Source organism: Theropithecus gelada, chromosome 17, assembly GCF_003255815.1.
Source record: "Theropithecus gelada isolate Dixy chromosome 17, Tgel_1.0, whole genome shotgun sequence".
Classification (NCBI taxonomy): domain Eukaryota; kingdom Metazoa; phylum Chordata; class Mammalia; order Primates; family Cercopithecidae; genus Theropithecus; species Theropithecus gelada.
The window spans coordinates 62,272,993-62,417,171 of record NC_037685.1 but is presented as its reverse complement, the minus strand read 5'-3'; the positions used below and the strand labels follow the sequence as shown (position 1 = coordinate 62,417,171).

Genomic DNA, 144,179 nt, shown 5'->3' with positions numbered 1-144,179 from the left:
ATGCCAGCCTGGGCCTCTGGGGCCACAGCGGTGAGCCAGGCAGGCAACCAGCCTTGTTAAAGACACTGAGAGAGAACCATGGTCTGCACCCTTGAGCTGCTTATAATAGGGTGAGGGAACAGAACAGATCGGAAGCAATTAGAAAACAATTAAGTGTTAAATTATACGCCTCTGACTAGCCCAGGGGATTCTCAGAGGGAGAAAAAGCTCCTGTAGTCATCGCTGTTTTCATGGAAGAGGTGATCTCTGGCTGAGCCTTGAAGGATTCCCTAGATTTGGGATGCAGAGCAGAGTGGGTAGAGTAGAATGTTCCTACAGGGAAGCAGTCACCTGGAGCTGCTCAAGGGAAACTGAAGCCTTAAAGCCCCAGTTACACCCTGGACCTGAATTGCTCCCAAAGAAAGAACTTGAAATCCTCTGGTGACTTAAAAGAGTTTGAATTGGACTTGGAGATATTTAGTTTCTTCACAAGTCTAACTTTCCTTCCTCTAACATGCTAGAACATGAACTTGCAATGATTTCCTTCTGGCCACTATCTTGGGAGAGAAGTTGGAGTCTAGTTCTAATTGTTGGCCCAGAGGAACGGCATCAGAATCTCCTGAGGACCTTTTCTCCTTGGCCCCACCACCAGAGTCTCTGATTCAGTAGATAGGAGATGACATCCAGGAATCTGTATATTTTTTAAGTTCCTCAAGTGATTTTATTAATCATCTTGGTTGGGGAGCTACAATCTTAGATTTATTTCAAAGACATTCACTCTCTGAAATTAGAATAAAAGTTATAGGCTTGTAGTAACTAAAAAAGTAGATATGACTTATGTCCAGAAATCCCTTTAACAGACAACCTGGAGAATTTATAGGGGAAATAAATCAACCTGACACACTCTACTTCCTTGACCTTCTAAATGAGTCAAAATGATCAGAGTTTGGCCAAAATGAATTAAAATTTACTATTGTGGAATGGGCACAGCCAGATGAATGAAAATGAAGGGAGAGATTTGCTCTTATTTAAAATATTAAAAAGCTGAAGCTGTTAGTGAGTTGGAGTTAACAAATGTACTCCCTTTCCTTATTTAGCTCAATTTTTGTCTCTGATTCAAGGCAAAAAAAAAAAAAAAAAAAAAAAAGTCCATTTGTATATAAGATGTTCCAAGCATAAAAACCAGGAACAGGCTGGGTCTGATGTCTCACACTTAGAATTCCAGCACTTTGGGAGGCCAAGGCAAGAGGATTGCCTGACGTCGGGAGTTCAAGGTCAGCCTAGGCAACATAGTGAGACCCCAGCTCTACAAAAATATTTTAAAAATTAGCCAGGTGTGGTGGTGGGTAGACCCAACTACTCTGGAGTTGAAGCAGGACTACTTCAGCCCAGGAACAAGGCTGTAGTGAGCCATGATCTCACCACCACACTCCAGCCTGGTGGACAGAGCAAGACTCCACCTCAAAAACAAAAATAAATAAACAAACAAAACCAATCAAGAACAGCATATTTATTTCTTTGGTCACATGAACTGCTTACGGAATAACGCTCCATCCGTCAGCATTAAGAGGGTTGAGAGGATGATTATGGATCCGTGTGTGCCATGTTCTCTCTCTCAGTCCCCTCCAGACTTTAATAGGCAGTGCTTCTTAATGTTTCAAGATGTCTTCCTCCTCTTAGACTCACCTCACAAATCCCTAGTTCCATTTTTCTTTTACATATCTAATTTATACTCTGTGCTGGGGACTGGTTTGAATTTTCTCTCTTTGGCTACGTATTCAGTTCCTATTACTGTCAATGGAAGTTAGGTGCTCAAACTGAAGGCTTAAAATCTACCTGCAAATTCTTCCTTGATCAACACACACACACGCACAGGTTTCTTCTCTTCTCACTGTGATCTTGACTCTTGTTTAATCTAGGACACCAGGGTTCAATGTCTTTGTGATAGTTCTAAAATCCAACTGAGCTTCCCCTGAGGTGATCTCAGTATGCGGAAATTAACTAGTTTCTCCTATTCTGAAGTAGTACTGGTTTCAGAGGTCTGAATGGCTCAGAGAACGCACTTATTCTCTGTAGGCATAACTGAAAACCTCGTTTATTACCTGTTCAGTATTAGTTCTGAATCGCTGGGAGCAAATCTTCACGTATTTATTCATCATCCTCTGCTAAGGGCAGATTATCATTCGATGGCACCTAATTTTCTCCTAAAATTTTTGTCTAAATCATTTTAACAAATAACCAGCCCAATAATTATCGTGGTGTTCTAGTAACACTAAACAGAAGATGTATTACAAGTACCTTCAACAAAAAGCTTGGTCATAAATACTCCACATCATTATTGCTATGATGTCACTGCACTTGCAGCATCCACTTTGATGAGAGCTGTAGGAGTCAAGATTTACTTCCATGAAAACTGATAAGTGTAAAATGTAAGGCCAAAGCACCAGGGCTAATTACATCTACAGTCTTGTTACATTTGTCATAATCCTACAGGAAAAGAAACACCAAACTAATCATTAACTTGACAAGCTTTTCACTCCAGACCTGCCTTCCTATTACATGTGCCTTAGAAGATTCGGAGCATTCTTTTCTGTTAGAATTCTTTGTGGCATCAAATAAATACTCCTTTTGCCTTCAAAGCTGACTATTTTAGATTACTCTGATGAGTTGGGAGAGACATCAAAGGTCCTTTCTGTAGGTGAGTCCATTAGTTCATTCACTTACTGAGAACGTATTATGCAAGCATGTCATGCCAGGCACCATGGATGTGACTGGGAGTACAACAGTGGCAAAACCAGACACAGCTCCTGGTCACATGAAAGCCTGGTCTAGTCGGGGAGACGCAAGAAGACTGAGTAATGACACCCACAAATAAATAATCCCAAGCGGAGCTGAGGTTTAGCATGGAAGAAGTGGCTTTTCCAGAGCAGGTGGCCAGACACCCAGCCTAGGCTGAGGGTCAGGGCAGCTGTGACCAAAAGAGGAAGATGCCTGAGACAGGAAGGAGGAGTGAGGCAGGGATGGCACAGGGGGCAGCAGGTGCCAGAAGCTGGTGGGTGGGGACATAGTACTTGGACGTGCTATGCAAAGGGGACAAGGCACCTGAGCACGAGGAGCCAGGATAGGTACAGACAGGGACCTGATGTGGTGGAGCCTTGGGCGCATCCTTAAGAACTGGGACCCATAGGCTTTAACAAAGTGAGAGGCAATCAGATTTACATATAGAAAAGTGTTTAGGCGAATAGATTGAATAGAGGAGGACCAGGTAGGAAGCTGGCTTCGGCATGCAAGGCTAGGGTATGAGGCCAGGAAACAGAGTGCAGGAACAGCTGGAAATAAGGAGTGGAAGCAAGAATTACAGAGGAGGTGAAAGAAACAGGCACTTGAGAGAGATTTCTGACGATGAGTGGGCAGGTGCGTCAATGAGGACTCCAACACGTCCGACTTGCATAACTTAATGGGTGCCGTGCCATTCACCAGGAGTGGGCCAGGCTGAAGGAGTGGATGTGGTGAAATATCCAAGTGGTGAGGCTGAGCAGACCTTTGGAGATATGCAGAGGAGGGACGTGGGCTGGAGACATGAACTTGGAATTCATCACCATCTAGATGGTCGTCAATGTCCTGGGCATGAAGGATGAGCCAAGGGAGAGAACAGAATGAATCTCAGGTTCCTGGAAAATGGTTCTGGAATGTGGAGCTGATATGAGTCATGAAACTTCAAATCAAGCTCCTGCATTTCAGGTCCAAACCCATTCACTGCTGTGCAACCACTCTATAACTGTAACAGCTAAAAACAAAATGGCTTTGCTTTCCTCTACATGAGAAACCTTAGGAAAAGGGCTTCAGTAGGACAGCCCATCAAATAACACAGGATTCTGGTGTTTAGAAAGTCATTTATCACAGGCTGGGTGCGGTGGCTCACGCCTGTAATCCCAGAACTTTGAGAGGCTGACGCAGGTGGATCACGAGGTCAGGAGATCGAGACCAGCCTGGACAAGATGGCAAAACCCTGCCTCTAGTAAAAATATAAAAATTAGCCGGGCGTGGTGGCGGGCGGCTGTAGTCCCAGCTACTCGGGAGGCTGAGGCAGGAGAATGGCGTGAACCCGGGAGGCAGAGGTTGTAGTGAACCGAGATCATGCCACTGTGCTCCAGCCTGGGTGACAGAGACTCCATCTCAAAAAAAAAAGGTCGCTTATCACAAAATTTGAGTCAAGTCTGTTTGCATGTACCTAACTACGCACACTCCTCCGTGGACCAATTGGCGTGGTTGGGCTGAGACAGCCCCAGGGGCACAGGCTCAGATCCTAATGAGATTGAGACGGAATGGGTCCCGGAAGTTTTCTTTTCATGGTTCACTTATACAAAATCAAAGATGCTCACTCAGGTCTCTCTGCTCATATATCTTGCTCACTAATTTGATTAACCCCTATCAGCCAGGCCCAGGATATGTGGGATCTTGGGACAAAGATCATTGTTTTTTTGTTGTTGGTGCCCACGGAGAACATGTTGATCAAGGTGCTGTGCAATTATCAGTCCATGAACTCTTCAGCCCACTTTTTGTTGTAGTAAACAAATGCAAATTTGGATTCTTGAGCACATTTCTTTCTTCCTCTCTCTTTTCAGATACAGGCCCTAAGTTTAGTTTCTAATAATCAAATCGAATCTGTGTATTTTTACGTTGCCTTTAACTGGTAGGCAAGCATTCAGAATTTCCTAGTGCACCAGTCACTTGTAAGTGTCGGTGGTCTACAGCATGTTGCACCAGGCTGGGAGATGACAAGATGTGAAGAAAAGGCCATTTCTGCCATATGTCAGAGATATTCTGGCACATAACCCCATGCACAGAAAGTGGCAGGACCTAGGATATTCACCATCATGTCACAGGTTTTGATTTCCAAAAGCTGGTTCCCCAGAGATTGGTGTTGTACTTCTAAGGAAGCCATCTGCAATTCGGTTTGCTGCAATCACACAGACTAAAATCGAGAGCCCTTCAGAAATTCCTTCAGTTTCTTCAATGCCCCATGCCCTCTCTTTTGACTCCTGATTTTTGAGCCTGTTTCTGTCTAGGTTCTTCTTTTTCCCTGTCCTCCCTCTTGGTGTGTCTAAATCTTACTCACCCTCCGGACTCAGGACTCAGCTTAGCTGTCACTTCCTCCGGGAAACCTCTTCTGACCTCTCTTCCTCTTTCAAGTTCCCCCGACGGTTGTTTTCCCAGCACCTCCACTCTCCCACCCTGACACTAGACCCCACTGCAAACGTCTAAGTACTGAAACTCCCTCTAGACCAACACTCCAGATCAGCTCAGCCGGGACTGCGCAAACATCATCCTCACTGCCATATGCCTCTTGCCTAGTGCCATGTGTTAAACAAGTAAAGAATCAAATAGCCAAGGGACTCCCCCATCTCAGACTCTGTGGGAGAGGCAATCCAGCTGGAAAAATGAAAACAAAACTGGAAAGCCCAGAGCCACGCTACAGGAAGACATAGGACTCTGTGTCTGGCCTAAGGATCCTCTGTGGCTAAGCAAGGAATCAGGGCTACAATCAGCCTGTTTCCTATTCCGTGCAGGACACTTCAGCTCCTTTGAGCCTCAATTTCCCCATCTATAAAGTCAGGGTGAGAACATTACCTAATTCCTAGGACTATTGCCAGGAAAAGTGAGATATGTTTTAAGAAAACTCTTAATGAGCCCCTAACACACTCTACAAACATAAGGGAGAAATCTTCAGAATGGGACATCAGGCACTGCTGGTAAAAGGTGAAATGGTACAACTGCGGCAGGGGGAAATTTGGCAGTATCCGGCAAGATTACAGATACATTTGCCCTTTGAAGCAGCAATCCCACTTCTAGAAATTCGTTCCAAAGATAAACTGGCAAAAATATGAAAAGTGTGTAACAAATGTGTGTAACTATTTTTAAAGCCTAAATTAAAAAAAAAAAAAAAAAGCAGTTCCTAAAATCAAAACCAATTGAAACAAATAAAATTAGCTCCATATCTTCTAGATGTTATAACCACACAGACAGAACTATACCAGGTAAATTTAAAACACAATTATTCCATTATTCCATTGTATGCTTCTTGAGGAATATACTCTAAGGACAGGGACTAGACAAAAAATTTTGAAAATCTAAACTGTTTTCAGTAAAGATATTGTGGGTAATAACATTGGTTTGTATGTGTATTGTGAGATAAAGCAATTTCAGCATGGAAGAAAGAAAAAAACTTACAAAACCAATGAGATTCCCCATACTTCTAAAGTGACTTTATCATTGTAAACTCATGATATAATTTATCTTAAACAAATAAAATGGGGTTTAATTCTTACCTCTGACCACTGAAAAGACAAAAATGTATACCTCAATGGCTTCTAAACAACATTTCCTACTAAAGGGAATGTAGGCTCCTTGAGAAATGGCTGTTATCAGGTCTGGGGAAGAGAACATGTATAAGACCAGCATGAACTTAAGGAAATAAAGAAACTATCAAAGTCATGTCAGATGTCAATGGAAAAGGCTCCCACCATCAAAGGGTCAGTTTGAGCACCAACAAAAGTCCTAAATGCAAGAGATTGAAATGTATCTAATTTTTTTATAATGATACTAACAAATAAACAAACTTATTGGTCAACTTTGGAGATGTTAAAGAACCAATTCAATACTTTCAAAAAACTGATAAATCCAGGTGAAAAAATCAAGCATTTTTCCTTTCTTTCTTAAATGATCTCCATCTCTGCATAATTGAAGAGTTGATGAGAGGAATTTTTAATAGAATATATCAACTAATAAACGGAGAAGGAAGAAGAGAATTAGAATATCACCATTATGCAAGTCCTAAAAAATGAATGGATCTAAACCAGCAATGAGCAATTGGAATTTAAAATTAAAAAATATAATGCCATTTTCATTAACACCAAAAAATGAAATACTTTGGTATTATAAATCAAACAAAACATGTATAGAATCTATATGTGGAAAACTATAAAACTCTGATGAAAACAATCAAAGATCTAAACAAATGGAGAAATATCTCATGTTTACTGATAAGGAAACTCAATATTATTAAGATGCCAATATTCCCCAGCTTCATCTATAGAGTCGATGCAATCCCTATTAAAATTCCACAAGTTTTTTTGTGGCTATCAAAATGCTGAATTTTACGGTTTTTATGGAAAGGTGAAAGACCCAAAAAAGCCAACAAAATCCTGAAAAAGAACATAGCCAGAGGACTGACATTAACTGACTTCAATACTTACCATAAAGCTACAGTAATCAGGACAGCGTGATACTGATGAGAGAATAGACAAATAGATCAGTGGAGCAGAACAGAAATAGATCCACACAAATGTAGTCAATGAATTGATCTTTGACAAGGAAACAAAGGCAACTCAATGGAGAAAGGATAAGCTCTTCAACAAATAATTGCGGGAATGACTGGGCATCTACATGCAAAAGAACAATTCTAGATACAGACATTACACCTTCCACAAAAGCTAACTCAAAATGGATTATAGGCCCAACTGTAAAAGGCAAAATTATAAAACTCTTAGAAGATAATATAAGAGAAAATATGGGTCACTTTGCATTGGATGGTAATGTTTTAGATGCAAAATCAAATGCATGATCCACGAGAGGAAAATTTGGGAAGTTGGACTTTATTAAAATTAAAAATTTCTGCTCTGTAAAATGCACCATTAAAAGAATGAACAGACAAAGCTACAGACTGGGAGAAAATACTGTCAAGTGCAAAGGACTTATATCTAAAATATACAAAGAAGTTTTAGGACTCAACAATGAAAAAACTCAATTTCATCTGAACAGAAAGCTCACTAAAGAAAACACAAAGATAGCAAATAAGCATATAAAAAAGACATTCCATTTGATATCTTACATCATGAAGTAAATGCAAATTAAAACAACAATGGCACATCATTATACATCTATTAGAATGGCCCAAATCCAAAAAAACTGATAATACCAAATGTTGTCAAGGATGTGGGAGAGCAGGAATTCCTATTCCTTGCTGGTAGGAATGCAAAATGGTACAGCCACTTTGGAAAATAGTTTGGTAGTTTCTAAAAAGCTGAACATATTCTAACCCAATAATCCAACAATGATCCTCCTTGGTAGTTACCTATTTAAGTTGAAAACTTATGTCCACATAGAAATCTGCACATAAATGTTTATAGAGGTTTTATTCAGAGTTGCCGAAAACTGGAACTAACTGAGATGTTCTTCACTCAGTGAACTGATAAACAAAGTGTGTCGCATCCATACAATGAAATATTTTTCAGCGCTAAAAAGAACCGTGGGCTGTCAAGCTACAAAAGGACATGGAGGAATCGTAAATGCACATTGCTAAGTGAAAGAAATAAATCTGAAAAGGCTGCTTACAGTATGATTCCAACCATATGATGTTCTGCAAAATGCAAAACTATAGATATAGTAAAAAGCCCCGTGGTTGCCAGGGGGTTAGGTGGAGCACAGGAGATTCTTAGGGCACTGAAACTATTCCTGTGTGATACTTTCGTGGTAGAAACACGTCACTATGCATTTGTCAAAACCTATAGAACTGTATAAAACAGTGAACCCTAACGTAAACTATGGACTTTAGTTAATAGGAATGTATCAATATTAGTTCATCAACTGCAATAAATATACCCCACTTAGGCAAAATGTTAATTATAGATGAAACTGTGTATGAAAGGGAGTATATTGGAACTCTGTACTATCGGCTCACTTTTTTATAAATCTAAAACGGATTTTATTTTATTTTATTTTATTTTTTTTTTTTTTTTGAGACGGAGTCTCGCTCTGTGTCACCCAGGCTGGAGTGCAGTGGCGGGATCTCCACTCACTGCAAGCTCCGCCTCCCAGGTTCACGCCATTCTCCTGCCTCAGCCTCCGAGTAGCTGGGATTACAGGCGCCCGCCACCACGCCCGGCTAGTTTTTTGTATTTTTAGTAGAGACGGGGTTTCACCATGTTAGCCAGGATAGTCTCGATCTCCTGACCTCGTGATCCACCCGCCTCGGCCTCCCAAAGTGCTGGGATTACAGGCTTGAGCCACCGCGCCCGGCCCTCTAAAACGGATTTTAAAATAAAGTCCATTAATTTTTTTTAAGTAATGAATCTAGGCAATAATTATCAATGGCTGCTAGCATCAGAAAAAGAGAAGCAACCACACATGTGCTTTCTGATGGGAGAACACAATTCCACCTGTAAAGTAATCTTACCAAAATACAAGACAGCAATAAGACCTGAATGTCATCAAACATTTAGCTCTAATTTCCAATTGGCAGAAAATACTGTAGTATTGTAGAAAATACAGAGGACAAACAACAGATCCAATAACAGCACAGAGATGCAATCAGCAAAACCCAGACTCCAGGAAATCCTACAGAACAAACTACACAATTTCTTCAAAGAATAATGTGTACAAAAGAGGTGGGGGTGGGAAAGGAAACTCACAGTTTAAAAGAGACTTAGGAAGTTGGGTATGGTGGCTTATGCCTGTAATCCCAGTGGTTTGGGAGACTGAGGCAGTCCAATCACTTGAGCCTAAAAGTTCAAGACCAGCCTGAGCAACATGGTGAAATCCCATCTCTACAAAAAAATACAAACCAAGCGTGGTGATGGATGCTTGTAATCCAGGCTACATGGGAGGCTGGGGTGGGAGGATCACCTGAGCCCAAGGAGGTCAGGCCACAGTGAGCCATGATCTGGCCCCTGCACTCCAGCCTTGGGGACAGAGTGAGACCTTGTCTCGACGACAGCAAAAAAGACTTAGAAGATCTATCGAGCAATTGCAATGTATTTGCAACATATTGATCTTGTTTAGATCTTGATTCAAACAAATAAACTAAATGGGGGAAAAATCTAAAATATATAATGATAAACCTTTATAAGACAATTGGAAAAACTGAATACTGATTGGATATTTGATGATATTATGGAATTGTTAATATTTTTAGATGTGATCATGATCTTATAGTTTTATGTTTAAAATTTGAATCCTCTTTTAGAGATAAGTACTGAAACATGAATACGGATGAAATAAATTTGTTGATGAGGGTTTGCCTCAAAGAATCCAAGGAGAGGGAAAAAGGATAGGAGAATAGACGAAACAAGATTGGCCATGAGCTGACTTTTGTTGAAACAGGGTGTTGGGGATAGGGGGTCCTTCTCCGTGTTTCGAGGCTGGGCAGACTGTGACCCGCAGGCCAAATCTAGCCCACCAGCTTTTTTTTGCAAGGGTTGGAAACTAAGAAAGACTTTTATATGTTTAAATGGTACAAGAATCAGGAAAAAAGAAGACTATTAATAACATGTAAAAATTATGTGAAATTCAAATGTCGGCATCCACAAATAAAGTTTTATTAGAAGACACGACCATTCATTCACTGACACGCTATTGGTAGCTGCTTTTGTGTGACAACAGAGCTGCACAGTTGAGGCGGAGAACATATGGCCTGGGAAACCGAAAATATTTACTATCTGGCCCTGTACAGAAAAAGTTTTCCACTTCCTACACTATTCTCTCTAATATAGCATATGTTTGATTTTCCATCATAAAAAGTAAAAGAAAAATCTGCCTATGTTGTTACCTCTCAAATGTGCCCAAATATTAACCAACATTTGAGGGAGCAAAGCAGCCGCTTTTGCCATGAGGGCTCTACACACCCGTGCCTCATCCACCTCCTGAATTCCTTGGCTCCCCAACTCAGAAGGTGTCTGTTATATCGTGAAATAATATTTGTCACTAAATTAATCTTGACCTTAAGTCCAAGGTTGAAATTGCAACATTAGCATATATACGGTTTGGCAGCCCCGGCTGAATTCTCATATTAAATTCTCCACCCTGAGCCATTCTTTGATTATCTGCACCCAAGCTGATATTCAAGCAAATGAAACTGTATATTAAAGCTACAAACATTTTACGTGGCCCTGGGCGGCTGTATACTTGAAGATTGGTGGGACTTTCTTGAAAGCCTGCCAGTTTAGACCCATGACTTGTGATTGTGAATTCTTCAACTGCAGGTGCTTGCACAGCTCTGGACCCTGCGCTGTGGATTTCTGCTGAGGTCAGGCAAGCCACGCAAATGACCCACTAGGAGCCTGGGCGGCGCGGCAGCCAGCTCTACAAATCCTCTTCTTGTTGGTTCTAGTGATGAACCCAGTCCTTCGGGACGGGTCTCTGGAAAGTTAATTGGGCAGGGAAGAAAAATGGCGTGCTTTCAAAACAGCGCTGCAGGACAGTGACCTCTGCATCTGCCCGTGTTACCCGGCCGCGGCGGCCTGTCAGAAACAGCCTGTCTGGAGTGACAACTAAAGTGTTGGACTGCTGCGAGTGCTGCTAAGGACAGAGTGTGGCTGCCGCCAGCTGGTGTCTCGGGGCAGGCCCCAGACATGCCATGGTACCGCCTCTGTCACCCCCCGGCAGGGCCTGTTACCTGGCACCACGCCTGAAGTGTGCCCAGGGAATTACTCCATCATTTTTCTCAGTACTTTGCTCTCCGCAGATGCTGGTTTCATTCTGGGGCTCAGGGAGGCTGGTGCCGGTACGTGTATGTTTCCGAACCTCAGATCCCAAAAGCACAAGGTGTGAAGGTTCCTGGCAGCAACTCGCTGACTTGGCTTGTTGTGGAACGAGGATGGAAAACTCCAGCAGCAACGAGGAGGCCCACTCACCCACAAACCAGGCTCCTGCCTGCAGGGTCAGGAAGCTGTGTCTGGTGTCTGGGGCCAGCCTCCCTCCGCTGGGAGTTGGGGAAGGTGAAGGGAATGAAACTCCCATCTGGGCTTTGTTCAGCCTCAGGCAAATGACTAGAAAGAGACCTAGGGCCAGGCTAGAAAGATACTGTCTGTAAAACGTCCAGAGCTTTTGGGAGAAGGTGAAGATGGGTCCTTTTAAATAGAAAGGCCAGGAAGCAGGGATACTGAAATGAGAATAAAAGCCAGCATTCTCACTGTGCCCTAGGCCCTGTGTGATCTGCCTCTGTCTTTTTCTTCACCTAATTTTATGCCACTCTCCCTCACCTCCTCCTTCTGTCCTGCTGGTATTTAATCAGCTGCTCAAACGTGTAGAGCCTTAGAGCCTCAGGGCCTTTGCACATGCTGTCCTGCTGCCCAGAATGCCTCATGCTCCCTTCTCCACCTCCCACTCCCTCTCCCAGTCCTGATCTCCACCCTGCCTCTGCCTGTAGCCTGCACTTTCTCTTCCCTTAGTCCCCTGCTCCCCATTAAAGTCAGTCTCCCTTGGTTGTGCTATCTCAAGCCTTAGTCTGACTCCTTCATAGCCCCTGAGCCAACTTACAGTTGTTACACTTACTGTTTTATTCATTCATTTTTGTCTCTATCTCCACAACTAGATAATAATTTCTTTCAGGACAGCTACCATGTAAAATTTATTTTCTACAGTATATCCAGTATCTAGCACAGTGCCTGGCACACAGTAGGTGTTCACTACATGCTTATTGAATGAATGAGGCTGGGCGCAGTGGCTCACGCCTATAATCCCAGCACTTTGGGAAGCTGAAGCGGGTGGATCACCCGAGGTCAGGAGTTTGAGACCAGACTGGCCAACATGGTGAAATCTCTTCTCTACTAAAAATACAAAAATTAGCCAGGCGTGGTGGCGCATGCCTATAATCCCAGCTACTAGGGAGGCTGAGGCAAGAGAATCGCTTGAACCCGGGAGGCAGAGGTTGCAGTGAGCTGACATCATGCCACTGCACTCCAGCCTGGGTGACATAGCAAGACTCTGACTCAAAAGAATGAATGAATAACTGATTCAGGATTCACTATGTTAAATTTTATTTTCTTATTCTCAGCTCCCTCTATAGATTGGCTAAGTGGTGTTCTCAGGGCTTGACTGGTCAGTAAACACATTTTTCAAGGCCCTTCATTTCTCCCCCCCACGTTTGTTCCCAGTCTTCTGGTCATTTTGATATTCATTAACAACCCTTATCATACAGTGGGCAGAAGGAGTAATTTGCTTCTCATTAACTGGCTAAACTATCATTTGGGCATTACTTATCATGAGATTTCTGTCCACTTGGAGCAGGCAGTTGTATCAGTCAGAATAGGCCAATTGCTGGAACCTATAACCCCCACACCTCAGAAGCTTAAATTAAGCCACTGAAAGTTTATTTCTCACTTATGCAAAGTTCAATGTGAATGTTTTAGGTCGTGCAGTTCTCCTTGGAGGGATGACTCAAGGGCCCTCCCATCATGTGACATTTCCATCTTCGACACCCAAGATGTCAAAGCATCAAAAAATGAAAAACATGATTACTACCTTTTCTCCAGCTAATCAAGCTAGTTAATGCGGTTCAGTAGATGACAGTCCCATCTAGTGGCAAAAGGCACGTTTGGAGATAATAACTTGCCTTCGGTCACTTGTGTCAATCTGCTCTCCCACCCCCGGCTCCATCACCCCAACACACAGTTCATCAGCAAGTCCAACTGGCTTCATCTCCAAACCATCCCACATCTACTTCACGGACTCTGCTACCCCTGGACCAAGCTCCTGCCATGTGTTGCCTGAACTATTGCAAAATCCCTCTAGCTGAATGTCCTCCTCCCACCCATCCTTCCATGATCTGTCCTCCACAGAGCAGCCAACGAGGGTGTTCGGCTATTATTTTATTTTGTTGTGTGCAGCTTACAGGTTTCTGTTTCCCTTTGTTTCCTTTGCAATATAAAAAGTTCTTTTGAAGCCAGTCATGGTGGATCACGCCTATAATCTCAGCACTTTGGGAGGCTGTGGAAGGAGAATCGCTTGAGGTCAGGAGTTCAAAACCAGCCTGGCCTACATGGTGAAATCCCGTCTCTACTAAAAATACAGAAAAAAAAAAAAAAAAAAAAAGTAGCCAGGTGTGGTGGCGCGTGCCTGTAATCCCAGCTCCCAGCTACTTGGGAGGCTGAGGCAGGTGTATTCCTTGAACCTGGGAGGCGGAGATTGCAGTGAGCTGAGATTGCATCACTGCACTCCAGCCTGGGCAACAGAGTGAGAATCAATCTCAAAAAAAAAAAAAAAAAAAAAAAAAAAGGAGAGAGAGTTCTTTTGAAACTTTTATTATAAGAATTTTCAAGTATACACAAAACATACCCAGCTGCAATACTTATCAATTCATGGCCAGTCTGGTTTCAGCTATACCCCTCCTCACTTTTCCATTTTCCCCATACTATTTTGCAGCAAATCCTTGACAGCAAAGGAGCTCTATTAACCACAAATCAGAGCAAGTTACTTCCTAGCTTAACAACCTTTAAAAGCTCTGCAAGGCATTTACAATGAAACTTTTCAGCTCACCCTGGTACCCAGAGCCCCACCTGACTTGGCCTGCTAATCTCTTTAATGGTATGTCCTCACTCTGCCCCAGCCACAGCCGCCCTCTATTCTTGGGCTCACTCAGCTTATTCCTACCCCAGTGCCTTTGCACTTGCTGCACTGCTGCCTAAACTACTTACTACTCTACATTTATGTGGCTGGCCCTGCCTGGGCATTCACGGCTCAACTCTGATTTGCTCTGAAAGGCCTCCCCAGTGAGTCTGTCTCTGGAAACACCCCCAGCCCCACTCCTCTAACCAGCCACTTTCCACCTTAACACTCTGAAACTAGTTTCCTCCTTTAAAAGATGTGTTTGTTCTAGCCAGGTGTGCAGTGGTGTGCACCTGTGGTCACAGCTACTCGGGAGGCTGAGGCAGGAGGATCACTTCAGCCCAGGAGTCCAAGTTCAGCCTGGACAACATAGTGAGACCTCAGCTCTCAGGAAAAGAAAAAAAAAGTGCTTGTTCTAAAATCAAAGGTCCAGAAAAGCAAATAGACTAGTGCCTGGCATATGATAAGCACTTAATATTTATTGAGTAAAAACAAAAAAGAATACGATTTTAAAGTATTAGCTTTAGGGCGGTTTTTGAAAATAATTTTCCCTGGTGCATTTATAATAGCATTTGTTAGAAAAAATGTATTTATACAAATTTATTTTTTGAGAGAAAAAATACCACTTGTAGTGCAAAGGCATGTTCTTCCGTGAAAGATCATACATGACTCAGTCTCTGACTCTGCCAAGAGGAAAAGGAAGTCAGGACAACGTGACTATTTTTAGTCCTTAGAAGTAGCCATGCCTCTAGCTAAGATGTGAATGGAGGAATCTGTGGCTTATAGAGTTGATTTGGATGATGAGACCATACTCTGAAGACAAACTCTTAATACCGTACCATGACAGAAAAACATTAAGGAGACAAGATTCATGAATTCTGAAATGAGAAGTGGAAGCTTCTTGAGATCGAATCTCACTCTGCGGCCCAGGCTGTATTGCAGTGGTGCCATCTGGCTCACTGCAACCTCCACCTCCCGGATTCAAGCTATTCTTCTGCCTCAGCCTCCCGAGTAGTTAGAATTACGGGCACGAGCCACCACACCCAGCTAGTTTTTGTATTTTTGGAAGAGACAGGGTTTCACCATGTTGGCCAGGCTGGTCTTGAACTCCTGGCCTCAGGTGATCTGCCCGCCTCAGTCTCCCAAAGTGCTGGGATTACAGGCGTGAGCCACCGTGCCTGGCAAAAGTTAAAAATTTGAGATCGTTAAAGAAAAGCCTCCATTTAAGGTCTTTGAGTATTTGGGGATCCTATTTGATGGAAGGCAAATTGTAAGTGAAATTACATTGTGCTTCCAGTTTGCCACTATCCAATTTTAAAACAATGTCTGCCGGTGCCCTCATCCTCTCCCACCCACATGGGCTCTCCCTTACCCAGTGTGCTTCTTCAACCCTTCCCTGTGTTTAGAACTGGACTGTCTCTTCTTTCTGTCTGTAGGAATATTTTTCGAGACCTGATCTTTAGGATTTCTGAATGTGAGTGCATATGGCTTTACACAAAACATACGTAGTAGAAAAGCTTCGTGTTGATTACATTTGTATTAATCCGGTGCTTTGAAACCCACTAGGAGGGTATCCTCTTATAATGCTCCTCGCGTTGATGCCGCGGTATGAGTCCCTGGATCTGGCTGATTTGAAGCAAGAGGTACCTATGCAGGACTGGGTGCTCCCCAGCCTTTCATGCGCCCTTCAGCTTTCCAGACAGCTTGGCGGGATGACAGTGTGCCCTCAACCTTCTCCCACACATCCAGCGCCTCCAAGGAGAACAAGGGCGTCATTGATTTCAGGCGCTGGTAGGAATGTGCAGGGGCAGGCAGGCTTCCAGCACTCAAGCTTCCCTTGAAGATGGAAAGTGCAAGGCTACCAGGAGCACTGAGAAGCCACAGGCTGGGCCCAGCCAGGAATCCACCGGGAAATGCTCTTGCCTGGTTTCCTGAGCCTCAGGGCTGGAGTGGACACAGGGCTCCTGTCTCAGTGCCTTCAGTGGCTGGGCTGGCCTGGGCTAGCCTAGGAGTCTGGGGCAGAAGTTTATTTAAAGAAGCTACTCTGAGTTCTGTGGGTGGCACAGATCCAAAAATTTCATATATATTCAATGTCAGACTGAGCATTTTTCTGTGTGCCAGGAAAAATCCTTTACATAATTAGCTCATTTAAGCCTCACACATCTTTATGAGGCAGGATCAGCACCATTTTACACTCAGTTGAGGAAACTGAGTCAAAGAGAAGAATGAAACAGACCTGAAATTACACAGCCAGTAAGAAGGGGGGACTGGGAATGAACCCAGAGCCCTCCCACCCCAAGGTCCAAGTTCACGGCTGCTAGCAAGCATAGAGCCAGCACAGAAGGAGACGAAGAGCACAGACCTTGTCCCTTGCTTCCTGGCTCAAATCCCAGCTCTGCCACTTTTCAGCTCCGTGACTTTAGCAGGTTGCTAAACCTCTCTGTGCATCAGTTTCTTTGAGAGTAAAATGAGATAATAATAGGAGCTAGCGCATGAGGCTATATGTGGATTAAATCAGTTAATATACGTGAGTGCTGAAAACAGCCCCTGGTGTGTGTATATATGTGTGTGTGTGTGTGTGTGTGCACGTGCGCGCATGCGCATGCTGTGTGTCTGCTATCGTATGTCCTAAATACAACTTCTCATTCCTGCTCAATCTTGTTTTGTTAGTTCCCTCTCCACCTCTCAGTGAAGAACATCTAACCCCTGAAACCCTTGCTAATTATTTTGGAAAGAGACTTTCTGGAGGAGGTCAGCAAATGCCACTTTCCAGCTGCTGTGTCTTCTTTCCATGCAGCTGGACATTGCTAGGTGATATCTGCTGCCTGCAAAGGTGCTGGGAGGCCCTGCTTCCAGGCCTTGGTGGGTACCATGTTATCCAGAGGAGACGGTTCCCAGCCAGCCTCTGCCAGATGGGTGACTGGGCACCACCCCTACGGCTGATGCCACTGGCACTCCCCAAGCAGAGGCGGCTGTGTTCTCTGAAGCCCTCATTGTGCCAGAGTCATATGGCGCCACGGCCAGCCACCCGCCTGCAGGGCCTGACATAGCACTTAAGGGAACTGGCTTCTGGTTTTTCCCGCAGAATCCATGAACTCATGGGAGGCTGTGCCGTGGGTCAGAAATGAGAATGAACCCTCCTCTCCAGTGCCGGAAGCCCTGTTATGATCCTGCAGCCCCATCTTCCTCATTCCCCAACTCTGCCTCCTCTCCTCCTCCTTCAGTCAGAAATCCTCAACCCGACTCCCTGCGAAGGCCCGTGGGATGGCCTTGGGCCTGCACTCTAACACTGGGCATGTGCAAATCCTGGGAAGACGCTCAGTTATCAGCATCCTCTCAAAAGAGGTTCATGACCTGAAAAAGTCAAGGACGCTGGCTTCCATAGGATGAGCCAACCAGTTAGGTTGGGTCCTCCGGGAAAGGCTCCCAACTAGAGTTATGTGTGCAGAAGGGCTATAGCTGAGCAACTCCCAGGAGGGGCCGGGGGAGAAGTGAGCCAGCCCCACAGAGAGCTCTGGGGCACAGACCACCCAGGAGAGGAATCCCGTGGTGGACAGAAATGCCAGGCCTTTGGACCACTGCCTTGCTCTGATGTGGGCCTGGGCCAGCCCAAGGAGGGCACAGTCCTTTTTGAAAGCTGAGGCTTAGTCTGACGAGCTGCGAGTGGGCAGCTGTCAGTAGCCACGCTCCTTGTAGCTGGGCCTGGAATCCCTCGTGGAAGGGGAGCGCCGTGCCTGCTGCATGGCCCTGGGCAGCTGCTGTGCATGGCTGCTGGCGGACCGTCACCAAGGTCCATCAGACCTGCCAAGGCAAATCTGAATCCTGTATGCGGCTCCATCTAAAGCAAGCTGAGACTCTTCCACTCTTAACTTAGAAAACGCCCTCTCCCAGCTGCTAGGTCCTGAACTTGACCTGGGGAAGAGAACGACAAGGCCATGCTTGGGCAGGAGAAGCTAGGGGTAGGCAAGGGAATCTTTACATTATGAATGGGTTGTATACATGTTGCTTGTTGTTTAGAGAGTGGAATACATTTTGTCCTGGAAATCCTACTATAAATGGGGGGATGGGCACCCGGGCCTTCTTGCAAAAGCCTGTTGACTTTCTAATGATGTTGAAATGGTAGGAAGGGTCATCCAGGGAGGACCTCCACGCCCGCGCATCTCCTCTGGGTTGCCCAGGCAATCCCGCAGTAGCCGAGGCTGGACGCAGCTGACCCCAATAGACAGGAGAAACACGCCAGCACCACAGGAAAGAATCAGGCTGAAAGGGTGTCCCAGGACTTCCGTGGCCTAGAATTAGAGAGACATCGCATGGGGCAAGGTTCCAAGTAGGGTTCGTGGCAGGGAGGGCCCCTGCCGCAAAGGGATTCAGTCTTGTGCGAGGGAGGTCAAGTTGCCTCTTGATTTGCAGCGGTATTTCTCACCTACACTTGACACCGTCACCAGCCCGGGTGCCTTTCCAGTCACCCTCACGGGAAGGCTCATCCACGCTGGAAGGAGGGAACCTCTTCGTTAACCTCTAGCATGCCGGTGCCTGCCACCCCCGGGCGCGGGAGCCCGCAGGAGCAGGCGCGTGGACGTCCTGAGAGCTGCCACTAGATGGCGCGTCCGCCCTGCCTACTCAGGAGCCCCGCGCAGGGCACTGGGTGCGGGAGCCCGGCTAATTGTCCTCTAACGAGAAGGTGGCTCCCAAAGTGCCCTCCTCGCAGGGAAAGCGCCAGGCTCCTATCAAGGGGAATGGCTTATTTATCCTCTAACGTGAGGAAGCTTCCACACAGCATCAATTAAACACATTAAATGTGACCAGAGTGAGAAAACATCTAAAGGATAGAATATTGAGTTGTTGCCATTGACAGATATCAAATCACCCATTCTGGTCTCGGTGGCATGTACAGTTGACCTTGAACAACACAGGTTTGAACTGTGCGTGTCCACTTAGAGGTGGACCTTCTTCTGCTTCTGCCACCCCTGAGACAGCGGGACCAACCCCTCCTCTTCCTCCTCCTCCTCAGCCTGCTCAGAAGACCACAAGGCTGAGGGCCTTTATGGCAATCCACTTCCACTTAATTAGCAGTCAATTTATTTCCTCTTCCTTATGATTTTCTTAACAACATTTTCTGTTCTCTAGCTTACTTCATTGTAAGAAAACAGTATATAATATATTAACATACAAAATACGTGTGAATCGACTGTTTATGTTATCAATAAGGCTTCCAGTCAACAGTAGGCTATTAGTAGTTCAGTTTGGGGGAGTCAAAAGTTGTACATAGATTTTAAACTGTGTGGGGACTGGCACTCCTAAAGCCTGCATTTGTCAAGAGTCACCTGTAGATGGGTCCTGGGAAGGTTCTCAAATTTTCTTTTTTGCTTTTTTTTTTTTTTTTTTTTTGAGACAGAGTCTGATTCTGTCACGAAGGTTGGAGTGCAGTGGTGTGATTTCAGCTCACTGCAACATCCACTTCCAGGATTCAAGCAATTCTCCTGCCTCAGCCTCCCGAGTAGCTGCGACTACAGGCGCGTGCCACCACACCCAGATAATTTTCATATCTTTAGTAGAGATGGGGTTTCGCCATGTTGGCCAGGCGGGTCTCAAACTCCTGACCTCAAGTGATCCACCAGCCTTGGCCTCCCAAAATGCTAGGATTAAAGGTGCAAGCCACTGTGCCTGGCCGGTTCTCAAATTTTCTGAGATCAGATGGAGTCTGCCCCTCCACCTGGCAGGCCGAAGGCTGGGGCTTGCAGAGCTGTGGCGTCTGTTACCCCAGACACTGCAGGTGACCTTGCCTCTTACTAACTTTTCTTATCAGTACCACTTGGACACTCACCCTTGTGAGGACGTGGGTGATAATGTAGAGGTTAAATAATATGGTCTCTGATGATATTTTCTATGCCGTCTGTTTGCAGGGCAGAGTCTTAAAGATCTGGACTACAGCAGACCTGAATCAAATAAGAATATGCCCAGATATGGGGTATTTGGGACCAGACTATGAAACAAGGAAACTGAAGTCCTAAGCAGATCCACAGGTGCATACTCTGATCTGTTTGAGGCCACATCAGATACAGGATGCTATTATGCTATTAAGGTTGTGGCTTGGTACATTATACAGATGATGGGGAAAGGCCTGCAGGAGAAAGGCCTACCTTTCCTGGATTCCAAAAATAGTGGTCTCCTAAGCAGTTGATCTGCTTTTATGTTAAATATTCATCTGTTTCCCTTTCCCAGTTAACTCCTAGAGCCAAACTCATGGCCCACGGGGAAGAACCGTATCAACCTGCACGGTGTGCTTTTAATTTTCCTCACCTTGTTCCAGCCTCCATTTTATGTTGCTACTCTTTTCTTTCCTTTCTTTTTTGCTCAGGCTTTTAGCACATATTTAACTTTTATTTTATGTGTCCTCCTCTTCAAACTACCTTAAGTCCTTTTTGGAACAGAGCGGAACACAAATAAAATAAAATAGGTGTCAGATACATTCTCTCTGTGACCTTGCATTGGGTCAAAAGGCTCATGAATGTGCGTTACCTGTAATCTTTTGTAGGAAAACAGGATTTTAAAATTCTCTGCCAGGCTTCCCAAGTGGTGACATTTTCCTGTACTACTTCTTTACTATTTCCTTTAATTTTGATTAGCCTTTGACTCGGACACCTCTGACTAGTATCTTCTAGACTTTTCTCTTTTGCATGTAATACACAAAGCTTTCTTCTTTTTTTTTTTCTAATTTCAGAAAGTGTATTTTAATTTATCAGAGAACTTAGGTGGCTGACTGAAAAAAAAAGGAGGGAGGTACAAATTTAAACTTTTTTCCATCAGGAGTATTGCAAACCAGCAATACCATTCCAATAGTCTGGCTGGCACTTTCAAAACCTATCAAGGAACAAGGAGAAAGTCATGGCAGGGTCACTCAAAAATTCATCTATCACCAGGCGCGGTGGCTCATGCCTGTAATCCCAGCACTTTGGGGAGCCAAGGTGGGCTGATCACTTGAGGTCAGGAGTTTGAGACCAGCCTGGCCAATGTGGTGAAACCCCATTAGCTGGGCGTGGTGGTGTGCACCTGTAGTTCCAGCTACTCTGGAGGTTGAGGCAGGAGAATTGCTTGAACCCAGGAGGTGGAGGTCACAGTGAGCCAAAATCATGCCACTGCACTCCAGCCCGGAAGACAGAGCAAGACCCTGTCTCAAAAAAAAGAAAGAAAGAGAGAAAGAGAAAAAGGAAAGGAAGGAAGGAAGGAAGGAAGAAAGGAAGGAAGGAAGGAAGGAAGGAAGGAAGGAAGGAAGGAAGGAAGGAAGGAAGGAAGGAAGGAAGGAAGGAAGGCCTCATCTATCCCCTAAGTAATATATGTGGCTGCTGTTGCCATTACAAGTATTGAGAGACTCTCGAAGTCCTCAATTCCTGAAACTCAAAGATTGCCCCCAAAATCCAGACACAGTAGGTGCTCAGTGCTATCTGTTGAATGAATTAATGAAGCCAAACCAAGAGGCTGGGGAAGAATTAATGAATTCATTGGGTCTGTTCATGGCAGTTCTATTACCTGAGGCCCCAGATGGGACTGATGTACTTTCAAAGACACCCGCCTCTGAAGATTTGCTAAACTGTTGCTGTGGTATATCTCAAGGAGAGAGGGGCTGAGCAGACACAATTGGTCTCTGAAGAAGGGCAGTTTTGAAGCAGAAAGCATCAGTGGACCAGGAAAACTTATTTGCAGAAGCCCCTGGAAATGCCATTATTCTATAAAATGAGCCCTTCCCTTTCCTCTTCCACTCACCTCCCCTCCTTCAAGTAGGAATAACTTGCCTCATTCACTCCAGCAAGGAAACCCAAGACCGCGATCCTACAGCCTCTCCTTCCCTATGTTGCCTTCTGAATGTGTGTCCTCAGAGTTCGCTGTTTTTCCCTCTGAAAGATTTTATGTCATTGGCCAGGCCTAAAAAGCTTAAAAGAACAAAGAAAATAATTTGTCTGTGGGTTTGGCCTGTCTCAACAACAACAGATTTCTCTAATCCAGGACAAAAGCTGGACTTGCCAAGGACACACATTTGTAATTAAAATATGCATTTATATTTGAAAATTTCACCAGTTGGTATTTTTTTTTCAAGTCAGCGGACGCCTCTCTTTCTCCCGGGCTCCCAGCTCTCGTGCCTTCGCATTGACTTCTTTTTCAGGATCTTGGAGCACCCGAGCCTTGTGGGGCCTGGCCTTCTAAGCAGCAGCAGAGAACGCTTGGGTGAGGAGGCCTCTCAGCAGGCTGGAAGCGTTTCCTTTCCTATCCAGCCTCCCTCCCTGCCAGGGAATCGTCAAGCCTGAGGGAAGTGCTCCCCCTCCTATGTTTACGAAGCACTAAATTTACGAAGTCATTAATTCCCTTCATAAAGACGGAGCCTAATGGAGTTTTCTATTAGTCATTGAGATCGCGGTTATAACCCTGAAAGATCAAGACAGCAATCAGGAGTCTAAATGGAAGTGGGAGTGGGGGGGACAGCAAAGTCGTTTCTCCTCTGTAGCTGTCAGACTTTCCTGTTTTAAAGGGAAATATTGTGAATATCTTAATCACTACCTCACGCACTTGTTTACTTTTATTTTTTTCCTTTTCAGAACATTCAGAAATGTGGTGTAGATGCACACGGACTCATCCTCCAGGCATGTATATCTCAGGGGACGGAGTTCTTTGTCCTAGTGGCTGAAGCTACCCAAAGATTCCCCCAAAATCCAAACACAGTAGATGCTCAGTGCTGTGTGTTGAATGGATACATGAATGGACGCAGCCAACCCAAGAGGCTGGGGAAGGATTAATGAACTCACTGGGTCTATCTGTGGCAGTTCTCTGACCCGAGGCCCCACATGGGACTGATGTACCTTCAAAGATGTAAAGATTAGCTCAACTGTTGCTGCTTAGTAAATCTTCCAGGGTGAGGTTCTAGGGTGTTTCTAGGGTGAGTGGTCACCTTAGGGAGAGCCAGGGTCGGGGTCATGGCCCCCACAAGGCCAGGCACACAGTCCTGGGGTGCTCTGGACAGGAAAACTAGAAATAGGGGACCCTGCTTTTCCAGTGCTCAAATCACTCAGGCCTCCAGGGAGTCCCTTACCCCATTCGGGGCCATAGAGCTGCAGGGAGCCATCCTGTCCCAAGCCTGCTCGTCTCTTTGCAAGCCCAGACCACCCACTTTGGGCTTTGGGTGGAGAAGACAGGTGTATTCCTAGTCAAGAGAAGTTTCCCTGCACAGAGTCCAAGGAACGGCCTCCTCTGGGGCCTTACAGGCCCTCCACAGCTCACCAGTGAGCCCCGCAAAGACACCTGTTGACTTCGGTGTAGCCTCATCTTCCAGAGAATGCCCTGGGACGCCATGTGGCTGTAAGAAACATTGCTGCGGTCCAAGGAGACAGCCAAGGGAAGCTGTGGTGGAGGAAAAGCAGCAGTTTTCAAAATACACCCACAGACCTGCGCCAAGACCGCCAGGAAGCGAAGCTCATTCAGAATGTAGACTCTCCCCCGACTACCGCCGCCGTCCGCAGCTCCTGCAAAACCAGAAGTTCTAATGCTGGGGAGTCGGGGAGCTCGGCCTTCACTTGAGGAAAGAGGTTTAAATGGTTTCTTCACCTGTCTCTGGGCCCCTGACACATTCAGCCCTCCCAGGCTCCGGGGGTGGTCCCACAAGACTCTCCTTTCGGGTGTAGGAACCCTGGGTTCCACGGCGGGGGTGCTGCCGGTGGCTGCCTGGGACTCCCAGGGCATCCCTCCCGGTGAGGCTGGTCAGCAGGTCAGAGGTTTCAGTCCTTCTTGACTCTGAAATCTAGTGTATATGGTCACTGTTCTTACCTCCTTGCTCCTGCGTGAGATCCGGGTGGAGAGTAGACTGTCTCCACTAACCCCTCCATAGTGTGCTTCAGGTACCCTAGACAGGGCCTCTGTCCTCCTTGGCTACCTACTTGGCGCTTGGGGTCTGACCCTCTCCTGTTCACATCCCTGGCGAGGAACCTCCCTGAGCAGTTGTCAGTGGGAGAAACGTACAGGGGCGCACCAGGATCAGGGCTGACTTGTGGGAAGGAATTCTCAACCTCTGGCTGTCCAGTGAGGTCAGGGCGTCTTGGAGACCATGGCACCTGTGTGGGTCCCATCTCCTTGGAGAGCCTTTTGGAAGGATGCTGGGATGTTCATCTCGTGTTAGTCTTTCCACTGGGCCATGCCCATGCTGCTAGAGGCAAGTAGCTGGAGCCAAATCCTGGCCCTGTGTCTCACAGCTGTGTGACCTTGGGTCTGTTACTCACCTTCTCTGAGCCGGTTTCCCTATCTATAAAGTAGAAACAATCATAATGATAATGGAGATAATGTTCCTTCAGCATGAATGAGATAACAAAAGCTCAGGTCAGGCCTGAGTAGCTGGTGCTGAAACACGTCTGCTGCTTCTCCCCTCCTCCAGCGTTTCACACTGTGCACCCACACTAGGAACTTAGGGGCGTTCCTGGACCCTCAGGGGAATGATATCACGGAACCATACTAATTGCCTAAGTTTCGCAGGCAATCTGATATGCCTAGTATTTGTTCCTAAGTCTGAGCGGAGATCGTTATTGTTCATCTTTTAAAGCAACAGGTTGCCCAGTCTGTTGATGATACCTCCCATCAAGACATATGCTCCACCAAGCTAAGAGCGGATGATGCCAGAGCCGTCTTGCTTCTTGGATTTTCTTCTGAGCCCCACCGTGCTGGGGTGGCTCTGAGCATGGTAAATATTTAAGCACACGTCTTGTGTAACTGTCACAGATCCGGATGCACCGGGAGCCATGGAGCCACAAGCTGGCACCTGTCTAAGTGTCCCGGCTTCGAGAGACGGTGTTTGTGCCAACATTGGGAGTCTGTTGGCGACCAGTGGCTGATAGGTAGCAGAATTCTGTGGTCTGTTAATTGTCTTGGAAACAAATCCTTGAATTGGGAGAAAGAGAAAGCAACTGTAATTAAAGCTTCCCTTGGGCAGAATTTCCCTGTGCAGGCAGTTGGCACATTTTTTGTGTGCCCGTTAAGCTCCAGGCACTGGGCTAGGAACTTTACATACCCTGAAGCTTTTAATCCTGATAACAGCCAAAGAAGAGACTGTTACTGTCACCAAGAAACAAAGGCTCAGAGAGGTTAAATGGTCTACTCAGAGTTCTACAGCTACTCGGTGTCAGAACTAGGGAATGAAGCCAGAGTTGGGAAATGTAGCTATGAAAAAAGAGAGTTGATGTCACCATTTTAAAACCCTGATGCCCTGTCAGCACCGTCGCTCAGAGACTGAGATCCTCGAGACCAGGGAGGAAGCCGGTGTTTGCAGGGAATGCCTTTGGGTTCCACCACTAGGACAGAAGCTAAACCACATCCTGATGCCTCATAGATGCCCACTGGGGAAATAGATTCTGTTGTGTCTCAAGGTATGTACTCATTAAAACCCATGGGAACGGAAAGACAGCAGAGGAAAAGAAAGCAGAACAACGCAGGATGAAGGGGCTGTGCTGCCTGCATTAAACAGAACTCAGGAAGCTGATTACAGCAGAGATGGAGGCCACCTCCTCTTCCTCTCTGCCACGCCATCCTCAGCATTCTCCCCCTGCTCCTTGAACAGCCCTTCCTGCCATTCAGGGGACACCCTACACACGACACGGCCACTGCCAGGCTCCAGGAGTCTGGATAGGAACAACCAGATACATGATGAGCCTACAGTGTTGTTTTAAATTTCATGTTATTTATTTATTTATGTTAGGGGCAGCGCCTCACTCTGTCACCCAGGCTGGGGTGCAGTGGCACAATCATAGCTCAATCATAACTCACTCACTGCAGCCTCAGAGTCCTGGGCTCAAGTGATCCTCTTGCCTCAGCCTCCCAAGTAGCTGGGACTATAGGCGTACACCATCGAGACCAGTAATTTATTATTATTCTTTGTAGAGATGGGGCTTAGATTTGTTGCCCAGGCAGGTCTCCAACTCCTGGCATTAAGCAATCCACCCACTTTGGCCTTCCAGAGTGTTGGGGTCACGGGAGTAGACATTGTGCCCAGCAAGGTTACAGTTTAAAATAATCACAGAAGTCGCTTTCTGAGCGAGTTCAAAAACAAATGTTAGGGAAATTCTGCCAGAAAGATGTATAAGAGCCGGACTTGGGGAAGGTTTTAAGAAAGAGGGACTGGAGTGGGACCCTCACGGGTAAGTAAGGTCTAGATAGTTGGGATGGGGCTGAGGAAAGAAGCTTCTGGGTGTGGCCCTATCCTCACAGAGGACGAGAGTGTGGGGAGGGAGAGGGCACAGAACTTCCACTGGGCACCAGGGCAGGTGAGGGCGATCAGGCGTGGTGCAGAAAATCACATAGGGCCTTGAGAGCCACTTCTAGGGACAACTGTATTCTGAGTGCACTTATGGGGTCTGCTGAAGAGTTTTCGACTAATGGGATGAAATCAACTAGGAATAGCAATGGGTCTGTTGGTAAGACCAGGACCTGCCTTTGGGTCTCCAGCATGGTACATGGGTCAGGTGTTATGTATGTGTTGAACTGAATTTAGGTTTGTAGATGGATAGGAAAGAACAGGGATCTTTGATCTGGTGTAAATCCTACTCTTCATTGGAAGTGGAAGTTAACGGTTGCCAACCCCCCAAAAGACAACAAACCCTTTAGTCACAAAGATTATGAAGTCATCTCAGGTTGATCCCTCTTTGCTGCCTAGAGCCTTTCCTAGTAAATAATAAATGTTTCAACAAGTGCAAATCAAAATAACACTTCTTTTGTTCCTGGTTTATAAATGAGTCAGTGCTGAATTCTGATGGTAAGAAGCAAACCCCTATGATAGTCTAAGAAGCTTGCCTCAAAGTCTATGCCTACCCTTAGTCCTGGTCTTCCAAGCTTGCTTCCCAAGCCAGCCTCATGTGTGGAGAGCTGCTGAACTGAATGAGTACTTAGCTGCCAAAATGTACCCAAACTTTTGCAGCAGAAATAATAGTAACATGACATATAGAATGCTAAGAAATGGTTACCAAATGTCATATCAAGAAACGCTGCATGAACTTGGACAAGAAGAGAAGCAAGTGCATTGGTTCATTGGTTCATGCTGGTGGGGGAACTCTAGCCTCAGGAGCCACTGTTTGGACCAAACGTTCCAGCTTGTCTGCCATATGCTTCTCTCTGGATTTTGGCTTCATTCTCACCAAAGGGTTGTGGACCCTTTTCCCCAGCAGGCACACAATCTGACCACCAGCAGCTTCGAGATTCTTCTTCCTCCCCCGAAAAGGAATATTTCTTTTCTTTTCTTTCTTTTTTTTTTTTTTTTTTTTTTTTTTTGAGACAGAGTTTCGCTCTTGTTGCCCAGGCTGGAGTACAATGGTGCAATCGCGACTCACTGCAACCTCTGCCTCCCGGGTTCAAGCAATTCTCCTGCCTCAGCCTCCCAACTAGCTGCGATTACAGACATGTGCCACATGACTGGCTAAGTTTTTGTATTTAGTAGAGATGGGGTTTCACCATATTTGTCAGGCTGGTCTCAAACTCTTGACCTCAGGTGATCCACCCGCTTCAGCCTCCCAGAGTGCTGGGATTACAGGCATGAGCCACCACACCCAGCCAAAAAAGCAACATTTCTTCCCCACCAGCAGCAGCACAGATAAATCTCAGGGAGAGACCCTGATCAGCTGTGACTGGGTTGGTGTCCTCCCTCAAGGGGACTATGGCCAGGGAGGTGGAGACACGGAAAGGGATGACAGCCCCCATTCGGACCACATTGCTGGAGTCTGGGGACCAAAGGCAATTCTGTCAAAGAAGACAGAAGGACATAAAGGACCCATTTGACCCAGGAAGCCAACCGAATGGTGTGCGTACCAGTTTGTCGTGAATGGAGGTCTGGAAGAGTTCTGTCATTCTCCCGAGTGGCCCTCCCTGGGCTTCTGGGTCCCTGCCTCCAGTTGCTTCTGATTCTTGATGATCAAAAGACCTCACCTATTTTTTTCACCTCTTTGAGTCAAACTGCCCTCTCTGCTGGGTCCTCAGTGGTCACGGATGCCTGCAGTTAAAAATTCAACCTTTCATGGATACAAAGAAAGAATAAATAAGACCTAGCATTTGCTAGCACAACAGGGTGACTATAGTAAAACATAATTTAATTGCACATTTTAAAATAATTAAAGGAGTATAATTGGATTGTTTGAAACACAAAGGATAAAGCTTGAGGTGACGGACACCCTATTTGCCCTGCTGTGATTGTTACGTATGACACACCTGTATCAAAATATCTCATGTAACTCATAAATATATCCACTTGCTGTGTACTCACAAAAATTTTTAAAAATCAACCTTTCTATAGAGTTAACATTGTGCCAAGTAGGCACAACAATGAGAAACGACAAGAGGAAACGATGAACTAAAATGCCTATTTTCTCTTATGAAGCGATGTAATACAGAAGGCTTAGTTTTCTGGTTGTCTGGCCGATAGAGATCCTGTCATTGCCCTTGGTTATCAAATAGACCTCACATTCTTGTCAAAGAACCGTGGAAATCTGCAGCTTAAAAATGTAAGATGTGGGTGACATCAGATTAAGTTTGATTTCATTGTTCATCAGAAGTTCACAGATGTGTCCCCTAATGACTAGGGTTTTGATGTCCTCAGCCAAGGGTAAGTGACCAATTAGGTCATCGGTCATTGCCATCCCTAGTGGTTAAAGCTTGGCCAGGAGCAATCCCACTTATTAAGAAAAATGCCTTGTTGAGAGGTAGAACGTTGATTTAATTTAGGGATGGTACAATTGTATCTGCACATTCTGCATTTCACTGTTGATACAGGCTGAGGCTGCCCGGCTGGTTGCAATTGTTTTAAATCCGCTGGCACCATTGATCCCTAATTGACCCCAGATTCCTGAGCGCCAGGAGCAGCCCTGACTTGTTTATCGCTGGCCCTGGGCCGCCGTGCGGGTGTCCACTGAGTTCTGCTGAGCTCAGCCACAAAGGCTGCTCTCTGACTGTGAGTGAGCCTAGCCGACAGCCAGCCAAGCCCATGGCCAGCAGGCGGACCTCCTCCAGTTTTCAATAACAACAGGGCCTCCCTGTAGCTAAAATGCTTATTTTCTCTTATGCAGCGGTGTAATGCAGAAGCCTTGGTTTTCTGGTTATCTGGCCAGTAGAAATCTGGTCACCCCCTTGGTTATCAAATAGCTTGCTGCTACTGCCTGGGCAGGCTATAACCTATAAAAACATTGAAGGCAGTTCACTTCACTCAATGACAAGCCGCCCCTTTGCCCTGCGGGTACCTCCCAAGCCTTAGCCAGCTGGCTTTGAAAGTCTCATGTGGGTGAGTGGGTGCCTGGCTGGGTGCAGCTGATGCCCCCCTCCCTGATGACAACTGTAAGTCATCCCCAGTGTCATATTTATGTACAGAGAAAAGTGAGTTAGTGCTTTGAGAAATCAGCTGTGCACACAAAGAGCAAACCAGGACCCTCTCTGGTCCCAGCTGGTTCTGTTGGAGTGAGCCGGGGTTCTGGGAAGCCACATTTGGTGTGGGAATGCAAGCTGCAATTTGGTCAAAGGTACCTTGACAATGTGAAGGAGACTGCATTTAAGCCCTGCACTAAAACAATGGGGAGCCTGAGTCCAATATTTATTGGGTGTTCCAATAAAGATCTAGAGCACAAAGGCTCTCTGGGGACCTCCATCACAAATAGCGCAGCACACATTCATCTGGCCACATTGGCACTTGTTAGCTCTCAAGCAGATTCAGATGGGGGCTGGGGGCTGTGTTCCCTCCAAGAAGCCTGCTGGCCTACCTTGAAAATCAAAGCTGCATGGTCAGATGCAGACAGGAGGAACGTTGCTAAGCCTCGGAAACCATTTAAACACTTTGAACAGAATGGCTCCTCAATTGAGGACAAAAGTACGCTTTTCTCTTAAACTGCAAACCTGGAATGTGCCCTCTGATGATTACAGGCAAAATCCACACTCAAGTGATGGGAACCAGGCCCATGCTCTGCATATGGTGTCCAGGCTGTGGGGCAGCTGTGCCTTAATGAGATCCAGAAGCCTGCCCGCTCCCCAGCAGGCTGTTGGGAGCAAGGGCATCAGCACGGTTCCCACAGGCTCCCCACCCTTCTTGGAGGCTTGGCACCTCGCCCGCCTGAGCCCAGGGTTCTGCGCATATGCACCGGAGGCAGCCTGGTCCCCCATACATGGATGCTTTGGTTGGATGACCGGAAAGGGGTGTGGTATGGGGGTGAGAGCATCTGAACAGACTGAGTTTTACCCAGGGCCTCCTCCTTGGCTCAAACCATGACCTGCCTGCATTCAAATCTGTCTCTCTCATTACCACACTAACTGCATCTGCAAAATGCAGATACACTTGCTGTTTTTGCACTTGGTGGAAATGACATCTTTTTTTTGAAATGTAATAAAGTCCAGTGATAACACAACTACAGTAACATAAGATCAGGCCAGGCGTGGTGGCTCACTCCTATAATCCCAGCACTTTGGGAGGCCGAGGTGGGCGGATCACGAGGTCAGGAGATCGAGACCATCCTGGCTAACATGATGAAACCCCATCTCTACTGAAAAAAGAAAAAAATACAAAAAAAAAAAAAAAAATTAGCCAGGCGTGGTGGTGGGTGCCTGTAGTCCCAGCTACTCCAGAGGCTGAGGCAGGAGAATGGTGTGAACTCAGTAGGCTGTGCTTGCAGTGAGCCAAGATGGCGCCACTGCACTCCAGCCTGGGTGACAGAGGGAGAATCCGTCTCAAAAAAAAAAAAAAAAAAAAAAAAAAAAAAAGTCCGTAAGATCAGATGGGTATAAATAAGGGAGGCTGATTCCTACTATCTGCAGCAGATTTACCTAGTCATTCCATTCACCCATTATAACACAAGCCCATACCTTTTTTAACCTGAATTTTTGGGGTCCTACTTAGGAAGTTATTGCATTTGCTAAGACCCTGAAGTGTGCACAGAAATGTGCAAAGCATGCATAGCCACTCTCTACCTGCTGCCAGGGCCATGTTGGTGAGATGAAGCTCTGATGAGATGCCGCTGCTAAGGAGATTTCAGCATTAAGGAGCTCAGATTTTAAATGCCAGCAGGTCATTGTCACTAACCGGCAGTCCCCAAAGCGTAGAGCAGCAGTGAAAGAGGATACATGTGGCCCAGGTGATGATATTAGCCCCTTGTGGAGGTGACACCTAGAAAATGGCTCAATGGCCAGCCTGGACACCATATTCAGAGCATGGGCCTGGTTCCCATACTCTGGAGTGTGGATTCTGCCTGTAATCATCACAGGGCACATTCCAGGTTCTTGGTTGACAAGAAAAGCATATTTTTGTCTGCAATTGAGAAATGAAGACAGAACATTTGTTCTAGTCTCCAGAGGACAGCAGAGTCAGACCTACCCTTGTTGACGAGCTGCCTCCTCACATGCCTCTGGGAAGGGAAATGTGGATGGTATTTAATTCTTCACCATTTTGTCTTGGTAGATGTGACAATGGCACCAGACCCAGCTGCTCCCTGAATGCACAACTGTATTTTCCAGGCCTGTGTCCCCCAGCACCATTATCACAGCCATTGGTCCCAGGGACGGAGCATTCTTGAGCGGAGGGGACCTGCTCATGACATCTTTGCTTTGGTGTCTCTGTCAAATGGGAACACTCTCAGCACAGGGCTTGCTTCATAGAGGCCCTGACACAACTAGGGCATCAAGGAGCTGCAATTCCTAAACAAGAAAGAAATGCGCCTTCCCACAACTTCAGCGCAACCAAGGGAGACGTCAGCTACAGAGGGGAACAAGAAAGTACTGATTTTTCACATTTAATATTCTTCAGACTTTCCAGCAAAGAATCACAGTAGAGATGAGGCCTGGCTGCTCTCTTAGGAGAAGTTTGCTCCACTGTCTGCAGTCCTGGCCTCCTTAGAGGCACAGATCTCTCCAGACTTAATTCCAAAGCTGTTGTGGTCCTCCTCAGAAGGGCACCTCACAAACAGGTCAGCAGCCCCAATCCTGTCCTCACAAACAGAATTCCTATGTACTTCTCTCTACCTTCTGGCTTCACCCACAGGCAGTGCATTCCAGAATAGACTAGAATGTTCCAGAACTTTCTGAGAATTCTAGAATGCCTGTACCTTCCTACTGGGAAACCCAGTTTTCTGCTGCAGGACTCTTGCAGATTTCAGAATCCCCCACTTACAGATTCTTCCCCCACATGAACTGCACTGGAGTTCACAGATGGGGTGTACTTTCCCCAGACCAGGTGTCTCTGTTACCTCACTGCCCAAATTCTCCTGCTGCTCAGAATTCTCTCTCCTGTGCCTCCTTTTCCTCCAATTTTCAATCACAGTCCACTGTGGATGTGTAAGAAGCACACCGGGGAAACTTGTAAGCAACTGGTGACAAAGTCAGGCTTCCCTGGCCACCCACGGCAGATATGTGCTCCTCCTCTGGGCCCTTGGCATTCAATGTAAAAGCTTGATACAGCTTTTACTACATGACATTGCAACTGTTGGAAGCCCCTTCTCTAGAAAGTACTATCATTTATTGAACACTTCCTATGTGAAAGTGGTCAACATACATTATTTACAATCCTGTGAGATAGGTGTTCCTTGTCCCTTGCAACAGGTAAAGAAGAGACTGAGGCTCAAAAAATTTAAGTAAACATCAAGATGCCACAGCTTAGTAGAGAAATCAAGCTTTGGCTGGGCAGGCCTGGCTCCAAAGCCTGGCTTGCCTCCCTCATCCCCGCTGCCACTCAGTGTCCTGGGGCCTATAGGTCCCGGCTGAGTCTTTCCTCTCCGTCCTGAGATTTTACCCCAGGACATGAGACTCTCAGTGCTAAAACAAGAACAGTGTGTCACCTCTCACAGGAACATGGACACCTGGATGTTAAGGCAGGCCTGAGGCTTAAATTGTGGGTGCCAGGCTGCGTGGAGGAAGGGGGAAGAACAGGTCTTGTAGACCAGGACAGCTGTAGGATGGGGACTCCTGTCTCAGGGAAGGATGCACGGTACAAGGAGATGAAGAAGGGAATGTCCTTTGTCGTACACTTTGAGAATAAATGTAAAGATCCCCGCTTTCCAGAGGATCCCAGCTTTAGCCTCCAGGCCAGAACACAGCCCTGACCATTTGGAGGGTATAGACAGGACTTGCTAGTGGGCTGGATTTGTCGAGTATTAGAGAAATATTCCTGAGTTTTCTTCCATTTTTATGAATCCAAGAAATACAAAGCTAGTTAAACTTTTTAAAAATACTCATAGGTCCATTGGACTCATCTTCCTCCAATGCTCCTCTCTTGAGAAGGCTTCAGGACCCACCTCCCCCAGGACATAACCCGAGGTCCGTAGGGTGAGCGGCCCACCACAGAAGTGCTTTGCAGTTTCTCTCTATGCCTCTGCATGTTCTGTGGCCACTGCTTGGCCCAAACCTCCCCCTTCCGCCCACTCCCTACTCATCGTCCTCGTCTTTGCCGTGGCTGCTGGGCCTCTCACTCAAGGCCTTCCTGCTCACCGTCATTCAAGGCCTTCCTGCCCACTGCTTCCCTGTCGGGGTGAGATGGGCTTTATCTCTCAGTGTCATAGATGCGTGCTTAGCTCACCCTCTAGGCTGGGAGCCCTGCCAGGAGAGGGCCAGTGACTTCTTACTGCTGGGGTCCCAGTAGCCACGACAGAGTTTGGCATGCAGATGCTCAAGAAATGTTTGTTTTGAGGAAACGGAAATGAGCTCTTTAGGGCATGCTAGTAATGGAAATATCCCAGCTTGAAACATGTTCAGCTCCAGGCTGCAGCCACAGGTGACTCCAGGCTTCCAGACGCTGAGCTTCCCAACAGCTTCTAGCTGGGGCGACTGGGTTCCTAGCTGTTGTGGAGGCTGCTCCTCAGTTGCCATGGAAACCAGCCACTCACAGAACGCCCTTCGCTGGGGCCCCTGAGCTCCGCCCTTACTCCCTGCTGCTGGAGCCTGCTCACAGGCTGCCACGGGAACTGCACAGGGGCCAGCACCTCCCTCCAGACCACCCTTGAAGGCACCTGGGGCCACAAGATGGGGGCTGGACTTCCGGGGGATGGAGCCACCCTGCTTAGAGTTGCTTTCATGGAGAAAGGCATCCAAGATCCAAAGCAACCAGCCAGTAAATGAATTACATCCATGAAATGAAGTGGCTTCGTTTTCAACAGCCAGTGTGAGAAGGGCAAGAATCAAGAAGCAGGCCAGATGGAAAAATGGAAGAGGAATTCGTTTTCCTTTATCCTCAGAATGTCTGCTGGATTGGAGGAAAGAGCTGATCCTAGGAAAAGGACACTTGGGGACTTTGTCAGACTTGCCAGGAGTGGGTTCAGGCAGAGATTTTACCAGCTGGCTTTGAGAGGCAATCAATGGAGTATTTCACAAATGAGGAAACTGAAGCTCACAGAAGTTAAACAAATCCACATCTCTACCTTCTTCCTGGGCCTGCATTGTCTGATCTTCCTTGCAACTAGTAGTGACCACATGGCCAGCCAATGTAGCACAACCAGTGATGAAGGGATGTGCGCCACATCCAGGCCCGCCATTCAAAGTCTGCCATGCATGCCACCAAGCTCTCATCCTCTTCTGGTGATGACCCTGGGGTGACCTTGGAAGTGACCTGATGAAGACAACAGAACCTCCACAGTCTGAGTCCTTGGGTAACTGTACGGAGGAGAACTGCCCAGCCAATCTCTTCCAATGCCAAGATTGTGATCCGAACAAGAAAAAAACATCCACTATGATTATACATGTTGTTGAGGCTTATTTGTCCCCACAATTAGCCTTCCGTAACTGATACATGAGGACAGCCCTGTCTAGCTTCAGCTTCCCTGTACCACATCTGTACCATCCTGTACATCTCTGTACCATCATGGGTCAGCTCAGTTGCAGGGCAACTGGTGGCATCTGAGGTATCTTGGCTAATGTTGGGATGGTCTAGAGATACTGGGTCAGAGCTACTCTGTGCATCATGATAGTTGCTTCCTGTGGTCTGGAGGGCTCCCAATAAATTGGGTCCAAGACAGAACATGAATCTTTCATATGACATGTTCTCAGGGAGATTATGGATTTGCTGCATGGTGTCTGATACATAAAAAGTGTTCTGTGAATGCTTATGGATAGATGGATGGATGAGTGGATGGATGGATGAGTGGATGAATAGGTGGGTGGATGGATGGGTGGATGGATGGATGGGTGAGTGGATGGATGGATGGGTGAGTGAATGGATGGTGGGTGGGTAGATGGGTAGACAGGCGAGTGGATGAGTGGATAGGTGATGATGGTTTCTACTATAAGGCAGGGGAAGGAGAGAATGTCCTAACATGGACATGGGAGTCTCACTGAGACACTAAAAGAGTAGGCAAGGAGAGAGGGCTGCTCACACCAGTGACAACCCCCTCTGGCTATGTGTTAGTAAGTCCCACTTGCTAGAGAAGAGCAGGAGACTAGACACGGGTAAGCCTGGGAGACAGCAAATGTGTGGTATAAGTGGCCCCTGCTGCTGGGAATGCCTCCCCCGCCCCCAACCAGGGCAGGGGTTGTCATCTTAGCAAATAAAAATACAGGGTGCCCAGTTCAACTCCAATTTCAGATAAGCATGAACATCTGCCTGTGCAATATCGGGGACATTTTTATACTAAAAATATTATCTTGTACCCGAAATTCAGATTAACTGGGTGTCCCGTGTCTGATCTGACAACCCTAAGCCAGGCTGCCCAGCAAGCGATCTTGTGTGGACAAAAGGAGGAAACAGTGGCATGGGCTGGTTAAAGGCCGCTGTTTCAGGGACTCAAGTCCTTCTGTTAGGGGCAGTTTGCCTCTTCTGAATGTCCAGGAGGCAGGAGACCTCTAGCCACTCCATCTGGCCTCTTTCCTGCATTATGGGAAGTATTCTAAGCTTGGAAATGGCAGGTCTGTAAATAGCGGTGTAAATCAGAGCAGAAGAAAAAAACCACAAAAATACACCTTTTGACCTTCAGTCCACTGGATACAAAAAGGAAATCCATCCAACTCAGCAACTGTTTATTAAATGTGAAACACACCATGTTATTTCTAACAGGAGTTACAGAATGGGAGCACAGGGGACCTTTCTGTTTTTCACCCTAGGAAAAAGTCTCTACATGCTTTTGTTCCAGTCTTAAACATCATTCACATACAGTTCCTATCACTGTCATAAAGCTGGCAAAAACACAGTTGTGGTCAGCACGGAGGCGCGGTCAGGCTTTGTACAGACACTGCTCTTCTCTCTTTAGATTCAACACGATTTTTGCTTTTTTTTTTTTTTTTTTTTTTGAGACGGAGTCTCGCCCTGTCGCCCAGGTTAGAGTGTAGTGGCCGGATCTCAGCTCACTGCAAGCTCCGCCTCCCGGGTTTACGCCATTCTCCTGCCTCAGCCTCCCGAGTAGCTGGGACTACAGGCGCCCGCCACCTCGCCCGGCTAGTTTTTTGTATTTTTTAGTAGAGACGGGGTTTCACCGCGTTAGCCAGGATGGTCTCGATCTCTTGACCTCGTGATCCGCCCGTCTCAGCCTCCCAAAGTGCTGGGATTACAGGCGTGAGCCACCGCGCCCGGCCGATTTTTGCTTATTTTCTTGATAGTTCTAGGAATCGTGGGAGGAAATTCTAGAAGTTAAGGGGATCTCACTTCACCCTTTCCTCCTGCACTAATCACATCACAAGCCTACATGAAAACCTCCATAGTGAGAAAAAAAGGCAAGGATGCTAAAGGGATTAGCCATCCCCTTCCTGGGTCAGGAGGACTGGCTGGTGCTGTGATGCCCACGTTAATAATGAGACTGAGAGTTGTACCCCGTTCGCACATCGTGGCAGAACCGCTGCCACAATCACCCCCATTCTCACGGGGTTGCTTGTCATTGTCTCCCACTGGCGGCCCTGTTTTTTTTTTTTTTAGACGGAGATTCACTCTTGTCACCCAGGCTGGAGTGCAGTGGCGCAATCTCGACTCACTGCAACCTCCACCTCCCGGGTTCAAGCGATTCTCCTGCCTCAGCCTCCCTAGTAGCTAGGATTACAGGCACCCACCAGCACACCCAGATAATTTTTGTATTTTTAGTAGAGACGGGGTTTCACCATGTTGGCTAGGCTGGTGTTGAACTCCTGACCTCAGGTGATCCGCCTGCCTCAGCCTCCCAAAGTGCTGGGATTACAGGTGTGAGCCACTGTGCCCAGCCAGGCGGCCCTATTTTTATGCTTGCCTCTCTGTAGTCTTTGTCCCACCCAGAAGCTAGAGACATCATTGTGAAATGCCATTCTCCAACTATCAACCTTCCAGTGATTTCCCTGCCTGTTCAAAAATGTCCCAACTCCTTCCCTCGGTCCACGACGCACAGGATTCGAGCCCTCTGACCATGTTCTCCCACCACTCTCATCCCACCCCACAGGCACAGCCCCCTTTCTGCTTCTCAAACATGCTGAGCTCTATCCCCACGTAGGGTTCCGCATTCACTGAGTACCAGACCTGGAAAATTCTTGCTGCAGATGTTTACCTGGCTGCTGCCCTCTTGTCACTCAGGTCACGGCTGAAAAGTGGCCTTTCAGAACAGCTTTTACTGACCAGGAAACCTAAAACAACCCCCTTCCCTTTTCCGCTCCATCTCATCACCCATTTTTATCACAGCACTTACCACGACCTGATAATTTTTTCCTTATTTATATATTGTCTGTATCCTCAAAAAAGAATGTAAGCTCCTATTTGTCCTTCTTGACCCATATTCCCAGTCCCTTGAACAGAGTGTGGCACATAGTATACTTTCAATAAATGAGGAATGAATGTGTTGCAGAAACTTTCCAAGCTTCATCATATCACCAGGCACCAAATCCTCATGAAGACCGCATATATACATGACTAGTAGTAATACTAATAACAGGCAGACCCAGGTCTTACTGCTAACAACAGGCAGACCCAGGCCTTACTGCAGGCCTAAGCACTTTTCCAGTTTAATTCTGTCAATCCTCACAGCAGCCCCGAGAATTCTGCCATAGTATTATCCCATTTTACAGATGAGAACATGAAGCCCAAATGGGAAACGTAACTTCCCATGGGCACATGGGGATAAGTGAGGAAGTCAGAGTTTGCACCCAGGCAATTTAACTTCAAACTCTAAGCCCTGATCACTAGGATCTGCTGCAAACCCCAAACAGAGCCCAAAGCCTGACACACAAAGGGGACTGCATCCGAGCTGGTTTCTGGGAGGTCCCTGTGAGGCTTTTGGTTGTTTATGTTGGTTTGTTTTATACCATTTGTTGAGTTCTGTTCATACATTCAGTGTCAGGAGGAAATAGGCCCAACTGTGACTTGGTAAGAATTCAGAGATAGCCAAAGACAGAGGATGGAGGCCAGTGAAGCCTTCTCTATACTATTTGTCACTCACTTGACAGACATTTTGTGAGTCTGTGCCCTGCAAGGCACCATCCTAGGCTCATGTGTCTGTTAAGAGGTGGTCAGTGCTATGGAGAAACAGAAGCAAGGTAGGGGATTGTGGAGTGCAGAGGGGAGGAGGAGGAGGAAGCATTACAGGAGGAGGGTGACAAGGAGAGCTGGCCTGAGAAGTTCCATGTGGGTGTCCAGAAGTAAGGTATTTCTGGCAGAAGGGATAGCAAGTGTGGAAGCACTGGGGCTTCCTGGTGTGTGCAGAGGATGAGCAGGGAGTGGGCCTGAGACAGAGGAGCAGTGGGGAGGGATGAGGTGAGTCTTGTAGGCACTGTAAGGATTTTACTCTGAGCCGATGGCAAGTCACAGGTTGACTTACATGTGTAGAGCCTTGCTCTACACCAGCACGGAGACAGTGTGGGCACAGCATGGAAAGTAGAAGATCAGCCATGGTGGTGGTTCTGCCCCTTCGTGGACATTTTGTCAATGTCCAGGGACATTTTGGTTGTTGCAACTCAGGAGTGGAGGATGCTATTGGCATGAAGTGAGTAGAGCCCAGGGATGCTGCTGAACATCTTAGAATGCACAGGACAGCCCACCACAGTGAATAATTATCTGGCCCCAAATGTCAAATGCGCTGAGGCCAAGAAACCCCGAGCTAGGGGATTACTGCAATAATCTAGGTGAGAGGTTACTTATTAAATAACAACTGAGCACCTACTATGTGCTCAGTTTCAGTACTATTGACATAGCAATGAGCAAAACAGACAAAGCCCTCTGCCCTCATGGAGCTTTATGCTGCAGTGATGGTGGAAGCTTAGAATGGCGTTGGGGCAGCGGGGTTCCTGAGAATGGTCAGATCTTAAAAATATTTTTTGAAGGTAAAACTGACAGGATTTGCTAAGAATGGAATGTGCAGTATGAGAGAAGAGGTCGATGCCAGGGTTTCATCCTGAGCAATTAGAACAGAGTTACCACTTACTGAGATGGGCCCACTAAGGGAGAAAGTGATTGTGTGGATGGAGAATCAGAGGTTTTGATTGGGACACATTAAGTAGGGATGAGGGCAATGCGATATTTTAGTCTGGAGGTTAAGAAAGGGATCTCCTTTGGAGGACACAAATTTTAGAAATTATCAAATGTGAGGAAGATCACTCAGGTATCTGGAGATGTGCAAGAGACTTGTGCAGCAAGCCTGAGCTCTCCATAATTAGGAGGTTGGAGAGTGTCTTAGTCTGTTCTGTGTTGCTATAACAGAATCCCGGAAGCTGGGTATTCTGTTTATAAATTTATTTCTTAAAAAAAGGTTTATTTAGCTCATGGTTCTACAGGCTGGGAAGTTCAAGAAGCATGGTGCTAACATCTGCTCCTCATAAAACAGTGGAAGGTTAAAGGAAAGGGGCAAAACTTAGAGGTGTCCTCATTTTGTAACAATCCACCCTCAAGAGAAACAATCTATTCCCAAAAGTGGGAATTCAATCACTATCTTGAGAACAGTACTAAGCCATTCATGAGGGATTCGCCCGCCATGACCCAAACACCTCCCACCAGACCCCAACTCCCAAAACAGCCACAGTGGAGACCAAATTTCAACATGAGATTTGGTGGGGATAAACAAACCATATCGAAACCATATTATTCCACCTCTGGCCCCACAAAACTCATGCCCTCCTCACATTGTAAAATACAATCATACCTTCCCAATAGTCTCCAAAAGTCTTAACTTGTTCCAGCATCAACTCAAATGTCCAAAGTCCAAAGTCTCACTTGAGACTCAACGTAAGCTCCTTCCAACTGTGAGCCTATAAAATCAAAAACAAGTTGTTTACTGCCAAGATAAACATTTCCATTCCAAAAGGGGGAAAAAAAATCAGCCAAAGTAAAAGAATGACAAGTCCCACACAAGTTCAAAGCCCAGTAGACTGAACATTAAATCTTAAAGCTCCAGGTGCTGCCTCCTAGGCACACTGGTGCAAGGGGTAGGCCCCCAAGACCTTAAACAGCCCCATCCCCATTGTTTTGCTGGGCAGAGCCCATATTGCTGTCCCAGAGGTTGAAATCAGGCACCTGTAGCTTTCCCAGCCAGGCACTACATACTGCTAGAAGCGTTACAACTCTGGGGTCTTGAGGGCATCCCTGCCTCTATGGCTCCACCAGCCTTGGTAGGCACTCCCTGTGGTGGCTCTGCCCCTGTGTCAGTTTTCTGTCTGGGCTCCCAGGCTTTCTGATACATCATCTGAAATCTAGGCAGAAGCTGCCACGTCTCCACTGCTCTTGCATTCTGTATGTTTGTAGAATTAGTACCACATGGAAACTGCTAAGGCTCAGGGCTTGCTCTCTACAGGGCAGTGGCATGAATCAAACCTGGGGCCACATGAGCCAAGACTGGAGCATCCAGGATGTGGGGAGCAGTGTCCCCAGGCAGCACAGAGACATGGCATCCCGCGCTTGTTCCCTTAAACCAACCTGTCCTAGACTTAGACCTCTGGGTCTATGATGGAACAGGTGACCTTAAAGATCTTTTAAATACCTTGGGGACATTTTTCCCATTGCTTTTTCCCATTGTTCTTTTAGCACCTGGCTTCAGTTTATCCATGCTAATCTCTCTAGCAAGGGGTTTCTCTGCCTCACCTCACCCTTGGGCTCTTTCATTCTCTACCAGGTGGCCAGGCTATGAATTTTCCAATTTTTTCTGCTCTGTTTGCCTTTTTCTAGTAATTCACTGTAAGCAGTTAGAAGTGAGCACTCAGCAGCCCATGCACTTTGCTGCTTAGAAATTTCTTCCACTATTCCATCACTCTTAAGTTCAGCTTTCCACAGAGCTCTAGGGCATGGACACAGTGTAGCCAAGTTTTTTGCTATGGCATAGCAAGGATCCCTTTTACTCCAGCTCCCAATAAATTCCTCATTTCCATCTAAGAGTTCATAAGAATGACCTTTACTATCCATATTTCTATCAGCATTCTATCTACCACCTCTTAACAAATCTCTAAGAATTTCCAAACTTTCCGTCATCTTTTTGTCTTTTTCTGAGCCCTCACCAGAATCATCCTTAATGCTTCATTCACAGCAATATAGTCTTTTTCTAGCTGCTCCTTCGAACTCTTCCAGCCTCTGCCCATGACCCAGTTGCAAAGCCACTTCCCATTTTCAGATATCTGTATAGAGACATCCTACTCCTTGGTACCAATTTTCTGTCTTAGTCTCTTTTGTGTTGCCATAACAGAATACCTGAGGCTGGATAACATCTAAAGAAAAGAGCTGTGTTTAGCTCATAGTTCTACAGGCTGGAAAGCACAAGAAGCTTGGTGCCAGCATCGGCTCAGTTTCTGGCAAGGACTTTCAAGCTATGTCACAGCATGGCAGAGCATCAAAGAGAAGCAGACGTATGTGAAGGAACAAAACCCAAAGGTGTCCTCACTTTTTAACACCCCACTCTCGTGAAAACTAATGAAGTCTACTGAGAGCGAGAACTCCCTCATTAGAGTGAACAAGTGAATGGCACCAAGATCTTTATGAGGGATCCACATGCCTTTCACTAGCCCCCCTTCCCAACATTGCCATGTTAGGGATCAAATTTCAACAAAGTTTTAGTGGGGTCAAACCATAGCAGAAAGGAGCTAGCACCATAGGACGGCATAGAAAGAAAGCAAGAAGCCAAGTGAAGAAAGTGTTTCTAAGATGAGAGGGTGATCAAACCATGCCAAGTAAATTCTTCTCCCCTGCCAAAAAGAAAATCTAAATACCACCCTATCCCCATTTTCTAATATTATAAATTGTTCTAATGAGGTATCACACAACTCAGTCCACTCATTGACAATCCGCTGAATTATCTCCAAGGATAATTCAGTCTGTCCAAGGCTAATCCAGTTTCTTCAGGGACAGTTACAAAACATCTACTCTGAGCAATAAATGAAACTGAATGTCATGCAAGATGGAAAAATGATTAATACCTAGCTTCTATCTTCATAAAGCTTTCTATCTACTGGGGGGAAAAATGCATCATCCATGAAAGCTTCTGCAACATCAAAAGAAGGTATTAATCCATTGATAATCATTGTTCACTGCATACACGGCACTCTCCTTGTTGCCAAAAATATAAAAGATAAATGCAAGGCAAACTCTGTCCTCTCATGGAATTTGCAATTTTGTTGGGGGGACTAGTGGAGAAATAAAAGCAAGCAGTCATAGTACGGAGTGTAAATGCTCTAGGTGTTTGAAGAGAGGGCCATTCATATCACAGTGCCTGTTAACTGATCTCTGGCCTGAATTACCTCCCTTTGCTGCAGTTCACACATGGGTTCTAAGGATTCAGGGATCAGGCAAGAAGATGGGAATAAATTAGTATATGACCATGGCAACCTCCAGGAAGGGACCCCATAGCACACTGGCAACCCATGACCCTAAGAGGAGGCTTTTCCGAGACGTTCCGCTTCGTCATTAAGCATTCACCAGGACTGGTGCTGGAAGTGGAATGAGGGCCAACGTGGAGCTTGTGTTTCTTGATATCTCTTCCTGTTCATTAGCTCCCAACTGTTATTTCCCCAGAAGTAACCAGATGAAAGAGGTTTTGCATTTGAAATGTTGAGGCTTTGGAAAAATCAATTTCCACACCAATTTCTCCCTCGGTTCTGATATAGTTACCCAAAAAAACTTCTCAACTCTCCATACCCAAGCATTATAGTGGGAATGTCATGACTTTCTGCATGATATAACCACATCTTCACACTATATTGAGCAAAGCCTCAGTACTCACAGGAACTCTTTATGTAAGGGGCAGATGGGTCTCAAAGGGCACACAGGCATTTGTTTGTTTTAGCCTAATGGTTAAAGTATGGGCCAGACACCAAAGGGCTGGATTTCTGGGCATGGGTAGGTGAAATATGTTTCAACATATTGCAAAATTTAGATACCATTTCCTATAGAAATTCCACGCAATTTTTAAGATAAATGTGTATCACTTGAGTAGAGAAGGGATAAGAGAAACTATATATTTTGTAGTTATACCCAAGAATAACTACTCTCTTTGCATCAAGAATTGGTACAAAAAGAAAACTATTCCATTAACACTCAAGATACTTCAGAAGGAAGATAGAAGGGCAAAGTATTTCAAAAAAATGTCCGCTTTCTGTACTCACCTTACCTTTGTTTTTAACTCAGGTTGCTTTGGTTCCAGTAAGATAATTCAATTATCTTTCTGTTGAAACCATGCCAGAGGCAAAAGAAACATGATCATTTTTCCTTTGGTGCTGACCATATGGGGGTAGGTTATTTTTTCAAATAGCAAAGGACCCCAGAGTTAGAAACTACCTGCAAGTCTTGAAGGCTTATAAGAGAGTTATCAGGAAAATGCCTTAAAGTTGTATTTCTTTTTTTTTTTTTTTTGATTGTTATTAAAGTTGTATTTCTTAAGCAAACTAACAAGAAAAAGACCTTTCCTTTAAATTTTCACAGGGTGGAGTCATCCCGTTCTCTTTGGGCCCTGTTCTAAATTGAAAAATTCAGAAAAATAAATGGCAAATACACAGGATCAATTGATTCATTATGATTTTTCTAACATGACATGTTTTCCATAAATTAGGACAATGTTGCTGTGTTTTTAGATTAAAAGATCCAGTTCAATATGTCTGTCTGCAGAAGAGGAAATGACATATCCTGTCTCAGGCCCCATTATAAGGATGACTTACGACAGGCAGCTGTCAGGCAAGGCATCTGGATTCTGACGGAGCCTGTTTAGACAGTGGTGTTGAAAGCGCTCAAGAATCTGATGAAAGTCGTGGAATCTTACCACAACCACCCAGCCAAAACAACATGAACAGCTTGCATGTCCACATACACACCATTGTGAGGTTAATGTCAGGGTTTTCAAGCCTCCGCAGCCCTGAGGTCCACACCCCGATCCCTTACTTATCAGTTCCTATCTATATGATCTGTAGTGAATTACTTCTCTCTCTAAAGACTCACTTTCCTTCTCTTTAAAATGAGCATGAGATAGTGGTGTCTGGCTTATGGGTTTGTTTTGAAGATTAAATGAACAGACATATCTAAACACTTGGCACCATACCTTGCCCATAATGAAGGTTGGTCATTCTGAGCCATTATTTTCCTGCTTGTGCTGTGAGTTTAAGCTTCCCTGGTCAAAAAGAATAACATATGTATTTTATAGTTTATCTGTATCAATTAAAAGGGACAATCTCTATTACAGATTTTATGGAGTAACCATTAAAAGTATGGATTTGCTTTACAATGTCCATAACTTACTTTAAAATACCTCCACACTGAGAATTGAATCATGAGTTTGTATTAGTAGAAGCCTCAACTCTAGAGGCATGAAGTTGCTGTAATGGAAACTTTACCTCCACAGGTGGCCGGCTGGTGTACCATCAGAAAGACTCAGTCATCACCTGTGGCTTTGAAAATTAGCATAGTGAGCATCACAGATGGATTTTGATTCATATAAGAGATTTGCTAGTCAGTGTGAATACCAGAAATAGGCTTTCAGCCGGGCGCAGTGGCTCACGCCTGTAATCCCAGCATTTTGGGAGGCTGAGGTGGGCGGATCACCTGTGGTTGGGAGTTTGAGACCAGCCTGACCAACATGGAGAAACCCCGTCTCTACTAAAAATACAAAATTAGCCTGGTGTGGTGGTGCATGCCTGTAATTCCAGCTACTCGGGAGGCTGAGACAGGAGAATAGCTTGAACCCGGGAGGCGGAGATTTCAGTGAGCCAAGATTGCACCATTGCACCCCAGCCTGGGCAACAAGAGTGAAACTCTGTCTCAAAAAAAAAAAGGCTCTCAATGGTAAAATTCAAGGTATTCAAGTCTGGGTGACTGTATGAAATATTGTCAGAGTGCTCTGCACCAGGGCTGAATAGGCAGTAGGAATCTAGCGAGGCCTGTGTCCCTGCCAATAGTGTCTGCACTGCCTGCACTGTGGATCCATCCATAGACAGTTGTGTCACCAGCTACTGGTTAGGAGGATTTCTGGTTGCCTAATGCTGACTTTAGGGTATCAGAGTCCTACCTCTGGAATATTGTTGCTTCTGCCTCAAGGGAACTTTCATCAGGAGGTAGAATCCATCAAGTTGACAGTTTCATGAACTCTCCTGGGCCTGCTTTTTAAAGGAATGTTTGTTTCAAAAACAGTCTGTGTTTGGCAGAATTTCTTCCAGAATTGCTTTTTTGATAACAAGATCTAAGGACATATCTAACTCTCATTCATCTTAAACATCTAAGTGCCATCATATACCCAAAAGAATGCAAGAGTTGTGCATGGACCTATTTGCCGAAGTCAGTTCACAACAGCTTTAAGATAAGATAGACTGAATTTGGATCCCAGATATGCTACTTCCTAGCTCTTTGAACTTGGGCAAATGTCTTCACCAGTAAAACAAGAAAGTTAATATTACCTACTTAATTGGGTTATTAGAGAATTAAATGAGATAAGGCATGTGTGATGGTTGATTTTATGTGTCAACCTGACAAGGCTAAGGGATACCCAAACAGATGGTTAAATATTGCTTTATTTATTTATTTATTTACTTATTTATTTTTGAGACAGAGTCTTACTCTGTCGCCCAGGCTGGAGTGCAGTGGCGCGATCTTGGCTCACTGCGAGCTCCGCCTCCCGGGTTACGCCATTCTCCTGCCTCAGCCTCTCGAGTAGCTGGGACTACAGGCACCCGCCACCTTGCCTGGCTAATTTTTTGTATTTTTAGTAGAGACGGGGTTTCACCGTGTTAGCCAGGATGGTCTCGATCTCCTGACCTCGTGATCCACCCGCCTCGGCCTCCCAAAGTGCTGGGATTACAGGCGTGAGCCACTGTGCCCGGCCTAAATATCACTTCTTAATGTGCTTGTGATGGTGTTTTCAGAAGATTCAGCATTTTAATCAGTAGACGGAGTATAGATGTTCTGCCCTCACCAATGTGGGCAGGCATCCTCCAATTCACTGAGGGAAAAAAAAGGAAGAAGAAGGGTAAGTTATCTCCTTCTCTGAGCTGGGATATCCATCTTCTCTTGCCTTTGGACATCAGCGCTACTGGTTCTTGGGCCTCCAGACCCTGTCTGGTACTTATACCATGCCGATGTTCCCTCCCACACAGGTTCTCAGGCCTTCAGACTTACACTGATCTACACCACCGCTTTCTTGGTTCTCTAGCTTGCGGGCAGCTGATCTTGAGCCTTCTCAGTCTCCATAATTGTATGAGCCAATTCTCATAACCAATTAATCAAGCAATCAATCAATTCTATCAGTGCTATTTCACCAAAGAACCCTGACTAATATAGCGTGCAGAGCACACAGTGCCACTTCCGGCATACAGTAAGAAAGTAACAAATGCATGGTCACGGTTATTATCATGCATTTAGGTATTCTTCTTTCTTATTATAAATGACTTTCCAATGTCCTTTGACTTTCATTTTCCATGATGATTTATTTAGAACCATAAATCGAAACTGTTCACCCTTGGGTTTCTGTGACCTACTTTGCTCTGGTGTTTCTGCTGCCCCTCTGACTGCTTCCCGTCCTCCAGCACAATGAACGTTCTGCAAAGAAAGGGACATTGTCTGTCTCATCACCACTGATGCCCAGCACCTATCCATATGCCTGGTATATGGTAGGAGTGCAGTTGGGATTTATTTGTACCGTGAGTCTTCTCAGCACCCAGACTCAAAACCAAGCATTCTCTCTTATTCTCTCTCCTTTCCCTGATCCCTGTCAACCAATCCTGCTTCCTGTTTGCTGTTCATTCATAACGTTACACCTTCCATTTTATTTTCCCATCCTGTCAGCTGCCATCTTTGTCTGGGTGCCATCTTGCATTTAGACCATTGAAATTGTCCCCTACCAATTGTCTCCAGCTGGTTTCCTGTTTCTAGCCTGACTGGTTTTTATTGTCAAACTATCCTCTAGGAAACTGCCAAATTATTTCTATTAAAACCTGCTTTGCACAAGTTATCTTCCTCTCTCTCTCTCTCTCTCTGTCTCTGTCTCTCTCTCTCTCTCTCTCTCACACACACACACACACACACACACCACTTTCAACAACTCTCTACTGAAAGCATCCAACAACCTAACTCAGGGACCTTCCTTTCAGGAAATTCTTCACTCCTGTCAAAGTGGTTTACTTATTATCTCCAACTGTTCTTATGTACCTACTTTTGTTCACAGTCTAGAGGCTCTCAGCCCTTTCCACCAAAGCCTCCCTCAGTGACAGAGGAGGGTGGCTGTAGTACCCAGCCAAAGATGCTGCTTTCAAGTCTTGTGTTTTATATCAAGAAGCCATATGCATTTTGCATTGCTATCACCTAATATGTCCATGTTTGTCATAATACCTACACATTTTAAATTATAGCCATCCAGTTAGATTGAACAAGCCCTATCTCCAGGATAAGAGAGATGTGTTGGGTTAAGTCTATGGCTTTGTGAACCCTCTAGCTCTCACCATGGGGCACAATTCCCCCAGAAACCCCCTTCTACTCCCCGTCACTGTTCTCAGTCCCATTCCATAATCTTCTCCCGGGCCTCAGTGAAGTCCTTCCTTTCTATCCTTGACTATTTCTGGCAGCAGTCACTGACTCCTCTGAGGTCTTGGAGTCCTGGATTCCTGGAGACTAGAGAGTCTGCCATGCTGTAGCTTGAACCACTGACCATCTTTCAAAAACGGTTTTGTCCCCCCAAATAAAAGGTAGCCTCCTTGAAACAAGGATCCTCTGTTAGACCAGTGTTTATCCCAGCAGGTGCAGCACACAGCTCTGGACACAAACAGCTCTCAACATTGTAATCTATATCACTCATCTGCTGGAAAGTGCTTCTTTCACATTTTCAGTTCATATTGATTTTTTTGTCTGTTTTTTTTTTTCCTCTTCATGTCCTGGCCCTCACGGTGGCATTCTCTTCTCCTTTCTCAGGTTTGAGTGAACTAAACACTGAGTTAACTCTCAATACTGGGAGCTTTCCTGATGCTGTGCTTCCAACAAAACAATACAAAAGAGAAGTAAGAGTAGTAAACATGGGGGTGGGAGGAAGGGTAAAAATAACAGCTACTTTCTTTTTCCTTTCTTTTCTTTCAGCATTTCACCAAGACTGGGGTCCGTGCTCAGCATTTCATTTGCTTTGTTTCTTGATAATATCAACTGGGAATCTTTCACTGATGTGAAGTGGAACAGCCTAGAAACGTACACAGGCAACGCTCTACTCCCGCTCTAACCCACTTCCTTTGCCTGCCTGTCCACTCTCATTTAATGTCTTAATAATAATCCCACCATACGGGAAAAATTAAGGCAGGGAAGTCATGAAAAGAGAGGCTTTGAAACAAAAGGTTAAAATGAGATGAGGTTCAGACATTAGCGAGGTCCCCATTAACCCAGGTGATTGAAGGGGACACAGAAAGGATGTGTCAGCTGAATCACAGAATGTTATTATAGCTCTTTCTCTCTCAGCAGGCATCTACTGTACCACACACACACACACACACCACCTCCTTTCCCCTGACTCCTCTCCCCAGCCTTTCTCTGAGGCTAAAAATTACAAGAATCATCCAGCCTTATGGTGTCAATTACGTTGAGCATTCTTTTAATACGTCACTGCCCAGTGCACTGATAAGTTTAAATATAATTAGGGAGTGTTTTAGTCCATTACAGTTGCTATAACAAAATACCATAGATTTGGTAGCTTATAAACAACAGCAATTTATTTATCACAGTTCTAGATGCTGTGAAGTCCAAGATCCAGGCACTGACAGACTGTCTGGAAAAGGCCCATTTCCTGGTGCATAGATGGTGCCCTCTTACTATGTTCTCACATGGTGGACAGACTGAATGAGCTCCCTTGGGCCTATTTTATAAGGACACTAATCCCATTCATGAGGATGCTGCCTTCATGACCTAATTATCTCTCAAAAGGCCGACCTCCTAATATCATCACCTTGGGGGTTAGGAGGATTCCAACACATGAATTTTTGAGGGATGCAAGCATTCAGACCATAACAAGGGGAGAGGGAGATTATATAATCAGTGGGGCATGGCCTGCTGGGTCCAGGTAAGAATAGACATTTCCAGACACTTGTTGTGGCCATGTTCTGGTTGCCATAGTGCTGACATTGAGGACTCAAATGCATATGCACTAAATTAAGTCATTATGCATCAAATGTTTGTGCTTTTGCCCTCTTGTTGATTGGCTGAATGGCTTTTTATAAGTGTGAATCCTGAGAAGGCTTATATTTCATTCTGTTTATGCAATGAGTTCCAGTCCATTAACAGCAAGTCCATTTTAGCAGTAACTTGTTCACAATTAAGGCAAATTTCCATTAAAATTTGTTTACAACAATTGTCAAAAGAGAGACCGAGTTGTGTTCCTTTAGGTAGATCATCTGATTTCCTTAAAGCCTGTGCTGATTTCTTTTAGGCCAAGTAAGAGTGTGCCAGCTCGCCGTTGTTAACGCATAAGCTTCATGCAGACAATATGCGCTACCTATCAGCACAGTATCTAAGTGCTTAGCAAGGATAAGAAGAAAAAAGGATAAGCTCCTCTTGGGACTGTGGTCTATTAGTGTGTCAAGCAAATTTTTAATTTGAAGAGCAATTCTGCCGAAATGAACAGAAAGTCCTCTCTAAACATTTTAATAAGAATAACCCCCCGAGCCAATATGCAATTGAGTGCATTACTTTCTAGTAATTTCATTTATACAACAGCTCCACAAGCTGTTTCTTTCTCCATATTCAGATAACCCTAGCCTCTAGGGTGACTGTAAAAGTGATATTTTAATAATGTGCCACATCTGTGATCAGAAATCCATGGTGAAACGCTCTCATGATCATATGGTAACAAGCCTCAGATAACTATTTTCCAGATTTAAACAGGGCTGGTTTGATGCTTGTGGTAACTTTCATTGCCACATTTTTCAATATCTTCTGCAAGAAATCATAGCTAAAGATGAGCCCATAGAATGAGATCCAGCCTTTATTTCAGCTGTGAAGACTTGCCATCTTCCATGGAACTTATAGATCAGCTCTGTTCAATAGGAGTATAATGTGAGCTGAACATGTTATTTACATTTTTCTAGTAGCCACATTAAAAGTACAAAGAAAGATGTGAAATTAAGCCTAATGGTATATTTTATTTAACACGGTATATCTACAAGATTACCATTTCAATATGTAAACAGTGTAAAGCATTATTAATGAGATATTTTGCATTCCTTTTTCTTTATATTAACTCTTCAAACTCCAGTGTGCATTTTACATTTACAGCACATCTCAGTTCAGAGGAGCTGCATTTCAAGGTCTCAGGAGCCACACTGGCTACGAACTACTGCTTTGGGTAGTATAGTTATAGAGCAAAAATCTTCTGAAAAGGTGGCCTACAAATCCCGGATGAAGAAAATCTTAATAAGAATGTGAATTCCCAAGCCCTATCCTTGACCTACCAAATCATACCTCTGGGGGTAGCACTAAGGAACTTTCATGTTTTAAGACAGGTTCTGTAGAGGATGCTTTGCTTACTGAAATTTGAGAACATTTCTTAGACTCCCTGTCCCAAATTTGCTTATAGCCCTATAGCCATCACCACCACACCCACCGTAAACCCCACCACATGGTCATATAGGTAAGGAGGCACAATTACATAACCCAGTCTGTTCTTTCACATACTCAACAAATATTTTTTTGAGTGCTCATTTTATGCCCGGCCTAACATTATAGGCAAAGGTCCTGCCCTTTGGAAGCTTATATTCTAATGGACAAGGCCAACTGAACAAGTAAAGGGGTAAATAAATGATAAATGATCTCATTTCAGGTGGTGGCAAGTATAAAGAAGTGACACTCGGGTAGGAGGCTGGGGTGGAGGAGGGAGCGTGGAGGAGGGAGGGCCTGGGTGTAGGTGTGGTGGTCAGGGAGGGCTCTGGAGGAGGTGAGTGCTGATAGACACTGAGTAAAAGGAGGGCGAGGCCCCCACTGCATGAGAGAGACCAGTGCATTAGGAATCCCCGTGGTGGGAGCAGCTCCCAGGGCAGTGTGGCTGGAACTGAGTGAATGAGCAAGTGAAAGGAGGAGTTGGGAGAGAGGAGCAGGGACAGATCTGATGACACAGAGCCTACACAGCCACGCCGAGGTTTGTGGGAATTATTCCAAGAGCAGAGAGAATTCTCTGGAGGATTTTAAGCAAGTGCATGTAGCATTAACATCTGATGGGCTGGGCATGGTGGCTCATGCCTGTGATCCCACTTTGGGAGGCCAAGTCCGGAGGATCACTTGAGCTCAGGAGTTCAAGAGCAGCCTGGGAAACATAGTGAGGCTTCATCTGTACTAAAAATTAAAAAAAATTTTTTTTTTAAAATTAGCCAGATATGGTGGTGCCTGTAATCCCAGCTACTTGGGAGGCTGAGATGGGAGGATTGCTTGAGCCCAGGTGATTGAGGCTGCAGTGAGACATGATCATGACACTGCACTCCAGTCTGGGCAACAGAGCAGGACCCTGTCTTAAATAAATAAAAATAAATAAATAAATAAATAAATCTGACAGAGGTAGCTATGGAGACTGTCCAGGAGAGAGAATGGTGGACCCAGGTGACAGGGATAGCAGCAGAGATGGTGAGATGTGGCAGAGGTGGGTTGGCCCTTAAAGATGGAGCTGATGGAGCTTGGGGATGATTGACTGTGGGTGGGAGGGAGGAAGGGAATGGAGGAGGGTTTCTCTGGGGCCTGAGTGACCACCTATGGGACAGTTACTGAGATGATGCTATGAACTGAAAGTTGGTGTCCGCCCAAAATTCAAGTTGAAATCGAATCCCCACTGTGATGGGATTAAGAGGTAAGGCCTTTAGGAAGTGATTAGATCATGAAGGTGGAGCCCTCATGAGTGGTATTAGTGCCTGCAATCGTTTGTAAGTTTGCCCCCTCTAAATCTCAAGTTGAAAGTTAATCCCAAGTGTGGCAGTGTTGGAGGTGGGGTCTCATTGGAGGTGTTTGGGTCATGGAGGCAGGTCGCTCATCAATTGATTAATGTCCTCCCTCAGGAGTGAGTGAGTTCTCAGTCTGTTAGTTTCCCCAGTGCTGGTTGTTAAAAAGAGCCTGGCACCTCTCCTCTCTCTCTCTCTTGCTTCTGCCCTCACCACCTGATCTCTGCACACACCACCTCCCCTTCATCTTCCCCCATGAGTGGAAGCGACATGAGGCTGTCACCAGATGCAGATGCCCAGTCTTGAACTTTGCAGCCACCCAGAATAGTGACCCACATAAAGATTTTTTTTTTCTTAATAGAGACAAGGTCTTGCCCTATTACCCAGGTTGGAGTGCAGTGGCTCAGTGATAACTCACTGCAGCCTTGAATTCCTCCCACCTCAGCCTCCCAAGTGGATGGGACTATAAGCACATTTCACAACACACAGCTAATTTTTTTAAATTTTAGTAGAGATGGGGTCTTACTATCTTGCCTAGGCTGGTCTTGAACTCCTGGCCTCAAGCAATCCTGCTGTTTTGGCCTCCTAAAGGATTAGGGTTACAGGATAAGCCTCATGCCTGGCCAGTTTTTAAAATAAAATAAATTACTCAACCTCAGATGTTCCTTTTAGCAACACAAAATGGACTAAGATAGTGCCCTTATATAAAATAAATACATTTAAAAAAAAAAAGCCCAGGGAGCTCCTTGTCCTCTCCTTCCACCATGTAAGTTGGCAGCAACAAGGCACTGTCTATAAACTGGAAAGCAGGCCCTCATCAGACACTGAATCTGCCAGAAACTTGATCTTGGATTTCCAGCCTCTAGAACTGTGAGAAGAAAACTTTTCTTGTTCAAAAGCCACCCAGTTATGGTGTTTTGTTTTAGCAGCCTGAGCTGACTATGAGGAAGACAGATGAGGAAAGCACAGGGTAGGGAATAATTGTGAAAACCCAGTTGCACAAATTATCTCTTTGCAACCAGGGAGAGTCTCAGTATGAATAATCCTATTTTACTCTAAATGGAGAGGAGGGAGGAGTTCACTTACATGTCTCAGCTTCATCTGTTCTTTCACTGTGCTCTTTCCCACAGGAGATAGAAAAATGGTTAACGGTGGCTCACGTCTGTAATCCCAGCACTTTGGGAGGCTGAGGTGGGCAGATCACTTGCAGTCAGGAGTTCAAGACCAGCCTGGCCAATATGGTGAAACCTCATCTCTACTAACAATACAAAAGTTAGCCGGGCATGGCAGTGTGTGTCTGTAATCCCAGCTGCCTGGGGTTGAGGCACAAGAATTGCTTGAACCTGGGAGGCAGAGGCTGCAGTGAGCCAGTGAGCGGAGATCAAGCCACTGCACTCCAGCCTGTGTGACAGAGCCAGATCCTGTCTCAAAAAAAAAAAAAAAAGAGAAATTTATCTGCCTGTCAGGAGGAGGTGGAGGAAACCACAGCCTCCTTTCTTCCCAGGTGGTCACGAGTATGAATTCATTCACATACACACACTGCTGCTGCCTGAGAACCTCAGCATCACATCCATTCAGCTCCTTTTGACTCCTTTTGACTCAGTGAGGTAGGCAGAATCCCAAAATAAACCCCCCGTGACACACACTCCTGCAGAATCCCCTCCACTGGAGTGCAGGCAGAACCTGGTTGCAATTTCACTAAATTATGTTATATGGTAAACATGAAGGGATTTTGCAGATGTAATTAAGGTCTCTAATCAGTTGACTTTAAGCTCAGTTGGGCCTGGCCTAATCAGATAAGCCTTTACAAAAGGGTCTAAAGGTCACTTAAAAAAAATATGCTAATCATGCTCTCCTGTTGGCCTTAAAGACGTAAATGGCCATTGTAGAGAAACCTGTGCCAGAGAAAAGGCTTCCAGAAACTGAAGACTGTAGGCTTTAGTCCTCCAACTGCAAAGAGTTGAATTCTGCCAACAACCAGTGAGCTTGGAAGAGAATCCTGAGCTTCAGCTGAGATCACAGCTTTGGTTGCCCCTCTGATTACAGCCTGGTAAGACCTCTGACCCAGAAAAACTGTCAGATAATAAATTTATATTGTTTTGAGTCCCTACATTTGCAAGAACGTGCTATGCAGGAATTGAAAACTAGTATGATAAAATAATAATAATGGCTTTTACTGAGCACTTATATTGTGCTAAATATTTTCAATTGCTTTGCCTCATTATTCCTCACAACAACCCCTTGAGTTTGGCACTATTATTATCCCAATGTAACACACGCAAAATTAAGGCTTAGGGAGAAGTCACAGAACTGAGGGTGGGATACAGCAGGGACTCTGAAGACAAGGAATTTGAGCATTACACAACGCTGCCTTCAATTAGAGGAGGCGTCCCGCATCAGAAGCTGTGCACCTAAGACTCCTCTTCATAATTATGAAGGCTGCTCTCCCCTCCCCTTAATCTCTTAAACATGCACTCTGGCCCCAGGCCCCACCAAGTAGTGCCTCTGATGGGCCATTGCATCATTTCCTCTCCCCACCCTCTGGAAGCCCCACGGTCAGCTTGGACAGCATGACCTCGGGAAGCTAAGATGTCCCCAGGATCCACTGGGCCTATTATAACCTAGCTCACACGTGGGGCATCTGATTTACCTTAGTTTTCTCAGGATCATCCCAGTTGTAAAACCGAAAGCCCAAAGAGAGTGCGGTGAATGGGTACAAATACACAGTTCTATAGGAGTAAGTTCCAACGTCTGACAGCAGGGTCGGGTGACTATAGCTAACAACAATGGACTGTCTATTTCAAACTAGCTGGAACTGAGAACTTGAAATGTTCCCAACACATAGAAATGATAATAGAGGTGATGAAAACCCTAAACACTGACTTCATCATTACACAATCCACACATGTAACAAAATATCACATGCACCTCACAAATACCTACAAATATGTGCATCAATAAAAATAATTTTTAAAAAACCGAAAGGCCCACATCCCAGGAAACTCCTCAGTGCCAGGCAAATCGGGATTATTGATCACCTGACCACCCTCCAAAGCAAGCCCAGGCTTGAGGAGGCCGGGGCCACTTCCATCCTGCAATGTGCCGTGCCTTCCCTATCACCGAGAAGAAAAGAAAAGCCCCGCTTGGATGGTAGAGCACTGCTCTCTACAGAGAGCTCAGAGAAGAAGCAACTCTCCTGAAGCAGTCAATGCCAAGGAGGTCCTGCTGATTGAGGTTTGGCAGTGCAAGCCAGGAGGGGCTTCAGCCTGGACCATCAGACAGGCCTGGAAAGCAAGGCTCATTCAGCCCTCCCCCTTGAATTGAGAGATCCTCTTGCCTGAGCATCACACATGAGGCACATGGATTCAGGCTTCAGACCACGCCAGACTCCATGTTCCATCATCTCTGTTGCCCAAGCAGGCAACTTGGGGAGAGCTGAGGGAGGCTTCACATCCTTCCCAGGACTGTGACCGTCGTGATACTCACCTGGGGAATAACGGAGACCCACCTATTACTGTCCACCTCGATTGAGAGTTCGATCCTGATGAATGGCTCCCCTGTAAGAGCTGGCTTCTCTGTTGGGGGTCCTGGGATCTTGACTACACCCTGCCATCTTCCAAGTTGTGCTGTTTCTGCCAAGTGGCACCTGGCATGACAGTGGCTGGATCACTGTCACTGTGAACTGAGTGACCAGTGGGACATTTACTGGGATGGTGCTATGGTCTGAGTATTTGCACTCTCCCCAAAATTCACATGTTGAAACCGAATCCCCAGTGTGATGGCATTAGGTGGTAGGGCCTTTGGGAAGAGGCCCATGTTGTGAGACAAATCTGTCCACACTGTGGGAAATGGCTCAACACACACACTTCATTAAATACAGCCAGCCAGCGATTCACAAACTCATTCATTCATTTATTCATTGGCTTGCCAATATTTGGGGGCACTTATGATGGGCCTGGCACTATCTTAGGTTCCCACAGGGAATTACAGAACATTTTAAACTGTGTAACATGGAAGTGCTGGGCACGATGCTAGCATGTGAAGATACCAACCTAATTCACATGGCTGTGTGAAGAGGGATGGATGTCATAAAAGATCTTCAAGGAATTTTTCTAGAAGTCAGATGTGTATTTTTTTTTTTTTAATTTGAGATGGAGTCTCACTCTGTTGCCCAAGCTGGAGTGCAGTGGCGTGATCTTGGCTCACTGCAACGTCTACCTCCCAGGTTCAAGCAATTCTCCTGCCTCAGCCTCCCAAGTAACTGGGATTACAGGCACCCGCCACCATACCCACCATACCTGGCTAATTTTTGTATTTTTAATACACACAGGGTTTCACCATATTGGCCAGGCTGGTCTTGAATTCCTGACCTCAAGTGATCCACCTGCCTTGGCCTCCCAAAGTGCTGGGATTACAGGTGTGAGCCACCGCACACCTCGCCAGGATGTGTTTTTTTTGTTTTTTTTTGTTTTTTTTTTTGAGACAGAGTCTCGCTCTGTCACCCAGGCTGGAGTGCAGTGGCGCAATCTCTGCTCACTGCAAGTTCCGCCGCCTCCCGGGTTGACACCATTCTCCTGCCTCAGCCTCCCTAGAAGCTAGGACTACAGGCGCCCGCCACCATGCCTGGATAATTTTTTTGTTTTTTTAGTAGAGACAGGGTTTCACCATGTTCTCCAGGATGGTCTTGATCTCCTGACCTCATGATCCGCCCGCCTCGGCCTCCCAAAGTGCTGGGATTACAGGCATGAGCCACCGCGCCCGGCCAGGATGTGTATTTTTAATATTATCATTTAGTTTGAGGAAAACAAACTAGTTGTTTGTTGGTATAGAGATACATCCCCCGAAAGCCATTAACAAAACCCCTCAACTATTAGCTTAAAACACGTCTCTGCATTTTATTTTAAGAAAACATAAACCTGGTCACAAAACATCTTCAGAGAATAGGATAAGTGAGGAAACAAACAAAATGCATGGGAGTAGCAAATTTGGGGCCACGGTCATGTTCAAGGGGCGGAGCTGACATGAAATCATTTTGTTCCCGGAAAAGCAAGGTTAACTCAAGCTGTGAAGCCCAGATGGCCGATAGATTTACAGCCATCTAAAGAGGAGCAGAATCCTTTCAAGAGTTGAATTATGATGACTTGTAGGTATTGATTAGATGAGAACACCAACCCCGTATTCAGCAGAGAGTTAGGGAATGAGAAGTAGAGGAGAGATGGTGGTGGTGACCGTCTTTATGTAGTTTTCGAAGTCACTTCCGAAAAAGAAGATGAGGTAATAGTTGAATATGCCAGCGACGGACATGAGGAACAGGAAGAGTATGATGCGTTTCCCAAATATGTAGCCAGGGGTGCTGGAAGAGAAGGAAAAAGAAAACTGTAGATGCAGTGCAAATGACACCAATTTCACACACACAAAAATGTTACCCCTTTTAGATACATGGGGTTTAAATTACAGCTCCCTGGACTCAACAATGCTCCATTTTCCCATTTACTTCATACGAAGGATGGAAGTGTCTCAGCTATTACTAGCCATTGAACTTATTTCAAGTGAAGAGAGCCTAGACCTCAAAACCCATTACTGCGAGGGCTTTACTGTACCCGCCTGTCTGTGCTCTCATGATTTCCTTAACTCCAGAGCTCCTTGATGGCCTGAAGGTGGCAGGTTCTGTTGATCACTGGGCATCCTCACTGAGCATTAGGACCATTAAGACCCTCTCTGCAGCTGCCCCTAAGGACAGACACGTGTGTAATGCAGGACTGTGTTAGAAGTGAAGTTTAAATGAGCTGATAAAACCGGTGGAATCGGAAAGGTGCTTCGGCATCTGAGGGCTCATTGTATTCTCCTGAGGCTGCCTGGAGTAATTCATGTTTACATTCATGAGAGCTGGGCACCCAGCAATGGGAGACAGTCCCTTGCATTTTCGAGTGGAGAGAGATACTTGGTTTTTGTTGTTACTGCTGTTGTTTGTTTGTTTGTTTTTGAGATAGGGTCTCACTCTGTAGCCCAAGCTGGAGAGCAGTGGTACAATCTCCGTTCACTGCAAGCTCCGCCTTCTGGGTTTAAGTGATTCTCATGCCTCAGCCTCCCAAGTAGCTGTAACTACAGGCATGTGCCACCACGCCCAGCTAACTTTTTGTATTTTAGTAGAGATGGAGTTTCGTCATGTTGGCCAGGCTGGTCTTGAACTTCTGAGCTCAGGCGATCCACCCACCTCGGCCTCCTAAAGTGCTGGGATTATAGGCGTAAGCCACCACGCCCAGCGGAGACATGTTTTAATACACTCTATCCTTCTCTCCAAGGCACTAAATCCTAAACTGCATCCACCAGTGAGATGTGACCTCCTAATGGCACGCAGAGGCCACCCTGCGTCTGCCCTCCCTCTGCAGAGCCCTCCTCTGACTGCCGCCATGTCTGGCCCATTGAGTGGTGCTAACAGGTTGGGAAAGTCCAAATGACTCAGGAGGTTGTTAGTAAAGATCTCGGGAAGGCGCCCTTAGACAGTCAGGACCACACAACGAGATGAGCCAGCTCAGCCCAGCAGCTAACTTCATGCTGCCAAGTGCCGTTTCCTGCCATAATCAGAGAGAGCAGCATTTGGCATCCACAGGTTTAATATTAGAAATCTTATCAATTTGAAAGGCACCCCATATGCTCATAATATAACTCATAATTTATCATTTATCTTTTTTTTTTTTTGAGACTGGGTCAAGCTCTGTTGCCCAGGCTGGAGTGCAGTGGCACGATCTCAGCTCACTGACACCTCTGCCTCCTGGGTTCAAGCGATTCTCCTGCCTCAGCCTCCTGAGTAGCTGGGATTACAGGCGCCTGCCACCATGCCGAGCTAATTTTTGTATTTTTGGTAGAGACGGGGTTTCACCATATTGGCCAGGCTGATCTCGAACTCCTGACCTCAGGTGATCTGCCTACCTCGGCCTTCCAAAGTTCTGGGATTACAGGCGTGAGCCACCATGCCCAGCCAACTCATAATTTTTCTACAGCAGGAGTCTGAAACTCACTCAGCCATTACGTATCAAGCTACTTGCTACTCAAAGTATGGTCCATGGACCAGCAGCATCAGCCCCCACTAGAAGCTTGTCAGAAATGGGAAATCTCAGGTCCCTCTGGAACCTAATGAATCAGCATCTGCATTTTAACAAGCTCCCCATAGGACCCACTCACATGGGAAAAGCACTGCTAGCTGACACCAGCCCTGTTCCTTGGCCAGCTTCATTCTCTCCCTGTTTTCCTGTTCAGTTATGTTCATGAGATAAGACATCTTTACTAGCTCCTTACGGGGGAAAATAAACATCCCAAAAGAGGGTGTTGTGGGCTGAATTAGGTCCCTTCCAAAATTCATATGTTGAATCCTTACCCTCAGTTCCTCAGAATGGGACTGTATTTGGAGACAGGGTGTTAGAGATAATTAAGGTAAAATGAACTCATATGGGTGGACCCTCCTCCAGTATGACTGGGGTCTTAAAAGAGGAGGAGATTTGGCCACAGACATGCTCAGTGGGAAGACAACGTGAAGACACAGGGAGAAGGTGGCCCTGTTCAAGCCAAGAAGAGAGGCCGCAGGAGAAACCCACCCTGCCCACACTTTGATCTTGGACTTCTAACCTCTAGGACTGTGAGAGAAGATATTCTGTGGCTTGAGCCCCCCGGGCTGCAGTACTTTGTTATGGCGGCCCCAGCAGATGAGTACAGAGCCCCCTGCTAGTGCTGGTAAGGGAAGTGAAAATAAAATAAAGAAGTCCAAGTAAGGGATATTTTTTAGCCAGAGAATAGAGGGTTCAGATAAATTAAATTGTGAAAAGTCAAATATCGTGGTGGCTCAGATTTATCACACGAATGAGGCCACCATATGCTCATTACAGAAACAAGAAAAAGTGATTTGCGAAGCTGTTTTACGCTCAAGATAAAACCGAAGTGAAAAATGACATGGCCGCGCCTCCTGATGAAATAGTGGTGTTCCTCAATTCAGGTAGGATTTTTCCAAGGTCTCAGGGCATGTGGTCCCCGCAGCATTAGGACTAGGGTGCTTTAACTTTTCCCAGGCCGTGCACAGGGTGTGGAAGATAAAAGCTCAGCTTCCTGCTCCCTTGTCTGCAGGGCTCAGGGAATGTGACCCCAGGTTGGGCACGTCATTAGCTGTACCTTTAAGTATCTCAGGTTTGGAGATGGGGCCACCGCTGTGGCAAGTGAGCATGGTGGCCAGATGCTGAACCTGCCCCAGGCTCAGGCCAAGCTGCAGAGAATCTGAAATGCTGTGAGCAGGGAAGGAAGAGCTTGGGGGCCGAGACAGGGCACACCAGGGTCATTAGCCCTTGAACAAACAAGGTATCTCTTTCATGTTTCTTTTTTTTTTTTTTTATACCAACCACAGAAGACTCACTAATCTTTCATTGTTTCTAAAAGTTGGTACATAATTCTAAATGAGTGAGGAAGATCAGAATTAAATTATTAAGCATCTGTTGGGACTTCCTTCAATTCTCACAGCCACCCTATGGGGGCGTATTGTGAACCTATTTTCCATCTAGGCAAACAGAGCAGAGAGCTTGCACGATTCGCCTCAGGTCCTACAGCCAGCAAGAGGCAACGTAGGTGTTCAGACCTGCCTGTGTGAGGCCAGAGTCCAGAGCTTTGCACTGCAGTGACTTCCTAAGGATGCCTTCAGACTTTGGAGACTAGGATTTGGCTATTAGTTTTGAAACAGCTGTGCCCTCCACAGGCAGCATAAACTTACATGAAAACATAAAAGCATCCTGCTAAACAATTCCCATCTCAAAGGTGCTAACCACTCCTAGGATGAGGTGCCGTAGTGTGGGAGATGAGGGCGCCCATGCACCCAGAGCCCTGAGTTCCACCCAGGCGTCGTGGGTGGCTCATGCCTATAATCCCAGCACTTTGGGAGGCCGAGGCTGGCAGATTGCTTGAGTTCAGGAGTTCGAGACCACCCCACCTCAGCTCTCTGTGGCCCCCCACCAGTCACCACCCCTCTCCCACTTCCCACCCCAGGTTCTTAATGTGTACAAAATATGAGGTAGGAACAGAAAACACGACAGTCCCTTCTTGTTTTACAATTCTGTTCTTTTCAGAACTTAGGGAAGTCTCACTTTAAGCCTGCTGACCTCTAAAGAAAATAAAAATTGTAAGCTCTGTGAGGACAAGATATTTCTCCTCTGCCCACCCACAAATATCCAATAAATCAGGACCTCCACACATATTTCTGAAGTGAATGAATCATTTCTCAGAAAAGAGAAGAGAACAGCCTTCAGTGATTCCCAAACTCCAGTGTGTATAAGAATCACCTAAAGATTGTGTTCTCTGAGAATGCAGAATCATCTGAGAATGCGAATGTTCAGGCTTCCTCTGGCAGAGATTCTGATTCATAAGTCTGGGATGGGGCCCAGGAATCTGTATCTTTCAAAAGCACCACAGATGATTCTAATACTGTTGTTTGGCGGGTTTCGCTTTTAGAAACAGCAGCCTTGATATCCATCTATGCTCCCCGGCCTTCCAAAAGAAGAATGTTTCTCCTCAAACTCTGGTGAAGTATCACCATACTCCACACTTGGAGGCCCACAGACTCTAGAACATTGATGCTGAGGAGGAGAAATGACAGCGAGGAATCAGTCTTCTTGCGTTTTGAGAACTAGGTCTATGATTATTTTGGTGAGTTGAGTATTTTTGGTCTTGCAATGTGCCCCTGGCTCTAGGAGACACCTTGGGTCTCCTTGGGGACAAAGGCTCTGTTATGTTCACTGTTATTCCTTCAGCAACTGACCTGGTACCTGGCACAAAGCAGGGAGCAAATATCTACTGAATGAATGTTGAGTGAATGAGGAGTGAGTGAGCAACTAAGGAGAAGGAGGAGTAGGGTAACCTGAGTTCACTGGCCTCAAGAGTTGGCAGTCATTGCCCACCCACCATTGAGCTGAGAACTTCAAATTGCCAAGAGGATCAGTGGGAGCCCCGACTGAGGACAGGACTCTGAGGGATAGGAAGAGGGAGCAACCTAGTGCCCGCTGGGGAAGGTAGGTGATAAAAGGCCAAGAGTCAGTTGCCAGTTGGTGCCAGGTACCATTGAGTTTGGGCCCAGGTGATAGCTTAAATGAATGAGGAAGAAACCAAGATTCAGGCTGGGCATCATGGGTGGCTCATGCCTATAATCCCAGCACTTTGGGAGGCCGAGGCTGGCAGATTGCTTGAGTTCAGCAGTTCAAGACCAGCCTGGCCAACATGGCGAAACCCTATCTCTACTAAAAATACAAAAAATTAGCTGGGTGTGGTGGTGCACGCCTGTAGTCTCAGCTACTCAAGAGGTTGAGGTACGAGAATCACTTGAACCTGGGAAGAGGTGGAGGTTGCAGTGAGCCAAGATCAGGCCACTGCACTCCAGTTTGGGCAACAGAGCAAGACTCTATGTAAGGTGAGGTGAGATGAGGTGAGGTGAGGTGAGATGAGGTGAGGTGAGATGAGGTGAGGTGAGGTGAAGGGAGAGGGAGGGAGGGGAGGGAAGTGAAGGGAGTGAAGGGTGAGGTGAAGTGAAGGGAGAGGGAGGGGAGGGAAGGGAAGGGGAAAAGAGAAGAGAAAAAGGAAAACAAAGAAAAGAAAAGAAATGAACTGGGTTCAGTTAACTGCTGGGTAGTAACTGCTACAGGTGAACTAAACAGGATAGAGGAAGGGGTCAGAGAGTAAGATGAAGGACTGAAAATAAGAGCCAGAAACTTCTCGAGGGCATTAAAAAGGGAACTACAAAATCCTCTCAGGGCAGCCTGAAGCCTGAAGGAAGAAGCTCAGACTGGGGCATACATTATGCAGTGTCTTCCCTGCCCACTGGACCAAGGATGACACTGAACTTCCGAAGTGGACAGGGCTGAAGCAACTTCTGGAAAGGGGCAAAGGACCATCTGGGGTCCAAGAGAGAAATTCCAGGGGAAGAATCTCATCAAGCAATTCCTCCTCAGTTGGTGAGGTCAAGAACTAAAGCAGGTCCCAAGGGCATTAGGTGTCTGCAGATTCCAAGTGTGACATAGCCCAGGAACAGAAGGGGGACCTGGGGAGGAGGTGGGCCTAACTGAAGAAGCTCTCAACAAGTAGCTTCTAGAAGGCAGGATTGAAAATCTCCTTGCATTTAACCATAGAGCCCCTCTGGCTTACATCTATATCAGGCCGTATTTTGGTCTAGATTAGGCTTAGACATTTCTTCTAGTATCTATTACTTCTACTGATGACAACTACTCAGAGCGGTTGTGTTAAGCAGTATCTGTGTTAAGAAGGACTCTGAGGCCAGTTTTGGTCTCTGCAAGAAAGAGCACCATGATTCATCAGTAAAGCCTACCACACCCACAGGGGAGGAGAAGGGGATCTTGAACCCATGCACACAGTGGGTTACGGGGCTGGCGGGATCTTCTTATCATCTAAAGCAGGAGACCAGGGAGGGACATAAGAAGTCAGGCCGTTTATATTTCAATGAGGTCTGAAGAAATCTACTATTTTAAAGATTTCTTGTAAACCAATCTTCTATTGTTTATTTTTGCCACCTCTGTTCGTTCCCTAATAGGAACCAGTTAGTAAAACCTTTAAAGTTAAAAGGACATGTGGGTAGGTGGACAAATTTTGTCATGCTCTGCAGATTGTCTCGGAATTAAAGCAGCTGTAGGATCTTAAGCAAGTGGTGACAGATGAAGAGAGGAGCAGTGACTGAGCCACATCCCTGGGACTCTGCGAGGGGTAAGATAGGGCTGCATAGGGAGCCAGGCAAAAGAGAAGACCCTCTTATTTCATTGCTAGACATTCCACCCCCACTCTTAACAAGGTAATCACATGGGAAAAGGCATGATAGAGGTTTTCCAGGGCAAAAGAGAATAAAGAATATCATTTAGGGCAGTGTTGATAAGAATAGGAGAGATAATGGAATTGTGGTTTTAGAGGATAAATAAGAATGCTACTAGAGAGGAATGAAGAAAGAGATGGCACAGGGAAGGATCTGCCAAAAGAACAGTCATTCTTTTTCCAGCTGCAGCCCGGCTCGTGGTCTAACCCTGTCAAGTCCTTGAGCTTCACAGGCTCTCAGGTTTTCCAGATATAGCGCTTTCACCCGCTGACCTCCCCAGGATGTCACTGCCTTTATCGCTACTGAAGGATGCTATCTAATCATAGAGCCCATTAGCCACTAGAAAGGGGTGCTATTGTAAAAGACAGAGCGGCTGTGAACATAGAAAAGGAAGGAAAATGGTGTGGAAGGCTGGGGTCGGCACCTGGGGCAGCAGCCTCGCAGAACGCGTTCCTGGCACTTGGACCCCTACTAGTGCATTAGGAATTGCAATCTCTAAGGAACTGATGGCATACTCTAACTCCAACATTTCTTCTGTAAGTATCAGCATTTATTTTACTAAAATCTAGATTTCCTAATCCAGGTGTCAGGAAGGTACTGTGCTGCTTTGGAGCTTTCTGTCTGGCAACATCTATAAACAATGCAATGGTGATGCTAGTCAGTTTCACAGTCTCATGTCTGCATCTTTTTTTTTTTTTTTTTTTTTGATGGGGTTTTGCTTTTGTTGCTCAGGCTGGAGTGCAGTGGTGCAATTTTGGCTCACTGCAACCTCCGCCTCCTGGGTTCAAGCGATTCTCCTGCCTCAGCCTACCGAGTAGCTAGGATTACAGGCGCCCACCACTATGCCTGGCTAATTTTTTGTATATTTGTTAGTAGAGACGGGGTTTCACCATGTTGACCAGGCTGGTCTCGAACTTGCGACCTCAGGTGATCCATCCACCTCAGCCTCCCAAAGTGCTGGGATTATAGGCGTGAGCCGCCGCACCTGGCCGTCATGTCTGCATCTTATTTTCCCAACGTTCTTTCTGCTGGCCCCTGGAAGATCTGTTCCTCAGGACAACTTATCACAAGGTGCAAGCGTTCGTTCTCATTTCTCTAGACAAACAGTCAAATGTTTCACTCCCAAGAGGCCTGGGAACCCAGACATAAAAAGTCATTCCAGCGCCAGACTCTGCAAGGCGGGAGTGTAGGGTGTGGGACTGCAAGGCACGTGCAACAAACAACACTGAAGCACCCTTTGAAAGTCAACACCATGCAGAGGAATTGCTTAATGAGAAAACTGGGCAAGTCCCCCAGCTGTATTTTCGGTCTTCGAAACTCAGGGAGAGAAGGATCAGAGGTCCTAGTCAGCCTTCCCCCTCCCACCCAAGGGGATGCTACAGAGCCATGACTCTAGTAAAATATTGTTTTGAATTATCACTCTTCCTGCTCGAAAATCAGTAATCACTCCACGGTTCTTTAGTAGTCCCCATTACCTACCTCTGCGTTCTCTCTCCTAGGTAACCGACAAAGTACTTTTGCCTCACAAACAAGTACATCAGTCCAGCAAAGGCAGCGGGAACTAAGTGGAGAAATGAAAACACCTGTATCAGTTTCGTAGCCACCAAAAACATGCCGTTAGCCCAATTTTAGCCTAGTCATTAGGCAATCAACATTGGTCACAAAATCTAGCAGAGGACCTGCGCACTTCAGAAAAAAAGCCCAAGGGCTAGAGGAAACCCGAGAACCTTCCTAATACTGATAATAATGACCTTATGCCGGCATCATGGCATTGTTTACAACAAACTTGTCCAATCCGCAGCCTGTGGGTCACACATGGCCCAGGATGGCTTTGAATGCAGCCCAACATAAATTCATAAACTTCCTTAGAAACATTATGAGATTTATTTATTTATTTATTTATTTTTTTGCGACTTTTTTTCCTTTAGCTCATCAGCTACCAATAGGGTTAGTGTATTTTATGTGTGGCCCAAGACAACTCTTCTTCCAGTGTGGTTCAGAGAGCCCAAAAGATTGGACACCCCTGGTTTACAAGGTATTTGCATAGCCATCATCTAACATGAGTCCTTTCAACATAACTAGTACCCACATTTCTATTTCCAGATGCAGAAACGTGGGTTCAGGTGGTCCACCAGGCTTGCATAAGGCTGTCAGCTGGTAAAAGGGGGCAGAGGGTACGGCTTAAACCCTGAACCCAGCTCTGAAACTGGTTCTCTTAAAAGTACACCCTTCACCCCGAGCGTCCCAGCAGCACAATGTTTTAATCTTTCCTGAACCAACAGTTACCGTTTAGAAAAGATCTCTAGGGAAGGAGATTCCCTCTGCATTCTAGCCTTTTGGGAAACTGCCTGGAGCAGCACCCCAATAACTCTGTGAAGTCCTGAAGGCTTGGCGCTGGGAGTTAACTCAGCTGGAACTCATGTTATCTGGAGCCACAGATATAAAAGCCGTTTACAAACTGCTGCCATTGAGGGAATCCTTTTCACCTGCCGCAGTGCTCCTGGCGTTTGAGGAACTTGAGTCTCCAATCCTCCCAGCTCGCTGGTAAGGAGTGTGTTACTGTCACCGTCTGACAGATGAGGAAATTTAGGCTCAGGCCACAAGAGCCATGAGGACATCTGTCTTTTTTCTAGACCATGTCTGAGCCTGGCATAGTGCCTGGCACATAGGGGTTTTCAAAATAATATTTGTCAAATGAATGAAAATTAGTCAGGGCAGTGAAGGGGTAGAATTTGAAACCAGGTCTTTCTGATTACAAAACTTTATCACCACCACCCACATTATCAATAATAACATTTATCACGCTTCAGTTGTTAGGCGGAATCATATGAAATGCTGTTTTTGTAGGTCATAAATAGTCAGATATTGGCAGTTTTACACGGCTCAATCTGGTATATGCCAAGCACTGTGTCAGGAGTTTTATACATATTATTTCACTCACCATAGGAATGCTACTAGCTAGACCATGGGCCTGTTTTACAATAAGGAAACTGAGGCTTGGAAAAGCTAAGTAACAGCCTGGAGTCACACACCAGCAATGAGCGTCCTTGGATTTGCCTCCAATCAGCCACTCCCCAAAACCCATTTCTTTCCACAATTCCTCCTGCCTTCCAAAATACTACTGTTGTCTGGCAGATTAGAAAATCAAAGCAAAAGAGAAACTGTGAGTTTCGGCTTTCATTCTTATTTATTTATTTATTTAGAGACGGAGTTTCACTCTTGTTGCCCAGGCTAGAGTGCAATGGTGCTATCTTGGCTCACCGCAACCTCTGCCTCCCAGGTTTAAGTGATTCCCCTGCCTCAGCCTCCCGAGTAGCTGGGATTACAGGCATGCACCACCACGCCCAGCTAATTTTGTATTTTTAGTGGAGACAGGGTTTCTCCATGTTGGTCAGGCTGGTCTTGAATTCCCGACCTCAAGTGACCCGCCTGCCTCGGTCTCCCAAAGTGCTGGGATTACAGGCGTGAGCCACTGTGCCTGGCCCATGCTATTCTCTAAAAAGCGCAAGACTGTCACAATCATGATTTGCCTTGGGCAAAGTTTTTCCTATGTTGTACCATCTGAATGATTCTGCTCTAACTTACTGGTCCATTTTTCTTTCAATGGGAACCCAATTGAACATGAGCTATCAGAGATTATGGGTGGAAAATGACCGTACTCAAACCCCTGTGCAAGGAAGGTGAGTGCCTCCTGCAGGGAAGTGGGCTGCCGGCACCAGGAGGGTATAAATCCAGGCTCTGAAATTCTGATGTTCGTGCAAGCCATGGTTCCTCTGGGACTTGAGCTTCTGCTCTATGAAGTGAGGGATTTGCACTAGAATTATCTTTGGGTTTCCTTTCTGCTCAAAAAAATTCTACAATCTATTTATTCATAGGAAATCATGATTATCAACCAAGGTTTACTGATGATTTTGTCTGCTGGCAATGACAAAGCTTGTTTTGACAGGAAATACATATTTCCAGGGCTACGAAACACCTTCAAACTCCCATTGTATTTATCTGGCTACAGCAAGTCCGCATTCATCTGGATCAAGCATCATCTAAGACATAAAAAGAACCATAACTCCTAGTAAGAGCATAGTTTGACTTGATTTTTTGAGTAATGCGAGACATATTTCCTATTTAACTCAGGATAGAAAATAGGAAATAAATGGTGAGCTTACTGACAGCCTTCTCAGCACAGAAGGAGTGCCACGTGGTGTCCCTTAAGTGGTTTCTGCTGCCGCCTCACCTCTGCTCTCTATCACTGAACTTAGTTCTTTTCCCGCATGGTGCTTCCCACCCTTGTCATTTCTTCATTCACTGACGTCTGTGGTCCATCTTGCCAGCTGGCCTGTGCTTCACCACCATCTCTTTTATTTATCACTGTATATCTAGGCTCAGGGCTTGGCACAGAGTAGCTCTTCAATATATATTTATTATGTAAATGAATAAAGTAAGAGGATCTTTGTGCAAATCCAGAATTTTAAGCCAAAAGACCCAGGCACTCATTCTGCCTGTGTTATTCACCAGCTGAGTAGCTGTAAGCAAGTTACTTCATCTCTCTGAATCAAAGTATCCTGAAAGGTAATAAGGGACATAAGATCCACTCTATCTACTTTATAGAGCGGGGAGACAAAAATAAAGTCTTACATAGTTCATCATGGGACTCAGTGTGGCCTTTCTGCCTGTGCCCTCCAGGGCCACAGAAGCTGGCCAGTTCATGCTGATTGGCCACCAGGCACAGTGCCAGGCATGGCCCCGAAAGGGGACCGAAAGTATGACTGATTTCCACTCAATGTTAAATCAACTCTGGAAGCTGATCTGTATTTCCAACTTGCTCAAGTCAAGCCTGTGGGCTGCTGCTAACCTGGGAAGGCCAGGGATGTGGCATCCAGCCCGTGGCTCTGTGGAAACATGCCTGAAGGAGGGCCACCATACTGGAAGCTTATCAGCAGAAGAGCCCAGTTACAGCCGCCCCAGAATAGATCCCTCAGGCATGAGGGATAATAGATCCCTCATTTATAATGCCCTTGTATCTGAACTAACACTGCTTAAGGATTCTGAGTCACATTTAGCCTTAAACCACCCTTGTCAGCACAGCAGCTCTCAACCAGCCACCAGGGAGCAAGCATTAGCAATGCATTATCACACGCGCTCTGCATGGGCACAGAGCATGCCTGAAACACAGCCTCCCGAGGGCTCTCACCTCTCCAGGGCTTCACAGATGGGAGCCAGAGGTCAGGCAAAGTCCTTTCAACAAAAAGCCTGCCCTTTGAACCTCCTTGAGATGCACTTTATAGAAGGAGAATGAACAAAGGGAAGTCTGAGTTACCTTGGCTGCAGAGTAGCCCCGCAGACCAGAGCACAGCGAGGAAAGTGGGGTACGCATCTACACAGTTCTGGCTGCGGAATAAATAAACAAGGAGAAAAACAATCAGATACCAAGTCACTGCAATATGGTCTGAAAATTACCTGAAAGTTGAAGTTAATCATCATCATCATGTATGAAACATAAATCCCATTCATAATTCCACTTCCATCTACCCAATAAGATGGGGCAGCCAGCTGCCACCTGGGAAACAAACAATGGTATAAAGCAAACACATGTTCATAATCCATTAACTCTGTTCCTATGGTGATGCATAAGGGAGACTTGGTTTCTTGATGTATTCCTTTGGCAGGGTTCCTGTTCCTGGCAGTGCACCTGTGCTTCTTGGAATTGAAGAGTGAGCAATGCAGACAGAGGATTGTGTCCACAATGTGGCCACACTGGCGTGGGGGTGGTGGGGGAGAAGAGCCCAACTAAGGAAACTTTTCTATCAGATCCACAAATCAGCCCAGGTCGGCAAGTCAGGCTAGCAAAGAAAGGTGATCTTCAAGCGTTAAAGATACCAAGGTCAATTCAAAAAAGCTGGTGCTCAGAAAGTTAGCTTACTGAGAGGGCGATCACTGTGTGCCGGACACAGTCCTCACTCCCTGGAGAGTTCTCACTCTACCATGGATGTTTTACACCCATCCTCTCTTAACTCACCATATTCCTGTGAGTTCACATGATGATTGTATGAGTTTCCTCTTGCTGCTGTAACAAGTGGCCACAAACTGAGTGGCTTAAAACAATACGCCTTATAATCCCAGCACTTTGGGAGGCCAAGGCAGGCGGATCACAAGGTCAGGAGTTCAAGACAAGCCTAGACAACATGGCGAAACCCTGTCTCTACTAAAAATACAAAAATTAGCCGGGCATGGGGGCATGTGCCTGTAATCCCAGCTACTCAGGAGGCTGAAGCAGGAGAATCACTTGAACATGGGAGGCCGATGTTGCAATGAGCCAAGATCGTGCCACTGGTACTCCAGCCTGGGCAACAGAGGGTGATTCTGTCTTTCAAAAAAATTAATTAATTAGAATTAAAATATACACATGAACAGAGTCCAGATCCAATTCCTTTTAGCTCTCAGACCCTGACTCAGCTCTGCCCTCGTGGGAGATGGGTGAAGGCACAGCCCATTAATTAAGGCCAAGTCTGAGCTGATGAGCCGCACTGCCTGGGGTATCTGTTCAGCAGCTGCCCCAGAATCTTGAGCTATCTCTATCAGTCAGCAGTTGTGTTTTATGCTAAAAATACATGCATCTGTCTTTTTAATCCACCAGTATCATTTGTCCTTCATGCTATTTTTCCTTGATAGCCATGGTCACTAAACATTTATGATCCCACACCCCATCAACCAAGTTTTGAGCATGCAACCTTATAACAAGTATATTTGCATATAAACTATATACACATACTACTGTCCGTGTATATGTTAAAAATGAGTAAAGCTTCATTTCTTCCTGCAGCCTCATGGGCCATCTTGCAACCCTTTTCAGTGTTCCTGGATGCCCCTGGAGAAGCTGCTCCTGGGACGACTTTCTCCTAGAATAACACACAACCCTATTCCCAGTGGTTTCCTGACACAGGCAAACAGACCAGCTGCCTCTGGCTTTTGCCAGCATGTAGCTGCCTGCTGCATTGATCTTTGGCCCTTTTTACAACCCAGACAGGCACACAGATACACTGCTGGCCCAGGGAGGAAGTGGTCTTTGTAACAGAACCTCAGCAGTATTCAGACAATTTTTATCTTACGGAAAACTCGCCACCCTGCCTGCTTAGTTCCTACCTTTCCATGACTGGCTGTCCCCTCCCTCATCCTTCGCCTTCCCTCTCATGGCGGATGAGTGTACAGACCCGTGGGTTTTTGGGCTGGGCTGAAGCACCCACACAGTGGGGATGCCCAAGGGGCAATAAGTACCTTCCACTCTCCTCTTACACTTTTCATCTCTGGAGCCCCACAATGACTGTGGAACTTCCAAATGACACAGCACAACCACCAACCAAAGGCACTTCTGCAATCTGGAGGCTGGCAACCAGTGAGGCCAGGTCTGAGTGCCATGGCTTCTTAGAGCTGTTCACTCCTGGGGGGACATAGCAGAAACTACACAGCCTGGCCTGCTCCTTTTCTTCTTCATTGCCAGCCAAATGGAAACCTAACTTCTAACCACATACAGTGAAATCGCGCCATAACTTCTCCAAACTGGTTGAGCTGAGGAGTCCATAGGAACACAATGTGACCAGTGAGAATGCAGTCACCTGGCAGAAGTTTCTCTTTCCAAACTGATATAGCATAGTAGGAATGCTTGCTTTGGATTTCATCTGGGGAGAAGTTTTGACCTTGCCTCATCAGAGACACCTTCTTTGCACCTCTTGCCTGTGGATGTGTCCGAGGTGGGACTCGAGTATCTTTCTCTGCAGATGGTGCAAAGAGGCTGACAGCAACTGACATGATTTCTGTACTCTCCTCCAAATGGTTTTAAAATGTCTTAAATCACACCTTTAAACATCTTAAGTTGATTCTGAGAATTAATACATGGAAGGCCTAGATGTTAAAATAGAAACCTCTCTATAATCAGTTTAGCAAAGGATTTCCTTGAGCTTGGACTGCTGGAATAGCCCTGGACAGAAGTGCTTGGGAGAAGGGAGTGGAGCCCAGAGCAGGTGGGAGCATGCAGAAAGAGGGAGACCTAGGTAGCCCGCTGCAGCAGCACTGTGAGTGTTCAGGGACTGTCCGAAAAGAAAATGCCCAAAGAGGGCAAGGGGCCAGGTGATCAGACTGTGACCACCGTACTAATGTGTTCAAGAGTGGCCCAGCAATTTCGGAGCAGAGGGAGGGAGCTGAGGAGACACTCCCTCCAATTCCCGCTTGCCTACACCTCACTGAAACAATTAAAAATACCTAGATGAGGAGGACTGCAGAGAAAGTATATCAGTGAGTGTGATGTAGGCCTGTTCAGTCGAGATCCCTTGAAGCCAGTTTAATTCACGGGAAACCAGTGGTACCCCTGAAGGGGACCCTCCCTCCCGTGGTGCCAGCAGCGAGCCCAGGGACTCCAGCCCTGCGGTGTGAATCTTTATCCTGCGTTTGCACCATTCTTGGCATTCTGAATGCAATTTTCTTGGGTGACCATGACTCCCCCTTTGGAAGGATCTCTGGGGACATCAAAGTTGCTCGTGGGCTCGAACTGAAGGCCAGCTCCTCCCTTAGCTCCCTAGCATGAGGCCTTCCTCCGTGACAGGCCCCTAGTCCGTAGTCCGCAGTTCATAGTCCCCAACACACCTACCACTGGCTGAGCCTTGAAATACACTCTGCATAAAGGAGAGAGGAGGATTTGAATAACATTCATTCGGATTTGCATCCTGAATAGATTCCACCCATCTTTAGGAGCTGCTCGGGTGTTTTCAAACAGCCTTTTTATTCAAAGAAAAGAATGAGAGAGGGGGAAAGCACCTGCGTAATGTCCCCATTCTTTTTGTTCTTATTCTAGTTGTTCAAGGAGCCCCTGTGTTAGAAAATGCACTGGTGTCACCTCCAGACTTCCACCTGCAGGAGAGCGAGGGGCAGGTGAGTTGAAGGCTGTCACCAGCGTGTCCTGCCTGTGGCTTCTGAAGGCGACTGGTGAGTCATGGCTGGTGTTCACAGTAACACCCCTGGTCTAACCCCACAGGAAATAGGTCAACTTCCCTAACCAAATGACTCTCTCTGATCTTTCTGAAGCTGCAGAGATCACACCTCACTCCGCCAACGTGCCCCATATCCCCACTCCCTTTCTTTTGACACTAGCACTCACTAAGATGATGAAGGGCGTCCACAACGCCTCTCTGGTGAAATCCAACCTTCCTTAGCTCCCTGGCGCTCAGAAAGTTGGCTCAGACAGACCAGTGGTATTAAGGGTGTCATCACTCCTAGAAGGAGACCCCCCTGCCCTTGCCCCCCCGCCGTTAGCAACATCAGGGTTTAGACTCACTTGGCAGTGTAGACTCGCTCAAAGGCAAGTGTTCCCGTCCTCTGGAAGCTCCTCCCATTCTGGGTCCTGCTTTCGTGCTCCACCTTATGGGCAAAGAATCCTGCCAACAAAAAAGGTTTGCATTCGGCTCATCGTGGGCATGTTCTGGAGTCTGTTACTTCCTTGTTTTACTAGAATGTTAAACGCCTCCTTGACTTGACCTCCAAACAGCCCTAAATGTCCTCCATCAACTGTCATTTAGCAGAAATGTACTCAGCAGCTGCTCTCTACTGAACGCTGTGTTTGGTGTTGGAAACGCAGTTGTGAGCAAGGCACGGCCCCCACTTTCCAGGATCTTACAGCCTAAAGGAATAGACAAACAAGGAAAGCAGGTGTTCTACACAGCAGAGCGAGTCGTGCCAAGATAAGACTGAGTACACGGTGCTTTCAGGGTCAAAGGAGGCAACTTAATTCCATGTTGGGTCACAGAAGGATTCCTAGAGGGAATTACACCTAAGATAAAATCTGAAGAACAAGTAGAAATTAGCCAAGCAGAGGGAGGGAGAGGGGCCACTCTACGTTAGGAGAACGGAATATGCGAAGGTCCAGGGGAAAGAACTGTTTTGGTTCAGAATGTCCAGCCAAGGAGGGGGAATGGAGGGCGCTGGGGAGAAAGTGGGATTTGGTAGAACCACAGACAAGGCCAAAGAGGCAGGTGATGAATTGTTCTTTCAATGACATGTGTCTATGACCACTTGCCACGTGCCAGACATTTAGCTTGCATCCAAGAACAAAACAAAGAGCCTTGGTTTGAGAAACTGATGCTCTGGTGAGGGCAGCAGAGGAGGAAACAGATCATCCGCAGTAAGCAAAATACATAAATTGAAATGATACGGTGTGCTGAGCTATGGGCGAAAGAAGAGCATGGTAAGGGGCCGTTTGACGCATGCAAGAGGGTGGGGGCGTGAGCCCCAATGACAAAGCAATAACTGAGCCAGGGGTTAAGAAGATGACCATTGAGATTTGCACCTGGGCCTAGCAGGGTGACTGTGACCTTGCTGAGAGCCGTGTGAAGAAATTCAGAACTTAGTTCTGTCTGAGAACAATAAGGAATTACTGACAGGTTTAAGCAGAGGAATGGAGTCATCAGAAAGCTACCCTGTCTTTAGTGTGGCAGGCACTTCGCAGAATCAGATCCAGGAACGGGGGATAAGATAGGAGTCGACTGGGGTGGTGGCGGTGGGGCTGTCAGAGACGCCAAGGAGGCACAGTCTGGAGGGTTTGACTACAGATTGGATGATGGAGGGGTGAAGGTCTCCTCCCCTCTCTCCTTTTCTATTTTATTCCTTTACTCCTTTTTCAAGAGTGAAAAGGGGGATATATGTGATTGTCAGGGATCCAACCACAGGGTTCCTTTTCATCAATTTCATATTATCCTCCTCAAAAAGACATTAAAAGAGTGCTTTATTATGTATAGGAATAAAAGCCTTTCATGTTTTTCTTTTTGATACAAATAACATTCCTTCTGTAGGAATGTGCCCACTTTAAGTGTATCTGTAGGGTCTCTTGCATAAAGGAAGGGCCTACCTCATCCCAGGCAATGTGATGGGCACTTGCCGTGTATTCTGTCACTGAGTTTTGCACCCACTCTTTGCAGTGGGTAGTACTGTTCCCACTCTATGGGTAAGAACCCTGCGACCTTCCAGAGTCACCCCGCCGCTGGGGAGCAGTGCAGCCAGGACTTCAAACTCTGCGAGTCACATGGGGATGTTTCTCCTCTTGCTGTCACCATGAAGCTCCCTGCAGGATTTCATCAGTTCCATGGGTTTTTTTTTTTTTTTTAAAGAGACAGAATCTCACTCTGTCGCCCAGGCTGGAGTGCAGTGGCGTGATCTCGGCTCACTGCAACCTCCACCTCCAGGGTTCAAGCAATTCTTCTGCCTCAGCCTCCCCAGTAGCTGGGACTGCAGGCATGCGTCATTCACACCCAGCTAATTTTTGTATTTTTAATAGAGACGGGGTTTCACCATATTGGCCAGGCTGGTCTCGATCTCCTGACCTTGTGATCCACCCGCCTTGGCCTCCCAAAGTGCTGGGATTACAGGCGTGAGCCACCGGGCCCAGCCAGTTCCACAGGGTTTAATACACCTGTCCATTCCAAAGATCTGTTTTTGCCAGAGTATGACAGAAGATCCTAATTGTTTTCTTTCCAGAACCCAAGATGGTGTTCCCTGCCTCTGAACACATAAACAGGGCTAGTATAATCAGCCTTCTGTATCTGCAGGTTCTGCATTCCTGGAGTCAACCAACCACTGACCAAAAATATTAAAACAAACAAAACAAAACAAAACAAAAAACATTTTGTCTGTACTGAAAATATATAGATTTTTTTCTTGTTACTATTTTTTAACAATGCAGTATAACAACGGTTTACATAGCATTTACATTCTATCAGGTATTATAAGTAATCTAGGCCACACACAGTGGCTCATACCTGTATTCCCAGCACTTTGGGAGGCCGAGGCAGGTAGATCACCTGAGGTCAGTAGTTTGAGACCAGCCAGGCCAACATGGTGACACCCCGTCTCTACTAAAAATACAAAAATTAGCCAGTTGTTGGGGGAGTTGTGGGGGCTGTAATCTCAGCTACTCAGGACACTGAGGCAGGAGAATCACTTGAACCCGGGAGATGGAGGTTGCAGTGAACTGAGATTGCACCACTGCACTCCAGCCTGGGTGACGAGAGTGAAACTCCATCTCAAAAAAAAAAAAAAAAAGACAAAACAAGTAATCTAGAGATTATCTAGAGATTACTTAAAGTATATGGAGGATGTGTGTAGGTTAAATGCAAATACTATGCCATTTTATATCAGGGACTTGAGCATCCATGAATTTTGGCATCCAAGGGAGGTCCTGAAACCAATCCTCCAGGGATACGGAAGGATGACTGTATTAAAAGTCAGGGTTATTTCTGCAACCAGCAGCACGACACACTGTAGTTCTCTGCATCTACCTCTCTTCTTTCCCTCCTTGCTCAGAGAACCAAGCCCCTTCCTTTTCTCTAAGGCTGTGACCTCTACCTGCAATCTTGACCCTGTCCATGCCACTGACTTCAAGTCTGTATTTCATTGCTCCTTCTCCCACTTCCAGAATCTTTAATATCATCTGCTCTCCTTTTCTTTATCCTGGAAACACCCACAGATCTTCCCTACCCTATAAACAAAAAAAAAACAAACCTGCCTCAGTCCAACATTCCACTAGGGTTTACCTCTCCTTCCTTCTAAGATAACTTGGAAGAGTTGGCTGCCTTTGTCTACTCCTCACCGCCCCCTCACTCCCCAACCTCTTGTAATCCTGCAGTATGCTACAGAAACAATGCATGCAAAGACCATAAACACACTTATCGCAGCTAGCTGCTAGCAGTAAGCCAGAACAAGTGTGAGAGAGACAAAGACCTAGATAGAGAGATAGCTGCAAACCCTTGTGAGGCATCTGCTGTACGTGGGCACGGCTAGCTACTTTATATCATCTTGTGCAAGACCTTCAGCAACCACATGTGGAGGTTATCAATCACTCTACTGCTCAGTGAAGGAAACTGAGGGCCAGAGAAGTTAAATAAGTTTCTCAACAAACATAAAGAGATCTTGAGATTTTAGTTAACCACAGAGTTCATATGACTCAGCAGTGACACACAGTTCTCGAAAAAGTAACTCATACGGAGATTATTCTAACAGAGTTGGAGTCCATATCTCAGGAACAGCTTCCCTGTACAGAAGACACCTATCTGCATAGGTGTTCTTAGAAAGAACACAGGAAGAGGAGAGGTGACCCAATGGCAAGGGACTCCAGAAACGATAGGCTGAAGAGGGGGATGTGACAGCTGACACTGTAAACACAGAAAGAGCAGGCACAGTCTAAGTGATTTTAGGGAACAGCACCAGGACTGCTGGATAAAAGGCACAGGGCTGCAGATTTCAGCTCAATATAAGACAGAACTTCTTGAACAGTGAGTGCTTGAATGAATGAATTGGAGGCAATATGCATGGAGCAAGTGTCTACTCTCTAAAGTCAGGTGATTAGGTTTTAATCCCAGCTTCACGACTCCTGACCTTGGGACTTTCAACCAACGCTCCAAATTCTCCATGATTCACTTTGCTTATCTGTAAAACAGGAATAAATCATGTAGTATGTATTTCTAGGCTGGGCTCATGCCTGTAATCCCAGCACTTTGGGAGGCCAAGGCAGGAGGATCACTTGAGGTCAGGAGTTCGAGGCCAACCAGGCCAACATGGCGAAACCCTGTCTGTACTAAAAATACAAAAATTAGCCGGGCGTGGTGGCACATGCCTGTAGTCCCAGCTACTCAGGAGGCTGAGACATGAGAATCACTTGAGCCTGGGAGGCGGAGGTTGCAGTCAGCTGAGATTGCACTACCGCACTCCAGCCTGGGCAACAGAGTGAAACTCAATAATAATAATAATAATAATAATACATATTTCTTTATTCACTTGCATACACTTATAAAGACCTGTCTTTGTGCCAGGCAGTGTCCTGGGTGCAGGGGACTAAAGCAGGGTAAACAAAACAGGTACAGTGAAGGAAAGGTCAGCCTACAGTGACCTCTCTAGTCTCTGCAAAGGCAGTTGCGTGAGTTGGTGAGTGCGAGGATTAAATGGTGCAAAGATTACATGAGATAATACTAAGCACCGCAGGAAGCACCATTCTTCACACAACGCAAGCTTTCAATACATGCAACAATTGGAAAGGCAAGCTTGGAAGGTGGTGAGTTTTCTGAACACTGCAGTGTTCAGGAAGAAGCAGCTGTGGTGGTTACTGTAAGGAAGATTCCTGCTTTGGGGGAACTTCATGAGTCTATGATTCTGTTTCTAGAGCCTATCAAACCCCAGGTTGGATGGCAAAGTCTTCCAATATGGTGCTTGGGAGGTTTCTTGCGAGTGTGTGTATGTGTTGGGGTAGAAATAGTAACAGCAGCTCCATTTCCCTCCTTAGCACTATGCTCACAAATCCTTATGACTCCAGGGCCATATTGTCGCCAAAACTTGGAGGAGCCTGCCTCTCTTGGGGGAAAGAGGACGCTGCTAATGCCTGCCAGCTCCCCCTACAACCAGAGCAGATGTAGAACAGCCTCCACATCCTTCCTCTGCCATCACTAAGTGTAGCTCAGGGGCACTGAGCCCCTCCCCTCAGTTCACATTTCTTCCCAATCACTTTCTCCAAATACAGTATGTGCTTCCCAGGTTTGCATCATGTCCAAGCTGCTGGTACCTTGGCTGGAGAAGTTGGAGGCTCTCTGCCTGCTACTCATAAGAAATGCATCTATGTAATTAAAACTTGCCCTAAGCCCCAAATTGGGGAGACAGATTTGAGCCCAACTCCTGTCTCCTTGCTGGCCAGCCATGCAATGAAGCCTTTCTTCTCTCAAAAGCCAGTGCCATAGTACTGGCCAATGAGCCCATTTGCTGCATTCTCTGGGAAACCAAGTTTTGATAGTTTTGGTCCAGGTTTCTTAGAACAATGTATTTGAAACTCGTTCTGTTTTTCCAAATCTGCATTCTGCTGGATCAAGCTGGAAGGGGTTACAAGTTTGAAGATCTTGATGACTAAACAATGTTTGAAAGGCAGAGGGGGACATTGCACCAGGTGGGCCGGCTCTGCCCAATCACAGAAAATCAGGCTTTCAAAGTACAGACAGAGTGCAGAGCCCAGTGCAGTCATGGGTGCATGTGGAACTGTGCCTCACTGTCTTAGAACACAGACTGGGTGCAGTGCCTGATAACACCATGGAAATCTTTCTTTAACTAACAGGAAGTGTTCACAATGGCATTTTAGGGTATGAGGAAGAAGAAAGGCAGGGTTTTTGCATATATTTTTTTGAATTCTGTAAGGTAGGTCTATGGTTGCAACATTGAGGTGAATTAGAATTGCAAAAAGAGGCTTGGACATACATCTGGATCTTTGGGATTACCTAAAAACTCACAGTTAAAAACAAATAGTCGTGTTATCTCCCAAGTTATTGAATGTTTTGCCACCTCCACTGAGAGGTATATGAGGGGCTCTGCTGTGGTTTCATTGGGACCACAGAAATTCCCTTACTGAGCACAGGCAGGAGAACTGTGCAAAGTCACTCTGACCACACATTGCCTCAGCTGGCTCCCAAGGGGCAGCTGTGACAATGGAGGGACAGAGGCAGTGACGTGCAGGCCATCACGCTCCAGCCCAAAAAATTAGCTCCCTGCTGGTTCGTGCTGGTATCTCCTCAACCAGGAAGCCCCCAGCACACTCACCGCTCCCAGGAACTCTGTTAGTGAGGCCACTGTGCTCTGTGGTCTCTAAAAAGTCTAGGTCTCCAGACTGTGGCTGTCAGGACTCAGACATCTGGCCATCTTTAATCTTACCTCCACCTCCCACTTGTCCCACAGAAGATTTAATCCTATCTGTCAAAAAGAATTCGAAATCTCACACCCACCTCAATCTGAGCAGGGTTTGCTAAACCATGATGGCAAAGCCCAGGATAAAGCCCTGGGCAGAGCAGGGCCAGTCCCCTAGTGCACCTCCGTTAGGAGAGGTGAGGAGAACCTGTCCTTGAAATGGAGAGCTCTGAAGCTTCCCCTAGCTCAGCTCTGAATCGGGAGGGAGCCGGACAGGGTGAACTCAAACTTCGTAGCAGAGTTCAGCCCTAACTGCACAGACAGGTGAGGGGGCACAAGGTCTCCTGTCCACCAATGCCCCTCAGTTTTATTGATGGGTGTCAGGGGAGAGGTGAATAAGTGAATACTAGAGCTGAATAAGTGCTGGCCACCTGCCCACCCATACAGCTACCTTTGCAGAGACTGCAGGCGTGGCCGCAGGCTGACCTGTCCATCACTGTAGCTGTTTTGTTCCCTGCTCTATTCTCCCGTACCCAGAATACTATCTGGCCCAGAGCAGGGTCTCTGTACATGTATGCAGGTTGAATAAAGGAATCCTTGCCAATTTACAGGGCCAAGGGAGCCCCGTGTGAAATCGTAAGGGCTCAAGGAAATGGTGGCCTAAATAAGCCATTTGTTCCCTCTCTGAGCCACAACTTCGTTGTATGTAATTTAGTATAAAAATGTTTGGGTCAAGTATACCACAAAGTATAGTTCTTATAGAAAACATACTTGGAGTGTACGAAGCTGGGCCTTTCTGCCCTGGAGGCTGAGGGGTAGGCTTGCTCTGTGCCCAGGAGGCTACATCACCATCATCTGTCCATACTCAAGATGGGGGAAAATAGAATATCCCAGGGTGATTCAATACTCAAAGTTCCAAAACGTGACAGCGTGTCAATGTTCAGTAATCACCACGAAGCTACAGCAGCTGCCCTTAGTAATTACTCTTTTTTTTCTCTATCTTAATAAATATAAAACACAAAGGCACTGGAGATACTTATGAAAGTGGTCTGAGGCAGTCCTAACTCAGAACTTTAGGGAGACAGCGCTACACAGTCCTCCCTTTTCCAGATCTAGGTATCCTGCTTGTTTTTTTTTTTTTTTTTTTTTTAACTAATAGCGGAATAATGGAAATGCAAATGCTGAGCAGGACAATTTTCCTCTCTCTCTCTCTCTCTCTTTCCGAAGTATACAATGCATATGAAAAATGCTTCTAAAATTATACATGCTAGAGAAAAAAAAGGTGTCACAAAAATAAAACCATGTTTCTTCAGAAGAACAAAAGAAAAAAGTAATAGAGAGGAAACATAATAAGATGATTTTCCTACACACCTACCAAAATCACTCTTGTTAGACTGCAGATGACTGCGAACTTCAATTGCGCTGCAGAAGTTAGAAAAGCCCCGTGTCTGCGTAAATGTGTATATCATGTTCCCTTTCTAGTCTTCTTACCTTCCACCTCTTGCCTGGCTACATTAATCAATAGTTAAAATGCTGATCATAGACACTTCAGTGAGGGTTTTAGCAAAAGCCTTCAAGTTGCAGCCCTGGCTCTAAAAATGGGACCAGTCATCACCACAAAAGTGAAAGACTAAAAGGAGGAAAACGCCAAATTTACACAGAAATACACACAACCCTATACATTCAAATAAAAAGAAGCAAATAAAGATAAGGTAAAAGTGTGTGTGCGACACAATAGTTCAAGCCTGACTTCCAAACACCCATCAAAGAAAATCTCCCCTTCTGTCCTTCCCTGAGTAAAAGGTTTTCCTTACCGTTCTGGACCACGCTGATGAGGGTGACAATGGCCAGCAGGACAACATTGCCTACAGCTTCTTGATCCATGTTTGCTTCAGGCTCTCCGGAGAGGACTGCTCTGGCTCCGGCCCCACAACCTGCCCTGTACAGGAAGGGGAAGTGAGAGCTTGCACTCTTTCATCATTAGAATTTCTGAAGATCCCCAGCACAATGACACAGTGCCTCCTTCTTCCTTTTTTTTTTTTTTTTTAAACTAGCCACCAAAATGCCCTGGCTGTGGTTCAGTGTGACCTATCAGGAGAAGCAGGGCTTGGCAGAGGAGCAGACAAAGCCAGCACACTCTCCTACACTTCCTTGTCATGGGAAACCTCCCTGGGAGTCTCCAGAACGAATCCTGGATCCAAGACTATGACCAGCATGAGCCCAGCACAGGCACCAGAGAATCTGGAAGCTGCCATCATCTCTGACTTCAGCAAAGAGAAAGAAGGGAAAGAAAACCCAAAACTTTCAGGTCAGACAGAGTGGTATAAGCCTATAACCCCAGCACTTTGGGTGGCTGAGGTGGGAAGATCGCTTGAGCCCAGGACTTTGAGGCTTCTGTGAGCCGATGACTATGCCACTGCACTCCAGCCTGGGCAACAGAGAAAGACTGTCTCACACACACACACACAAATGTAAAATGAAACTTTAAAACCATTTATAGAACACCAAAAGATCTGTGCCCCAAGTACTGTCCTTCTTTTTTTGAATTCCAAGAAAAAAAGTGAACACTTAACACACAGTAGGGCCCTCGGTAGCAGCCACATAAGGTTTGAATGAAGGAAGGAATCAATGGCAGTGGGGAGGGACAGCTGATATCTCCATTTCTTCAGAGAAAAGTAATAAAAGGAATTAATGAATTAAACCAAAGAATTAAAACCAAACCAAATAATTGGCAAAAGGCAGAAATAGAGTTACAGATGATCCCTAAGGGAAGTTTCCGAAGGGTTGTTAAACACTGCAACTGGCTTTTCTGAGGCAATTGTAGAAACGCCTTCCTGGAAATTCTTTTCAACTTAGTACGAGTAGAGCGGCCGTGCTTTCTGAGAGAGTGTAAGCGTGGACCTGCCGGGTGGGTGAGGTGGCTGTCTGGTATTCTGCAGCTCAGCTCAGTGTGAATGGCAATCCCTCCAAGGTTACATGGCAAATGCAAAACATCTGCAACCTTTGTACCAGACTCAGCTATTTGGCATTGGATAAGAGGTGCTTTTATCAAAACTTCACTTTGAAAGGGAACATGGACCACTGTAACTGGTGGCAGCAGGGAGGGCTGCATCTCGGCTTGTAAGAGGTCAGTGTAGGGGAAGATATTGCTCCCTCAGACATACAGTGCCAGAGGCCAGCTTGAGTGCCCTCAGTTCAGCTGAGAGAGAAAAGCTGGTGGAGGCAATGTGCAGAGTTGCAAGCGGGGAAACCAGTAGCCAGGGCAGTCGGGCTGGTCATGACACACTTGGGTACTCCCTGAGTACCTAGGGCACTTTGTAGAGTGTAGACTTTATATCAGCCAAGGCTCTCCAGAGAAACCGAACCAATAAATGAATAAATCTCCATATATACATACACACACACATATCTCCATATGTGTATATATATAGATTTTTATATATGGAGATGTATATATGGAGATATATATATATATATGGAGACAATGAGGTACAGTTCCACATGCACCCATGACTGGGTTGGGCTCTGCACTCTCTCTATACTTTGAGAGCATGATTTTCTGTGATTGGGCAGAACTGACGCACTTGGTGATCCACCCTCCTCTGCCTTTCAAACATTGTTTAGTCATTATATATATATATATATATATTGCAGATTTATAATAGAAATTGGTTCACATGCTCATGGAGACCATGAAGTTTCATGGTTTGCCATCGGCAAGCAGGAGACTCGGAATAGCTGCTGGTGAAGATGAGTCTGCATTCAAAGGCCTGATCATCAAGGAGGGCAATGGTGCAAGACCCAGTCTGAATCCAAAAGCTGGAGAACCAGGGGCTCCAGTGTCCAAGGGCAAGAGAAGATGGATGGCCCAGCTCAAGAAGAAGAGGGAATTTGCCCTTCTGCCCACTTTTTGTTCTATGCAGGCCCTCAGTGGATTGATGACACCCACCACGTTGGTGAGGGTGGGAATTCTTTACCCAGTCCACTGATTCCAGTGCTGATCTCTTTCAGAAACACCCTCACCAACACACCCGGAAAAAACATTTTACCAGCTACCTGGGAATTTTTTAGCTCAATCAGTTTGACATAAAATTAACTACCACAGAGTTATTACAAGATTGGTTAGGGCTCGGCACTTGCAAGATTTGTATATTCACCTTAGTGAGATCCAGTTCATACCTGCAGTTTGGTAAGTTTCAGGGGATGTTTGGGTTTTGGTAGCCAAGGAGTTTGAACCCCATAGAGTTAGCCCTTCTAACATTTACCACATCTTAGTGACAATGCATCAGAAGTGAAGGCCAGTCCTCTTACAAAGTATTCCAGTTGCAAGCAGTAGAAACTTAGCTCAAACTAGTTTAGGCAAAAAGGAGAATTTATTCACTCAGAGTCTAAAAATCTGATAACCGAAGTTGAAAAGAGTAGAGATGTGGTTAGGCCTTGGAGCTAGAAAGCTTTCTCTCTCTCTCTTAAATGCTGCACTCTTAAATGGGATTCTCTCTCTCCTGCCCTTCCCCTCTTTTTACTCTCTCTTCTGTCCCTTTCTCTCTCTCTCTTCCCCTTCTCTCTACCTCTGTCTCTTTCTTCCAATCTCTCCTCTCTCTCTCAGCTTCTCTTAGCATGTCAAACGTATTCTCTCTGGAGGCCTGTTTCCTGGCGACACCTTCACCGTCTCTGGAGTTTTACATTTTACAGCTTCCATCACCTGTCAAAGACTGACTTCTCTCATCTAATCTCTTAGGGCAGCCTCATTGGCCCAGGCTGCCCGGGTGTCCATTCTTGGAGAGGTCAACCAGATGGCAGGAGAACGAAGACCCTGGTAGTTCTCACAATTATCATATGGCAGAGGGGGACTAACCCCGCAAAGAAAAACTGGGAGGAGGGAATGAGAGGTGTATTTAGTGTTGCACTTGATGGTCCAATGCTTATAATCCCCAGATTTAAATTTCCAGTTTTTTTTTTTTTTTTTTTTTGAGACGGAGTCTCGCTCTGTCACCCAGGCTGGAGTGCAGTGGCCGGATCTCAGCTCACTGCAAGCTCCGCCTCCCGGGTTTACGCCATTCTCCGGCCTCAGCCTCCCGAGTAGCTGGAACTACAGGCGCCCGCCACCTCGCCCCGCTAGTTTTTTGTATTTCTTAATAGAGACGGGGTTTCACCGTGTTAGCCAGGATGGTCTCGATCTCCTGACCTCGTGATCCGCCCGTCTCGGCCTCCCAAAGTGCTGGGATTACAGGCTTGAGCCACCGCGCCCGGCCAAAATTTCCAGTTTTTAAAGAAGTTTCTCAATCCTACACGCTTCTGTCTTTAAAACTCATCCCAATCTGCCGGCACACGAAAACAGCACCTACGGGGACCAACATGGTCAGCCCCCACCACCACTGGAAACCTTCCGGGCTCCGTGGAACGCAGGGACCCATACCTTCTGGGGCCCCACACATGGGAGAAAAGTCCAGCCATTCGCGCTTTAGAAGGCCCAAAGGCGCCTGGAGAGGTGCTGGACGCCCCTGCTCTGAGCTCCTCGGAGTCACCCGCAGGGGGCAGCCGGCGCGCAGAGCACGTGCAGAGGCCCGGGGATGGAGGGAGTCCACTTCACCCGGAAGAGCGTGTTAATAGCCGAGACGGCCATTAAATGTTAAATGACAGAGCACACATTAAGATTCTGGCTGCGGCTGCAGAGGAGCACTTATCAGAGGTGAAGCTCTGGAAATGCCATTCATCTCAATAGAGAGCTGCTGACACAGAACAAAAAGACGAGGGGCGCCGGGAGAGTCAGGGAGGGGAGCACAGCCTGCCCCGCCTGGCCGCAGCCCAGAGCAGCCCAGAATTTGGAGGCGCTGAGCGGCTGTGTCGTGGGGACCTAGTCTGTGCTGGACATTGTGCCCAGAGCCTCACGTTTGCTCCTCAGTGCAACCCTCTGAGGGACAAATTACCCGCCTCCCATTGCCCAGAAAGTGAAACTGAGGTTCAAAGGGGTTAAAAATGTGGTCAAGGGCCTGGCACGGTGGCTCACGCCTGTAGCCCCAGCATTTTGGAAGGCCGAGGCTAGAGGATGGCTTGAGTCCAGGAGTTGGAGACCAGCCTGGGCAACATAGCAAGACCCCCGTCTCTAGAAAAAATAAATTAGCTGGACGTGGTGGCAGACCTTTAGTCCCAGCTACTCGGGACTGAGGCAAGAGGATCGCTTGAGGCTGTGGAAATGGAGGCTTCAGGGAACTGTGATCTCAACACTGCACTCCAGCCTGGGCAACAGAAGGAGATCCTGTCTTTAAAAAAAAAAAAAAAAAAAATGTGGTCAAGGCAGAGACCCACATAGCAACGAGCAGAACAAGGGTTCAAGCCCAGGCCGGTCTGGCTTTAAAGTCGGGGGTTTTAATCACCCTACGTGGAGTCGTCTTCAGAACCTGGGGCTCCCTGGTCCTTCTGCATTTATGCCTGGCAATCCCCTCACAGGCTAAAGCACTGAGCACTGGCCCCTCAGCCCTGAAGAGAGATTTTTAGAAAGGAAAGAAAGGAAGACATATGCACTTCACAGGAAATAACATATCCCCACGACATCTGACCGTTAGCAAAGGTAATTTTACAAGAAATATCCCACAGCGACAGCCCACCCCTCTCCCGCCCATCCCCTGCTCCCAGCGCCCTTCGTAATTATGCATATGCTGCACTGATCTGTGTGTGACAGGTTAGTTAGACAAATGTGCTGGGAGTAGGCAAGAATAATTAGCACATTCATTAATTAGAGTACTGTTAGTAGTTTGACTGTGAAGGACAACCATTTGTCAACAGAGAGCAGGACAGCTGGGGCCAAGGAGTGACTCAGGGGGGCAACAATTCAGGGATGCCAAGGCTCTGCCCAGCTGCTGTTAAAAATCCTAGGAGCTGTGCAGACACTTTGCGTCAACATGCTTCCATCGCCATGGCAACGGGGCCACTATGCCCGGCTGTCAGCCTACAACACTCATGTAGCCTTCATCCTCACTTCAGGGTACACGTTGCCATCTCATGACATCTCTTCCCTCTGCTCCCCATTCAGGGTTGCCCTCTCTGATCATTAGGACGAGGATTTACTGGTGGTGAGGGAGAGGGGCAGGAGGTGGGATCAGTGCCAAGCAGGGCATAGAAATACAGCCCAGGTCTACAGGCTGGAATTATGGATGGTTACACAACAGTTCCTTTTCATTTCAGTTAGTCTCAAGAATATTCAGACCAATATTGATCTGAATGATAAGTGATATGAATAGAGAGACCAGGCATGGTCTGTTCCAGATGTCACATGCCAGTGGTGTCTGTGAGAACCAAATCAACCTGGTTAAAGTGTCGTTTCTCCTTCCCCGGCCACAATCAGGTGGCCTTTCCTTCCATGAATGGCTAGCTCATGGTTCTGAACAGAACTGAACTAAATTGAGATGAATCCTCATGCCATCCTGTAGCTGAAGAAACAAAGATAGTGAATTTGCTGTAACTCATATACTATTGATTGAACTCCACACATGCTCAGAGTGCTTTACAGATACGACCTTCTTTCTCTAGAATCTTAAGTTGTTAGCTGATCATATCAGTGCAAAGCCAACAAATAGAAGGCAAAGTCCATAGCCATTCACACAGATAGCAGGAAGCCAATGTAGTTTCTGCAAAACCCCTTCCTTTTCCCATTACAAACTCACACCACACAGTGTATTGCTTATGCGTTTGTAGGAAAATGAAGCAAATGACACACGCATATGGAAAACATCACGTAGTATGTTGTGTAAGAAAACAAAGGTTAAGGCCGGGTGCCATGGCTCACGCCTGTAACCCCAAAACTGTAGGAGGCCGAGGCGGGCTGATCACCTGAGGTTAGGAGTTCAAGACCAGCCTGGCCAAAATGACGAAACCCTGTCTCTACTAAAAATACAAAAATTAGATGGGTGTATTGGTGCACACCTGCAATCCCAGCTCCTTGGGAGACTGAGGCAGGAGAATCGCTTGAACCCGGGAGGCAGAGATTGTAGTGAGCCAGGATCGCGCCGCTGCACTCCAGCCTGGGTGACAGAGGGAGACTCCATCTCAAGAAAAAAGAAAAAAAGGTTAGACATGGATTTCTTTGCTCCAGACTTAGCTTTATCTGTTTTGTAGGCTATCCAAGGAAAGGAGGTCGGTCAGTCATGGGCATGGCCTGCCTTGGGAACATTCAGTTCTGATAGGATTAAAATTCGTGATGCCCATATATGCTCAGTTGATTTTTGACGAAGTAATTCAATGTGGAAAGGAAAGTCTTTTTAACAAGGGTGCTAGAACAACTGTATATTCTTATGGGAAAGAAAATGAACCTTGACCCTTTCAGAAAATCACACAAATTATAACTAGAAGTGGGTCTTAAACATAAACATAAAAACTAAAAATATAAAGCTTCCAAAAGAAAACATAGGAGAAAGTCCTTGTGACCATGAAGAAGACAAATATTTTTTAGATAACACAAAAAACATGAGCCATCCAAGAAAAAACAAAGAAACAAAAAAAACCCCAATAAATTAGACTTCATCAAAATGTAAAATTTCCACTCTTCAAATAACAACAGATATTTTGCTTAAAAAAAAATATACATATAGCCAATAGGTACATGAAAAGATGTTAAACATCATTAGTCACTAGGGAAACACAAATTAAAACTACAATGAGATAACACGATACACCTATTGGAATGGTTAGCAAGAGTATGGAGCAACTGGAACTATCAATCATTGCTAGTAAGAATGTAAAATGGTAAATGTAAAAACGGCAACATGTTGGGAAGAGTTTGACAGTTTCCTTTTTGTTTGTTTGTTTGTTTTTTAGAGACCAACTTTCTCACTCTGTCACCCAGGCTAGAGTGCAGTGGTATGATCATAGCTCACTATAACTTCAAAGATCTGGGCTCAGGCGAATCTCCCACCTCAGCCTCCTGAGTAGCTGGGACTACAGACACACACCACCACACCCTGCTAATATTTTTTATTTCGTAGAGACAGGGTATCACTATGTTTCCCAGACTGTTTGAACTCCTAGCCTCAAGCAATTCCCCCACGTTGGCAGTTTCTTAAAAAGCTAAACATACTTACCGTATGTCCTAGAAATTTCACTCAGGTATTTCATCATTAGAAATGGAAATATATATTCTGTATCAGTCAGGGATTGACCAGAGATGCAGAACCACTAGACAATATTGTATATTTTTAAATATATATACACATACATTTTTAAGCAATTCATTATAGGGATTACACCGTATGCAATTAAGGAGTCTGAGTGTGGTTTTTTTTTCTGGAGTTGCTGTAACAAAGTAGCACAAACTGAGTGGCTTAAAACAACAGAAATGTATTGTTTTACAGTTTTAGGGAATAAAAGTCTAAAAATCAAGGTGTCGGCAGGGTCATGCTCCGTCTAAAATCACTAAGGGAGGATTCCTTCTTGCCTCTTCCTGGCTTCTGGTTATAATCCTTGGTTGGCAGCTGCCACCACCTCCATCAGCACATGGTGTTCTCCCCTGGCGTCTCTGTCTTCCTGTGGCCATCGTATAAGGACATTGGTTGTATTGAATTAGGAGCCCATCCTGAGCCAGTATGCCCTCATCTTAATTAATTAGATTTGCAATGATGCTGTTCTCAAATAAGGTTACATTCTGAAGTCCTGGCAGGTAGGGCCTCAACCTACCTTTTGGGGAAACACAATTCAACCTTTAACAGTGAGGCTGCTGTTTCTGTGGCTGGGGCTGAATCCTAAACTCTAAAGGGGAGACTGTCAGGAAGGGAAGAAAGGCATGACGTGTGAGAAGCAAGGACAACCCAAAACCCGCAAGACTGAGCTGACACTGAAATTTGCAAGAAACCACAGGATGGGCTGGAACCCGTATCTATCACTCACCAACATGAAGCCCCAACTTCAACGTTGGGGTTTTCTGCAGAAGAATCTGATGCCTTCATCACAGAGCAGTCAGAGAAACTGAAGGAGTTTCCAGCAGAAGCTGGAACAGCTGTGAGCTCAACCACTGACCTAAGCCAACCAGATGATGGGCAGATTCCCAACAATGTGAGACAGAGCCACATGCCCTCCCTGACCTGCTTAGTGTAAAAAGATACTGCTCCTTCACTCCCACCTTCCTCATCTCATGTGAAATGTCTCCAGTGGCCCACACTAATCTAGAGGTACATAGGAAAAGTGAATTTGGGGAAACATGGCTCTAGTGTAGGCACATTGACACAATACAGATCTACCAGGGCTTACCTGGTGTTAGCTTAGCATCCATTCGCACCTCTTAACCATGCTAAAGTTGCCTTCCAAAAAGACCATGGTGACTGGGCACAGTGGCTCACACCTGGAATCCCAGCACTTTGCGGGCCCAAAGCAGGTGGATCACTTGAGGCCAGGAGTTCAAGACCAGCCTGGCCAACATGAAGAAACACCTTCTCTACTAAAAATACAAAAATTACCCTGGCGCACCTGTAATCCCAGCTACTCTAGAGGCTGAGGCTGGAGAATCACTTGGACCCAGGAGACAGAGGTTGCAGTGAGCCAAGATTGCAGCCTGGGCCGCAGAGTGAGACTTTGAGGGGGGGAAAAAAAGGGCAAAATCATGCTTCCACCTAACAATGAAACTTTCTCTCATCCAGTAGAAAATGCACTAACCCTCTTCTCTTTATTCATCTTTGAGTGATATTCATTCTGCTTGTAACTAAGTCGCATTCCTTTTTTGATATCTTATAACTTAATACTGAGATATAAAGTTAACTACCATTAACACATATTACGTTTTATAGTAGAGAAATTGAATAGAGGAATAGGAAAAAACTGGTTAGCTGGTGTGGTGGTGCATGCCTGTAGTCCCAGCTACTCGGAGAACTAAGCAGTAGGATCAGTTGAGCCCAGGTGTTGAAGACCAGCCTGAGCAACATAGTGAGAGCTCATCTCAAAAAATAATAATAAATGAATAAACTGGTTAATATATGCACAAATACATTTACATCAAGATAAACAAGAAATATTCAACACTATCACCTTCCTCATTTCTCAAACTGGTTGTGTGGTTTTTGACTGACATTTATAACTACCTTCCACTACTCATTCTATATTCCCTTTGGAATTCCCCATGTTCATGAATAGGAATTCCAAGGGGAACATAGATGGAATATAGATGGATATAGATGGATACAGATAAAATATTCTCCTTGGAATATGCCCACCTCAGTAAGTCCAAGTTCCTTGCCTGGTGGCTCAAATCTTCATTCCTGAAGGGCCTGGACCACAATCAGTCCTCTGTGTACTAGGTTGGTGTCGCTTTCTATTGACATTAGTCACAGACACATAGAGTACATACTCCTCACCCTCATTGTGAAGTGACAGTCCAATTTCTCCTTGGTAATTAGGATCAGTCACCCCAGGTGGGAAAGGAACCCCCTTCCTTGCTTGTGTATTCACTGGCATGAGGAGATGGCGAACTGAGCTGTCAGTTTAGTGGAACCACCATTGTATTCTCTGATGGAAGCATTCCCCCCATAGGAACTAAGATTTCTGCAATAGCAGAGCCCAAAGTTACAGGAATGGGAAGGAAAAATTACTACTCGAACACCAGGGTGTTAGTGAGAAAAGCCACTCCCGTTTTGACCCCATGATTCTTGGACCCATGAATCTTGACAGTGGGAGAAATAGTATCATGTATTGGCCACTGACTTAAAGCATCCTGGAGGACATAACCCCAGGCCAACAAGGTGTTGCTGCCCAGCTGGTGCTGTCACTGAGCCTTTAAAATCCATTCCACTGTTCTAATCTGGCCACCTGCTTCACTGTGAGGCCAGTGAAGCCCGTGATCAGAAGCTCATATCTGTATTTCCTTTGCTGTAAGATTACTTCCTTGGTCAGAAGCAATGGTGGCTGAAATTTTATAACAAATAAAATTAAGCCCACGGATGGCGGGTTTGGCAGAGCATTGTAGTCAGGGAAGGCACATCCATGTCTAGAGTAAATGTCTATTCCAAGGAAGACAAAGCACTGCCCCTTCCATGATGGAAATGGTCCAATGTAATCAACCTTCCACCAGTTGGTTTTCTAGCCCAGGGAATGGTGCCATATTGGCGTAGATTTCTATCTTGGCAGGATGAGCACTCGGCAATGGCTGGAGCCAAATTGGCCTTGATGAGTGGAAATCCATGTTGCTGTGTCCATACATAGCCCTGCCCGCCTGGTCATGATATATGTAAGCCCGTTGGGCAACAGTGGCTGGGGAAATAGACTGGCTAATGCTGTCAGAATGAATCATCTAATTCAGCTGATTTTAAAATCCTCTTCTGCTGTGGCTGCTCTTTGGTTAACATTCATATGGGATACATATTCTCATGTTTTGTGTGTATTCAGAGAATTCTATCCATATACTTCTTCTCCAGGACTCCTTGTCACCAGTCTTCTAATCAAGTCTCTTGGAAGTTCCTGATCATCAGACTAAACCATTAACCACTCTCTGTGATTTTGTGTAAATCTGTAACTTATGGCCATCTTCTCTTCTAGGCAAAATGAACACCCACTTGTATTGCTCTAAGTTCTGCCCACTGAGGGGGTTTTCCTTTGGCACTGTCCTTCAGGGGTATCCCAGAGTAGAGCTGTAGTGCCTCAGCTAGGCACTTTGGGTAGTATCAGCACTATAAACTATGCTCCAATTTGTTTTTTCCTCCATCAAGTAGGCATAGGAAACTCCCCGTGAAGCCACAGATGCAGACTGGGAGGGAGCAGTCAACCTGGTAACAGTACTGGCTGGGCCAAGGGCCTGCGCTACTTGCTCTTGCAGCTTATTTGTGCCTGCAGGACCTACTTGGGCCCAATCTCATATTCCATTTGATGATGGAACACTGCTGTGTGCACCCAACTTTCTGCCTTGGGTCAGATGACTCTTGTTCACAATGGACAACTCAGGTCAAAAGACAACATGGTGGCCCATGGTGATGCATTTTGTGTTTATTATTGATAGCAGCTAGAAGATGTTTCTCAAAAGGAGAATAGTTATCTTCAGGGAATGACAGCTTTGCTCCAAATCATTAGGTGCTATGCTGGGGTTCACCTATAAAGGCCTGCCAAAGGCTCCAAACAGCTTCCCTTTCCACTGCAGCTACTTTAAGCACCATCATGTCAGTTGAGTCTTAAGGCCTAAGTGGCAGAGCAGCTTGCCCAGCAGCCTGAGCTTGTATACACAGCCTACATTCATTGTTCTGGGGTCTCATTCAAAACTGGCAGCCTTTAGGTTTCAAAATGGTGCAAAGCTGGAAACAACCAAATGTCCATCAGGCAGTAAATGGATAAACAAACTGTGGTATATTCTTATAATGGAATTATCCAGTAATAAAAAGAACAAACTACTGAGGCACACAACATGGATGAATCTCAAAAACATTATGCTGAGCAAAAGAAGACAGACACAAAAGAGTGAATGCTGTATGGTTCCATTTGCATGAAACCCTAGAAAAGATAAGCACAATTTATAGCAATAGAAAGCAGATCAGTGGTTGCCTGGAGCTGGGGCTAGGGCTGGATATTGACTGGAGAGGGACACTAGAATAAAAACTCACTCGTTACTGTGAGAACGGCAATAGGCCATGCATCACCATGACAAAAAACACCTCCCACTAGGCCCTGCCTCCAATATTAGGGATTAAATTTCAACATGAGATTTGTAAGGAACAAATATTCAAACTATATCAGATACAGTTTTACAGGCCCAGATCCTAAAGAGGATCAGATGACATCTGGGCAGGAGAACTGAACGTTATATATCCTCTATGTTCTTTCATTTATTCACTCATTCAACAAATACTTACTGAGCACATATACCATGTGTCATGCACTGGCTTGGTACCAAGCAATAGAACCAGTTAGTGTTAATATTGGTTAGGATAAAGTTCATTTGCGTATAAGCAAAAAATAAAAAATCATAATAATAAGCAATGGCTTAAACACGTAAGCTTTCATTTGCCTCTCGTTAAAGGAATTCCAGGGGTAGGCAAGCCAGGGCTGGTGTGGTCCAAGGTGAACAAGAACATAGGTGCCTTCTTTCTTCCTGTTCTACCCATCATAAAGCGGGCTTCTGCCTTAACATCACCTGATTGCCTGAGACAGCTTTGAAGTGTCTGCCATCTGCACCGCATTTTAGGAAGCGGGAAAGAGAAAGAGTAAGCAGTGAAATGAGGAATTACCTCTTCAACGAGCTTTCCTGGAAATCCCACCCTTCAACTTCCACTTCTATCTTATTGGCCAGAATGTCAGAAAAGATGAGGAATGTAATCTGTCAGCTGGGCACTTTACTGCCTTGAATAGAGCTTGGAATGAATGGGAAACATTTTGGGTAGTCAACTTCCTCAATCTTTTTTTATAGAGGATGTCAGGAAAATCTTACCAGAGGAAGTGGTGTTTTGGCAAATACAGGAGGAAAGAAGAAACAATATGTTCAAAGATCCTGAGCAAGAGAAAGTCACCATGAAGTTGAGGACCTGAAAAAATTTCCATTGAGTGGGAAATCTGATTGAAAAGATGATGTGGGAGGGGTTGGGGAATCACATCACAAAGGGTCGTGCCGGTTCCATTAAGGAGTTTCAAAATGATCCTGGGGGCAAAGAGAAGCCACATGAGGATTTTAAGAGGAGGAGTCTCACAAATGGTTTTGCATTGTAGAGTAGAGCACTCTGGCTGCAGTGTGGAACACAGATTGGAGAGACCAGCACGGAGACAGGGAGAGCAGTTGGGGTCTGTTCCAGAGAAGAGATGGTGGATTAGACTAGGATGGTGGCCATGGCCTTAGACAGAAATTTGTGTATTGAGGGTCTGTTTGCTAAATAGTAGCTACAAGGCTTAGTGAGGGATAGACGGTGAGGAAGAAGAGTCAATAATGATGCTCAGATTTCTGACTTAAACAACCAGATGAATGTTGGTGCCACTGCCTGAGAAGTCCCTCTTAAGACTCTTTAGCTATCCTGACTCTTACGGTACGTAGTTGGGGCCATTTGGGAATGTTGCTGAAGTTCTCGTTGCTTGGCTGACTTTGGCTATTCTTGAGTAAATGTTTGATAAGCACAATAGCCCTCAAACAACCCATTTGACAGTGGATTGATTGAGACATGGCAAAATTAAACTTGATGCAGATGTATGTGTATTAAAAATGAATGCCCATCTCCTATGGCCTCCTGATAGAGAAGAGAGATGTGTATTCGGCTAGCAGAGAGAAGGAGCGTTGGGTGGGATCAATGAAGAGTCCATGAACCCTGTGCAATGACTGGAGAACTGAATGACAAGCTTCATTTCCCCGGTGTGTGGCTATGGGGTCCCCAGATCTAGGTTAGGGATTCAGTATCCATACCTCATCTTAGGACTGAATTACAACCCTTTCAACCAAAGAGCATCTGCGCCCACAGAGAACTGGGAAGGAAAATTAGAAAAGTGGTTGTGCCCCCCAGAAAACGCTCTCAGGGCACAGCAACCCATTCTCTTAGGGATGAGCAGGGAGAAGAGATTTCTTTTCCTGCCTTTTACTGACAGAAATTTTGCAACATGCAAGGAAATAGGATATTCAGATTAAATGACTGGGCATTCAAATATTCAAAAGTTAAGTTCCTTCCCCCAGCAAAATTAGCCTGACCATATTAACAGAGTTATATATTGCATGAAAGTGGTTTAGTTCCTGTTTTCCTTTTGAATAAACTGGCTAAAAATATTATTGTTTGTGGTGTTAAATGGATTTCATAAACTAACTAACACAGGATGTGGCTAAATTCATAGTACTGTGATAATTTTAATTGAATTTTCTGACTCCTACATGTTTGTCAACTTTTAACACTGTATTAAGCATAAGGTTCCAATGTTATTAATATGAAATGCTCACATTCCCTTATGACTGTGATTATATTTTGTTATCATTCCTAAATGTTGTATTAAGTCTATTTAAAAGATATCCCAAGAGACCCTTATATGTTTACTGCGTTAGAAGAAAAACAGATGTTCTCACACATCCTGAGAGATAATACAATTTACATTGCGTATGCAGCTTGTTGAGAACCACTTAAAGATCTTTCTAGGTGGCCAGAGGGTTTAAGTAATCCATAGCATCTGACAGCGTGTCGTATTAGAAAATTAGAAAAAAATGCCAATCACATTTTCCAAAAGCAAAAGCACATTTAAAAATTATCCTCTGGAGGCCAGGCGTGGTGGCTCACGCCTGTAATCCCAGCACTTTGTGGGGCCGACGTGGGCAGATCATGAGGTCAAGAGATCAAGACCACCCTGGCCAACATGGTGAAACCCCGTCTCTACTAAAAATACAAAAATTAGCTGAGCGTGGTGGTGTGCGCCTGTAGTCCCCGCTACTTGGAAGGCTGAGGCAGGAGAATCCCTTGAACCCAGGAGGCAGAGGTTGCAGTGAGCCAAGATCAGGCCACTGCACTCCAGCCTAGTGACAGAGCAAGACTCCGTCTCAAAAAAAAAAAAAAATTATCCTCTGGGGAAAAAAAAAAGGGAGGGGAAGAGAACATTTGAACCACAGTCCTCCTGTTCTCAGACTGTGATTGAATTACAATCACAAATTAGAACTGACGTGAGGCTTTCAGCAGAACATCCCGACTGGTTGCCTTACTCACTTGGAACTTGTCCATAGTCTCACTTCTCTAGAAGAAGCCAACCACCTATGACATAGCAAGAGATGACCCTGGACAATCGAAATAGATTAAATAGGGAATAGTCACTAAACAGTATTGACTTTTGGAAATGCCCTAACCAGCCTGGTTATTTTATGAAGGATTGTAACAAGCTTAGTTCTCTGAAATCTATACCTAGAGCAGATAATAAGCAAGAAAGTAAGGAGAAATAAGGAGAAGGATATGGAAATATTTGTTGAATGCAGCTAAATGCAAGCAGCCTTACACATATTATTTAATCTTTGTGACATCCCTATGAAGAGGTATAATTATCCCGGTCCTCAGATGAGGATACTGAGACAGAGAGAGGTCACGCCGTGTGCATGCACCATATGCATGCAGTGAAGCTGAAGTCCTAGCCTAGAGAGTCATTACGTGAACAACAATTACTAACTTCTATGAAACGTTTTATAGGTATACCAGATACAGCACGTTATATCTATTATAACCCTTAATTCTTACAAAGGACTTTAAATCAACCTCCATTATTGTCACCATGCCTTAGACGAGTGCATTGAGGCTTGGAAAGTGTAGGTTCCTTTCCCACCATTGCACAACTAGCTGACAACTGAGACAGGACTCAGACCTGGTCAGTGTGATGCCTGAGCTCGTGAGATTTCACCACAGCCTGCACTGCGCTGACAGGCACGATGGCAACAGAAGTGGCGACTTGACGGCAGAACACAAAAATAAAGCTAGGCAGGCCAAGACATCCAAAAGATGCTGCTGTCACTCAAGAGGAAGGCAGCAGTTTGGATCAAGGGAAGACTGTGAGACATGTGCCCACATTCTCTGTGAACGTCGGGGAGGGAGAGTGTCCAGGTGCTCAGTGGTCAGCTATGAGCATAGCGGGAGAGGGCTGTCATGACCTCAAAGGTCAGCATTTTACAGGAGGTCTGGGAGCTGCATTGGGCAGCTAGGTCTACCCTGATCCCAGCTCCTGATGCGACCTCAGCTTCCAGTGTAAACCCCATGTGTTGACCCTGAGCTTTGTGGAATGGAGAGAATAAAAGGCCTTTTTTGAGAAGGTGGCAGGGATGGCAGATTCCAGAGAAAGCGATAGGTGAGAGGAACTTTCAGAGAAGAGGCTGAAGCCACACGAGAGTTTGCAGTTCATGGTGTGAGCTTTCCAAAGGGCACAGTGGATGGGTTTGCAATGGAGAAAAGGATGGAGAAAGGGGGCAAGGATGGGTCAGAGACATGGGGAGAAGAACTGAGCAATAAGGCAGTGTGTAGTTGTGGAGTTATTACAGATATGCATATCTGTAAGAGGTTTTCGTCCACAGTTCCTGGCTCATAACTCCCATAGCCCTTACTACAGTCTTGTGTTACAATGTTGAGTGTGTTAGACCTCAGGGGCAGTCCTCAAAAACAGAATCTTTCGGCCGGGCACGGTGGCTCACGCCTGTAATCCTAGCACTTTGGGAGGCCAAGGCGAGCAGATCACCTGAGGTTGGGAACTTGAGACCAGCCTGACCAACATGGAGAAACCCCATCTCTATTAAAAATACAAAATTAGCCGGGCGTGGTGGCGCATGCCTGTAATCCCAGCTACTCGGGAAGCTGAGGCAGGAGAATCGCTTGAACCCGGGAGGTGGAGGTTGCCGTGAGCTGAGATCGCGCCACTGCACTCCAGCCCAGGCAAAAAGAGTGAAACTCCGTCTCAAAAAAAAAAAAAAACAAAATCTTTCTGACCTACTCCCCCCCTCCCTTTCACCTGCCCCTCAAGGCAGGACTCTAATCTTGCCCCCATCCCACCTTTCTGATTGTGGGTTTTAGGACCCTCCCCAGGGAAGCTCTAGTCCTATACCCTGGGGAAAGAATGTGGGTGTCTTGAAGCTTCCACAAAAACCCAAGAGGACTAGGTTGGGGAGCTGAACATGTGGGGGCTGACAGGCAGGTGAAGGAGAACTCGTTCATGTACTGAGAGAGTGGCGCACCCCAGCTCCACAGGGTCAGAAGCTCCTGCACTAGGGACCTTTCCACACCTCGCGCTATGCATCTTTCTCTGCCTATTTTTATCCTTTAAAGTGTCCTTCGCAATAAACTGGTAGCTGTGTTTCCCTGAGTTATGTGAGCCACTCTAGTGAATCAGTTGAACCCAAAGAGCGGGCTGGTGGGAGCCTCAACCTGAAGCGGATTGGTCAGAAGTTCCGGAGGCCAGCCCTCCGCCTGGGAGAAGGAGGGTTCTGTCTGGAGGATCTGACACTATCTCCCAGTAGACAGCGTCAGAATCAAATTGGAGGACACCAGCTAGTGTCTGCTGCTTGGGGATTCCCCCACGCCTTTGCTCACAGGAGCCTTCTGCATTGATGACTGTTGTTATGTTGCTGTAAGTGAAGAGGAAAAACTCAATTTGGGAGTTTTTTTCAAACACAGTAGTAAAGAATTTAACACTGCCCAAAAAGAGGTCTGGCTTCTGCCCTCGGCTTCTGAGAGGTGATCTCTAAGGCTCTGAAACATCCTGCCTGCTAGAGGTGTTTTCCGTTGCCTGGGGACATTGGGTCACGGTGTGTGATTTAGAGCAGGGACTGTGAGTGACGTGTAGCGGTGGAGGGTCTGGGAACAGATCGGCCGCATGGGCAGTCAGCTGTGCTCCTGTGACAGAATCACAGTAAAGACCCTGGACACCAAGGCTTCCCTGGTGGGGAACACTCCCTGCGTGTTGTCACACGTCACTGCCAGGAGAGTGGCGCTGTCCGTGACTCCACGGGAGAGGACTGTGGGGGCTCCATGTCGGGCGCTGTCCTGGACTCTGTGCTATGCGTTTCTTCCTTTGGCTGATTTTAATCTGTATTCCCTCCCTATAAGAGATCATAACCATGAGTATAACAACTTTCAGTGAGTTCTGTGAGATCTCTCAGCAAATTATCACAACTCAGGGTGGTTTGGGGAACCCCTTGAACTTGTAGTTGGTGTCAGAAGGCAGGATAGTGTTTTGTGGACTGTGTCCCCTCCCACTTCCAGTTGGCTAAAGGTTCACAGGCCATCACTGACTGTACAAGGGAGGAAGGCTCTTTGCAGGGGGCGCTGATGTTTTAGACAATAACTAAGGAACACAGAGCTGCAAAGTGAGGTAGACTGACCCCCTTAGTCTCCTAAAGCAACACTTCTCAAACGCTAATGTTCATACACACAACATCGGGATCTGATAAAATGCAGATTCTGATTCTACAGGTCCAAGTGCGGCCTGATGCGCATTTCTGATAAGATGATGCTACTGCTCCTTGGAGCACACGTTGAGTGAGAAGGTCTTACATCAACGGTTTCCAGACCGTGTTACATACTGAAATCCCGTAGGGAGTTTTTAATTATCCTCATGTCCAGGCTACACACCATCTAGTGGTATTAGGCTGGTGTCCCTTTCTCGTTGCTGCGGTGTTGGCAGGTATAGTCAATCAAAGCATGGGGCCAGGTAAAGCTCTGCTGGTGATTGAAAAACGCAAGCCAACAATAGAGGTTGACAGGTTGTGTTTAAGAAGGTTGGGAAATACAGAAAAACAAGACTGACAAAGAAGCAAGTAGCTCGGCGTGGGATTCTCCTTGTCCTTGGGGATCTCTTCCTTAGCATGCGGTGGCTATCATCGCCACTCTGACACAGTCCTAGCTACGCAGATCCCCTGCAGCAGCTCAGTTCTGGAGGGGAGCCCAGGTTCAATGGCAAGAGTAGGCAAATGTTGACCCAAACTCAGCATTGCAGTGACATTCTTACCAGGCCATAAGTGCTGATATTTTACTATGACTGTATTTTTTTTTATCGCTTTGAATGCTGGATTCGGTAGCTAGGAAAGGACAACCTTAGAGGTCAAAGGGCCACTTGCCTGAAAATAAGGTCCTGAAAAAAGAAAATTACAGAAGCCCAAGGGGATGCTCGCATGTTATGAAAGGAAACTATATGGAGGGCTTTTCAGAATGCCTCGGCATCTGAGCACATCCTCCTGGGAAACACCTCCCCAACACGAATGTGGCCTCCACAGGGTTGCAAGAGGAGCCATGGAAAAGGCAGCTGGGGACATTTCCTGGGGAATGGGCCACTTCCCACCCCATAAGTGATGTCCCTGCCTCCCCATCCCACTGTGGGCCTCAGAGGTTCAAACTACCTGTTGCGTCTGCATGGTGTGGACATAGAGGCAGCCAGGGTGAGGAGCAAGCAAGAATGGGCATGCGGATAACCTTGACTCCCAGGGCCCCAGAAGGCACTCACCACCTTCACTCAGGCCACTGCAATGTGGCAGAACTATGCTCCCAAAACTATACTGTTTGTTAGAATAATAAGGAAACTATCATACATTAAGTGCAGTAAATGTGTCAGGCATGGGACCGAGTGCTTTGCACCCAATGTCTCATCTAACATGGACAAAACCCAGTAAGACAGGTATTATATTATTGCCCTTTTTACAGATGAGGTGAAGCTTGGAGAGCCTCAGGAACTTGGCCATAGTCACGTGGCAAGTTAAAGCCCGGTTCTCAAAGCCAGGCTGCCAGGCTCCAAAGCCAGGGAAACCCAGCTGTTTCTGAATGCTCAGAGGACTCACGCAACCCATCCAAGGTCACATATTGACCTGGAGAAGAAGCAAGGCAGTGAACCCCAGAGAGAGGACAAGCCTCCTCTGTGTTGTGGTGCCCCAGGACCCATCAGGAAGTGATCTGGCCACAGAGGTGACCCCTTCCAAGCCAAGGGATAGATTCTCAGAACCTTGACACAGCTCAAAGCGGGCAGTACAATGCGTAATAGGATAAATGCCAGGAACGGAGTTGCCCGCAAAGGAAAATGAACACTGTGGCAAGCCCTGAGTTTCCTAACAGGAACCAGAGGCTGTAAGCTAAGTAAAGACATTCAACAAGTGCCCAGGGTGTGACGGTGCAAGCTTAGGAGAGCCTGGGAGCCTTCTCAGAGGCTACAGATGCCCCAGCAGAACACCCACCAATGTTTCCCATGTCTAGGATCTTCTCCTCCCCTTTGAAGCATCCAAGAGAGCCATCAGCAGGCTGGAGACTATATGCTAGGTCCTGGTTCGTGAACCCCCCACCCCTCACCCCCCACCCCCTACCTCCCACCTCCACCAAGCTCTCTTGCCAGCGGCCACCTCTCTTGAGCAGGAGCCAGAGTAATGCAGGGAGAACAGGAAAGAATGAATGATGCCCCCAAAAATGGAGCATCTGCCCTGGCAATGATGGGATCCCTCTGGTTCTCAGTCAAGTGGATGAACCCCACATTGACCTGTCATATCTCCCCTCTCCTGGTCCTTCACCCTTGGACTTAGAAATCCTCTCAGTGAAGACAGAGATACAGCTTTTTCCTGCCCAAATGCCTTTCTTAGGAAAGAGTAGAAAGGATCACCCAGCTTCCAATGGAACAGAGAGATGCTGTCAGCTTTTTGTGAATCTCTGAGCACTCAGCTCAAGCCTTCTTCTTCTTTTTTTTTTTTTTTAAGGTTAGCACATTCATCACATCCCCTAATGCCTATTCAACATCTGTTCTCTAAAGAGTCAGGGAGTTACCTCCAGGGGGACTCTTTCAGGGAGACCACAGTTATTTAATGCAAGGCAGAGAGTTCCTTTAGTGTTCGCTAGGAGTCTGACACCATAATTCAGATTTATGCAATAAAATTCCAGAAGAAATTTGGTTGAGAAACAGGTAGAGTTTGATGTAGATTCTGGGGCTACTCTAGCTGCCCAATACCGCTTCTGGGAGCCAGGGTTCTTAAAAACCACTGAACATGGCCCTGGGCCCAGGTCAAATTTGTAGGAGGCATGGTAAAAGATACACACACACACACACACACACACACACACACACACACACACACACACACACACACACCCACCCCAGCACCGATGGCTTATGTTCCCAATATGCCCCAAGGTGCCAAAGGATTTCCCAAATTCAGAAATTTTCAGAGTCTTCTGTGTATGCCAGGGAGCATTGTGATTAAATGTGAGCATTTTTGTTTCTGTTGACTTCTGGAGATGTACAATGCCTGGTTCACAGTGAAGTCAGTTCTACAGAGTTCTTGCAGAATTGTCCAGATGTGGCAGGGTCCTCCTCTATAGAAACGGGAGATGAGAGGAGGTGCTAGGGGGCAAAGGTGGGATGCAGGAACCAGGTCATACAGAGCCGCCCCTTGCTGGAGCCCAGGCCCTTTCAGCCCCATCTTTGCCAAAGCTTTGACCCCTTCACCTCCAAATGCCCAGATAATAGGAAGCAATTTCTGTCCCTTTTCTGAGTACCTCTTGCTTCACCAGCCCTCCCCAGACCAAACACACCCCAGACAAGGATGGGGGCAGGTACAGTTGCCAACTGTGACATCGGGGCAGTGCAATGTCAGAGGGCCAGAAATTACATTATCTCACTTACTCATTTCCTTGTACTAGGCAGGGAGGAAGTCCTATAGACTCAAGTCTGTCCAAGGACAGTGTGGACACTTCCTCTTTCCTGACCTTTGTGTCACTCCACTTGATCTACCTCCTACCCACGACCCCCTCTTCCAAGTCCTCAGGGCCTGATGTCCTGGCCCCTTCCCCTCTTTGGGAAACTAATTCTTCCCTTCTCCACCACCAGTTCACCCAGCCCCCAGCCCCTTCTTGTATCTTGGAAAATCCAGCATCTCAGGCTTTGTTCGAACTCACACAGAGCCTCTTTTGCCCAGCCTTTGCTAAGTCAGGATTGGAGAAAATGGAAGGCAAAAAGGAAGATTAGTGAGCTCATGCACGCCAGCATGACCAGAGAGAAGTTGGCCTTAGGTACATCAGAGTCAGGACCCATATACCCCGGACGCTCCCTGCCTACAGTCCTGTGTCTGTGCGGGTTAGCTTCTTTCTCTCCAGCTAGAGCTGGGCTCTAGTGCAAGCCTGATGGAGATAGTGGGTGTTTTATTCCAGTTCAGACTCCCCAGCAATGAGAACTGCAGCAGACATCCTCTGTTGTTATCTAGGGAACCAGCCAGTCAAGTGAGACTTGAAGGAAACATATTCCTTCTGGCTGGGTGTGGTGGTTTATGTCTGTAGTCCCAGCACTGAGGGAAGCCAAGACAGGTGGATCACTTGAGGGCAGGAGTTCGAGACCAGCCTGGGCAACATGATGAAACCCAGTCTCTACTAAAAGAAAAGAAAAGAAAAAAAAATGTATATATATGTATACACACACACACACACACACACACACACAAATTAGCCGGGCATGTGGCACACGCCTGTAATCCCGTCTACTTAAGAGGCTGAGGCAGGAGAATCCCTTGAACCTGAGAGGTGGCGGTGGCAGTGACCCGAGATTGTACCACTGCATTCCAGCCTGGGTGATGGAGTGAGACTGTCTCAAAAACAAACAAACAAACAACAACAAAAACATGTTCTTTCTGTTAACATCACTTTGTTCCTGGACCTTACAAAATGACAATCCTGGCTCCTTGGTCCTGGCTCACCTTACAAACTCCAGGACTAGTCTGTCTTCGAAACTGTTATCACTTGAATTTTGTTCCCAAAAGATATGTCTATGTTCTAACTCCTGGAACCTCGGAATGCGACCTTATGTGCAAACAGGGTCACTGCAGATGTAATTGGTTAAGTTAAGATGAAGTCATAATGGAGTAGCATGGGCCTGTAATCCAATATGACTGATGTTCTTTTGAGAAGAAACACAGAGTCAGACACACTGGGAAAATGCCATGTGACAACAAAGGCAGAGATGGGAGTGATCCGCCTGCAGGCCAAGGAACGCCAGGGATTGCTGGCAACACCGGAAGCTAAGAGAAAACCATGGAGGAGCTTCTCCCCTGGAGACTTCCGCAGGAGCACAGCCCTGCTGACACTCTGATTCCAGATTTCCAGCATCCAGAACTATGAAACAATATGTGTCTGTCGTGTAAAGCCTCCCAGCTTGTAAGACTAGTTATGGCAACTCTAGAAAACTAATGCAGCAGCCAATATGGTGGTACCAGCCCAGATTGATTCTTTATGATCCCCAAATCTCCCCTGGATAGAAGATGCTTGTGTTTCACTTCATCCCACCAAAATGGAAAACCGTTTTGGTTGAGGCTGCTCTGCTGTTGCTTGGCTACTGTCACTAAATTCACTATCTTCTCGGAACCAGGATGACATGCTACTCATGACGAAACAAATGACTCAACAGCAGGCAGTGTAAATGGATTTACAAGTACTGCAGGGAAGAAATGATACGATAGCCTTACTGGAAACTTAAGCAAAGGCCTGCTGTGAGACATGGTAAGACTTTTATATCAGTCAACCTGCTGCAGTCCTTTGCTCTGTCGTGAAGCAAATAACAGAGAAGGCTCTGAGCTCTATGTTGTGCTCACGGACATCTCTGGGGCCCAAACATCTGCCATAATGCTTCCTACTGCTTTGAGTGTCTAAGACATTGATTAATTTAAGGTATCAAGGACTTAGGTACTGTTCAGAGATTCAAATTTTGCACATTTAGTTGGTGGTCTGAATAAGAAATTGTTACTGATATTGCAAATGGGTTGCCCAGTAAAATACAGGGCCCCCAATTTAAATTTTAATTTCAGACAAATAATGAATGATTTCTTAGTATCAGCATGCCCCAAATATGGTGTTGTGTTTTAGATAGCATCTTGCTCTGCCACCCAGGCTGGAGTGCAATGGTGCAATCTCGGCTCACTGCAGCCTCCCCCTCCAGGGCTCAAGTGATTCTCCTGCCTCAGTCTCTCAAGTAACTGGGATTGCAGGCACTTGCCAGCATGCCTGGCTAATTTTTGTTTTTTTAGTAGAGACGGGGTTTCACCATGTTGGCCAGGCTGGTTTCAAACTCCTGACCTCATATAATCCACCTGCTTCAGCCTCCCAAAGTGCTGGGATTACAGGCATGAGCCACCCCGCCTGGCCAGCGTGTAATTTTTATTTGTTAAACCTGGCAACCCTACCTGCAGGGCTGCACTTAGGCCCTAATGCTGCACATTTAGAGACGTCACGGGATGTGATGGCCGTAATGAAATCCTTAATGGCACTATCTGATTGAAAGTAATGTTACATTTGTAATGGCTCAAGAAAAGGCCTTCCACGGTGAGGCTGCATCACCACATGCCACATAATCATACAAAGACTAGAGCATTTTGATGTGCTAATGCGTGTTATAAGAGCGGAAGGAGGAGGACACACTCCCCAACTGCACACACACAAGAAATTTATAACTTTCAGAAATGGTAGAACTACAGAAAGCACATGAAATCAGTTACATAAACATTGACACCTCAGTCAGGGTTCTATTCTCTTTGGCAGTAGCACAATACAGAAAAATCACAAGTTTTTCAAGACAGAAAGCAAATAATATATGGCCTCTCTTAAAATCATATCAACTCCATCTATAATATTAAGTCTCTCTTAAAGAAGGTCCACAGGAGTGGGGGTAGCATTGTGGATGGGGGGTTGTGTAGCTTTCCCTGATAAAACTCACATCCTCCTGCATGCCCCTTGCCAGATTGAGAAGCACTGATCTAAAGTGAGCTGAAGAAGTAAAAGACAATAAAAATATATTCTGGATGCTTCCTTCTGTCTTCCCTCTTCTATTTTAAGACTACATCTTGGAGAGAGGTTAGGGTATGGAATAGAATCAATTTACTTCTCCATCTTGTAGCATCCACACTGTTTAGGTGGGATTGGCTCACCTGCCGCTCCAACAGTGGGTTCTAATTTGACCATGCTAATAGGTAAACCTCCCCTTGGCACATTAATGGGTTCATTAATGCAATCGGTGCACACTGTTCTTCTGGGATGTGCCACCTTAAATATATTCATCTCCCCAGTGTCCATTGCCACCACCAGTGACCATGTGGTCTGTTCTGGTCAATGAAAGATAAATGGAATTCTGGTTGTTGCCTCTGCGAAAGGGTTTCATGGTTTTTGTTTCTTAAATTTTCTCCTGTTAAAAGGGGGTAGACTAATCAGGGCCATTAGCCTGTTCCTTTCTTTCTGCCAGGAGCTAAAATAGGATACCAAAGGTGGAGGCGCCATGTTGCCACCTGGAAAACAAAATCCATGAGCCAAAGGAGATGGAACAGAAGGATGAAAGGAGCCAGGGTCTTAATGACTCCCTGAACACCTTCACCAGCCTGGTCCATCTATCCCTGGAAAAAATAATTATTATTTAACTCTATCCGAATCGAAAGAGAAGAAAATTGGCATAAAGGTAGATAAATAGAGCAACAGAACAAAATAGAGAGCCTTGAAATAGATCTCTACTGGCCGTAAAATTAAAACTTGATCTACTCGACTGGGTGTGGTGGCTCACGCCTGTAATCCTAGCACTTTGTAGGCTGAGGTGGGTGAATCAGGAGCTCCAGACCAGCCTGAGCAACATGGCGAAATCCCATGTCTACCAAAAATACAAAAAATTAGCCAAGCGTAGTGGTGCACGCTTGTGGTGCCAGCTACTTGGGAGGCTGAGTCAGGAGGATCTCTTGAGCCCAGGAGGCACAGGTTGCAGTGACCCATGATGGCGCCACTATACTCCAGCCTGGGCAAAAAGTGAGACCCAGTGTCAAAAAAAACCCCAAAAAACAAAAAACAAGTTGATCTACTGAACTTAATTTGAAAGTTAAAATTTCCACTCATCAAAAGATATTAAGAACATGAAAAGGCAAACCACAAACTAGGAGAAAATTATTCACAATACATTTATCTGACAAAGGGCTTGTATTCCGAAGATATGCACTCCTATAAATGAAAAGCGGAAGACAAACAAAGAAAAAGACAACCAACCCAATGTTTTTAAAGAATGAGCAAAAAGAGTTGAATGGACATGTCACAGAGGACAGTATAGAAGTGGCTGATAAGCATTTGAAAAGGGGCTTGACATAATTAGTCATCAGAGAAATACAATTATTACAACCAGAGAGATTTCACATCCACTGGAATGGATGAAATGTTTAAACTGGCAACAGGAAATGCCAGTGAGCATGTGGAGTAGCTGGAAAACACATATGTTGCCACTGGGAGAGTGAAATAGTACAGCCACGTTGAAAAACTGTTGTGCAGTTGCTTATAATATTAGATGAGTGCCTATTTATTACCCAACAATTCTACTTGTAGTTTTTTATGCCAGAAAAACAAAAACATATGAAATGAAAGACTTGTACAAGAATGTTTTTTAGCAGCTTTACGCATAACAGGCAAAAATTGCCAACAGTCCAAATGTTCATCAACAAATAAATGGATAAGCAAATTGTAGTACATTTATTCAATAGAACACTAGGAAATATAAAGGAAAACACTACTGATACATTCAATAACGTGGATGAATCTCATAAACATTACATTGAGCCAAAGGAAGCTTCATACAAAAGATTGTGTTCTATATTACTCCATTTATATGATGTTCTATTATAGAAATAGGTAAAACTAAACTACGGTGAGAGAAATCAGAATGAAGGTTGCCTGGGGAGAGGAGTTGGGATTGACAAGAAAGGGACAGGACATAATTTGCTATAGTGATAATATTTTTTTGATGGAATGGTTTTATATAGCTATGCTGTTCTACATTTGTCAAAACTCATTGAACTATGTACTTAAAGTTTGTGCAATTTGCATGATGTAAACAATATCTCTTAAAAAACTACCCTATTTGGTTAAGTTTCTGCAGTGAGGTTTCTGTTAATGCAGACAAATGCAATCCTTAACTGATTCAGGAAGGAAGCACTAGAGTTAGAGGCAAAGATAATAAAGGTGAAAGGGACCAGGCGAGGTGGCTCACGTGTGTAATCCCAGCACCGAAAGTGCTGGGATTACAGCACCCAGGCTATGGCGGGCAGATTACTTGAGCTCAGAAGTTCAAGACCAGCCTGGGCAACATGGTGAAACCCCGTCTCTACCAAAAATACAAAAAATTAGCCAGGCTTGGTGATGTGCACCTATGATCCCAGCTACTTGGGAGGCTGAGGTGATAGGATTGCTTGAGCACAGAAGGCAGAGGTTACAGTGAGCCATGATTGCCCCATTGCACTCCAGCCTAGGTGACAGAGTGAGACCCTGTCTCAAAAAAAAAAAAAAAAAAAAAGATAAAGGTGAAATGAAGAATTGTCAGAAGGTCGGTAGTGTGAAATACAATGTGACCCCTCGTGGTAAAATGAATTGTATTAATCACATGATTTTATTAGATTTTCTAGCTCAAGTGTGTAGAAAAACTACAGAAAAAACTGAGCTTTAGGACACACCCTGTTGGGTAGTGATGGAATTGCATGTGCCTATTCCAAGGTGGCCTCAAGGGCCGGGGGAGGTAAGCTATCAGGCATTTTCAGCCAGCATAGGAAGGGGATCCCTGTCCCTGCCCTGTTTTCTAGTAGTGATGTCCTGCAGTGATTTTGAGTGGATTTAGCTCAGAGCAGTTTTTGCAGCCACATAGGACCCTCTGGTGGAAGATCTTTTCTCTTGACTGTAGGATCTGAGATACCGAAATAAATAGATGCCCCATATCAACTAAGACTGACCCTAAGGTTAAGGAAATAAAGTTACCTATGGGTCAAAGGTTCAGGGCCTGGCAGGCATGGCAAATGTCTAAATTCCTACAGCTGAACTCTCTAACAAAAGGAGCTATAAACTTTGATTTACAACCTGGACCACTACAACTCTGATTGGACAGAGACCTGGCCTTACACACATTCTTTTTGGATAAACAGTTGCAGACCTTAAGCCGGTTTCAGCCAGTTTACAGAGGGTGCGCATGAACCGTCTTTGTGTCCTGTATTTCACCTTTTAACATAAAGAGCCAAATTCCACCAATTTTACTGCCGAAACCCAGCCCCAAAACGAAAAGTATGTTACATATACGTTTATCTATTATGCAGGCATCAGCTCACCTCATAAATATGTATAGATTTTTCCCAAAATCTGCTGAATATGTATGGTAGCAGCCCTGTGAGGCATAAAACCTAACCTGCCCTTCCCCTGCTCAAAGACAGAGCACTTTCGGTCCACATTGGAGACTCCCTTCTCTGTTTGCAAACTGGTATTACCAGTAAATTCCTCCTCTGTACTCTTTAATAACCATCCTGGTGATCTTTTGGATGAACTCATTATTCTACCCTTCAGATACTCTTGTCATCTGGCTCCCAAACTTTTACACCCCAAGCCCAGCCAGAACTGAGGCTCCAAGGACAAAATCCTGCAGTCGTCCACCTGAACTACACCAGCCAACAGAGACTCTCATGGGGCCATCACATTATCAGCAATGCAACCTAGTGTGTTGCTACCAAAACATTCTCCAGCTTTTCTTCACATCCCAAGGAGGAAAGGAAACAAACCTTCTGCTACAAATGTCTACTGCAGTTTGCAGTTAGTAAGGCAGACACCCGGTGAATGTTTTTGATAATGGTGGTGGAGGTCGGTGGTGCTGATGGTGCTAATGGTAATGATTGTACTCCACAAAATAGTGCTGCTTCTTTTTAACTCCTTTTTGGTGGAGCGATCTCCTACAAAGGCATGGGTTTAGAAAGTGAGAGAAATTGTGCTCATGATCCTCCAGCTTAGTAGCGACAGTGGCTATGCTATTTCTGGGAGGAAAATACATGATGAAGGGGTAATTTCTATCCTAGGCTCTCAAGGTCTCCTACAATAGAGAAAGTTCCATTCTCCGACAGAAATGTACTGAGAAATGTAACAGGGACTCTGGCTTCTATTCCCTGCTCTCTCTCACACTCTGTCCCGTTGGAAGAAGACTTGACTCACCGGGTCAATAAGCCTGCGAGAAGAACTGCGTGTGTGCAGCTCAGTCCCTTCCCAGCCCTCTCCTCCAGCTGACTCATCCCAGGATATGCATTTCACCTGCCTTTTCCGCCAGGTCATAAACTGCAAATTAAATGCAAAGCTTCAAAACCCCAAAATTCCAGGTAGCCACAGTAGTTCAGAGTGTCAGGTCCTTTTTTTTTTTTTTTTTTGCTAAACCCTAATTCCCTCAAACACACCAAAGTGGCCTTGGCCGTCCTGGGCAGCTTCATCGGCATTCACATTTGAATTGCTACCACACCTTCGCTCACACAGGGCGCTAAGATGTCACTTGGCTTTCACTTGACACAAATGCTTTGTTATGTATAAATCCGTCTTGGCTTTTTTTGTGAGTCCAAAACCACTTTTTAAAAAATACCAGCTGTCATCAAAATAATTTATAAACACATTTATGGATAAGGTGGCAAGATAGTCTTCCTAGAGGAGGGGCTTATTGGGATAGCGGAGAATATGCTTATCTCAGTTTACATTATCATAAAAATGAAAACACACGACTTAAAAATTCTGGCAGCAAACTCTCACCACTCTGCAAGCGCAGTCATGTCTCTTCTCCAGCCCCAGCCGTGGCCAGGGACTGCAGACTCCATTCGAGAAGCTGTCCCCCTTTCTCAAGGTTCCTCGCATACTCTTTTGCTTTGCCCCAAATCAGACTCCATTTGGAGTGGATCTCTATCCTTCTGTCACACTGCAACAAAGTGTGTTATGAATCCCAGAGAGTTTTTGCTCAGGCCTATCCTAGGATCTATAAAAGCGATGCCTATGTTCAGGTGCTTTTCTAGCATTACCTGGCCAGGTATTACCTTCAGGCTTTATGTTGCTGTCATGTAAGGCAATTCCTTCCTTCCACTTGAGATATATGAACTGGGTTTCCTTCCACTTGAGATATATGAACTGGGTTTCCTTCCACTTGAGATATATGAACTGGGTGTTAGCTTCTGGTTTGCACTGACGTTGGTAGGTCTCCACAGCTGGATGCAAGGGAGGAAGTAGGCTTTCCATCAAACTCGGGTGTGACTTTCTATCAAACTCGGGTGTGACTTCATCTCCTCCAGTGGATTGGCATTGGAACAGACTCTCGCCCATCAGGCTCCCTGAAGCTCCCTCCTCCACGGGTCACCAGCTGTCAGCTGGGGAAGGAGATTCAGGAGATGGATGCTGCTCTTTAGTCTCTGAAAGGCCACATGCTAAAAATATTGATAGCAGAGACTGTCACTCGAGGAACACTTGGCAGTGAGGGAGACGGGCTGTGAAACGGAGCAGCCCAGTCTGTGAATGAGCCGAGTGCCCTGCCGTCCACTGGGATCTGCAAGCAGGGGGCTCTCTCCCTGAGGAGACAGACGTCTCCACTCTTTTCCTCCTACCCAGCCCTGCCCCCAAGCAGGGGCTCACTTCTGTGTTTCCTCTTTGGATAAGTAAGATCTTGGTTCTCTCATGTTCCTAAGCTCAAAGCCAAAGAATCACCCTTCACAGCTCCTTCACACTCGCTGCCCGTATTGACTGCCTCGTTGATCTCACCCATTCCCACCAAGTTCAATTCCCTCATTACCTCTTGCCACACGACTGCAGTGGCCTCTTAAATTATCCCCACCTCAGTCACTCCTGTTGACAACCCGTATTATGCCCATCACCAGTATTATCATCTTTGTGTCTTTCTAAAAACAGTGCCCCATTGCACATAAACAAAGTGCAACTCCCTGAAAATCAAGGCGTTTCCCACACTGTTCCACCAGCCTGCTTTTCTGTATCAGTTATCCATTTCTGCAAAACAAATGACCCCAGAAGTTAGTGTCTTAAAGCAACAACAAAACATTTCTTTTTTCAGTTTCTATGGGTCAGAAATGCAGGAAGGTCTTAACTGGACTTTTTTGGCCCAGGGTATCTCATGGGTTTCAGTCCAGGTGTTGGCTGGGGCTGCAGTCACGTGAAGGATTGACGTAGCCCCTAGAGCAGCTGATCCAAAGGACAGTAAGGGCCAGGTGCAGTTGGCTCACGCCTGTAATCCCAGCACTTTGGGAGGCCGAGGCGGGTGGATCACCTGAGGTCAGGAGTTCAAAACCAGACTGGCCAACATGGTGAAACCCCGTCTCTACTAAAAATACAAAATTAGCCGGGCGTGGTGGGGCATGCCTGTAATCACAGCTACTTGGGAGGTTGAGGCAGGAGAATCACTGGAACCTGGGAGGCAGAGGTTACAGTGAGCAGAGATCATGCCATTGCACTCCAGCCTGGGCAACAAGGGTAAAACTCGGCTCCCCCCAGCGAAAAAAAAAAAAAAAAAACAGTAAGGGAAGCGGCTGCATCTTCTATGAACTTGTCTTAGAAGCCACACACCATCATTCCCACCATATGCAACTGGTCACACAAGCCAACCCTGATATAATGTTGGGGGACACTATGTAATAATGTGAATACCAGGAGGCAAGGGTCGGTGGGCGCCAGTGTGGAGGCTGGCTGCCACAATTTCCCATCTTGGCCCTCACCCTCTCGTCCTGCACAGCCAGAGCTGTAGCCACTTAAAGTGATCCTCCTCCCAATTTCAGCAGCCAGACGCTTAGCTGTCCCCCTGGAGTTTACTCTGCCGAAGGCCTCCTAGGCCCTATAAGCTTTAATGAGCTCCTCCTCTCCTGCCTCACTTAGAGCTTTTACTGCTATTATTGTACTTATCACACACACTCTGCCTAGGATAATAGTTGGGTGCAAACGCATCTGCCTCCAAAGATTGAAAACTCCTGAAGGACAGAATCCAAGACTTATTCATGTTTTTACCCCATCCTTGGCAAAGCACTTGAAGAAGGAGATGCTCTATAAGAGTTCATTAAATTGAGCTAAATGTGCCTTCCTTCTTGTCAGGGTCGCTGCTTGGACTGACTCTTGAAAGAGAAGAGAATGTCTCATTTAGCATTCATACTAAGTGCCAGCTGTTGAGTATGAACATAGTCCTTGCTTTTATAGTGTTTTCAACCTGCTGAAACATTTATAAATTCTCACAAATGGCTGGCCAAATGACACTGCATTTAAAAATCTCTATTCTGTCAACTCAGTGTGTTAGAATATCCTGATAGGATTTTAAAAAATATTTTACCTATTTTGAAATGGAGCATAAGAGGGAAAAAAAATTTACTTAGAAGATTTTATGATCCAATCTTTCCACTTTCTTTTCGGCTTCTTTGTGATGGTTCCCGTTTATTCATTCATACACTCAACACTGACTGGGCAATGTCACTGTGGGGACTCCAAGATAAACAAGATCAGGTTCCTTCCTTTAAGAAACCTGGCTTCTTAGAGCCTAGTGGAGAAGACAAACAGGTACACATGTCCCTGCAATGCAACAGCTAGCACGAGGAAGAGGACGAGCATGACAACAACAGATTCCAACCATGACTCCGAGGATGCTCCTCTCAGTGCTGCAGGGCAGGGGAAAAGGGCCCTTCTACTGCTGCAGAAGCCCCTGACAGCAATAAGCAATGAGCACTACCAACCGCATCACAGAAACAAAGCTGTGTCTTTTCTGTTCGGCAAGATCTGGGTACCGCTGACTGATGCCCAGAACTAAACAAACATCCTTGCCAACACCTCCCTCTTTCTAGGCGGAGAGTCGAGAGCCAAGAAAGAAAGTGGTGCTTTGAAAGCTGTGCTTTGAAGTTTGCAAGGTGAGGGAGGGACTTTGGCAGTTTGGGTTCACTCAAATGTCAATCAGTCCTCATCTGAGACTGCCTTAGTGCCCACCACCAGGTGGCCGTTCTGGAGAGGACTGGCGTATACTGGTGGCTCAATCCTAGTGACTCCATTGAATCTAGAACCTGCTGATCTTCCAAGAAGACAGGAAAAAAAGAAACACGCTCAGATATTAATTCTTAGGGAATCAGTATTATTCCCATAATAATCATATTTTTTTAACCAAGAATCAGAACCTGTGGGCAGTTCCATTGTTTGGCACATGGGTCCAATAATGGGTTGGAATGGTTTCCAACCCATTATTGCTGGCTTGTAATCCTGGGACATGTGACTGCTAAACTAAATCTCATAAATGCTCATTTATTTTTAATGCTTGTATTTTCATGCATGTGCAATATATCATATGCATAAAAAGAATTTATATGATCTATGCACACTTTAAAGCCTAATAAAAAGAACACCCATTCACCCACCACTCTGCTCAAGAAATATATGTCAGTTTATTATTAATAACACTTAATATTTTTGAGCATTTTTCATGTGCCAGGCACTATTATAAGCACTCTCTCTATATATATTATCTGATCCATCTTCACAACAACCTTATGATGAGGTTATTGTGAAGGTTATTATTCTCATCATTAGACAAACAGAAGGACAAGGCCTCAATTGATTAAGGAGCTTTCTCGAGCACACAGATAATAAGTGAATGAGCTGGGATGGAAACCTAGACAACCTGACCCTAGAGACCCAACTTGCAATCACTACACCATGCAGAGGCCCTTCACTGCACAGATAGACACTGGGACAAGTTGACCTCACAATAAAATTTTGTAATTTGAAACCAATTTCTCCGTGAACTCCTACTCTTCCACAGAGGATAAGTTTGTAACCGCCCGATGGGTTCCTCTTGCCTGCTGCCTAGACAGAACCGATTTATCAAGACGAGAGAATTGCAATGGGAAAGGAGTAATTCACGCAGAGCCGGCTGTGCAGAAGACCGGAGTTTTATTATTACTTCAATCAGTGTCCTGAGCACTCAGGGATCGGAGTTCTTAAAGATAAGTTGTTACCTGCCTCCAAAGGCAGATGTGGCAAGTAGGGGCCCGGGAAATAGGGAGTGCTGATTGGTCAGGTTGGAGATGGACTCATAGCGGGTTGAAGTGAGTTTTTCTTCTGTTCCTGGATGGGATGGCAGAGCTGGTTGGGCCAGATTACTGGTCTGGATGATGTCAGCCGATCTATCCAGAGCAGGGTCTATGAAATATCTCAAGCTCTGATCTTGGGTTTTGCAGTAGTGATGTTATCCCCAGGAGCAATCTCGGGAGGTTCAGACTCTCGCCGCCAGAGGCTGCATGACCCCTAAACCTTAATTTCTAATCTTGTAGTTAATTTGTTAGTCCTGCAAAGGCAAACTGGTCCCCAGGAAAGGAGGGGGTCTTTTCAAGAAAGGGCTATTATCAATTTTGTTTCAGAGTTATACCATGAACTGAACTCCTTCCCAAAGTTAGTTCAGCCCAAAAATGAACAAGGACAGCTTAAAGGTTAGAAGCAAGATGGAGTCAGTTAGGTCTGATATCTTTCATTGTCATAATTTCCTCAGTTATAATTTTTGCAAAGCTGGTTTCAAGTTTGCAAGCAGAACCAGGAGAGAAGTGCTGGAGAGGAGTGAGTGAGAAACGTGGAGGGAGGAAGTTGCGGAGGCTGTGCACGGAGGAAACATTTATTTCAGGCTCTGTTTGCAGCTGACAGAGGTGAGAGATTTGGAGACGTGTGGACATATCAGTGACACATTCTTCCTTTCATTTCGTGGTTGTTTCATTGTCATCCCATCCTGGACTTACTTCAAATCTGCAGCAATTGTTCAGTGACTATGTCCTGTCTCCTATGAAAAGGCAAGTGTAATAGTTTGAAAACCTGTAAAAGTTATTCCAAAAAAGGGCTGGGCGCGGTGGCTCACATCTATAATCCCAGCACTTTGGGAGGCCAAGGTGGGTGGATCACCCGAGGTCAAGAGTTCGAGACCAGCTGACCAACATGGAGAAATCCCATCTCTATTAAAAATACAAAATTAGCCAGGCATGGTGGCGCATGCCTGTAATCCCAGCTACTCAGGAGGCTGAGGCAGGAGAATCACTTGAACCTGGGAGGCAGAGGTTGTGGTGAGCCAAGATCACGCCACTGCATTCCAGCCTTGCATTCCAGCCTGGACAACAAGAGCAAAACTCCATCTCAAAAAAAAAAAAAAAGTGCTCCAAAAGTTTTTGACTGCCTTGTCCTTCCATCTCCTCAGTTCCCCCACAGCCACTATCCCTTGGCAAAGGATGGTCCTTGCTTTCTTCACCATGACATGGGAACAAGAGGACTTCCATATTTACCCTGGTAAATGAAAATTACTGTTTGCCAGCGTGGCCCGTTTGCTTTTGTGTATTGATCATAGAAGAATGCACTGCAAAACAATGATACCTCCATGCCCACCGGACTACACCAAGCTGGATTTAAACTATGTGTTCCAGTTGAAGTTTCTCCACATTTTTTCTTTGACATGCTCCCTTTCAGTAATAGTTGATGAATATTTATCTCAGGGACTTGAGTCTCTCAATTCCTTTCCTTGCAGAAATCACTGCAAAGGGAAAAGTCAAACGCTTCCTTTCCTGAAATAGCCAACGGCATCCTAGGAATAGTGGCAAAGCAGCTCTTCAGGGTGGCAATGGATTGTGAGAACAGAGATTCTGCAACTCGGGGCCTCTTCCCTGCCCAGGGTCACTTGGGTGACCAGAGCAGGGAACAGTGAAGAGAACTTGCCATCAAGCCCCCTGGAAAATCTGACCCCCTCGACTCTTCATGCCAATGATGTGGAGGAACAATTGGAATGTCTTGATAACTTGTGGACAGGCAGGAAGCTGTTGCTCAGCAAAGTGATGTCCTAATTGTTACCAGGAGGTTTGAGCTGGATTGGGTCTCAGTAATGGCCTGCGTCCTTCTGTGAGGAGGGGCTCCTTGGATGCACAGAAGCCCCTGACTGTCTGCAGAGTGAATGGAAAATAAATCTTGGGACCCCAAAATCACTAAGCTAAAGGGAAAAGTTGAGCTGAGAACTGCCTTCTATTCCATTCAAAGTCACCCCTCTGCTCACTGAGATAAATGCATATCTGATTGCCTCCTTTGGAAATGCTAATCAGAAACTCCAAAGAATGCAACATTTTGTCTCTTATCTACCTATGACCTGGGAGCCCCCTCTCCACTTGGGATTGTCCAGCCTTTTGGTACTGAACCAATGTTTATCTTACATATATTGACTGATGTCTGTATAAATGTATAAAACCAAGCTGTGCACCGATCGCCTTGGGTACATGTCGTCAGGACCTCCTGAGGCTGTGTCATGGGCATATCCTCAACTTTGGCATAATGAAGTTCCTAAATTGACCTGCCTCAGATATTTGGGGTTCACAGCAGGGAGGAGAAGCCCAGCAGAGGAGGGAACCTCTCACCTGAGAGCGGGTGCTGGGAAACAAGAACTGCCAGACAGAACAGGCAGGGACTGTGCGGCTCCCATGGTAGTGTCCAGAGGTCTGCAGAGAGCCGTGCTTGCAGGGCATCCAGACGCCTGGACCTGCTGTAGCAGGACTCTCTGATGGGGAGGGGAGAGCTGCAGGCCAGGCTGCCGAGGTACCACATATTTTCTGTAGGTCCCTGAGAAGAAGAAGTTACGGCATTTTTTAACTTTTAAACTTCCTTGGGATACATTTTGCTAAATGAGGAGTCACTGACACTTTATGAAATGTCAAGGAAAATGTTTGTTCAGGTTTCTAGGTGGGGCTAAAGCCAAGGGAAGAGGAGAAGATGGCAGCTCGTGTCACAGGCACCTCTGGGCAGGGGTTACAGCAACATTTTCCCAATAAGTTAGCCCAGGGCCCTATCACAGGGCCAAGAGCCAACTAGCGGTTTGATCCTACAAAAGAAACTCCTAGGAAACCAGACCCGTGCTGTGGTTGCCAAAAGCCTGCAAATTAAAAGGACAGAAAGGCAGAAAGGCAGGGCAAAAGAAGATATAATGATAAAAAATCTCCTTAGCACACACATACAGACACATATGCGTCACAGCTATTTTTGCATCAAATTGCAAATTTTATCTTGAAAGAGCCAAAAATGATGTTAGAGCCAGCTCCATCATGGGAATCTTTAACTTTACAAATAACGGTTATGGAAAAAATAACAGTTTCAATGGATAATATTTATTTTAATCTTAGTAGGGCGGTACGCCAGGGTCTTGATCTCTTTTTGGCAAATGTCAGAAATCAGAGGATCGGTGGAAAGAAAGCAAAAGAACTTTTTAAATGACCTAGCTTTCGAATGATAGACAAAAGTCAAGGAAGGAGACATGTTTGAGGCTGAGCCTTGACGCATCCACAGCAGCCACCCTGCACACCCTGGCAGGGCTGAAAAGGGACCAGGCACTTTGGTTGATCCCTGACTCTTTTTCGCTTTCTTTGTGCTCCTTCTCACTCTCACTCTCTGCTCTTTCTCCCAGTTCCTCTCCTCCCACTCCTGGACACTCCACTCCCTGAGCTATAATTGTGTTTCCTGCCACACCCATCCTTAGAATAACCTTCCACTTCCAGCACCAATCCCTCATCTCGCTACCTTTGGGACTCTTAGAGTGTAACATTCCTGAATTGACAACTGGTTCCACACTCCAAAGCATTGAGCAGGTTTGGGCCTTGACAGGTTTGCAGGGTACAGATATGAATGAGACTGGTCCTCCTGGCCTCAGGCAACTCCTAGTCTAGGAGAAGGAAGCTGACTGGAATCCTGACAGAGTGGGCTAAGGCATATTAGAAAGATACAGAGTTAAAACCATGGGTGAGCAGGCATGGTGTGCGGCTGGTTTGCAGACAAGGAGGACTTCCTGGAGGAGGCAGTAACTGAGCTGAATCTATTAAGGCTCACATGAGAATGTTAGATGGAAAGTTTGGAGAACAGACTTCCATATCTTCAAAGAGGGCTATCTTCATGGTGCCGGGGGCAAAGAGGAAGGGTTGGTGGAGAATTTCAGCACCTTACCTGTACAGCTGCAGAAGCCTCCAGCTCTGCATGCAACTATGCTGTCACTCTGTCCCCAGCTCAGACAACCAGCGTTGCATTCTCCAGGGTATTTGCCCAGAGATGTAGCGGCTACCCCAGACACCGCGCCCATAGCTCTGAGGGGGATTATTACTGAGCTTAGAGCAGACAACTTAGACTTTCCTTTCCCTGACCTGGAATTTAAAAGCAAACCACACCCAGGGCCCCCAGGATGTTTGACGCTTGTCCCAGACCCATCTGTGTGGGACTTCAGGCAGCTTGTCCTTCAGGACTGACTCACGAGGAAAGAGGAGGTAAGAATGTATTCTCCTTCAGGGTTTCCATCTTTTGCAACAAGACAGGGCTGTGTCCCAATTCCTGGAAGCTCCTTTCCACCAGCCATCTTTTCTCCTCCTTGACACTGGCTCCTTCCCGTGCTTCCCCTCCTTACCCGTCCCTGCCTCCTGCTCTTGGTCTTTTCATGTTCCCCTTTTTTTATTCTTTTTCAACATGTCACCTTTCCCTCCTCTGCCTGGGCTTTCTAGGGTGAAGCAGCCAGGCAGGGGCCGGTTTCTGAGGTTTCCCTCCTTCCTCTCAGTGGCTTCCAGTGGACACGCGTCCATGCAGAGACAGGAAGTGGGGCTTTCAAACTGCCTGCTCAGCACTGTGGGCATCTCCGCCGCTGCAGGAAAGAGCCATTAACTCCAGCCTGACTTGCGAAAGGAAATTGTGAATCGCTGAAAGCCCGGCAGACTTGTGTTTATAGAACTGCCCTTTTTTCAGTCATGGTTTATCACCATGCTTGTCTCAAGAGAGAAGCAAGTGCCATACGAGGCAGGATGGAGATCAGGTCTGACACTTAGTACACAAACAGTGGTTGATGAATGTGAGAATGAAAGATTCTGTTGCAAAGGATGTTTCCTCCTTTTAGAACCAGAGAAATGGGTTTTTTTAAGATATGCTCCAAATGGAAAGAGAGTAAAACAATGCTATGCATGTAAAATACATTTCCCTTTGGATGTTAGTGCTGGAGGCATCCTCCTTGCCTTCATTCTCCTGTAATACCTCCTAAAGAACCCAGACCAAACACACCTATTGAAACCACTTGTAAAAGTGTAGACTCTACCTAGGCTAAGGTATGCATAGCCGGGCCAACCCCTTCCATTTTGACATTTTCTTCATTTGTTCTCTGCGCCTCCTCTCCAAGATCTCTTCTTCAAGCTCCCCGAGAACAAACTGCCAATCAGAACTCCCCGCTCCCCACACAAAAGACACATTCCCTCTTGCAAAGGGTGAATTTTTAAATGAATGTGCTAAATTGATCTATTCTTCTCCTCTGTGTTACTCTTGATCTCTTCCTGCATGAAACTCCCTCAGCACTTGGGTTCTGTAGCGCTCACTCAACACTTAATAAATGCTGCCTTGTATTACTTTAGTCCTTTGAATGTACCCATCCAATGCCCCCAACCACAGTGCAAGTTAATGTAAGAATGCGGGCTGTGTCTGCAACCCTGGTGCCTATCTATATGTCTAATTCATAGTCAGTGATTCCTTTTGAAATTTTTTTATTTTGGTTGATTACACAAGTAAAACATGCTTATGGTAGGATTACATGTTTATTGACAGAGTAAATCAACAGAGAGAAAAATGCACAACCTCCAAAGCAATTAAAGAAATGCAAATTTTTAAAAATAAAAGACACACTTTTACGTGTATTAAATGAAGAAAAATCAATAAAAATTATAAATTGCTATGTGGGAATGATTACAGGAGAGCAGATGTGCTTACAGAGCAGAGGGTGGAGGGGTGCTGTCATCTGGTTTAGGATATTTGGAGCACCACCTGGAGACATATGACAGGAAGTTTAACAATTCTCATGGCGTTTAATCCTGATGTGATTATTCACCCTGGCATCCAAGCATCCTGACCACTGCCCCTGACTGTCCCCACTAATGCTCTCCTAGCCCCTTTCCTTGCCTGTGCCCTCACTGTGGATTTCCTTCTGCTTGTGTCTAAGCTCAGCTGCATCGCCATTCCTTATTCTGCTCTAAAGTATATTTCTCCCTGAGCTAGACTTTGATCATCTGTTCTTGAAGTGTCCTCTTCAGTGTCAGATAAGTTCTGCTCTTGTGCGGGCCCATGTTCCTCTTATCAGGGACTTACAGCAAACCTTCCAGGCAGAACCAGTCATGAGACATCACCAATTATCAGCAACCCACGTCCAAGCCACGTTGGCCATCCTTTCCTTGCCAGGAGTGTGTAAAGCAAAACTCAACAGCAGAGGCTCAGACATTGCCCATGGAGAGTCTCATGGGCCAAACCAGCAGCGGGCATGTGGACTGTATCCCCTTATCCTGCAGCGCAGGCTTCAGGAGGGAAGCCCTAGATATCAGGAAGGGAATGGTCTTGGGAGTCAGGAAGACTTAGGCCCAAGTTTTTAAATTAAAAGTCACTTTTACATTGACTTTTCTGATAACAAAATTATACATGTTTATTATAGTAAAATTAGAAAGTAGATGTAAGCAACAAAGAAACATAAGGTCAATAAATGTGATTCATGACATAAACAGAATTAAAAATGAAAAAACGTAAACATTTTAATAGATGCAGAAAAAGCATTCAATAAAATCCAGCATCCCTTTATGATAAAATCCCTCAACAAACTAGGCATCAAATGAACATATCTCAAAATAGTAAGAAGCATCTATGACAAACTCACAGCCAGCATCAAAATGAATGGAGAAAAGTTGAAAGCAATTCCCCCTAAGAGTTGGAACAAGGCAAGGATGCCCACTTTTCACCATTTCTATTCAACATAGTACTGGAAGCCCTAGTGAGAGCAATCAGGCAAGAGAAAGAAATAAAGGGCATCCAAACTGGAAAAGAGAAACTCAAACTACCTCTACCAATGACATGATCTTATACCTAGAAACTCCTAAGGAATCCTCAAAAATCTCCCAGATCTGATAAGTGAATTTAGTAGTGTTAGGTTACAAAATCAATGTACACAAATCACTAGCACTGCTATACACCAACGATGGCCAAGCAAAAATCAAGTCAAGAACTCAATCCCATTTACAACAGCTGCAAAAAATAAAAATAAAATACGTAGGAATATACTTAACCAAGGAGGTGAAAGATCTCTACGAGGAGAATTACAAAACACTATTGAAAGAAATCATAGATGACACAAGCAAATGGAGAAACATATCATGCTCATGGATTAGAAGAATCAATATTGTAAAAATGACTATACTACCCAAAGCAATCTACAGATTCAATGCAACTCTTATCAAAATAGCAACGTCATTTTTCACAGAATTAGAAAAACCAATCCTAAAATTTATATGAGACCAAAAAAGAGTCCAAATAGCCAAAGCAATTTTAAGCAAAACAAAGAGCAAATCTGGAGGCATCACATTATCCGACTTCAAATTATACTACGAGGCTATTATAATCAAAACAGCATGGAACAGGTATAAAAGTAGAATAGAACAGAGAACCCAGAAATAAAACCAAGTACCTACAACCAACTGATCTTCAGCCAAGCAAACAAAAACATACACTGGGGAAAGGAGACCCTATTCAATAAACAGTGCTGGGAAAAATGGATAGTCACATGTAGTGTAAAGGAATGAAACTGGGTTCCTATCTCTCACCATATACAAAAATTAATTCAAGATGGATTAAAGACATAAATCTAAGACCTGAAACCATAAAAATTCTAGAAGAGAACCTAGGGAAAACTCTTCCGGACATTGGCCTAGGCAAAGAATTTGTGACTAACACCCCAAAAACGAATGCAACAAGACAACAGAAATAAGTAAACGGGACCTAATTAATCTAAAAAGCTTCTGCATAGCAAAAGAAATAACCAACAGAGTAAAGAGACAACCTACAGAATGGGAGAAAGTATTTGCAAACTATACCTCTGACAAACGACTAATACTCAGAATCTACAAGAAACTCAAACAAATCCGCAAGAAAAAAAAACAAATAATCCCATTAAAAAGTGGGCAAACAACTTGAGCAGACATTTCTTAAAAGAAGATATACGAATGGCCAACAAATACATTTTTTAAATGCTCAACATCACTAATTATCAGGGAAATACAAGTTAAAACCACAATGAGATACCACCTTACCCCAACCAGAATGGCCATTATTAAAAAGTCAAAAAACAACCGTTGTTGGTGCCGATGCAGTGAAAAGGGACACATACGTTGTTGGTGGGAATGTAAATTAGTACAATCTCTATGGAAAACTATGTGGAGATAATATGGAGATTTCTCAAATAACTAAAAACAGATCTAACATTGGATCCAGCCATCCCACTACTGGGTGTCTTCCCAAAGGAAAATAAATAATTATATAAAAAAGACTCTTCCTCAGTGCCTATGGAAGCATAGGGAAGAAAAGAAGGAGAAAAGGGAGAAAAAAAGACACTTGCACATGTATGTTTACTGGAGCACAATTCACAATTGTAAAGTTATAGAACCAACCTAAGTGCCCATCAGTGGATGAGTGGATAAAGAAAATGTGTGTGTGTGTGTGTGTGTGTGTGACATATAGCACCAGATTATTGAGATAGTGGGACTCAAAAGGGTGAGCCAGGAATGAGTTTTTCTCTCCCTATCCTGTTTTCAACTCCACTCAACCAGATATCTTTTCCTTATCCTCAAAGCAAAACATCAGCATATCCCACAGCTTTGTGGTCATTTTTAAATATTAACTTATAGTTCTTTTTTAGGAATTAAAAATTCAAGTGCAAGCCACGCATGGTGGCTCACTCCTGTAATCTGAGCACTTTGGGAGGCTGAAGCGGGCAGATCACTTGACGCCAGGAGCTCGAGACCAGCCTGGCCAACATGGTGATGCCCCGTCTCTACCAAAAAATACAAAAAACCAAAAAATAGCTGGGCGTGGTGGCAGGCACCTGTAATCCCGGCTACTTGGGAGACCGAGGTTGGAGGATCGCTTGAACCTGAGAGGCGGAGGCTGCAGTGAGCCAAGGTGGCGCCACGGGACTCCAGCCTGGGTGACAGAGCGAGACTCTGTCTTAATAAACAATGAAATACAATAAAAAATTCAAGTCCAGTCTAAATAAAAACTCCTAATTCTCATTCACTTCACAACTTTTCCCATTCCCCTAGTTCAAGCCTGGTCCAGGGACAGGACCTGCAGGGGAAGGAAGAAGGTGTACGCCCCCCAGCCCCACCCTGCCTCACCCTATTCTACTTCCTCCCCAACTTCTACCCGGACAAGATCAATGAGAGGAAATGGGAGAAAGTGCTTCGTGCCTGTGTGTTTGTTCGCTTGGCTGTTGCTGTTTGTTGTCTCTATTAGCAAGTGCCCTCTGTTATGGCAGGATATGTCTTCCAAATGCTGCCTATTTCTCTCCTGGAACATCTGTGAAGCTTGTGGAGCTTCCACGTGATCCTTCTGCTGGGGACCTCCCAGGAAGAACATGACCTCAGCTCAGATGCCGTGGCAGATGCTGAAGGCAGAGCAGCTGGAGGCTGTTGGCCAACTGCATTCTTCAACACTGAGCAGCAAGTTCTTTCTTGAAAGGAGACCCGAATGCACTCCTCGGCTGCCACGATCAGCTATCTCTAGGGATCCAAAAATAGAATATATTTTCAGAGGAGCATTGTTAGCCCATTAGTTCTACTGCTTTTCCCCTCTCCTCCCTCAGTGAGAAGGGAAAAGGGTGCTTCCTTGTGCCAGCTCAAGCCAAATGGAAGTGAAACCGGAAAAGTTCCCTTGTCCCCCTCGCAGGACATGCGATAAGGGTGTGGCTGTCTTCTTCAGTGTCCCGCTGCTCAAACCTCTAGGGGAGCTGTGGGGCTCTCGCCCCATGGCAGCGTCTAGGGGTGGATGTTTACAGCTCCTGAAACCCCAGTGGGTGTGTGCTACTGTCTGCTCTTTTAGTTTTGCTGTCTATAGGCGGCTTGTGTTAATCAGCTCAGTTAGACCCTCTACCTTATCACAAGGACAGAGGGCTTTCTGTATCCCCGGTTCTTGCCTTGGTGTACGGGAAGAATTGGATCACACGTGGGCGTGGAGAATGAGTGCAAGGTTTTATTGAGTGAAAGTATCTCCCAGCAGAGTGGGGAGCCAGAAGGGAGATGGCATTAGGAGAAATTTCCAGCTTCATTCTGCCACTCCAACAAAAGAGAGAGATCTATAAATATAATATTTGTACATCTACAAATATAAATATTCATAATAGCAAAGACTTGGAACCAACCAAAACGTCCATAGACTAGATTAAGAAAATGTGGCACATATACACCATGGAGTACTATGCAGCCATAAAAAAGGATGAGTTCATGTCCTTTGCAGGGACGTGATTGAAGCTGGAAACCATCATTCTCAGCAAACTATCACAAGGACAGAAAACCAAACACTGCATGTTCTCACTCATAGGTGGGAATTGAACAATGAGAACACTTGGACACAGGGCGGGGAACATCACACACCAGGGCTTGTTGGGGGTTGGGGGGCTGGGGGAGGGATAGCATAAGGGAGCTAGCATTAGGAGAAATACCTAATGTAAATGAGCAGTTGATGGGTGCAGCAAACCAACATGGCACATGTATACCTATGTAACAAACCTGCACATTGTGCACATGTACCCTAGAACTTAAAATATAATGTGTTATATATATATATATATATATATATATATATATATATATATCTATCTGTAGCTTACAATGATAAAGTTTTATTTCTAACTCGCTTTATATGTTACTGGACTCCCCCAGCTGGTTTCTCATAACCCAATCTAGGCTGAAGGAACAGCTCCATGCTAGACATGCATTTCTAATGCCAAAGGGGAGAAAGCAAAAAAGCTGGTAGACATGCAATGGTTCACCAAGCTTCTCCCACTCATGTTTTATTGGCCAAAGCAGAGCACATGGGGAAATTTGACAATAAGGCAGGGAAGTATAGTCCTCCTACAGTTACAAGGCAACGAGCAGGAATATCTCATCCTCCTGCAGGGGCAAATATTTGGAAAAAAAATACAGAAATGCTGGAGCTGAGATCTCTGAGAGTCTCTTGGCTTTTCCAACATTGTGCCAAAATGGCTGCTGCAGCTCCAGACATCACTGCCCTTTGTCCCACAGGAAGCAGAAGAACGAGGTAAAGATAAACAAAAACAACTGCTAGCTTTGGGTTTCATTAGTCAACTTGCTTCAGTCTGTCTTGTTTAAAGAGATTTATTGGGAGTCTTTCCCAATGACTTTCATTTCCATCTCATTGGCCACCCCTCTCTGTTTACCCACCACATCCAGTGGTATTCTGTTATTAAGGAGGCAGGGTAATTTGAATATTGGGTGGTCAACTAGCATTTTCTGCCACTCCAACAAAAGAGAGCGATCTATAAATATTTAGAACATGCGAGACAGACTGAAGAGAAAACAGTCTAGAATGTTCTGTGGTTGTTGCAAAGACGGTGGAAGCCAATCTACCTAACAGAGCCCTAGAAGGTTTCTGGGCTCAGAGATGGCAACTGAACCCAGGGTAGAAGTCAGAAGTGTGCTGAAAAGAGCGTGATTGCATGAATGTCTGCATATGAACAGCAACCCTGCTGGCACCATCTTATCCATTCCTGTCCAGAGAACAGGCCGTCAGTATTTACCCCTAGGCAAAATAAAACCCAAAGATACTGAACAAAATATTCAAAGAGAGCTAAGACTCTGGTTCACAGGTTGGCACTGAAGGATTCAGCCTTCTTCAGTCCCGTCTGTGGGCAGCCTGCAACCCTCTTCCTGCCCACCTTACCCAGAGCTCTGAATGTGAAGCCTACCCAGTGGAGACACCGTGCCTGAAAATAGACAATGCAGTGGAAACCCTCACCAGCTCCCCACTCTTCCCGTCTTATCTAGAAGCAGACAATTGAGGCTTACCAGATGTGTGAGTCTGTTTTGCATTGCCATAAAGGAATACCTGAAACTGGGTGATGTATAGGAAAGAGTTTATTTGGTTCACAGTTCTACAGGAGGTCCAAGCATGGCACCAGCATCCGCATGGCTTCTGGTGAGGCCTTAGGAAGCTTTAAATGACAAAGAAAGGGAAGAAGAGGAGCAAGAGAAAGAGCGGAAGGTGCCAGGCTCCTTTAAAAAAAACCCGCTCTTGTGTGAACTGCCAGAGCAAGAACTCACTCGTTACGATGGGGATGGCACCAAGCCATTCAAGAGGGACCCCCACTCGATGACCCAGACACCTCCCACCAGGCCCCATGTCCAACTTTGGAGATCACATTTCAACGTAAGATTTGGAGGTGCTGAACATCCAAACTATGCAACCAGACAACTGAGGGACTAAACTCCTGAGCCAGGCACAATGAGGTGGGTGACATCACCCTGAGGGCCAGGCTTTAAGTGAAAGTCCTGCAGGCTAAGTTATGAGCCTCCCAGTTCTATTGTACTCATGCAACAAGTAGGGGTTGCTGTAAAACTGGGACATACAATCACAAAAGAATGCTGATGAATTTCAAAATTCCACCTACCACCAGTGTAAGTAGTAAGTCCTGGAAAGAGGGTGGTGGCCTGGGGTGCTGAAAACTAAAGCTTCATACTGAGGAGTTGAAAGGTAACGTCTAATGTTTCTAAGTGAACAAACAGAGGTAAGTATATTTATTCTAGAGTTAGGAAGGTAACCACAAAAAGGGCTGTGTAAAGAAACTGTTAGAAGAAAAACAAAAAAGTTGTCTCTGAGTTGGGAATTTCAGGAGAGCTGGGAGGCCGTTCTCTTCCATTGTAACTTGCTCTGTACTGATTGATCTGGTGCTACACACGTGTACTACTTTATTAAAAACAAATGGAAAAAAGCAAATAGGATGATTGTGTCTCCAGTAATGGATCCTGGAAATTCAGTCGCACCGTAGGCATCAAAGACATGCTTATTAAGACTCAACAGGATTGGTAAGTTACTAGGAGACATAGCCATCCGGTCAGAAACAATCCAAGACAGAAGCACTTGGAGCCACTGTACAATAAGAGCAAACACTTAGTGGCGCTTACTGGATGCAAGGCTCTCTTGTGAGAGACGTATTTGCCTATCTTCTCTAATTCATATAACAACTCTAGGACTTGGGTGTGTTTATAGCATCATCTGTGTTTTACAGAGGAGGAAACTAAAGCAGAGAAATAAAGAAGCGTGCCCAAGTCCACAGGCTTAGCAAGGGCTGTGATCACATTTTAATATGGTCAGTCTGCCTGCAAAGCTACAACGTTAACCACTGAGCAGTGTTGCATGTAAGCTAGTGCCCCAAACATTATCTAAGAGAATATTGGGCCATAACAATAGTGGGAGGTGAGTCCTACATTCTGTAATTACAGTTAATGTCACAATGCCGGGCGCGGTGGCTCATGTCTGTAATCCCAGCATTTTGGGAGGCTAAGGCAAGTGGATCATGAGGTCAGGAGTTCGAGACCAGCCTGGCCAACATAGTGAAACCCTGTCTCTACTAAAAAAAAAAAACAAAAAAAACCCACAAAAATTAGCCGGGTACGGTGGTGTACACTTGTAGTCCCAGCTACTCGGGAGGCTGAGGTGGGAGAATCACTTGAACCCAGGAGGCAGAGGTTGCACTGAGCTGAGACCATGCCATTGCACTCCAGCCTGGGTGACAGAGTGAGACTCCGTCTCAAAAATAATAATAACAATAAAACTAAAATAAAGTCACATCATTGGCATCCATTTATTTTGGCGGGGAAGGGGACTGATTGTTTTGCCCAAGAAACAACAGCCCTTGCTCTGCCCACAGCATACACCATCTGTGATGTGATCATTTAGGGAATTCCACTGACTTATGCAACTTGATTTCTTGTACAAAGTTTTATACTGCGCACTGAGAGGCAACATGCCTGTGAGGGATAAGCATTGAGCTGGGAGCCTCGACTCTCTCATCCCTGAGTTGCACATCACCCTGAGCAGGTCACCGGCCTCTAGAGGCTGAGTTTTTGTATTTGTGAGAGGAGAGAGTGCACAACTTGCCTCTGGGCTGTAGTATGGCTGACATAAGGAATTTGTGGAAAGGGCCTTGTAAACTGTGACTGTCTATTACGAAACGAAAGATGTCAAAATGCTATTTTCTTTAGGTCACTACCACGATTGGGAACCTTTATTGGATCCCCTCTAAGGCCCCCAGTAAAGCCCTACCTTCGCCGAGCTACCAAGCTCACAGGTCCTCCCCACTCTGTTGTTTCATCCAATCTTTTTCTCTCTCTCTCTCTTTTTTTTTTTCCCTAAAGACAGAGTTTCAGCCACGCATCGTGGCTCACGCCTGTAATTCCAGCACTTTGGGAGACTGAGGCAGGCAGATCTCGAGGTCAGGAGTTCGAGGCCAGCCTGACCAACATGGGGAAACCCTATCTCTACTAAAAATATAAAAATTAGCCAGGCATGGTGGCATATGCCTGTAATCCCAGCTACTCCAGAGGCTGAGGCAGGAGACTCGCTTGAAGCTAGGAGGCAGAGGTTGCAGTGAGCCGAGATCGTGTCACTGCACTCCAGCCTGGGCGACAGACTCCATCCCAAAAAGAAGACAGAGTCTCACCCTGTTGCCAGGCTGGAGTACAGTGGCACGATCTCTGCTCACTGCAACCTCTACCTCCCGGGTTCAAGCGATTCTTGTGCCTCAGCCTCCTGAGTAGCTATGACTACAGGCACACACCAACACACCCAGCTAATTTTTGTATTTTTAGTAGAGACGGGGTTTCACTATGTTAGCCAGGCTGGTCTCGAACTCCTGGCCTCAAGTGATCCGCCCACCTTGGCCTCCCAAAGTACTGGGATTACAGGCGTGAGCCACCGTGCCCAGCTTCTTCCAATCTTTTTCTTGTCTCCAGGACTACTCATCTTCATCCCCCCTGCGCCTCACTCAAATTAAACCCTGAATCCTCAGTGGTTTCTGTCAAATCTTGCATTATTTAACCATTGTCTCTGTTTTATAATTTAATTATAGAGGCCCCAACCAAGGGAAACAAACATTCTGAGAACTTGTGATTTCCTCAAATAAGAAGAGCTTTACAGCAGATTACATGTCCCATAAAATGCAAACTCACACTAGAAGAAGCAGCCCACTAACATGTCCATGGCCAGTGTCGGGCTGGCTTGGCTCACCAGCCTAAGGAACTTGTTCCTGTTACCAGAAAGCAATGCTCAGGGCAAACCATGGCCTCTCATGGACTCTTGCCAAGAGTTGAAACCTTGAGGGTTAAATCTTACCATATTGCAATCCACCAGGAGCAGGTAGGTTCTGTCCCAGTTGCTCCTGACCCAGGCTGGTGCTGTTCTTCTAGGGCAGTGGCTCTATTTTTGGTCACAGGACCCCTTGACAACTCTTAAAAAAAAGTACTGAGGACCCCAAGAGCTTTTATTAATGTGGGGCACACTTATCAATACTTACTGTATTAGAAATTAAAACTGAGAACTTTAAAAAATATGTATGTATATTTCATTTTTAAATTATAATAATAAACCTATTACTGATAAAAACATTTCTATGAAAAATAACTCTATTTTCTAAAACAAAAATACCATGAGGAAGATAGCATTGTTTTTTCATTTTTGCAAATCTCTTTCATGTCTGGTTTGATTGAAAAAACTAGGTTCTCCTGTGTGCTTCTGCATTCAGTTAGGTTCATTATCGCACACTCTGTCACCTGGAAAATGCCACTGTTCACGTGTGAGAAAGTGAGAGTGAAAAAAGACAGATAACATCTTAGCATTATTAGGACATTAGTTTTAACCCTGACGATCCCCTCAAAGGTCTCAGGGACAATCAGGGATCCCTGGACCATGTTTTCAGAACAGCTACTTTAAAGAGAGTTTGGAAACAGAAGGGCCGTTTCTGATTGTCCCATTTATGAGCAGGGAGAGGTGCCCAGGTGTCAGAATGACCTATACAGCCCTAGATGGTTCTACACAGGAAAGAACTGCCCAGCCCAAAACAACAGGGTGCCCAGAAAGGAAGCTAGATTAGTTCCTGCGGTAGGTGATCTGGACTTTTGCATATTTGCCCAGCATAACTTTGTAAGAGCTTAATAAACTTTTTTACATTTGTTAAAATGATAGAACCAAATTGCAGATGAAATGGCTCACCTAATAATGAATCCAAATCAGATAGCTTTCATTGTGCAGCATTTTAACTACCAAAGACTGTGTAACAGAAATTATTGCATGTCCCAGGCAATGCCTAAGAAACTGCTGTTTGTAACCCAAACAGTCTGGCAGTGGTTAATCATATGGCTTTCCTCATTTTCTGTTGTAAACTTCTGCTGGACCTATGACCAGCTATCAGTGTGAGATGGTAAGCCTTCGTGTTACTCCCTACCCCACAGGAAGGAGCAGATCTGATGGGGCTCCCTGATTAGGATACCAAGGGAACAGGCAGCACTCTCTCAACCTTAGTGGACAATGTCTAAGACAAGCTGTGATAGGCTAGCATCCCTGCAATTTGGTTTTTAAAACCCCACAGTAAGTCATAAATCTGACTTGGTGTGGAATCAGTGGAATTAACAGGGATGTCGGGATCTGACTGTAGCCTGGAAGCCCCTGCTTTCTGAGGACCACACTGGAGGTGCACTCAGAATTCAGAAGGGTAGATCCTCCCCCCCAGCCTCCCTCACCAGCTCCCTGGAGGTAACCAGTAGCTTTTCTCCTTTTGATAGTGTTTGTCATCAAGTCAACTTTACTAGTTGTTTGCTTTTTTTTGCATCCTGATTAACCTCCTCAGAACCTTGCCATTATCAAGTCTCTCTGTTGTTCAAAATGTTCAGTGCATCCTGTCGGCACAGTGTATAAATATGCCATAGTTGTTTATACATCATCCTTTGATGACTATCTAGGCTGTGTAAAATTTTCTGCAATTATGAGCACTGTTCCTAATGCAGTTTCCAGCCTGGTATTCAAGAGCCTCCATGCCGTGTCACCGATTAGGTTTCTTTACATCAGGCTCCACCCTTTGTAATCCTCTGCTTCAGCTGTGCTCCTGCACCTGTGCCCACCCATCCACGCCTCTGTTCCTTCTCCTCGACATCACTAAAGGATCCTTTCACTTGTGGTCCCCGCTACTCGGGAGGCTGAGGCAGGAGGATCTCTTGAGCCCAGGAGTTTGAGGCTTCAGTGAGCTATGATGGCACCACTGTACCCAGCCTGGGTAAAAGAGCAAGACCCTGACTCTAAAAAAAAAGAAGAAGAAGGAAAAAAAAGGATCCTCTCCAATGGCTCTGTACTCATTGGTCCTGTGTGACAGCAGCCCCCTCACCACAGCCTGACGGCGTGTTCGTATTACCTTTCTTTCTCCTTTGCCATTTGGGGAAATAAATTTTTTATTTCATTTAATTTTGATTTTTATTACTAGTGAGACTAATGATTGTTCCCGACTCAAATTTGTGAAACATTTACCGTCGGTGCCATGCGGTGGCACTTACTGCCTTGAAACGTTTTTGTGTATATCCTGTTTCCGCAAGTGGGTTAATAAAGTACACTGAGTGGGGTGGCTCAAGCCTATAATCCCAGCATTTTGGGAGGCCGAGGCAGAAGGATCGCTTGAGGTCAGCAGTTTGAGACCAGCCTGGCCAACATGGCGAACCCCTGACTCCACTAAATACACAAAAATTAACTGGGTGTGGTGGTCTGCCCCTGTAATCCCAGCTACTCAGGAGGCTGAGGCAGGAGAATCGCTTGAGCCCGGGAGGTGGAGGTTGCAGTGAGCTGAGATTATGCCACTGCACTCCAGCCTGGACAACAGAGCGAGACTCTGTCTCAAAAAATATATATAAAATAAGATAAGTAAAAATTTAAAATTTAAAAATAATGCAGTGACCTGCAGTCAGGAATGGTCTCTCAGAGAGTCTTAAATGGAAGGGAGATCCCTGAAGCATCAGCTCAATTCAGTCATTATCTGCTGGCTGTCATTTAACACAAAATGTATTAAGTATTTGAAAGTATACTTTTTAAAATTAAAAAAGTATTAATATTCTCCTGTAGATTGAGTTATCCCACCCAAATGAAAACAACTCATTAAAAGGAAAAAAAATCGGTGCAAATAGATTTTTAAAAAAATGTTTTAAAAGGGCAGAAGTTATCTCTAATCTCAGGTACTCCAGTTCTTTTTAAATGAAAGTAACTTCATCACTGACGATTCACACCTTGTAAAATTCCCCCACAGAAGTGTGCGTGGCCCATAAACACCCTTTTCTCAGGTGAGTGAAAGAGTTGAGAAGCGAGACCAGCGTGACAGTTCCACCGTGTTTGGCAAAGCCCCCCGGTGTCCCTACCCACACACAGGCACTCCTCTACCCCTAGACAGAGATCTGGCCAAGCATAACCACCTACCTCCCTCTATCTGTAATTTAGGGAAACTGCTGCTGCCTCTCAACCCCGGCCCTGCCAAAGACTGCTTGCAGCAAACTCTTGAGAACATCCTGGAAAAGGAATAAAAATCACCACCCAGAGATAACTACTAACAATATTTCACGGAACTTTCCAAATACTGCACATGTGCACACACACATCCCATATTGGGGCTCACATCGCATATACAACGTGAGACAAAATTGGAATATAAGAATAATATCTGCCACCTAGGGATGCTGAGCTTAAATGAGGTGATGCGTACAAAGTGTTCTAGCAGCACCAGCACACAGAAAGGAGTATGTAACTCGAACTGTCAGATTATACAGTGCCACACAGTTCTCCGTTCTCCATCTTACCTTTGAACTTTACATTTTATCATGATCCTATGTTTTTAAATATCCCTTGAAAATATTGTTTTTGATGTCTATATAAGTAATATATTCTATTTTTAAAATATATCACTTTTTTTTTTTTTTTTAAGAGACAGGGTCTTGCTCTCTCACTCAGGCTGGAGTGGAGTGGCGCAATCATAGCTCGCTGCAGCCTTAAATTCTTGGGCTCAAGCGATCCCCCAACTTCAACCTCTGGAATAGCTGGGACTACAGGCGTACAGCACCATGCCCAGCTAATTTTTTCTTTCTTTCTTTCTTTCCTTTTTTTTTTTTTTTTGAGACAGAGTCTCGCCCAGGCTGGAGTGCAGCGGCATGATACTGGCTGACTGCAACCTCTGTCTCCCAGGTTCAAGCGATTCTCCTGCTTCAGTCTCCTGAGTAGCTGGGGCTACAGGCATGCACCACCTACCCTGGCTAATTTTTGTATTGTTTGTAGAGATAGGGTTGTGCCATGTTGGCCAGGCTAGTTTTGAACTCCTCACCTCTGGTGATCTGCTCACCTTGGCCTCCCAAAGTGCTGGGATTATAGGCATGAGCCACCATGCCGCACCTAATTTTTAAAAATATTTTGTAGAGACTGGGTCTCACTATGTTGCCCAGACTGGTTTCAAACTCCTGGCCTCAAGAGATCCTCCTGCCTCAGCCTCCCAATGTGCTGGGATTACAGGCATGAGCCACCATGCCCAGCTTAAATATGCCACAATTTATTGATCATTTTTGCCTGTTGCTGGACATTCAGGTTGTTTCCTATTTATAACTATTATAAATAATACTGTGATGCTCTGTTTAAAATTTTGATCACATCCCTGGTTATTTTCTTAGGATGGATTTCTAACATAGAATTTCTAAAACGAGAGGGCATACACATTGTTTAATATGTATATTACCACATTGCTCTCCAATTTATTCTCACTGGTCCTGTGTGAGAGCGGTCTTCTCAATACACCCTCACTGTATTTTAGTATTACCTTTCTTTCTCTTTTGCGATTTGGGGAAAGACATTTTTTATTTCATTTAATTTTGATTTTTATTACTAGTTAGACTAAACTTTTATCATTATATTGGTCATGTGCCTTTTTTCTTTGACAAAAATTGTATATATTAATTGTATATGGTATATAATGTGATGTTTTGATGTATACACACACACACACACACACATCAAAATGATTAAATCAAACTTTAACATATCCAAACATCATTTTTTTGGTGAGAACATTTTTGGTGAGCAATTTTTAAGCATGCAATGCAGTATTAACTACAGTCACCATGCTGTACAATAGATCCTCAGAACTTACACCTGTCTACCTGAAACTTTGTACCTTTTAACCAACTTCTCCCCATTCCCTCCCCTCCACCCCGACCCCTGCTACTTCCCAGAGTCCCTGGCAACCACCATTCTATTCTCTGCTTGACATTTTTTTTAAATTTGACTTTTTTCGATTCCACACATAAGTGAGATTATGCAGCATTTGTCTTTCTATTCCTAGCTTATTTCATTTAGTATGTTCTCTAGGCTCATCCATGTTGTTGCAAATGACAGGATTTTCTTCTTTTTTGAGGCTGAATACTACTCCATTGCATATATGTATCACATGTCCTTTATCCTTTCATCTACTGATGGGTTCATTCCATATCTTGGCTGTTGTGACTAACACTGCAATTAACACGCGAGTGCAGACATTTCTTTGGCGTACTGATTTCATTTCCTTTAGAAATATACCCAGGGGTGGGATTGCTGGATTATATGATAGTTCTATTTTAATATTTTTGAGAACTCCATACTGCTTTCCACATGGCTGTACCATGTATATATTTTTTTTCTTTGGAGGAATTTTCTGTTCCTGTCCCCATTTTTATTTATGTTGTCTTTAATTGAATTGTAAAAAGACTTTGTAAATATCAATTGATAAGTGCTCCTTATGCATTAGGAATTCAGCTTTTCTATCACATTTTATTTTGTCCAGTTTATTTCATGGTCCTGGTTTTCATTTGCTCATTGATTCAGTGCATAGTCCCTGCATGCCTGCTATGTGCCGGGCCCTGCTACAGTGTTGGGGTTACAGCAGGGAGCAAACAGACCAAAACCTCCATCCTCAGCGAACTTACGTTTTAGTGGGAGCATGTACACGAGAGTGTAATTTTACGAACAGAAACACCCAGTTCCTGGAATCCCTGTTTTGTAGTTTGATAAGTACCTGTGATTACTTAAATGTTGCTGCCCTAGTAATGCCATCTTCCTTTCAGAAAACCATTGCACCCATGTGAATATGGAAGAAGAAAGACCTCTGAGCTTGGGCTAATAGAGAAAATTAGATAATATTGTCAAATAAATATGACTGAAAAGACATCCTTAAGACTTTCAGATGGGATTTAAGGAATGAAGAGCATGCTTAAAGGTTACTTCCTTTTTTTCCCTTCTATCTAGTCCTACAGGCGCCTCTAAAACCTTATAACCACTTGTTCATTCCACAGTCTGGACATGAAGTCTGGTGAAGTGAAAGCATAAAGGTGGGCTTGATGAGGACAGAGAAGCTTGGGGTCCGATAAACAGAGGGGACTGTTCCAGAAATGGCTTTACGGAACATCTGATACAACAAAGCGAACTTCACATAAGATTCCTTTCTCTCAATCAAGGCATAGAAGAACCACCAAGACCTTCACCGGAAGCAAAGCTCCCTCTCCCGCCACGAGTGTGCCCATGCGACTCATGGACCAAAGCCTCAGCACTTGGAAATGACTCCAGGGAAAGGCACAAACAGGATGTTGAATTGACTGAGATTGTGCTTACAGTAGCAAAAGAATGGGAATCAAAACAGAAATGTCGTGGAGTTACAGAAAAATAAAGGTCTGTTTCTTATACATTTGAAAGATTTTGTTTTTGTTTTTTAAAAAAGGAATCAGAAAAAAAGAGATCATCACCTAAACACTTAACATAAGAAATTCCAGCAGTTCTTAAGAAGAAACTGAAAGTGCATCCAAAATTCCATTAAAATAGCACAATTTTAAGTTAACTTCTAAAACTGCAATATGGACAGCATTATCTGTTCCAATATTTCCAAGGTGGAGACCATCAATTCCTTCTTCACAGATTGGCTGCTCACAAGCACACATGCCTCAAGAGCTAAGATAAAGATAACTAGCTCCAAAAGTTGCCCAGCACACAAGCAAGGACCTTGTGAAGCCAGGATCTCCAGATAGTCCTACTCAAAGATCCCGCTTTCTTCTCCTCTCCTTGCATGGCGCAGGCCCCACTCTGCAAGCCCCCTGGGCCCTTTGCTAAACTCCATCAGTCTCAGCTTCCTCCTGGCGGAAGCAGAGCTGGCTCTTGCTGGGAGGAAGTGCGTGAACGAAGGGCCACAGAATTCAGATTAGTGGTGTCTGGAAAAGATGCCCAACACCACTAATCGTTAGAGAAATGCAGAGCAAAACCACAATGAGATGATACTTCATACCCATTAGGATGCCTATTATTTACAAAAAAAAAAAAAAAAAAAGGATGAGGAGGAATAGGAATAGGGACCCTTGTACACTGTTGGTGCGAATGTAAAATGGTACAGCCAGTGGAAAACCATGTGATCCAGCTATTCCATCTCTGGGTATATTCCCAAAAGAACTGAAAGCGGGCTCAGTTATTTGTACACCCACCTTCATAGCTGCAGGTGGAAGCAACCAAAGTGTTCATGGAGGGATGAATGCAAAAGGAAAATGCGATACCTGCATACAGTGCAGTTTATTCAGCCTTATCCAGGAAGGAAATCCTGACACAGGCTACAACATGGATGGACCTTGAAGACATATGGTAAGTGAAATAAACCAGCCACAGGCAAACACCGTATAACTCGATTTACATGAGGTCTCTAAGAGTAGACAAATTCATAGGGACAGAAAGTAGAATGGTGATTGTTCCGGCTAGAGGAGGGGAATCGTGAGTTACTGTGTAATGGGTAGGGAGTTTCTGTTTCGGAAGATGAAAAGGTTCTGGAAATGGATGGCGGTGACAGTTGCATAACCATGTGAATGTACTTAGTGCCACTGAACTGTGCGCCTAAAAATATTGGCGGGGCACGGTGGCTTACGCCTGTAATGGAATCCCAGCACTTTGGGAGGCCGAGGTGGGCGGATCACGAGATCAGGAGTTCGAGACCAGCCTGGCCAGCATGGCAAAACCCCGTCTCTACTAAAAACACAAAAATTAACTGAGCATGGTGGCTGGCAGGTGCCTGTAATCCCAACTACTAGGGAGGCTGAGGCAGGAGAATCGCTCGAACCCGGGAGGCGGAGGTTGCAGTGAGCCGAGATCGCGGCGTTGCACTCCAGCAACAGGGCAAGACTCTGTTTCAAAAAAAAAAAAAAAAAAATTCAGAAGTCAGGGAAAGGAAGAAGCCTTCAATGGCCATTTCAAACTGAAAGGCTATCTTAATTGCCACTCCCTCTCTAAGGCTTTTTTGATGTCCCCTAAACCATGCATTCTCAACGGAGGCCATATCCCCCAAAATGGGGTGCGAATTGGTTCTTAGGAGGTGGGAAAAATCTGTATTCTTTTATGTACGAAGCACAGATATACATACAGTATACACCGATACACAGCCTATCTATGTTTGTTGCATTTTATGGGGTGAGAGGTGATGAGATGAAAAACTGTCTGAGGAGAAGGGACAATAGCAGCAACCCAGAAAAAGGGTTAGGCCCCCGAAGTCTGGGGCCTAAGCGGGCGTGATGCTCCATCCTTTCAACCTGTACAGCACGTGGTTCTTCCCTCCAAGCGTGTGGTATTCTGTCCGTGTGACCTGCTCCCTTTGGCAGGTTCTCCCCTGGGTCCCCGGTTACTGGTGGCGCGCCCGGCCGGCTGGGTGTCCGCCGCAGAGCAGGCACAGCGCGCAGCCATTGCCGAGTCCGGGCCGGCCGCGGACCACTGGCCGCTGCAGCCACCAGGGGCGCGCTTCGTCCCCAGAGAAGCCCGGGGTCACGCGGCCTCGCCCGCCCCCTCCCTCGCGCCGGGGCTCGGCCTCTCCCCTAGCGACCGCCGCCCGGCACCTCGGCCGCTTCCGCCGCCTCCTCGGCGCGCCCCGCCGCTGCTCTGACAGTGCTTGGGGTGGCGACGCCGAGGGTGGCGAAAGCCGCTGCCGGCTCCGCGGAAATCTGTACACACCGCGGCGAGGTCTGAGTAACTGGGTCTCTGTGGCGCAATCGGTTAGCGCGTTCGGCTGTTAACCGAAAGGTTGGTGGTTCGAGCCCACCCAGGGACGGCCAGTGCTTCTTTTCCCCAGACAGTATTTACGAGATGGTTCATTTTAAAACTGCAATAATGAGATTTTTAATCGAATAGGAGCATGACGCTACAACGTGTCTAGGACAAGGACAGACAAATATCCTCTTAATGTGTGGTGCCTAGTGGCTGGGCCCAAGGGAAAGGCTGTGTCTGCACTGCAAGCCATGGTTTGGCGATTTTCTTCCTACCACTTATCCAAGGGAAACAAGCACGTGTGCTTCAGGAGGCCTTCCCAACGACGCTCACAAACGGCAGTCTTTGAAATAGCAAAACATCAGCTCAATTGCTCATTGACCTGTGAATTTATAAATTCCATTGGTGACTCTCAGAAAAATCTGGCACCACCGAAAAGCAAGTGTAGTTATTTAAGACATGCCTTCCAAAAGCATGAGCAGCCTTCCAGATGAAAACGTGTAGAGGAGTCATTTTAAAGCATATGGAAGCTTACCATCTTAAGAAACTGTTTATTCAGTTAAGATCTGTTACAGCTTTTGGACAACGGATTTAAATCTAGGGAAGAATGTTCATGTTTACCTTAGATTGCTGACAGAATTAACCCTGAAATTAAATTCCAGCAGAAATTGTACGGACTCCTGTTACAAGCTCGTGAATGATATATTTTCAACTCTGGTCTAACAGAGGACACATATTTTTCAAGCAGAATATTCACATAAGACATTAAGTAAAGATAGAAACACACATAATATGATCACATGATGACTTAATTTATTTCTACCAAGATTCAGGTCCTATGGTCGGTGCTTTGTCTCTGGGATCTACTTACCTCCAACAGAACTTAGAGGCCTGGAAGAAAGAGTAGTTAACAGAGTCACTAGGCTGTCTTTAAGGGAATGCCTTGGCAAATGTTTGCTGATAGTTATCAATCAAATAATTGTTGATAACACAATACCCTCTGTTGTTTAGTTAGTAGCCCTGGAGAAGGAGACACAACGTTGTGCTTACGGTGGAATTCCAGGCAACAGAAAAAGTGGCTCTCAAAAATTTTCTTGGAGGCCGGACGCGGTGACTTACACCTGTAATCCCAGTACTTTGGGAGGCCGAGGCGGGCAGGTCACGAGGTCAGAAGATCGAGACCATGCTGGCTAACATGGTGAAACCCCGTCTCTACCAGAAAATACAGGAAGTTGGCCGGTCGTGGTGGTGGGCGTCTGTAGTCCCAGCTACTCGGGAGGCCAAGTCAGAGAATGGCGTGAACCCAGGAGACGGAGCTTGCAGTGAGCTGAGATCGCGCCATGCACTCCAGCCTGGGCGACAGAGTGAGATGTCATCTTAAAAAAAAAAAAAAAAAATTTAACCAGGCATGGTAATGCACACCTGTAGTCCCAGCGGGAGGCTGAGGCAGGACAATCACTTGAACCTGGGAGGTGGACGTTGCAGTGAGGTGAGATCGTGCCACTGCACTCCAGCCTGGATGACACAGCAAGGCTCCGTCTCAGAGGGGAAAAAAAAACCAAAAAACCAAAGTTCCTAGGTAGGAATCTTTCTGATGCCCATCAAATTGCAAACATCCTATCTACACTTCTGGGTAGCTCATAGTGGAAACAACACAATGAGGAGAAATTAGGTCATAAGATAATGTATGTACTGTTCAAACCTAGTTTCACATTTCCAGATGCAGGGCATAATATTTGCTATCGCTACAATTACAGGGACTTAGAAAACATGCCCTTCCACTTTGAAGCTGAATGTATTTACCCTAGGCGACAAGCTCCTTGGGGGCAGAGATCATCTTCTGTTATAAATGATCATTTTTAGGCTCCAAGGGATTTCCTTCAGGATACATTTCAAATTCTTGAGCTTAGCAAAAGGACTTGTATGGTCCACACCCTAGTCTCCTACCATGTTCCTTCATGAAAGCTTCACACAGTTACATGCGGTTACCAAGGGTTCCCTGAATTGACCCATGCAGGCTTACACGCCCCACTTAGATGCCTCTCCTTGCTCTGCCCTTCTCCACCTCTGCCCCACTTACCTGGGAGACATCCACTGAGACATCACCTTCTCAGGGAACCTCCCCGATGCTGCTTCGATCTGACGTAGACACCCCTTCTCCCAGCAGTCACCACAACCCCCAGAAATAGTGAGCTGCTTGTCACCTCCACTGAGATACAAACTCCTTGAGGGTAGGGACCCGTTCTTCATTCGCAGTGCTTGCCTCTCTAGCACAGACCTGTCCCCTAGCACATGCTCAGTGCAGAGGCACTCTCTGCCTTCTCAGGGTATGGTTCACAGATGGACAACCAGATAAAAATGCATCTGATGGAGTGTCAGCAAGTCAGCCACAGAATAATGTTCACAGGCCGCGAAGTAAGCGGCCAACATAGGCTGGGGCTATGAGTCTTCACGGAAGATTTGAAACAACCCTGAGAGATGTGGACAGGCAGGCGGGAGCCATTTAAGGCCAAGGAAAATTCGAGACAAAATGAGAGTAGGGGGCAAGAAATGAACATAACCAGTACATAGGACAAGTGTACTTCAAGAAGGTGCAGGGGAAATGTTCTTAGCTCCTGGAAGGTGCTTGAATACCTGGGATGTGGCTTACTTTACCCCATCAAGGAAGCGAGTAACTTATTAGAGGTTTCTGTTTCAGGGTAGAATGAAATATATTATTTTAGGTGATTGGTGTGGCAACAGTGTAGGGGAAATAGTAGATCAGAGACTAGTTAGGAGGAAATTATACTTCCAAGGAGGTGCAACGAGGCTCTGGGCTCAAATGGGCCTGGAGAAGGCAGTGTGGGTGAAATTCAAGGCAAAATTGGGCAAGTCTTGGGGGCGGCAGCAGGAGGGAGGTGTCTACGGTGATACTTACATTTAGAGCCTGGCTGACGCTACTAATAGGAATTCAAAATCTGAAAGGGTCTTAAAGAAACCTAGGAATAAATATTACAAATTGTCCAAACTCTTAGCTTACGTTCCATGCGGCTGATTCCCTACCATGGAGTTGCTCTGGAACCTAGAACCTGATTTCAGAAAGAATCTTTGGCTTTGAGGTGTTGTTTTGTTTTGTTTTTAATCCATAAAAAAGCATCTTTCATTGGTTTTTATTTTTCAGTGAGATTTCATTTCAGGTTTCAGTGAAATTTCATTTATTGAAGTCAAATTGCCCAAGAGACCACCTTCTGGGTACATGGAGCCCTGTGAAAATCCAAATGTCAACCTAAAGACCCTCTCCCTAAAATATCCACATTCAGAGATGAGATTTTGTTCACAGCGTCCGAGAGAGTCACAGGCCCTCTAAAGCAGAGTTCTTGGCCCCCAGATTTTGAAGACCTGGCTTTTACTTTATTTATTGGATTTACATTCTAACTACTGACAAAGGCCACAAAGCATGTCAAATCTGAAGTGTTTAGGTACAGAAAAATGACTAAACCGGAGACTTTAAGGTAACACAAAAATTAAAACCAGAATAGTTTAATACTATTGACAAGTCCCAAAGAGAAACAAGTTTGATTTTTTTTTTTTTGGCTTAGTAATTAAGTAGGTCTATAAAATTAATAATAAAGGGGACCAAAAAAAAAGCTACTTTGAGGCTTTAACACTTAATGCTTTATTGTTACAATCTGGAATGACCAGCTGGGAAGGGCTTTAATATATTGATCCTTTCAGAGTCACTTGCACAGAGATTTACTCCATCAGCAGATACCAATTTGCATTTTTTTCCCTTGTGAGTTACTTTAATGACACCCAGCAAATTGCCATATTTTAGTTACCTCTCACAGAAATGGAGCCATTTTTCACCATGCTTTTTTAGTAAAAGGAAAACAACAAAAATTACTGTCTGTCAAAGATGACAAACTAGTTATTCCCAAACAGGTATATCAAATGAACACTTCAAAATAAAGAGATTCTGAATTACCTTAGCAATAAACTGAGCATATTATCATATGTGTGAATATGAGCATAATGATGGTTTATACTTAATTGAATGATATATTCACTTATACTTGACTATAGGTCTAATCATTGGAATTCACTGTAATAAATATCACATAGGGCCAGGCACGGTGGCTCACACCTGTAATACCAGCACTTTGGGAGGCCAAGGCGGGCGGATTGCCTAAGCTCAGAAATTCAAGACCAGTAGAGCCCTGTCTCTACTAAAATACAAAAAATTAGCCCGGCATGGCGGCGTGCACCTGTAGTCCAAGCTACTCGGGAGGCTGAGGCAGAAGAATTGCTTGAACCCAAGAGGCAGAGGCTGCAGTGAGCCAAGATTGCACCACTGCACTCCAGCTTGGGTGACAAAGGGAGACTCTGGCTCAAAATAAATACATAATCACATAGGTGAAAATCTGCCATGGATAAGAGTCAATATAGAACTGAAGTTTAAAATATAGAATTTCTCTATTAATTACCAAGCACAGGGATTCTTTACACCACAAGCGCCACAACCAATGGGACACCAGTTTACAACTGCAAACATTTCGCTATCCTGTCGAATAGGGCTGGTTTATATTGCCTTAGGGCCGAGGGGAGCATTCACTCTCAGGTGAGTTGTGGAGACACTTGAACCTCCTCAGCATATTTAGATACTATCAGCCTCCCAGCCCAGTAAAAGGGCTTGTAAGAAAGAGAAAGCTGGGCCGGGCGCGGTGGCTCAAGCCTGTAATCCCAGCACTTTGGGAGGCCGAGATGGGCGGATCACGAGGTCAGGAGATCGAGACCACCCTGGCTAACACGGTGAAACCCCGTCTCTACTAAAAAAAATACAAAAAACTAGCCGGGCGAGGTGGCGGGCGCCTGTAGTCCCAGCTACTCGGGAGGCTGAGACAGGAGAATGGCGGGAACCCGGGAGGCGGAGCTTGCAGTGAGCT

The 144,179-nt window shown here is 45.5% G+C and overlaps 1 protein-coding gene and 1 non-coding gene across 3 annotated transcripts; one reads left to right on the top strand and one right to left on the bottom strand.

Annotated features, from left to right (window-relative positions):
• Nucleotides 1-57,483: 57,483 nt before the first annotated feature.
• Nucleotides 57,484-102,759, bottom strand: ALOX5AP (arachidonate 5-lipoxygenase activating protein). 2 transcript variants are annotated; one of them, XM_025364269.1, is made up of 6 exons: nt 102,638-102,759; nt 81,955-82,079; nt 73,773-73,872; nt 69,768-69,838; nt 65,933-66,014; nt 57,484-57,964 (listed from the first exon to the last, which is right to left on the bottom strand). In XM_025364269.1, exons 1-6 carry the CDS (start codon nt 102,757-102,759, stop codon nt 57,802-57,804), a joined length of 663 nt encoding a protein of 220 aa, XP_025220054.1. In that variant the 3' UTR covers nt 57,484-57,801. The 2 variants fall into 2 exon arrangements, with proteins under 2 accessions (XP_025220054.1, XP_025220055.1); XM_025364270.1 differs by lacking the exon at nt 102,638-102,759 and having other exon boundaries at nt 81,955-82,122.
• Nucleotides 102,760-139,247: 36,488 nt separating this feature from the next.
• Nucleotides 139,248-139,321, top strand: TRNAN-GUU. Its single transcript has one exon. It is a non-coding gene; the product is annotated as a tRNA-Asn (tRNA).
• The last annotated feature ends 4,858 nt before the right edge of the window (nt 139,322-144,179 follow it).

What these genes read in the sequence shown, in the direction of transcription:
- ALOX5AP (XM_025364269.1), bottom strand. Translation starts at nt 102,759, where the DNA reads ATGCTCACATTTAATCACAATGCTCCCTGGCATACACAGAAGACTCTG. An exon ending in GGGGCTACTCTGCAGCCAAG is followed by an intron (nt 66,015 to 69,767) that starts GTAACTCAGACT and finishes TTCTCCACTTAG; the next exon opens with TTCCCGCTGCCTTTGCTGGA. An exon ending in CTAGGAGAGAGAACGCAGAG is followed by an intron (nt 57,965 to 65,932) that starts GTAGGTAATGGG and finishes CTTCTCTTCCAG; the next exon opens with CACCCCTGGCTACATATTTG.